Source organism: Streptopelia decaocto, assembly GCF_964273445.1.
Source record: "Streptopelia decaocto genome assembly, chromosome: 4".
NCBI classification, from domain to species: Eukaryota; Metazoa; Chordata; class Aves; order Columbiformes; family Columbidae; genus Streptopelia; species Streptopelia decaocto.
Window position 1 is genome coordinate 18602204 of NC_138658.1, and position 144179 is coordinate 18746382.

The 144179-nt window shown below is 39.3% G+C and overlaps 1 protein-coding gene across 1 annotated transcript; it reads right to left on the reverse strand.

The window, feature by feature from the left end:
• Positions 1 to 32480: 32480 nt before the first annotated feature.
• Positions 32481 to 93458, reverse strand: SLC7A11 (solute carrier family 7 member 11; the record flags this gene model as incomplete). Its single annotated transcript, XM_082051016.1, has 12 exons — positions 32481 to 32548; positions 37572 to 37749; positions 39466 to 39615; positions 42554 to 42650; positions 43134 to 43237; positions 44457 to 44580; positions 71357 to 71401; positions 74509 to 74608; positions 77280 to 77405; positions 85321 to 85436; positions 90150 to 90276; positions 93182 to 93458. The coding sequence occupies 12 exons, from the start codon at positions 93456 to 93458 to the stop codon at positions 32481 to 32483; spliced, it is 1512 nt and encodes a 503-aa protein (XP_081907142.1).
• Positions 93459 to 144179: the final 50721 nt, after the last annotated feature.

Here is a 144179-nt window from a genome sequence, read left to right on the forward strand (position 1 = left end):
AAATAAACAGGTGGCAGATTTACTATGGCTGCGGGGATAGCAGGGGGTGAAATACTGCAGCCACATTAACCTGTTTAATTTAATAGCCTCTCTACTCTGAGAGAGAGAGGAAAAAAAAAAAAAAGATACTGTGCAGTTAGTTCAGTCAGCTGGATGCCAAATGTAAATAACTACAATTAGCGTACTATGCCCGTGTGCTGGATGCGAAAGGGGCTTTGTGCCAACTCTCACTTAGTTGTCATGTTTATTAATTAAGCTCCAGGAAGTTTAAAAAACCTAAATTTTTTGTGAAAAAACAATCAAGACACCCAGGAGGAGCGTGCACATGGCAGCAAGTGCAGGGTTTACCTGGGTCCTCTCTGCAGTGTCTGCTACTTATACCCAGTCACACAGCCTCCAGGTGCGCCTGGGCTGTCAAAGAGATGTGACCAAGCTGGTAGCTTTGTGCCAGGCCACTGACTGCTTGGCCATTGAAAACTGGTCAGCATTTAATAGCAAGCTTCAATGCTTACACGGAACCTGCATCAAATTAGCACAGGGAATCCAAAACCATTATGTATTTACAATCAAGGTAATTGTATGGGGAGGACTGGAAATATTAGATTTCGTTTCTTTGCCCTTTACTGCTGATGTGAAACAAAAATAGGCTGAGACATTAATAGCACTATATTTGCATTCTGCCATGTTAGAGGTGTATGAAAGAAAAGCTGCTATAATATTCCAAGAGGGCTCCAGGGCAGCCTTATAAAATTACACATTAAGGGAATGGGGAAGCTGCACAGTTTGGCAGCTGCCAGCCAAACATGGGTTCCAGGGCTCTGCCCCTTGTGCGTATGGATAATGATACAGCCTTTAAGTATATGATCAGTGATGAAATATAAAACAACACATTTCCTGGGGCACTGCTCTTAGTAAGTTTGTGTAACCCTCTACACATGTGGGTAAATAGCCATTAAAATCTTTGTACATAGTACTGCTTTAATTCAAGCAAACAAATGTACTTCTCCAGAAAATAGCTTTGTTCAAGAACAGGAGTCACATTCTCTGTTAGTGTATAGTGGCATTGCCTTCAGAAAAGCTACAGCAATTTGTATGCATTGAAAATCTGGTCCAAGTGATCATGTAATTAAAGACTGCAATGTAATCGCATCTCATTAGTATGGCTGAGATAAAGCCTTAATTTTGTCACTACCTGCCTTCTGAGCAAAGTATCTGGGTTTTTAACATACTCTTAGTGTAAGTCTTTATGTAATTTCCTAGCTATCTTAAGAAGAATATGACTAAAACCAAGATGATCCCATAATTTGAAACACTTCAGCAAGCTATGGCTGGAAAAATGCACATTGACCCATGTCTCATTCACTACGCTCTATGCAATATACAGACTGCACGCACAAGAATCCTTTCTATTTCCCCACTAATTTTCAGTAAAGTATTGCCTTTTCACATTTTTTCATGGACAAAAACCCCTGCCTTCCCCTCTGAACATTTAACAGCTGCTGCTCAACTTAACCAGACATCTTCAAAACCCTCCTCATCATACTGTTTTGCCATACCTGCCACACTAAATGACTTTGAAAGGTCAGCAGGACAGCAAACATGGAAAGGAGTTTTTAACAAAAAATTTATTTTAAAACAAAACAGGTAACATGATTTGGGAAACTAAAACTCATTTTCCTATTGTTATAAGTACTCTCTAAATGCCAAGAAGAAAAGCAGGAGCTTGCACTCCTAGCTCCATTTTAATATTGTATTTTCTGAAAGAATACTGGTTTTGAGCAGCTATGGTGATGAAAATATAACTATACCTGCGAAATATAGCTCATTCTTAGCTATTATTAATGACCCTCCTCTAGCTGTGATCTGTCTTAAATACTGTAACATACAATCAGGGTATGCAAAAGATACAAGGTAACAAACTGTAAGCTGAGAGTTAAAAAAGAAAACAAAAAAACCAAAATCTGTTACAGAGATCGTTCTGATTTCCTTTTCTTCTCTTAGTCTTCAACCTGAGCTGCATGAAGTGAGGGTGGGCACATCCCTGGCCCTGAGAGCAGTTCTGGTAGGCAGTTCCCCTCCTAAAAAACGCCAGTATAATTTTTCGTGGTTGAGCCCCTTCCCCACAAGGAGCACGAAGCCCGGCAGAACAGAAAGAATCCCCTTGATTCCTTACACAAAAAGGGAGGTCACCACCGCAGCGACATTTTTGAAGGCACCCCCAGGCATGTCCACGTTCGCTGGGCTTCGCGGCCGGGTCGATGCTGCCACCTAGTGGCTTCTGCCGGGACACCCAGCCCAGCAGCGAGGGAAAAGCGGCTCTGATGGGCGCAGCTGGTCAGCAAATCGCCGCAACCATCTAACAAGTCTGTAATTTGGCTGAAACCACAGTGAGACAGGGGGAAAAAAGAAAAAGAAGGAGGTACACGTGAGCAGTGTCCCAGTGTTTGCTCGTTCTCAGGGTTTCTCCAACCCAGCAGTAAGAATTGCTGTGAAATGTTTTCTTTGAGGAAAAAAGCAAGTCAGGACTCTTTGAAAGCAGTCAGTGCTCTGTCATCCACTGATAGCAATGGATGATCCATTGTCTGTGTCTTTGCACTATGAGAAACAGTCTTTCAACAAACAAGTCTGTCTGAAAACTGAAAACTCAGTATTTCTTAGTATTGAAGCTGCCACTAAAAGTCTGAAACATTATCACTACAATTCCAAATGGAAACAATATAAACCGATGCCTTAGGAGTGTCAAAACTGAATTTGATTTGAAAAAAAAAAAAAAAATAGTTTTTTCCTCTCTCTCTTTTTTATTTTTCCTTCTCCCCTGAAGTTCTCTTAAACTTCAGGAGATTTGCTGTTCTGGAAGAAATATCTTCAGGCTCCCTCGTCACCCACAACACCAGGATTTAGCACGCAGGGCGAAGACATTTTTATGGGCAAAATATGCAAAATATTACACTGACGGGGACCTTCTTCCTCAGAAACCTGTGTCTAAACTGACCACTACAACCATAAATGCAGGAAAATTATGTTTCCCCTCACAGTGGTATAGGATAATGAAGGTGTAGAAACTATAAAAATATGATAGAGATATATAAATATCTTGGGAGGCTGAAGATATCATAAACCACTCATGCTTTTCTCTTTTTACTATAAGAACCCCTGCCCACATAATGTTTTATCACCAGTTTTTCCTCAGTTGGCTTTTTTATATGTAACAGATACAAATAACTTATCGATAATGGTGTAGTATTCAGTTATGTAGTATTGGCAACCTAAATATTCAGATTCTGTTGCTTCTTCAGGGGAACTGTTTTTTAATCCAGGATACTCTTTGGCACACATGCATGAGAAGTTAATTTTCCTTTGAATGAACAAAAAAATTAAAGTAAACCAAACAGCTACTGAAAATACATTTGGAAGGATTTCTGTCTGACAGAATGATAAATATTCCATGGAACACAGTTCTACATATTTACAGGAATTTTACAGCTGTTCTGATATGCATTCAACAACCTAAGTGTAAAAAGACCTGCAAAAACAAAAGCCAAATAATTTTTTGTCTATATCTGCATATATTCCCCAAATCCTTTTGCTTCTTTTCTGCTGCTGTCTCATGTTTTTCTGGTTGATTTTTTTGTTGTTTTTTCTGCATTTGGTTATTGTCACTAAAGCATCTCATGTTTATTTCCCACAGCAGTATTTCCAGTCCAGAATAATGTATGCAACTTATATTTAGATCTTTTGATACTGATTTTTGCTTTTGTTTGTTTGGTTGATTGGTGGTGGGTTTTTTTTTGTTGTTGTTTGTTTGGTTTGTTTTTCTTTTGTTACTTCCACAACAGCTTTTTTACAGTACTATGCTTCAAAACACACTGCATTTTAGAAATACATCATCCTGCTTATGTCTTTATGGGTGCATTGACTCTGTAGAATATTCTTCATTCTTCAGTTTCAGGAGTTCTAAAAAAAAACCTGTGGTTTGGTTTCAAAGATTTTTATGTAAAAATTTCATTCACTTGTAATCTGAATGGCTGTGATATCTTTGAATTTTAGTGTTCCCAAGCACATAAAAGTTCAATCTGAATTCGTATCACCTCAAGACAAACTCCTCTTTCTTTTCCAGATTTAGTAATCCAAATTTTAAACCAAGTGAAACTCAACTCACATCTAATCTGACATAGAAGTGCATGGTCATCTGAAATGTTTGGGAAGCTCTGATAAAGGTGAAGCAAACACCACTTCTACCTGTAAACTGTATGACCACTTGAATAGCAAGCCAGAATAAGTCCCATGGCTCTGAAATTCATTTCATAGTCCACATTTGAACCATCGCAACTGAAGCATCACAGTGATTTGCATTATTCCATTTGTTTAGAAATATATTACATTGTTTTTTTATTAAGCCATCCCAGGTGTGTGAATACAGACATGTTAACTCAAAGACCTTAGAATCCCTGCTTATAGAAATTGGTTGACGTCAAAGGAATTGGTTAATTTGCACTATTTAACCATCTGTCCCTCTGGTATTTTCTATCAAACACAGCTAGAATAATAGCTGAGCAGCTAAGCATATACAAACAAATAGTGAACGTATGCAAAACAGTTGTACATTTTGTAATTGGAAAGTAAGAAGTAGATTTTTCCAGATGAGACTTAGCGCTCCATCTGGCACTAAAAGTGCCCTCACCTGAAATTCAGATGATGAAAATACTGAGCTATAAGCTGCCTGTTGGTAATACACGGATCTCCTACAGGCTGGAGGCACACAGACCCACCCAGCGCCTGTGCCATGGTGAATCCCCAGGACCATTCACCAGCCGGAGTTTCCCTCACCACCTGGGGACACACTGAACTGCTTTAGAGGTGGATTTGGCAGCCTTAGGTTAGCAGTTGGCCTCTATGACCTTAAACGTCTTTTCCAAACAAAATAATTCTATGATTCTAGGTGGCTCCACTGGCAAAAACTGATTCAATATTAAACCAACAAGGAACTCCAGCCTTGTACTCAGGGAGTTAACATCTCTCTCACAGTAATGGCAGAACCCAATATCTCTTCAAGCCCTCAGAGCACCTGGAGCAACACTAGTGGCCTCTCCTTTGTTCATTGGACTCTTTTCTTTCTCTGCTTGTGTGGAGGGGTGCAGATGCTGACCAGGCTTCACTTTTACCCCCTAGTCAGCCATCACATCTGTGAACCCAGAATATGCAGAAATACTTTTCCCTCCCTCATTTCTGAGTAAGGTATCTAAACCCTTCTCTCCTTTTCTGCTGCCCTGGCTAAATAGCTCCCTATTCAACATGCTGGCTTCTACGAGCCCCAGACTTAGTACTTTATACCTCCAAAGCCATGTAGCGATATCCCAGTCACTGGGGGTATTGTAAAAGCAGCGGCTGTATTAGCCCAGCAATATCTGGGCTGGGCTGTGTGTCCAGGGAGGTTGTTGATCAGACCTGGCCCTGCTCCCTCTGGTATCCCAGCTCCCTATCAGCTTTCTCAGCAAAGCAAACTGCCTCTCCCTACGCATCACCCCCGGGCTTGGAAGTTTGATACCGCAGCACTAAGCCCACTTGGGAATTTAATCTTAGCTTTTCTGCAGATGGAACAGGGTTGTTTGTTAATGTGGCAGTAAGAAAATTGTAATTTCTTTCTCTTTTGGGGATCTGGATCCAGACTTAAATACTTTCCTCATACTCCTATCACCCCCTAAAATCCATTCCACATGTCTGCCACAGCTGTTTGTCCCTGCTTCAACAATGACATCAAAATAATTCAGTCATTGCCTGAATGCCAGTTGCTGCCATGTTCTCAGTAGGAGAAAAAGGGTCTTTGATCTCAGCTAGTTACTCATCCAGGCCCTCATCTACTACTACTGTCAAAAAACACAACACACTGGAGGGATATTGTGCTATATTTCATGAACATTCATTGGTGACGCTAAGGGACATACCCATCTGTTATTTGCTCTCAGCTTTGCTTACTGATAAAACAGGAAAGACAGCTTGCTGATGGATCCTTTGAAGCAAAAGGTTTCTCTCTTTCTTACAATTAATGTCTATAAATTATTTTTCCAGTAGATGTTATGCAGCCTACCTCAAATCAAAATTACTTCAACTAAATTGAAATTAAATATTCAATATATTTTTTGTGTCACATGGCTTTGACTGATGGAACCTTACAGCATCATGATACTCCTTAAAATCTGTTGAATTGGACTTTTTTCAGCACAATCTGGCTTTGTGTTTTCTGGGTTTCAAACATATGCTCTAGCATGTTTTTTCACCTGTGTTCTTGTATAAAAGTGTGTGAGGAAGTTAGTGCATTTTGTCTCAGGGACCAAAGAGAGAATTAAATGTAGAAGGCAGGCAGAAGGACGTATCTGCCTGTAGGATGAAGGTTATGACAGATACTGGGCTATGTCCCTTCAGAGGTTCTCCCTACTCACGGCCACCATAAATCCCAGGCACATCCTAGTACTGAAGAGTGACAGCCTGCTAACACACACAGAGTGACCTTAGCCATTGAACACACCACACAATTCTCCTCCAGTAGCTCGTTTCTCCATCCATCAGAACCGTTGGAAGTCATCCTCCACTTTGGGCTCTCTGAATGTAGCCAGGGGCACCAGGGTAGGGAAGGTCCTGTCAGAGAAGGTCCTGTCAGAGCAGGTCTGTGAAGGGACTTGGGTCTCACCATTATGAGCAGGCACACCTACCAGTTCATGTCTAGGCATCTTGCTGACCTCTTCCATGCCAAGTTTCTGTTTGACATGGTGTAGATCTCAGCTATACAAAGAGCAAACATAAAGGCATAAAATTGATTCCAGGATACATGTCCCCAAAAAAGCCGTAAAGAATATCCTTGGTTTTGTTGTGCTTCTGTTCCACATGTGTTCAGATACTTCAGTTACCTGATGTTTTTTCAAAAAGGCAGTGTCTGAAGATTTCAGCATTTAAACAGTACTGACTTTCACCCCCAGGAGCATGTAATCAGGGATAAATCACACCTTATACATATGTGAATTGCATTTTCAGAGTGAGAACAAGTGCTTCCTTTTTGTTACTCAGAGTAAACATTGCATTGCCAAACATCAATCAGCGCATCAGCTGAGATTTAACACCAAAAAGTATTAAATGTCCCCTAGAAAGTTTCCAATTCTTCCAAACAAACCCATAATCTGGCTGTGATCTAACACATGGTACCTATGTCACCCTTCAAGCACCGTCAGTGGACCAGTGGCCAGGTGCTGGTTTCCTCTTTGTCCAGCACAGGAACATTTGGCAGTGCCAGTTCTGAGGACCAGGAGCTACTCAATGGAAAGGGACCTCAGTGACAGATGATATACAGTTTGTTTTGATATACAGTTCAAAGCAGCATTTAAAGCTTTGTGGTGGAAAGTTAATTTTCTCTCATTATAATGTCTGCTGGTATTGTACAACCAGGAAGCGTAGGAAGAGCGATCCTCTATGATTCACAGTCGACTAGTTCTGAGCTTTTCAGGTTTAGATGCTCTGTCTAATGAGGTGCACTAGTTAGCAGCATACTCTGTGCACTTCGCAAGATATTTGAGAACAACTCATTCTGACAAGGTCATTTCAACTGCTTGGACCAATTAAACCTCTTAAGGAGAAAAAAATAGATTGCCTGCTAGCACAGAAAATTCAGCTGTAAATTCAAGATATTTCAAGGTACCTGTATAGTTCAACATAAATAACCTTATAATATTGGAACAAATTTGCTAACACAAACATGTCTGCAGAACCATTTTCATTTTGCTAAACGTGATCAATTTACAGAATGCCTATAATGGAGTCCTATGGGTGTGCGACCTCTGCATATAAGATACCCAAATAACTAGACCAGCAATCCTTTTCCATTCTTCATCCCCAAGTATCTCCCCATTGTTCATAGCAATCTACAACATACGAGCAAGATCTGAGAAGGATAACTGACTGATGAATTCCTATCGCTTTGTGAGGTGTTCTTCTCTGAATGTTTTCTTTGGATACTTTAAGAGCATACCTGTGGCATGGTGACTCAGCTTCTGCTTTGTGTTTTGAGAAGTGCGAGTCCTGCTGAATTGCAAGTCTTACAAGCAGTGGGAGGTTTGAGGCACTGGAGGTTGGTCCCCAGGGCAGCTGAGCAAGCGTGGTCCCATGTGGTCCCCTAGCAAAGACTGGGGAAGCTGGAGTGTGCTGGGATCTTTGCTGGACTTCATAGAGGGGCAGGTGTTACAGCTGCTGCAGTGCACAGGTTCACCTGATCTATGTTTAAAAGGTGATTTAAGATGGAAAGTGAATGCTGAGTCAAGTGCAGTTGCCCCCTTGGGTGCCTCTGGCTACAGGAATTGATTTGCCTGAGACACGCTGTACTGATGGGTCATCTGGGTGCAGCTGGACTTTGGGGAATGCATTGGTATGGACAAACTCAGGGTACTTCACAGTGGAAAAATCTCAGCTGTGTTACTGCTTTGTCTGCAGCAATCTTTGTTATCTCTTCTGTAAGCATATCTGCCATTTGCTACAGCTGAACATAATTACAATAGCAATTTGTCTACACTTTGAAAAAAAATTGTAGTTTCCAATGGTGTGACCCTGCTGTCACAGACTGTCTTGGTTCAGTTGTTCTCCTCCGTACCACATGTTTGCCACATGTTTGAGGTTGTGTTTTCCTCTTAGTGAGAGTAAATAAAAGAAACATGTAACAAAACCTCTGCCAGTCCCAAGGCAAACATACTATTAAAGCTCAGCAGATACCTGCCTCTGTTCAGAGGGACTGGCCTTGGGACCATCCCTGACACCGAAATGGCAGGTCTGGCTTCTCATAATCTTCCCCATTCAGACCATCCCTGGGCACTGGCTTTCACATGGGAGCACTGGAAGAACAGCACAGGTACTCTCGCTCCTAATGAAGAAGACCATCACCATCAAGCATGAGGTCTCCCTTCCTGCTCTGTAAAACAGAGGCCTTTTTTTCTGAGAGTTTTTGGGGCAATGGTGTACACACTATCTCTCCCCAGGGGCAGAAAGGGTCAATTCTGTCTTGCAGTCTCGCAGCATTTCTGAGGCATCATGCTCACAGACAATAGAAGTGAAAAAAAAGGAGATGAAAAAAAAGTAGGCAGGAATACCTATGCCTGTGTAACGTTTATGACAGATTAAAAAATGATTTTAATCTCTGGTCATCTAATACATCCAATCCTTGAAATATAATTCTATGTATACATGGATATATATGTGTATATATACATGTATTTCCTGACATAATTAGTTCAGTTTTTAGCCTGTTTTATGCTGTCGGGGGCCTTCTGGGAGAAATACTAGGGATTTCATAGATAGTCTGAACTTCTCATTCCTCCTTTCTAAACAAAGTCTATGGATTATTTATCCGTTCCCTTCAAGTGTGAACACATTCTGTCATACATTGTTACATGAACCTCCTTAGGGACTATATAATGCAATTAGATCCCCTTCTGTCACTTTTTTTCTGGGCCTGGAGATATTGTACTCTCCAAACCTCTTCTCATACATAACACATTCACTTAGTTCCTCACCATACACTTTTTGCCCTTCTCTGCACTTCTTTCCATATTTAAGTACCATCTTCAAACTTTTGTTATGAGACTAACCAACAGAACAGCACATGTTGCAAAGTGATCAGTCCAACATTTGAAGATGCTGTAGAGATATCTTTCTTTGACTCATAACTGTGGTCGTCTTGGTCTTCTGGCAGCTCAGTCCTTTGAGAAAAGGAGACCCAAAGGCAAGTCATTTCTAAAAGAGAGCTACAGCTTGTTGCTTTCTCTGGTGCTTTTCAGCCATTTTCAGGGCTGTATTGTACCAAGTATCCTGGGTTATATGATTTCCTTCTGCTCAAGCATGTCGTCAGCATCTTGATTCTGTTCTGGTAGGGGTTATGGTCAGCATACAAACAGTGCAAGCAGTGAATATCAAAATAGATACACTGGGAGCTAAAGGGCATTTTCTTAGTTTTCAAAGTGTTGTCACAAAGTGCTAAAACCTTGAATACCTATCGGAAAGAATGAAACATCTACTTAGGAAAGAAAGGTTATATTTTGTAACAGCAAGAATTTCTATTCTAAAAAAAAAAAATAAATAAAACTGAGGGAACAAAGCATCAATCCTTCATCAAGCAATCCTCTGAGAAATCAACTGTCTCCTTACAAGCAATACCACTTATGAGTGAAGCACTCTCCACTTTTCTTTCTCAAATGAATTTTGTGCTCAGTAAAAGCATGAACGTGTGATTACATTATGCTTCCTACAGTTGCCAGTGCCTGACTATATTTAGTCTGCTTCTAAATGCTGTCAGGTTTACATTTTCTCTATTGTTAAATAGACTATTTTGTGCAGTTTGTTTCTTCTGCACAATGATGAGCAGACTGGTGTGTGTCACTTCTGTACTGTCATTAACAGCAGACTGGAATGAGGCCATGTCTTGCTGGAGCAAAGCCATACCAGAGAAATGTCTTAATAAATGCCAAAGCTTGCCTGAGAGAATACCCCAAAGAGAGAATTTCCAGCAAAACAGCTTTTCACTGAAATGTATCAGCTTCATGAAACACAAAGTACTAAACAGAAACATGTTTTTGGTGAGAGGGGTCCTGAGGAGTGTGACTGCTTTCCAGCCAGGTGGAGCAACCCTCAGGAGCCTGGCTGGGGTCAGTAGAAGAAGCACCTTTGCTGTCCAGAGCCCAGACCAGGAACAGATCCCACTTGCAGGCTGCCACAGGTGAGGTGCACTATGAATTTATCAATAAGTTTTCTTCCCTAGTTTCCCCTATTTTTTTTTCACTGGAAGTTTCACACACAGAAAGAAAGCTTCTTTCTTTCTGTAAAATTAAAACCAAAACCAAACTAAACCAAACAAAAAAGCCCACACAAACAAAGAAAAAAACACAACAAAAACAAACAAACAAACAAACAAACAAAGACAAAAACAACAAAAAAACCAGAACATAAAAACCACACCACAAAGCTCTGGTACTTCTGAATACCTCAGGACTGTGAAAAAAAAAATTAGTTTTCCCTTATCTCTGTTCTCCTGTTTTGACTTCTTCAGAGCACTTGTAGTAAGTCTGAAACACAGGTCTACACAATGCAACACACTAATAATGGTGCAGTGTTGCCCACACTTATATGTTTCCCATATTTCTCCTTTGGTGAAACACACCATATTTCAAATTTTTCACTGGAGTCATCATGAACAGTGTACAGCCTCTGAGTACGAGAAGTAGGGTCCTTGAAGAATTCACTTGGATTTAATGGTGGGTTTAATGGTCTAGCCAAACTGCTCCTCTTCTTAATCTGAGTGTCACTTCAACTCGCCTGTGTGAAATGACATGGAGATCCAAAACAGCTGAAAGGGTACTACATCTGCAGAATGAGTATAACATTGAACTCTGGTCTTCTCACTAGTGGAGTGCAGTGCAACTGTAGAGATGACTTATGAGGCAATTCCTCTATATTAATATAGATGACATGCTCTCCCCCTCAAAAATAACTTAGGCATTCTTCTGCCCATGCTGCAAATACATTCTGCTGAGTCAGCCTTCAGCTAGCACTTTGTTTCAATGCCATAAATTTCAACAACTGGTGATAAAATATATACTTTTTCTTGTTTAGTAGCACCAGAAGTTTAAGATCTACATTTCTCTAACCCTGGATCTGGGTTTGGTCATTACAGTTGTGCCTGAGAGTAATAATTAATTGTTCCTTACCAATATTTTTCATAAAAACAACTCATCATTTGTATATATAAACATGCGTGTGTGTGTGTGTTTGTTTGTGTGTAGGGAAATAAAAACAAAAACAGACAAACAAAAACAAAGAAAAACAATCAATCAAAACAAAACAAAGCAACAAACACACAAAAAAACAACACAAAAACTCTTAAACAAGCCAAAAATTCAAGAGATGTGAAAATTTGCCTTACAGTTGAGGACAGAGGTGGTGGTGCTGACAGCTATATTTACAAATGAAACTACATTCTCTTTTGGTTTTAAGATCCAAACATACCTTAACTATTCTACCAGCAGCAGCAGCTGCCTTTTTTTTAGAAGATCACTTATGCATTCCAAATCCTGAAAGTAAGATTATATTTGCTTATTACCCTGAGACTGACACGGGTCTGGATTGCCACTTCTGCTGTTTTAATCCTCTTATTTGCCGACCACATTTGCCTGGCACGTGTGGTGTTGTGCCATGCAGTGGAGAGGTTTGCTTTCCCATGGAGTGCTGCAAACACTGCCTAAAGGTTCACATACTCTTAGTGGTATTAATTCTTAACATGCTCAGTTCCCTGTCCTGCTTGCACACTCAGTATCAGACTGTAAGCCAGATTTCATGTCTAGACAGATTTTATATCCTGTTGGCTTGGCAAGGACAAAAAGATGGGGGCTTTAGCTCTCTGTTTTGTGGAGTACAAAGTAATTCCCAGGCTCAGCTGAGCATTCTACCTGGCAAAATGGGACCTGCCATAGGGACCTATGACATTGGTGTGTATGTATATATACACATACATACACATATAAATATGCATAGGACCCAATCTCAGTCTTTTTCTGTTTTTACCTCTGGCTTCTCTCCAGTGCAGCTTCTTGTGCTTCATTATTATTTTTGCCTTTGATTCACTTACCACAAGTGTTATGTTGATTATTGGGTATCAGAGTGATTTGCGACCTGTGGAGCCTGGTGACAAGTGGAGTGGACGTTTTGTGGACCCTTGTAACCCAGACATCAATAGTAGAGTTGTCTGTGATAGTGACCAGATGATTCCTGCATTCTAACATATTTGGGTAAATGTTAAATACATCCTGTCCCTTCCTTCTTTTTATTCTTCCTCTTAAAATATCATTTGTAGAGTTAGACCTGTAAGAGAAAAATTTATCTGATTCAAGGCTAAATTTACCTTTGCACATGTATATCTAGCCTGCAGAAAAAAGAGCTGTAACACCTTGGACAAAACACTGTAGTTCCTTGGAGGAGAGAGAGATAATCAAAACACCCATTTTGAAGAAAATATGTACCCAGTTTCACATATCTGAAGGTGTGGATGGGTATGTTGAATCTTTTATTTAACTTAAAGGGGAGAGGTTATCTTTATTTTGTCTGTAAATACAGTAAAGGACCAAGCCCAAAGGCACTGGTTTAGCTCAAAGGTTGCAAATGCATCTCAACATTGTAACTCAGACCCTGTAGGTGGGTTGCTTGCTTGTTCCCACCCCTGGAAATATCCCCTAAGTACAGATGTCTATAGTTAGTGTCTTATATTGATCTTTATGACTATTGCAAGGTTTCACCCTAAAATAAAAGCTTCAAACAATTGCAGACAACTGAAATTAGTGTGTTGTACTGGAAACCATTTCTTTGTTCAGCATTATGTTTCTTCCTCTCTAGCAGCACCAATTTACATTTATGGTATGCACTTGTCTTCCAATGTGAGTTATTAGTATGCTCTTCTGGTGATGAAGGTTGACCACAACCTGTCTTATACTGGTAAGATCGGTGGCAGCAACCCAAGGAAGTGATTTTTCTCCTCTTTTTAGCACTTCTCAAACCACATCTGGACTAGTGTGCCCAGTTAGGCACTCCCCAATACTAGTAGGACTTGGAAATACAGGAGCAATCCCAGCAAAGGACTACCAAGATGCTTGGGGGGGTCTGTGACGGGAGTTTGAGGGAGCCACTCGGTGTGGAGAAGGCAAGAAGGCCTCAGCTGTCTAGTGAGTGGGTTTAAAGAAGAGAAAGCCAGATGCTTCCTGGAGGAAGAACAGTGAAAAGACAGGAGGCAAACGACACCAGCTGCACCAAGGAACAGAGTTTAGCCGTGAGGGTGGTCAAACACTGGGGCAAGCTGCTCAGAAAGGCTGTGCCATCCCCATCCTTAGAAGCATTCAAAACTCCCTGAGCAGCCCTGAGCACAGACCTCGTCCAATTTAGACAAGGAGGCTGGACCAAACAGCCTCTAGAGGTCCCTTTCAGCCCAAATTTTTCCATGATGCTAGTCTGCAAATTTAAAATTCCTACTAAGAAACAGAGCAACATGTGAATCAACAGGCAGAGGTATTAAAAAAAGGGAGGAAAACAAGGTAATTTTATTTGTGAGCTGAATTCTGCTGCTATTTGAGATGGTAAATTATTTCATAAGCATAACTAGGAAAATGTCCAGTTCCTGAGACCCATTTATGAAATGCACTGACATTGAAAGAAGTCTTCCAGAACAACATCCTTCTCCCTCTCACAAAATGTGTTCAGATTTTTGATGACATTTCACAGAGGGAAAGCCACTCCTGAGAGAGCTGATTAATTCCACTCCCTGTTCACCGGGGGTAGGTTAAAAGCTGGAATGCAGGCAGCTAGCCTAGCAATGCCAATTATAATAGTAAGATGACTAATGAGATGAGTAATGGAGGATATCATGGCTTAAAATTTCACCTTTCCCAGAGATAAAATGTTGAGGCAGATAGTTGCATTTATACTCTAATCCCTCCCATATAGGGACCAGATGGCTTTTAGAATTTATTCCATTGATTTTTTTTTCCTTTTTCTTTTTTTCTTTTAATTTGACATTCCAGCAAGAGAGCTGTTCTTTCATAGCAGCTATGTGACTTATCTTTGCATAGTCCTCCAATGGTTCTTTCTTCCCTTTCCTTTTCCTAATCTGTGCCTTTTTTGATAACCAAAAAGCCAATTTTGCAAAGTTTCAATGTAGCGGGAGTGCAAGACAGAAACATTATTCTTTTGCTTGTTATTAACATGGTTTGTCACTTATGCTAAACAAAAATTCTTCCTTCAGATAAGAGGTTACACACAAGAGAGATAAATGGTGACTTACTGTACAGCATGTTAAAAAGTTTCCCCTTCTGCCAGGCCCACACTCTGTCCGACATTGTCTGTTTAAGTCACACCTGGGAAAGCATTTAAACGCATACCTATTTATAGGTGGCGGAAGCAGTTTGCTAACTAGGAATGGACTACTCAGCTGGGGACTGCATTTGTTAATTGCACATCTATCAGCAAATCTGAGTAAGTGTTCTAAGAGGAACCATCTGAATAGCACACATAGGGTGCAGAAATTGCCATACCACCAGAAAGAAAATATACAGACTGGTAATGATAATCACTATTCTTAGTATTTTAATCAATGCAAATGGTGAGTAACTAGTAATAACGCACCCCAGTGTTTTGATTTGAAAGTTTTCTCTGAGATTAAGAGTTCTACAAAAGTTTGCATTATAAAGGGCAATATTTTAAGAAGGAAGGAAGGCTTCATGTCATGTTTTGAAGAGCTTTAAACGTCAGGGTATTTCATCAGTTCAGTCTCATCCAAGCAGGATTTTGCAGGGAGTGAGGAGGTGGCACTGTTAGATTCCATGTCAAGAGGTCTCCTGCTCCCTGCATATCCATGCCTGCTTCTTGCAGAAGTACTGACTGTACTCAGGTCTGTTGCTAAGTGTCTCTCCAAGTGGAGTGAGGGCATTGGAAATGCAAGATACTTCACACTCTACTTTAGCCTCTTTGCCTATTGACAGCTATTGACGTGAATAGGTAGCTTCCAAAGAATTTAGCATTGGCATCAGCATCAGGCTCTCCTGAAAAAGGAGATTTCCCTGTGCTGTTTCACAAGCTTTGCAGCGGGGATTGTAGCAATTAACAAGTTTGTTTCGCAAGGAAACCCTGACCTTTATATCCTCAACTTCCCTTTGACAAGCAGACAGCGTGCAAGATTGTAATATATGGTGCCTTTTAGAAACAGGATTATATCAGCTCAGCTGTATTGCATGTGTATAATACTGGCATCTATGGATATATTGAGAAGTAACCACAGGGAATCCACTGACCTCCTGAGTCACTTAGAAACTTTTAAGAATCTTTCACATTGGGTCAGATTAATCATTGCCAGCAGACTTCTTTCACCTCAGCAGAAATCGTGACAACTGTGTTTACAATTTTTACTTCACAAAGGGCATGGAGAGTGCCACTGGTCTTTTCTAGGTGACTCAGAGTCTTCAAATCTGTAGTAAAGAGATATCTCTCAATTTGGAAGGGGTTTTTAATGTTTTTAATTCATTACCCTGCGTTCCTTTCAGTTGAATGAGAGATACTCAGTTTAATGACTTGAATTCATGAGCCTTCTACTAATAACTTCGTCTGACTGTGGAGTGAGAACAACAATGAAGACACAGAGTAGACTTATAACAAAATAGCTTTTGAAAAATTGAAGCTGAATTTATGCTAATAAAGCTATAAATAAATGTAACTAATCTACGACATCTCAACAGAGAAAAATAATGCAGCAGTGGTACTTATTACAACCTTTCTCATACCTCTTTTTGTGATTATTCAATGACTTCACACACTTCAGACAAGAAGTGCAGCAATGCCTAGTTGCCATGGCAGTACTAAGAAACTGTTTCAAATTCACCATGACTGTAGTTTCCTGCCTATACATTCTTTTCTTCCTGCCATAAGAGGCATGGTCCTGATTTGTTCAGTGCCAATGGGAAATGTGGAGTATGTACCCCGTGTGAGTGCAAAACTTGAACCCTCGTGTGGGCCAGGATCTCTTCTCCACTCCATACCTCCAGGAGCTATCCTTGTTTTCACTGCTGTAAGGCAGACCTAAAACCATAAGTGGATACTTTGGAGAAAGGGGCTTTTTTCACAGCCCTTTCCTCCCTGCTTCCCTCCACTTACGGGTACTACCTAACACACCTGATAAAAATTTATAGAACAAGAAGAAAGCATCCTCCTTCCTGACAGGAGTGGCTTTATTTGCAGTTGACATTTGTCCAGAGTTTAGACACCACCTATCTGTCATTTTCTTCAGCCACTCCCCACTCTCTCCTGGAAACATGAATCCTTGCACTTGTGTTGCTCTTCCTGACTTGCAGATGGAGCTTTGACAGCAACTGAACTTCAAAAAGTCTCTGTTACCCATTATTTTTTTTCTTTCCATAGCTATACCGGAGTTCAGCCACCAAAACCTGATTCAACTACAGTATCAGGAACTGAAGAAGCAAGAGGCCAGATTCAAAGCAAGTGTTCACACACACACACATAAAACCATTGCTAAATTACATTTTTTCCATAATTTCAGTCTGAGACAAATGAAATTGCCCCCCAAAAAATAATGAAAGCCAAATTGATCTCCTAAGTGAATCAATAGAAGCTAAACCGAAATAGATAGGGGAGCTTATCAGACCTGATGAAGCAAAACACTAATAAGATCACTTCCAATTCACACATATAGGACTGAATTTTCAGCACAAATTGATCTCATTGCCAGGGATGAATGGGAACCTTTAGTAATAGATTTGGGCTGTAAAGCATTTTTTTTCTGTACAAACAGTAGATTTTTCTCTTATCCTTACTGATTGCATGTTTTTAATACTGTCTGTCTTCTGCACCAAACAGTAGATTTCTTTCTGAAGTGCTAATTTGTTTCAGAAAACAAAGTATCGAGTCATCGTCTGCACCATTTTGCACTGGTTGATACCAGAGAGAAAGAGCATGAGAGAAAAAAAATCATGTATGAGCATGAATGTAAAAACATTCCTCTTGGAGTCCTGGTCGCTACTGCTGCCTGCAGAGACCACGCAAGGGGCTGAGGTGGAGCAGAGCAGCCTCCAGAGAAGGGACAGAGAGAGTCCTCAGCAGCACTGCAGAAGAGGGAAGAACTGAACTAGAATCTGCTAGTGCTCGCACTGACCACTGGATATTTCCACCTTCTTCTTTAAATTTTTGATTTTGCTGTTATCTGTGAGAAAGAAAAGACTACTTTTTCCCAGACTTCTTGACTACAAAATCGGCAAAAGGCAGGTTGTTCCCTCTGCCCCAGTGACAGGCACCAAGTCACCTTTTGAGAGCAGGGCTAAAGCACCCACTTCTCTGCCTTCCCCACTGGTTAGAGGGCTGCTCATTATCCTGGCTGCTTACCCAGGCATATGTACTGCTAGTTGGATAGATACTCTCATTAGGCTTATCACTACTTCAAAGGGTGGGATTTACTTCATCTATTTTCGGCTGCCCTGAAGTTCAATGTGTAGCTTATGTTCTTCTTTACCCTAAGGCTATTCTCCATGGTCGATGGGGAAAAATAGATTCCTCCAGAGGGAGTGATGAGAAAACCCATCATTCTCCAGCGTCTGTGAGCTGTGTCAGAGGGTATCGGTGTGAAAGGCAGCAAGGTCCAGCAGTACGGGAGACACAAAACTCCACTAAAAGCAGAGGGCTGGCAGATGGAAATTCATCCCACATACACCAGAATAGCTCACATCACCTCCTGGAAGGATCAGTTTCTCTCCAATGACTACAGTGATCTTCAAACCTTGCACTAAATGCTCAGTTTTTAAATTGTTAGAGGCAAGTGAAAGAAATACAGCTTTGAAGATCCAGCATTCACAGTTGTGAAGTCAGCTCTTAATCTGATCCTATCTTCTTTCTGGAAGGCCATTTATGTAGCTGGAATATAACTTGTTTGCTGCATTTGATTAATTTAAAGGAGAAAAAAAATAAGGTCAGGAGTAGGCACTACTCATTTTTTGTTATATATATGTAAATAAATGTATGCAAAAAAGAGACAGCCCTTGCGCAAGTTTACCTTTCTCTGTCTGATACCTAAAATATAAAGAGAGGCAACAAAAGGAATTGCCAAGAAAAGTCTTTTTGTGCTAGAGAACATGCAAAAAAAAAAAAAATACAATAAAGTATGTAGATGTTAAAAAAACAAACCCGAATTTTGAATATATAAAGTTCGGGTAATATTAACAGGTACTCTAAGTACCAGCAATTTCTGAACCATTCTGCATCAGATACAGTTTTGCTGTAATCCAGTCTGAATCATCATTTTGATACAGAGACATTCAGTAAGGAGTTTGGTATCATCTGGGATTAGAGGATCCAGAAGACTTCCAGCACCACAGAGGGAAGATGGCAGAATATCTATATCTGGCAGTACAACATGTAGAACAACTTACAGGAAAATAGGGATGAAATTTAACGCAGCATAAAAACAAGCCTTTCCTAATATTTTTTTTTTAATATAAAGCGATAGTTAACAGGATCATTTGTGCTTTTTAATTGTAGAACCAGCTATATATCATTAAGAAAATGAAATTAATTGATACATTTATAAAATTTATAAAAGCATTCCACAGAGGTAATAATCTCTTTGTAAGGAAACCCTGGAGCAGTGTACAAGAATGAACACTGTCTATCAAAGAAAGCAGAACAATACTGAAGATATGTGACAGCAAGACAACTAGAGACCAAATGCAGGACTCTCAGCATTACCAATTACTACAAACAAACTTAATGAAAACCAGACAGAATTGAAGAAAGATAAGATTTCCTGGACCAGAACTTATGAACACGAATTGTTGTCTGAAAGAAGCACATTGAATATGGCATATATAATATATGGGGAAACTAACTAAAATGGAATTACAATCAATTTTTGAAAGAACAGAAGCATAAATAAAAGAGCAGCAGTATCATGATACTCATCAGACCTGTATTTTCTTAATGAGGAGTAAAGGATTTCTGCAAAACAGGCAGTTAATGTAAAATCCATAACTGTGCCTAGACAATAGCTGTCTCTGGAATGATAGCTAGCTCCTGGTCTGCTCCTAGTATTGCCAAGAATATAAACTCTATCCAGAGTGCAGATAATTTTTTTAAAAGTCTTTTTTTTTTTTTTTTTTTAATGAAGAAAACCTTTTAGTGAAGGCCTGGAATTGCAGGCTTTGTAGGCAAAAATTCCAAAGCACCATTGGAATCCGATGAGCAATATGAACACTGTTCAGAGGAAAAAAAAAAAAAAGAAGAAGAAAAATTACTGCTCCAAATAAAGTCCACAGTTTCTAAATTAAGGCTCTGGAAGTTCCTCTTGTCTGAAAATTAAGCTCAAAATATATCAAATTAGATGCTCCAAAACAGAGATGACCAAAATCTGTTGCTGTCTTTTAATATATTTTTCTTATTACTTCAAAAGCATAATTGTAACTGAAGCACTTTGTACGTGCCCTTTCCATTAGCATTTGAATGGGAGTGCTTGGAATAGGTGTCCTAGTAGAACAGAAATAATATTACATGCCTGTCTCAACCAACCACGATTGTTTCACGGAAATAATTTCTTAAACATAGGCTAAAGAATTCAAAACAATATTGCTTTAATATGTTTGAATATCAGTAGGTTCTCAGGGAACTAAAACTTGTTAAGTGATACAAAAATAGTAGAAAAAGTTGATGCAATCATTAAAAAATTCATTGTGCATGTATTAGTGACAAACCATGCCAGGAAATTAATTTGTATTAGACTCACATACGTTGAAGGCAGGAGGGGGATCTACCAGCCTTACCAGTCTAAATTGTCATGGTGAAGAAAGGCAGGACAGAAGTGACATAAAAAAAGCAGTACTGCAGGGAGATTTACCCCCATGGGGAAGGCATCACACTTTTACAAGTGAAGAGAAGGGTGGTTTCTGTGCCACTTGAGAAGCATCTGCAGAGGAATTGGGCACCCAGCTGGCAAACAAGGGGCTCATCTTGGGCTGTGTGTTACCTGTGTCCTCTGAACTAAATGGGATTTGTGTGAGTACCTGAAGGTTCATGTCCACTAGGTCTACCTTGAGAAAGCATCGCTTCTTTCTTCACCTCTTGCCTGAACCTTTCACAAGATGAAGTGAATAGCTCTGGACAAGGGGCAGTCATGGCTGTAAGCAGAGGGACCTGCTGCAAACAGGCACTTGATGAGGTTCAACGCAACCGTTTTGGAGCCTGGAGAGGAACATTTTGCTGGGAACATTTATGTGGCAGCTCAGTAACACTCAGTTATTTTCTTTAAAGCGTTTTGCATATGGCACAGCTACCTTTTAGGTGTCTCATCCTTAGCCAAGGCCAAATAGCATCTGCTACACAACTCATTAAAAAAAAAATGCTGCCTTTCACAAAACTTAGAAATACATATTTTATCAAAATTATTAGTTCTGATGTGGAAGAAAATCTAAGTCAAAATGGGAGAACAACTCAAAAGAAACAAACAAAAACCCTAAAACCCCAAACTACTATTCTTTAAACTTGCACACTATTAGCACAAACGCAAATGGCTATCTAAATTTCTTTCTAGATAGGTTCATAAAAAAAGAGTGAGTGCATTTGTTGAGGCCATGTTCCCCGCAGCTATTAAACAGGCTAGTCCAGATGTCAGCAAATTCAGCAACTTTTATATTCATAGAACTCATTTACGTTATCTAAAAAAAAAAAAAAAAAAAAAAAAAAAGAAAATAAAATTAGATTGCACAGCATGCAAAGAAACTCCTGTGTCTCAATTTCTTGTTTCTTATGGTTCCATCCGGTGGCTGGAGCATCTTGGGTCACACACTTAGAGCCAAACCAGGCCTCGTAGTGCAAGTCACCCAAACTCAAATACATTTGTTGCCTGAATGAAAATAGGGAAAAACATGGAAGGCAAATCAGAGAACTTGAAAGGTTTATATGAATGTTCATTCTGTATTTGTACAAATGAATGCTGCAACAGCTTTGACCTCTGTTCAGCAAAATTCTAGTCAATATAACTTGTCCCAGACATCTGTTACCTGCCCTCAGCTTTCATCCATCAGCCACAGGTTTTCTCTGGCAAGGAGAGATAGGTCTGTTTCTCTGGCATTCTTCTTTAAGAGGACTTCAAGCCTGCAGTTACCTCTTCAAGTCACCATGACTTGGAATTAATGGGAACAAAACTGCCTATTCTTTCTCTCAGGCAATGACTCTGTCCGTGTACTGCCCCGATCCTCAGTTTAATCTGCCTCCCTAATGTTAACTTTCTTCTTTTTTCCAGTCCCTTAAAAAAAAAGCCAGTTTTCACAACTGCCCCCAGGAAATGAGGCTTTTTTTTTGAGAGAGAGAGATAAGCTTGCCTCTCCAGGGTGTTGAAGGAATTATCCCCCGTGGAGACAGGAGCACAGAAATACACAAAACACTGGCAGCATTGATACATTCAGTTTTGGGCCCTATTTATTTTATATGGTCCATTGTAGCTTGGTATAAAAGACTTCATGGTTTGCAAGCTTCCAGTAGCTTACATTTGACACGAATGCTAGTTTCTGGGTGGGATCTCGAAAGTCACCTGTTTTTTTCCCCAGACTTTGTTTTCATCAAATTCAAAAGTACTCCTGGGTCTGGTGAGTGCAGGAACCAGCAGCTCCCTGCTCGAGAGTTCTGTGGTATAAGTCACGGCCCCATCTCCACAGGAGCCAAAGGCTTTCCCAGGCATACGCTTGCTCTAGGTTCCAGTCGCCTCTGCTGATGCTCTGCAGCTCATGCCTCTGATTTCCTCCACCCAGCTGCAAAATCCCACTCCAGCCAAATTTCCCCATGGTGTCAGCACCTGAAAGGCTGAAGGTGTTCATATGTAAGCATTGTCCCAAAATAGTGGCAGCATGGTGACAATCGCTCCTTCCCCACGGTCGGCGGTCAACAGCTCAGCGTTAGGACACAGAGCCTTGTTCTACACGCTGCTTTCCACTTGTAATGCTTTATTCCCTCTCATGCACACGCTCATACATGCACACCTATCCATTTTTATTAGATTGAAAAGTTTTTATATAAGTCTGGAGGATTGGATTTTATTTTTAAAATGTTTGCAGGTGTACTTCTGAAGCATCCCTATCATCTGGCAAAAAAAGGGAATTTAATACAAAACTATATTTCAGTCATTCTCCCGACACTGCTGCTTCCCCTACAGAAATAGTTTTATCAAATCTGATTTTTTTTGAAATGAATTTGGTATTCATGAAAGAGCTTAGATTGACAGCTTAGAAAGCAATGGCCAGATTTCCACGCAGGTTGCAAAATTTATTTCAGACCAGCTGCAATGACTTCTTGAAGAAGCTCCATTTTTAAAGGGGTTCAGCTGGGGTTTTGGTCCTAATCCAGAGAGAAACATTTCACCCCTGTGCACAACTTCATGCAAGGAAGTGTTCCCACTGACACCCAGATTCCTTCCCAGGCTCATTTTAAAGCCTTGTCACCCAGATTGGGCTGTCAGATACCAGGCTTTGTATCTGATGCCTTTGGGAGGCATCGCAATGACAGACAGGGACCAATAATATGGGCAGTCAGTGATTTAAACATCTGATCCAACATCAAAAAGCTGATTTATTACCTGACAGAGTCAATATTCTCATTCATCCATTTAGTTAGAAAGAAAGGAAATGGTTGTATTTTAAGAGCAATGTTGAAAAATATGGTATAGATGAAGTACAAAATCAAGAGCTTTTCCTTAGAGTATAGGAAAAGACTAACTGAAACCTTAGACTAGTGGCCAAATTCTCCACAGGGCTTCAGAGTTTGCTGCAGCTGTGTTCACAAGACCCGATATGCAGAGACACTTTGATATGAGTAAACACAGGTGCAGATTTGCATCAATCAAAAAAATGATCTGTGTTATATTTTTCCAGTAGTTCCCTTTTACTATCTTTCCCATTTCCATCTAGCTTTGTTCCAAGTTAAAAATAATGAGACTTCACTTCAGGCACAGTTGTGGTGTCTGGCAAATCAGGGGCTGGTATGATCCCTCACCAATAAAGACGTTGCTATTAACCATGCATAAGGAGAAGAGGATCCGTCTTATTTTGTTTCATTTATATCAGAGAAAAATAGATTCTGAAGTACTGTAGATTTATTGCAGAGAGCTTGAAAGGACTTCCTAATTATTATTCACTGCTTTATAGATCATTGTTAAAAGTGTTAATTTCAATTATCTAAATGTTTTTCTGGCTTGTATGTCATTTGCAATAAAATTACTAGGGCCAGATTTACTGGTGTACACCATTTTCTGTGTGCAATTCCAGCCTCAGGTTTATGACTGCTTTGTGTTACTGGAGTGGTGCACTGAGCTTTCTAATGTTTCTGGCTTATTGCCTCTTCCCCACACATTCTATATCAATTTATTATTCCATGGTGGATGGTTATATGCTTTCTGCAATTTACTTCAGAAATAGTATTAAAAATGAAGTTGACATGCATTAAATAACACTTTATGGATTTTCTTAAACTTGCAACACAGGAATGAAGCTCTGCATCATGAGCCCTAAACAATACATACATATGTATCTATATACAGAAAACCACGTGTACTATAAGAGAAAGCCAATTGAAAGCCATAGAAGTTGAACATAAATACATCTAATATGACATCTTAAAAAATTGTGAGGAAAAAAAACCCAACCATTGTACTGCACCAGTCCAGGTTTTGTATGCAAGCGCATTCATAACATAAATGAAATACCATTTCTTCATAAGCACAGGCTCCAAATGAGCCACACTGTTACAACGGCCACAAAAATCGCTCCGGAATACACCCGGGAAGGGGAGACAGCCACATGTTGCTCCCACTCACCCTCTGCTCAGGGGAATTGTCCCTTTTCAGACTGTATTTCAAGCACAGAATTTTGGTGCAGACATCCATCGTCAAGAGCCAAACAGCAACAAATCAAACCCGAATCTGTAGGACTAGATTGTTTCTGATACCCGATTAGACAGGATTTTTTTTTTCTAAAGCAGGAATAAGGGAGAGTGTTTGCAAGATCACCTAACCTTTTGACTAATGTATAATGATTTCATTTTTAAAAGCAGCAACTCTGAGTGCAGAGACTAGATATTTTATTACCCACATGTGTCTGCTTTAGATAAAGGCTTTACATTTCCATTTTGGAAAGGATTTTGAAAGCAATTTTTGTTTAAAATATGAGTAAAGGAATAACAATGGGTCAAGGTGGATTCAACACAAGAGATAATTATTAGTGTGAGCTACAGCCTGAAGCATTTTAGAGTACACATACGACTAGATATATATGACGCTGGTGCGTCTTTGTATGCTACTTTCTAAGCTAGAGTGCTTTCCATCATCCAGATGCCTTTGTATGATCTAAAGTAGGGCTGCGTGAGACTTGCAGTCAAATGCAGTGCTGCCAGAAAGCTGTGATCAATCATCTCTGCCAAGCTGACAGTACAGAATCTGATTTATCTTGAGCCTCTGACTCACATATTTATTGTAAAATCAAAGGTAGCTAGACTTCAGCATCAGTACAAAGTGCTAGAGTTTTGTTCAATAGTGAGCTGTTGCATGTGGAACAAGCATCAAATCTCCTGGCATTTAATGATTCATTTTAAATGATTCAGATTCAAAATTCATTTAAATCTGGCACATGAATTAGCAAACAGCTGTGAAATACTAACAGCAGACAAAAGTAATTTATGAATATTGAATTGCACTGTGCAGTATGTCAAATAAAAATACAGCACAAACTCCCTTAAAAGCTTCTTTGCCTGTCCTTGCTTTCTGGTAATCAGAACACCTAAGAAAACTGCACTGAATGTAATGCTCCAAATCTAATCCCAATTCCGCTCCGCACCCTTCCCCCCCCCCCAAAAAAAAAAAAAGAACGCAAACCAACCAAACAAAAAAAAAATCTGAAGTGTCCTGCTAGAATGTCTGGATAACAGATATTTTTTAATGAAGTTGTTGGTAATTGAAAATATGTCAATAATTAAGTATACATAGATGGTTAATCGTAAATTTCACTGCTGTGCACATACTTATTCAGCTCACATAAATCTATTAATATCCCCACAGAGTTTTAATAACCTCCAGCAGGGTTTGGCATGTGTCCAAATTTTCTAATGCAATTTGGCCATGTCAGGACGTCTGATGGAGTAGTTGAGTGCAAGTGCAAGGATTGTATTAGAACACTGAAGCACACCTGAGATACTGTAGAAGAGCCAAGTATTCATTGTGAGAAGCTTTGAGATCCTCTGTTTGCAATCTGCAAACAAAACTGTAAGAGCCTGGAAGGGAAGAGCTGCTTGGAAAGGTGTTAGATCCTTATGTGACCATAACTCATGATCATTTTAGTTTTTAAAAGTACTGTTACAGCCTGGGAAACTGGTTTTCTATGGCATGACAGTTTTGAGATGAGGAAAAATATGAGGCTTAAAAAAATTGAAAGTGGATGGGCAAGAATAGCATCTAGCCAAAAATTAAATACAGATGTCTCAAAAAACTGGCTTGCAGAGGAGACACTGAAAGGAAATGCCTTCAGTGAAAAGCTATTAGTAACCTTCAGTCAGGGTGAATGCAGGAGAAAGCACTGGGGAAATACTGAGAAGAATCATGTGCCTAGGAGTTCATATTTATACCTCTTAAGACTTTCCTCATTTTCTTCCAGAAATTTTGCCAAGTGTAGCAGAATGCACACACATACACAGCCTAAAGTACCTCAGACTTTGTACACACCATGTCCTGGGCTGTGTCACAAGCACTTTTGAAATCTCCCATCCACTTTAGGTCAGAGAGCCTGCCTTGAAACTTTTAGACAGCTTGATACGTAGGTACTGTGAAAGCTCAGGTTCTCATGAAGACTTATTCATCTACACGTCTGTCTACTATGCTATGCATATTCATTGATTAGTATCCTTAGAAATCAGCCGGATGTCATAATTAAGACAAGCCAGCATTGCTAGCAGCAAATTATACATGTAGTTTGGATCCAATTACAATGTAATGACTGAGTGGCAAAGAGGTATTGGCAGTTAAAAGTGCATCAAATATCTTTCTTGAGGCAGAGCAAACAATATGAGGTAAAATTAGAAAAATGTCCCATGACATTTTAACTTCTTCTAAGAGGGAGGGAAAAAAAAAACAAACCCAAACAAAAAACCAACCAAACAAACAAAAGGCAAGAACACACCACAGACAAACAAACAAACCACCACAAACAACAAAAAAATCCACACCACAATAGACACCAAAGTTCCTAGGTAACAATTCTATAAAATATTGTAAGTGCAAGTATAAATGGTGATTGCAAAAGCCAGAAAAGCCAGCTACTTTTTAAAACCCAGGACTCCAGCTCCCCTTGAAGAGAACAAGCTCTGGACTCAGCAAGACACCTGTCAGCAGCTACGGTCACTTGTCTTCTTCCAAAGCACCAGCTCGAGGTGGTGAGGTGCACCCCAAAGGGAAGGATGGTATTTCCCTTTCAAAGGAGTTCTAACTGAATTCCTGGGAGCAGAAAAAGGCCTGCAGAAAAGCTTAGCAGTGGGAAAGTTTTGTAGTTTCCATTGTGAGAAGAGAATGAGCTACAGAAGCCTGAAACTGATTGTAGCCACAATGCTTTCATAACCATGTTGGATTGTTACCAATATGATATTTAGAAAACATCAAAGCTTTGGTTTAGATCACAACACTATAGATGTTCCTGTTACAGTGAATGTAAAGAGGTTCCAAACTCTTGATAAAGTCAAGCCTTTGTTGGAAAAAGTTGTTTTATCCATTTGGGTCTTTGCACTTCAAGGAAAAAAAAATATTTCAAAAGTTCCTTTGAATAAAAAGGAAAAAAGAAAGCAAATGTAAACAGGCTTGGTGTCTCAATTGTAGACATACTCCCCAGCAGTTCCCTGGCAAAAGACAATAACAGAAATCAAATCAAAAGTGGACTAACATGCAAGAAAAATATCTAGGCTTCTGAACACAAGCAGGAAATTTAACATTTGTTTGCCAAGTCTCAACGAGTCACCAGCAGCTGTTTAAGGCAAGGAGACATTGCTGAATTACCCCAGACTCATTGTTGCAGAGAAATGAATAAAACAGTGCAGGGAAGTGTCAGAGGGAAAACAAACAAAAACAATGGCAAGAAATACCATCTTCTGCAGACAAGATCTGTCTGGGCACAAGGATATCCCACCACTTCCATCTGCCTTTGGCATCACCAGCCCCTCCTGGGGACCGATCCTGCTAGGGGAAGAGCCATGCCAAGAGGAAGTCCACAGATCCTTAGGCTGGCATGGGCACAAGTGCACTTCCTTAGGATTAAACATTAACATGCTATTTGATACATATTTTGGAAAAAGGAAACATCTACTTCTTCCTGAAGAAAGATCAGCACCCATTTTTTCTGAGGGCTATATTGACTAAAATCTCTCTGGATCCTGATCTATACCTACTGCTTGACCCCAAAATTCATATTTACATCCCTATATGTATAGTCAAAGACAGATTAACTTCTTGCTAGAAAAGTTTTTTGGTTTGGTTTTAATTCAAATTGGACAATCTGGGAAATGTATTCTAGTCAAAAGAAACCTGTAATGCAATTTGAACTGAAAAAGAAGGTCATTCTTATATGTTAATTGTTGTCCTCAGTATAAATCAGTTTATAACATAAAGGCTTTTAGTAATGTTACTATTTTGGCTGCAATAACTTAGGTTTCTACTCATTCCAGCTTGGCTGTCTTACATGTGAAGCATGCCTAAAGTAGTCATCGCACCTCCTTCTTCAAGAAAAACAGAGCCATGAGCAATTCCAGGGATCAGTTCATCTCACCTACCTTAAATACCTGTGTCAGCATGGGATGTATCTCATCCTGAGGCAGCTTAGTTTCCTCAGGCTTGCGTTTCTCTAATTCAGCTTGGTCCTTGTTTTATGATGTCGATCAGATGCATATTTATATTAATTCAGATCAAATGCCTTTTTTACTGTACACTAGGATTAGAAGGCAACTTTTGAAATGCACGAGTCAGAGTAAAAATAATCAGCAATTTCTGTATCAAGTGAAAATTTACCAAAAGATTTTAAATGTGGCATAATAGTTACAACAGTTGCTTTGTTTTGAATGGCTTTTCTAAAAGTCCTTAGAGTTTTCTCATAAAAATATAACTTGAATACATGCTCTGGCAATAGAATTCGTATACAAATACATATATATATATATATATATACACAGTCCTAAGAGATATTAGATGTTTAACTGCTGAAGCAGCGACTGCTCTGAGCTACCTGCCTCTCTTCACTGCTGAGAGGCACCAGAGCCAGCTCCTAAAACACTGTGATTGATGGCAGCACAGTATTTTAAGGCAGCCCAAAATCAATTCAGGTTAACTTAAAACACTACACTGCAAACTGCTGTAGCCTAGGAGCTGATTGACAAGTCACAGGCGAGTAGCTGGGGACAGGCATCTCACTAAAGCATCTTGGCTCCTCAGTCACAGCTGGAGGCTGCCGTGTCCCTGGGAAGGTGTTGCCCATCGGTGGTGTGTTGTCGTCCCTGCTTCGCAACTCCACACCATTGGGACAAAAAGCAGCCCAAAAAATTTGCAGCTGCCAGTCACGTCAAAGACCTCAGTGTATTTTTTTCTTGTACCAAAAATGTTCAAGTATGATGCAAAAAGGGCACAATATCTATGAAAAACTCTATAGGGTGAATCTGGGAGTATTTCATGTGACATATACAATTCAAATTTTATCAGACCACAGACATTTCATTTAAAAAAATGAGACTCTCTCTCACCTGTTTTGATTCCTGTGTATAAAGGAGATTACCTGGAGCAGCAAAAATGAATTGTGAAAACCCTAAGTCCAGACAGGGATGTATTCCTGATGTAGGGAAGGAACCCCCTGGCTCCCATACGAAGGCAGAGACAGATCTGCAGCACATAGCGCCAGAGAAAAGGTTGCCCACACTGCAACCATGCAGAGCTGGGAGGAGGCTTCAGAAATCAAAATGCATCCCCCTCTGATAAAATTACACCTTAGGGCACACAGCAGCCCAGCTCAGGAGGTGCCAAGATAGGTCAGCATCTTCAGAGGCTTCAGATGCTGAACCGTTTCTTTAAGAGCTGTTGTACTAAACCTCCCAAGTATTTGCTAACGTGTTCATTTCTGTTCCCTTTGGTGACACTTCTGCCTATACCCCAGGAAAGCGACATGTTCAAAGAAGCAAAACAGCAGCATCTGCTGAACATAAAGAGAAAGAATATTTTGACCAAGTCCAGTCAATAAAAAGGTGCAATGGGCAAGAAAAAAGAAAAGGAAATAAAACTCTTCCCAGAAGTAGTTTCATTGACCTGACCACTTCATGCCCTAATAAGAAAAATTATAGATGAAGCTTATCCTTTGTTCTAGAGGAGTTTCCTTTATGAGTCTGGAGACAATACTTTTAAAAATGTCTTTAAAATAACTTGGTGCTTTTAAAAAACGTTTTGTAACCTGTTTTTCCTCCATTCCAGGTGTAACGGAAGTCCTTAATACTGACTTCTATACCACAGTGGAAACCCCATTACAGTATTTTCTATTGGGATTGTATATGCTAGAGTAACTAAGCCTAAACTTAGAACACTTGTGCATTTAAAAAAAAAAAAAAAAATTTATTTTGCAGTTTGTTTTTTTTTTTTTTCATGAAATGAACCTAGTAAAATGTGGTCATTAGATCAGGCTTTGGAAACATTTCTAAACACAAGAAAATAAAGCAATATTCACTTAAATTTACAGAGCCCATTTATTTCAACAAGTTAACACTGCCTCCATTTAAACTTTCAAGTAATGTGGCACAACAGGAGTGAATACATGGAACTAAACAGTTGGTGTTGAAAATCTGACACCCACACATCCAATGTTCAGGAGGTTTTGCTTTGGACCAGCACTGGTGGGATCCCAGGCACTCAGCATCCATCAGCGGACGAGTCAGTCAGGTGTGCTCCCAGAGGGCATCATGCAGTTTATTTTTATCAGAGGGAAATGCAGTGTCTGTACTCTGAAGATGCTCCGCGATGACATGGGCAAAACCCCAGTGGTACTGAAGTGGCAGGAGAGGACCTCAAAAGCAGACTTCTGACCCAAATGTAAATAACTAATTAAACATGTGCACTGTCAGCATAAAAATCTCTCTCAAAATGTGTCCCTAAAAAAGTTCCAAATAAACACTTTAAGTTACTGTAAACAGAAAACATATAAAGAAAATTCATTTGCAAAATGTTCTCTGTGTCTTAAATTACTGCTCTTCTACATAATCATACTCGCATTTCCCTACTTCTATGAAATTCCACCATAGAAATACAAGGAAGGAGAACATATAAAGTTTATGACATTGTACTGTACACCCTTAAAACAGTAGATATTCTGTATATATACAGCACACATATAATACACAGTCTCCCTTTACTGTAGTGGTCTGGCTATTAGTTGTGCTTTTCTCCCAATTTAGGAAGTATAATGTTGCTCAGTTTCATAAAACTTTTCATTGCTTGCTGATAGAAAACAGCTCAAAAAGTAGTGCATTCAATATTTAGGCATTATATTCTTAAAAGAGTCAAAACAAACCTTAATCTTAAGGTTGAGTAGTCTTTCACTAACAATATAAAACTGAATTTTTAAGCATTAAAAAATTTCTTTATCTAAAAATATCTTTAAAAAAAAGGGCAAAACTTCAGCTCATACTTGAGCCAAATCTCAGCTCAAACAACATTTGTTGTTTGATATTATCAGTTTTGATAGCCTTTCTCTGTTTCAGTTGAGATAAAATTGGGAAGACAACACTGGCAGAGCACCTGTTCCTTGGTATTTCAAAGCCCAATTAATTGGAGTGTGCTTGAATGAAAAGCCCACAGATTAGGCACATAGCCTACTCAAATCAACAAATCTGTTGTAGCTTGCCTTATATCTTATTCATAAAACGGTCCTGCATTTATCGCCATGTCCATACAGTACTCACACTGATTATATAACCAGTGACTGTTATTCATTTCTGCCCAAGAATGATATAAAACCTTGAAGTCAGGTTTAGCTGACAGATAACTGCAGGTCCATATGCTTCCAGATAGAAAATATTCATACAGCAATGGAGGTCACATTCAAATGTTTTGAATCTTTTGAAGGTGATTGCTCAGTTGCTGTATTTCTTATACATACATATACAAAGAAACATTAGTAAAAATAGTAATCATTTCCAGACTGGTAGAAACTACAAAATTACCATATGAAATTACTGCCATCAGGCTAAAATCTTCTTGCCCCACTGGCAGATAATTCTCGGAAGATGCTCGTGTCAGCTATCATATAACACCTCTGGAATAAAGTAACCTTGAACTTGCCACCACAAGGTGTGGAAACCACTGTGTTTCTGCAACAGTCTGTTGGTGCTCCCAGCAAGCCAAAAGAAGTCAAATTGGGCTTCCAAATGAAGTGATGGGAAGAACATTAGTAAGTGAAACTCAGCAGCTTTATCTCACCCTTCCTCTGGTGAGAGTTGGGTTCTTCGGGGACAGCAAGCAGGATACATTCTTCATAGTACACCTGACTATTACTCACACGTTGCTTAAATCTATTTTCAGTGACAACGCAACAAAAATTCTAGTTTGATGAACCTATGGTTTGTTAAAATATGACACCATAACAAAAGAAATAGTGATGAGTTCTCTCAAAGCATAAGTTCTTGTTTTCTACATATAAACCAACCACATTAAAAAAGATTTTGCAACATCATAAAATACAGTTCTGGTAACTGACTTGCTCAGTATCCATCTCAGCTGTGACCTGTTTTCCAGTTTGCAGAGCATTAGGTGATGGAAGAAATCTCCCTATTGTCTTCCTCAGGTTGAAAAGAAACACCACGCTAAATGCTGTACATGAAGATCATGATTTCTGGTCTTCCTCTGGTGGGATGACTTCCAAGAGGATTTGCAGTATTTCAGTTACTCTGTCTGCAAAGATAAAACACAAACACATGGGAAATTTGAGAGTGAGTAGAGGAGAAGGCAGAAGGAGGCAGGAAAATTATCTTAGCTGCAATACAGCCTGCCTGAACATACAGTTCACAGTGGTCATTTATATCAGGTGCATATATAATTTAAATGTCTGACTTTTTTATTTTTTTTCTTTTAAAAAATGTTTTCTTTGCCTCTGATCCAAAGATATGCATATACAATAATAGCAGAAGGGTATGTAGTTATAAAGTTGTTGAATAAAGGTCTGCATGTATTTAGAGGCTATCTTAAAACGTAAGTAACCTGCACAACTGCTTAGTTTTAACAAAGTTGCAATGTTGAAATAAAAGGCTGAGAGAGTTCCAAAAAGTTAATTCATCTGTGCCAAGATCTGCCTAAGCAAAATAGGAAAAAAAAAAAAAAAATAAAAGGAAACAGTGATTATAAAGCTTCATAGGTCTAAGAAGGTCACACATCCAAAGTAACATCATGCTGTCTTCTTGTTACTCTGGACATTCATTTCTTTCTGGTGTTTTTGCTGGTTTTCTGTTTAAGGTACTGATTAATAAATGGCACAGTCAATTTACATACAGAATAAGAAAAGAGCATTCTCTTACCACATCTTTTTCTTGCCACCTTTTTTTTTTTTTTCATAACCTATTTTAAAGAAGCAGGAGTTGCAACAGAAAGTTCTGATTTTCCTTGTCTAGCACTACATGTCGGCATCTACACCAGTGTAAAGCTGGGAGGGTAAAATGTGCAACTCACGAAACATATGAACCAAAACTACTTTTCTGCTCTCCTGTCTAAGGCAGACCCTGCCATCTTTTGCTCTTCTCTCTGGAGGTCACCAGTTCAGTGCAAAGCCAGGTTGCCCTTAGACTGCAAACTGATGGGGTCAGAGAGGTTGAGAGGCATCAGGGGCCACATTTCCCTCCCCTGCTCACAGCGGAGACTTCAGAGCTGGGCTGAACACAGCTGGGGTGAAGGGCAGGAGGAAAGTCAGCAGCAGGAAGCCAGCGGGAGCTCGCCTCTGCCACTCCACCCCTTCCAGGTTTGAGGCTGAGCAAAGGAGGAAGAACAGGCTTTCTGTCAAGCTGACCTATGGTCTAGCAACTCTTGGAAAAGGGCATGGCAGCAGAGGGAAAGCCTGGGCCTCTCAAGAGCTGGCTGTGATTTTAAAATCCAGTTTGACTAACTGGATCGAGCCACCTGCGGCAAGACCTGGCACTCGCTGCAGCAGAAGGTGTCTGCCACTACTGCATTTCCTTGTGGTAGTTTTGCTACGTGCTGGGATGAAGCCATGCAGGAGCCATCAAACAAGCTGGGGGGCTGGGATGTTTTCTTGTTTTTTTGATTGCAATATATATGGGATAAGGCAGGGAATGAAGTGTCTTCCCCCGGCAAATGTTCCAATCTGGCTTCAGTCAGTATGTCTGTATTGTCTGCTTTGAGCAGTAAGTACCTGGAGTTACAGGACCAGCTTCACATTTGTAACAAGACAAGACACCATGACAGTAAAGACAACTTCCCCTCCACCGCCAAAACCCTAATTTTCCCTTTCAAGAGAAGAATTCTCTGTAAATAGGTCCCAGGAGACAACCTTTGTAAAAAACCCAGATATGGTATCTACATAGGCACCACATAAAGCTTGGGTGAGAAAAGAAAACAGTAATTTACTACATACGTATAACACTGGGTGTTAAATCTCCGGTAGCAAAATGCTGAAATGATTTCCCGTGGATCCCAAAATCACAAACTGGACAAAGAGAATCAGGCTGAGCATGTAACACTATGTCCTGAGAGAACAAATATCATCCTCTGGTGTTTTTAAATAACCGTGAAAGAGACATTTTGTATTTATAAACAGATCTCTTTTCCAGCATGGGCTCAGATTATGATGAAAGCAGAATTCAACTTTTAAGCTCCTCACAATTCAATCCACTGTAAAGAAACAGATGTTTTAAATATGAGTCTAAGGTTGGGCTTTCAGCTGAGGAAGACCAAATAGCATTCTCGTGCTGGTGCCGCATCCTTTTACACACTGATCTGCTTCATAGGATTTGCTAGGCTTGACTTTTTCATTTTCACATTAGCTCTACAAAAAGCAAGAAAGCAGAGGTCAAATGAAGCCTGCACTAGCTGAAAATTATTTGTCCCAGCACATCTGGTGCTACAGCAAAATTTCTTTGGAAGAGGAGAGAACAAAATGTGATTCTATCTACAAAATACCACCCAGACCCTTATTAACCCCCAAATCTACAAAGCTACCTTTTGTTCCATACAGTCATTTGGTAAGGAGAATGGGCAATGTAAATGCCATTAAGGATAGTCAAAATGTACAGAAAAAGGACACCCAGGTTTAGAGAGGCTTTCTTGGGCAAACCATTCAAGGGCTCTACTACTGTAAGGATCCTGAAACTGCTTTCATAACTGTTACTCACCTTCAGGTTGGGTCTTTTACCCCACTGCTCATACTAGCTGTTCAACATCCCTCTCCTCTGATCCTTACAAAACCTATTCTGAGTATCCAGCCTAATCTTATGTGGGCCTGGTCTGTACCCATGTGGTTTTGGATCAGCACTGTCCTTTACTTAAGTAGCACATGTTTCATGTAGGGTTTACAAGCAGCAGTCATCTCCCATCTCCGAAGCATGCCATGAGCAAGTCAAGTTCCCCAGTAAGGTGACTTTGCAAATGGGTAAAGAGGGTCCCACATGGTTCTGTTCCTGCACTGAGCTGCACAGATGAAGCAGCCTGGGAATAGACTTGTTTGCATGATGCTGTGTTCAGCCTAATAGGCTTTGACTCCCTGTGTGGTACTACACAAAGTGCTTTGTTGAAATCTAAGTAGATTAGATCTACCACATTCTCTTTTGTCTAAAAAAATCAGTTATCTTCTCAAATAAAGTTACCCAGTTAATCTGGCAAAAAAATACCTCTGGTAAATTACAATTATTGTTTCAAGGTTAGAATATCAAGCTTGCAGCTGCCCAATGACTTGACTTTTCTATATCTCACAGAGGTACCTTAAGTGAATTTATCCTCATTCAATGCCTTTCAAAAATGCTCTCAGGCTATACAGAGGAGCTCCCTTAACACTCACAAAATAATGCCAGTTTAATGACTCCACGCAGAAGGTTTATTGCTTCTTCTGAGGTAAAAAAAAAAAAAAAAAAATGTACTTTTTCATTTAACAAGTAAATCTCCACTTTGCTCCACCTCAAAATTGTCAACATCAGTTTTCTGTCATTACTGTTGTTATTTTGGGAATAATAATTGCAAAGCAGGCAGCTGTTTCACCCACTGATTGGCATCCGCTGCTTTTCCCTGCAAACCAGTACACTGTATCCATCCATTTGTATTACACAGGCACCAGGCCTCCTTTCTAGGAGGAGAATTTTATATTATCTGAAAAGCTAGAAGATTCACCTTCGTTGTCACAGCTGGCAGAAAAAGCTTGACATCTACCCAGTCTACCTTAAAGAGAATATTTTTTTCTCTCATCCAAGTAACGTAGTTCAATACTGGCATCCTGTGGCCAGAGATTCAAGTAACTGTGTTGCAAAACCTCTGAGACTTCACAGAAAATGCCAAAAATCTCCTGAGTTTGATAAGGAAAAATATCCTACTCCCTAAATGTCAAGGCTGAGAAATTATAAACAGACAAAACCCAACTATTTAATAGAATGTCTTTTTGCATACAACAGTTTTCATCTGCACTGGAGCTTTCTACCCATTCCCAGGACATTGCAAGTAATTTATAACTTTATCAAAACAAAATTAAGAAGACCAGAGTGTGCTAGTCTTAAACTAACATATTTTCCTTAAATACTTTCTGCACTATTGTCTATGGACTTTCCAGCATGAATCGAGAGGCAAATTCACATATCCTACAACAAATAGGGTATAACCATACAACCGATATTTACATATACATAGAAAGTACATATAAAAGGTATTGCATAATATATATATAGAAAAGCTCATTCTTTTGTGAGCAGCTCATTTTAAATCATCCCTTAAGACTGAAACACAGAAGACAATGTGTGTTTTTAATTCAGCACCTCTACAAAGATACTATTTTTAGCTTAAAACTTTAATGATTTGAGGTTTTCTTTTGCATTTCTTCTTCTTTTTTTTTTTTTTTTTTATAAATTATCCATCATTCCTCAAATATTTTGCCTATAATCTTGTTTCAGGTTTTTAAAATTACCTCAATTTTAATTACCTCAAGTTCATATCATAATGAGTAATAAAAAAAAAAAAAAAAAAAAGAGTAGAACAGGGAGCTGTAATAAATGATACTGACTTCTTTCTAATTGAAATGCTCCAAATACCACTTCTCCAACATATCAGAACTTCCACAAATGCTTTCAAAAACTTTCAGAAATGGTATAAAAATTATTCTCAGTGTGTTTCAGGTATGAAATACTACAGTCATGTCCCTCTGAGTCGTTTTTCATGAAGCACAGGAATAATTTCCACCGAGGTGTGTCAGACACAGTGTATTTTGCTCTCATTTTGTCGGGAGCCACCACTGAGGACAATATCCCCACACCAAGCCTGCCTGAGCCTGTCCCATTCCAGATACTCCTCAGTGGTCCACAGACACATCATCTCAGCAGGGTGCACCAAGCCCATTCTGTCATCAAAACTACGATGTTCAAGTTTCCAAACCAATTCTCCTAGGAGTGAAATGCTTTCTCTATCAGCATACATCAACGGCCAGGGGAGGGAGATGGGTGATTCAAAAGGAATTAGGTGTTTGTAGGGGAGGGAGGGGAGAATGAGGCAGTGGGGACAGGCATCTGGTCATTCAAAGTCAATCATTTTAGCTGTAAATGTATCTTGTTAGTTAGCAGACATCGATTGTAACTGGCACCACGATGCAATCACATGCATTGTCATCCCCAAATCAGAGCAGCTGAGAGTATCGATTGGGAGCATCTCACAACACAGGGAGCCCTGAGAAATTCCTGGAGTCAGCACAAAGAAGAGGAATCCCATTGGGACTTACCTAGGAGCTTTCTGAACCACTTTGGCTTCTTGTCCCATACAATAAAGAGGTAGTAGGCAGGAACTCCAGTCAGGGTTATTGCAAATCCAATCCCTGTATTCACTGGATCAGAGTAAAGTGACAGTGCAACCATAAAGAGGCAGGTGAAGGAAAACAATGCTGGAATAAATAGAGGCACCTGAAACATAACCACACGGAGATCTTACTTTACACTGACCTTGTTATTGAATGACAATGGCATTTAATGTTCCATGAAATGTAAATTGGATAAAAGCCAGCAGTACAGAATGCTTCTGGAGAAATAAGGGTATCTACAACATGCACACAAGATGACAGTGACCACAGAAACCAAGCTACACAGAGTGCTATACAGTAAGTACCACAGGAGTCTTTTAATTACACAGTAAACACTACAGCGTTTTACATCTTTTAAACTGTGAGGGCTGTAAATACGTTACATTACAAAAGTCCTTTCTCTAATCCTCTAGTAGATAAGTAAGCAGCACTAACTGCGGTATAGATTTCCTCTTTGATAATTACCTATTAGAAAACATTTTAAAACACAACCAGGAGCTCAACTCACCTTTTAAAACTATTAAGAACATATTGATTTTCTTCCTAAGGTAAAAATCAAAATCTGGCAGTAAGAGATCAAATTAAACACCAATTTGACCGGTGATAAAGATATTTGATAGCATTATGCAACTAATAGCTACTGAAAGAGCACTTTTTGACTGTACGACTGATAAGCTTATCAGCGTCATTGTTGAAAGTCCAAAAAAATAACAATATCAAATAAATTTTCTCAATTTTCAAGAACACCACTGCAATCACTATGTTAGCACCTCTCTGAGGGAAACACCTACTGGCATGGCTTGTGAGATGTTTGGTGTAACAGAGAATTGGAGAATTCCTTGGGGATTATTTTCTTCCTTTTGTGCCTTGAAGCAATACTGTTCCTCTTTTGTGCACTGTTGAAGCTTTTTTTTTTTCCCATAAAGTAAAAATTGATTGTGCTATTGACCTTTTTATTTACAGACATACCTACAAGAATGCAACAGCACACATTCTTAGTTTTTCATAAAATAGGCTTCTTGGCAATATATAAATAGGGATAAATGACTTCATTTTTTTCCATGGTAGACGTTATATTTCTGGACACACTATGGAACAACTTACTTTGTAAGAAGTTACTTAAAATAAGCAAAAAGAGTGGCAAAACCAAGGCCAAAACAGCTACTGTTCAATGGCCCAGCCTATTAGCATTTTCTTTCTGGGTTCAAAATAACTGCCTCTGCAAATCAATTGCAAGTCCCAAATACCACAATAATAGCACTGGTAACTTATTTGCACAAAAAATTGGCATATTCTGTATTTGATAGGCAATGAAATAAACATTTAATATTAATGCTTATGCCTGATATGAATTCTGGTGGTAAAATTAATAAGGTCTTTATCAAAGTAGACATTAAATAGAGGACTGGCTGAAAATTAGGTTGGCACACATAACCCTGATATTTACAGTTTGAAGCCCATGCAACTACATAGGAGTAGAGGTGTTTCACACAGCTTGCACCACACTACCTCAACATGACAGACACACAAAACTGAGCAAACACTTCTACTCTGGCACAGTAGTTTCAGGTGCTGTCCCACAGGCACCAGGGAACAGACAAGAATTATCTTTCAGAAGATGCCACAGCTGGGGTGGCTCTGGGAAGCTTGCAGGAAAACACAAGGATACTCTTCAGTGCAAAATATTATTTTCCATTAACTCAATTTTTCTCAAAAAAGAGCTTAGCTTTGTACAGCAGAAAATGTTCCTTTACTGTCTGAGTACACAATAGATACAATGGAGGAGGATTCATGTAAAACAGTAGAAAGCGGAGGTTACCTTGAACGGACGAGGCATATCAGGACGTTTATATCTGAGATAAATCAACCCAGCAACTGCCAGTCCAATAAAAAGCCACCTGGCAAAACTGAGGAAATTTAGGAGGCTGTAGAGATCCCCGTTGAATAACATTATCATTGTGAGAGGATGCTGCAATAGAAATTCAGAGCATAAGAGGGATTTAGTGAACTGATCTCTATTATTTTACAGCAGTGATGACAAATCTTTCCATGGGGACAGGTGGCACAGCCTTTCGCAGGGACACCTGAGGGCCACAGACTTCAGGCCTGACTTTGTCATGCAATCAGGTGTGTAATCCATACCTAGCTGTCCTCTGAGGTCCTGTTAGATTAATACATGTCTGTCCTGGATGGCCATATGTGATCTGTACATATCTGTCGCCTGTGACTCAGATAAACACACAGGCATGCAGCTCATGGCATTACCAAAATGCCTGAGCATCCTAGGCATCATTCTCATGGGACCTGACAAATATGTTAGCTCAAGCCGGTTTTACTCACTCATCACTGATACAAATGAAAAGAGCAGCTAAATTTTGGACACATCTGGTCATATGACAGTAAAAGATTCCAGGTGTCTTGTGGAAGAAGAAAAAGTCTTACAGGCTGCAAGAGGAGAACTTAACAAAGAAGGCATGGTAGGGGTTAACTACACACCATGGGATGCCAGCTGGGCAGACTGGCTTATATTTGCAGTGTGCTTTTCAGGCTTGGAGGGTGTAGACTCACTGCACATCAGAAATGCAAACATTTCTAAGCAGAGAGAAACATTTAACTGTCAGTCAGGTGACTACTGAACAGCAAGGAGAGTGGACACTAGAATAAATAGATTTCCTCATTAAAAAGGTGTTCTGAGACACAAGGTTTCTGTGAGGCAGGAAAAAGCTTATGTATAAACTAGAGTGCTGAGCCTTGGGGTAGATGATTAGTGTAGGCTACAGGGATCTGTTTTAGGGTAATCTCTGGATAAAACCACAATATTAGTAGCTTGGATCAACTATGCAGGGTGGTTTGCACTTCCCATATGAGGCAACCAGTGCCCACAGTGACACAGTCCTTGCATTTGGGGATGAAGGAATGAGCCAACTCCACTGTAGCTCTTACTGCTCAGCAAGAGGGAAGATCCCAGCAGTGACAGCCTCCAGCCTCTCTAGGTTCATAATGAGGCAACAGGCGTAATCACTTGCAGATGTGGTAAAACACTGGGCTAAATCTTAATGTATGGAAAAATAACTTGTACTGGTTACCTAGACTTGAATCCTCTGTGTTATTTTTTGGTGGCTTTGTTTGGTTCATTGTTTGGTTTTGGGTTTTTTCTTGTTGTTTTATTTTTTTTTTTCTTCTTAAAAACCCCAACAAACAATCAGTGAAGACAGCATGGATTTGGACAAGAAAGATCAATATTTCAAATATGGATCTCTGGCTTCCAATCTCTAATGACTTATAAAGTGCCTGGTTCTTTACACAGAGATATAAAGCAAACTCTTTCTCTGTAAAGGTCGAAGGAAATTTTACCACTGAATTATACTGGGCAAGATTTTGTCTAGATACATTTGCCCCCTAAAAGTTTAAAATCTTAGTTATAAGCATGATAATACAAGGAAGAACCACAGACAGCAAAGGAGAGCTATCAAGAAAAAAATGAAAACAGAGTTACAATCAGATTGCATGACTTCTCAGAGCTGCTGCACACACATTATCAAATATCAGGACATAAATACATAAACAGATTTCTTAATTCCTAAAAGTCCAATTCTATTTAACAAGCCTTAGACACAATATATTTTGCAACTACTCCTCTAAGGCAAGAAAAAAAATTACTATCTGAAAGAAAGCCATCTTCATACAAGAATCAGACTCTTTCAAAGAAAATCAATGCATTAGTGTAACAGGATAAGATGCAATACCAGAAAATGTCTTTCAGAAAAAATAACATTAGTGCATTCAGGGCATTTCATTCCACAGAAAACAGTCAATATTTTTACCCCAAAGGTACGACTAGTTCAGCCCAAAGAAAAAAAAAAAAAAAGGAACCAAAGTAAATGTTTGTATAAAATTAATTCCATTAAAACTTTTTACCATAATCACATTGCCTAATTTTCAAAATATGAATGCCCCCAGTTGTATGTGTATATATAAATTCGACACTTCAGCTGGCACTTCAGCAGTGAACTCCTAGGCATCTATAGCGAAAGCAGACTTAAATTCCAGTAGAAGCACCTGGTCTTACTAGCGTACATCCATAGATGCACACGTCTTCTGCTTTGGTTGGAACTCCCCACAGATGCAGAGGTCTGCCCGGATACATTACAGTCACTGGTCCCAGAAGAGGAGCTGAACACCTGCGGTCATGAAGACTGCATGTTAAGTGGAAATCTCTTTGGGACTGTGCAAACCAAGATTTGAGGTCTGCCTTTTGACATTTTGTCCTAACATTTTGCCACACAAATTAGTCTACAATGCAAACATATGGCCAACATTTAGCTCTGCCACTATTTTACAAGTCAGTAATAGGATTTCTACTACAATACTGGTGGTTTTCCTTAGACAATTCACAGACTATTGCCCAGACACACATTCTCTCATTTTTTAATCACTGCTACACTGCACTGCTGAGGGTTCCCCTTCCATTGTCTTAGTGTATAATTGTTTGCATTTTTCACTATAAGGCAGTATAATGAGCCTTTAGGGTGCTCCCAGATGCTGGTGTTTAGCTGCACTTTCAGTTAAATGTACCACTTTTTTATTTGTTTGTTTGGCTGGAATTTGTTTCTCTGAAAGGCAACTAGCTCATCACTAGCAGGTCCTTAGAAATAAAGGGCAATAAGACATGAATTAGGTTGCAGAGATAGGCAGTCAAGTGCTACCCGACAAGATAGCATGAAGGAGATGATAGAAAAAGAACAACTCCCAAACCTCATTCCTTTCTTTACTGTCCTCTGCCCTGCCCAAAGCCCACATACACATTAATAAATGAGACTCAAGCAGTGCTCAAATTCTGTTTGAATCCTCCAGAGCAAGCCTGTAATAAGAATTCTTGTGCAGGAACATTTGTTTGTATGATTTACCAAAACAATGACAGCTGGCAGAGGAGTGTGCTTGCGGACATGAATCATGGAGAGAATTTCCGGAAGGTGACCCTCGCGGGATGCAACGAAGAACATCCTGGTGGGAAATAAATGTGGACAGACTTTAAATGTGCTCATTACTGTGACTAGGCAAAGCATCTCATGAAAGTCACAGAGCACAGCAGCACTTCTTAGGCTTGTTTGAGGTATTCTGCACGAAAAGACAGCGGGAGAAGCCCATACGCAGAAATCAAAGTCATCTCTGAACATGTCCCCTCCTTACCTTACACTGTGATCGGTGGTTTGATATTAGTCAATATTTTCTCTCAGATTTCCCCCCTTTACATGAGCAAAGCAGCTATTAATTAAGTGCTATGTTCAGGGGGATTCATTTCCAAAATGAAGGGTTTTAATAACAGGATACTAAACCCAACAGGAAGAAAGTGAGAAAAAGCCCCACACCTGGCAAACATTATAGTAATTTTTCATTTCCTACTAAAGGAATGAATCCTACTCTCTCTTGCCCTGCTTCCTTACTTTGAGTGTATATCCCATGTCCTTCAGCCCCAGCAATGCTCACCTGGAGACTGCAAAAATGCCGCCATTCATCGATCCAAAGCAGGAGAGAGCAACAAGTACTGGTACAGCTAAAGAAAAGTCTCCCATTAGTCGTTCGGCAAAGGTCTGTTAGAGGAGAGAGAAACACACAGAGATTTTTCATGAAACAGGAAAGCAACTTGACTCTATTAACAAATTATTAATAAATATTTTAAGTTTTATTTATACTCCTTTTCTGCATCCCTCATTGAAAGCTGGCCTGTGCATTTGTCACCTCTTATTTTGTGATACCAAGGCTACTGCAGACAAGGTCTCCCACCCATACTCCTGACTGCACATGGAAGATCTCCAGTTGAGGCAATGCTGTGGAGGTGGGATTTAGGCCCTGATTTATGTCAGTTTAGATAACTGTGACTCCAAAAAGAAGACTCAATCTGAATGGATCAAAGGTCTGATTTGCATACTCCACGTTCTTTTCTACAACCTTCATTTTACTCAGTTGGTGCTACCGAGAGGTATAGTCCATCAATTCATGCTTTATTACTGTAGGTTACCAGAGGAGTCTTAATTGGAGTTTGGGGCACCACAAGAGACACACACAATTTTCTTGATGTTTTCAAAATGTTCTTTTTCTAAATCTCCTACAAGCTACAGAATTTGGTCATTTTTTAAATGCCACATCAACAGAAATAGCCATGGGCACTGTCATGACTGGAAATCAAATGGAAATTTTTGTTTCCTTACTGAGAATTAGATATCATAAATATAAAAATCAGTGTCATCACCACAATTCAGGAAGAACAATAGAAGTAGTATTACCAAGGCAGGTTGCCTTGCAACTTGTTCCCAAATAAAGTCCAGTATTCACAGCAAACCCCATCCTAAGTATTTGGGATGCATGTTGCACAGAGACAGCATTACTGCTTCCGGCTACAAAAAATAGTTCAGACCTCCCCCTTCCACAGGTATCTGTGTTATCTGTTTCCCAGGAGTTCAGCCTATAATTTAGCAAAAAATTTTTCACGTATGTACTTGGAAATAAAAATTAAGTTCTATCGGCTTTGTTATATCAGATATATAAATATGGTCTAACATTGCATTACAAATGCTGTGAATGGCCTTAAGTGCAATCCCACTCACCAATTAAAAATCAGACTAATTTCACAAGGATGCTAATATGTTGTGTAAAAAAGAAGCCATAGAAAAGCCTGATTGGATGTGTCCCCCCATTTTTTTCCCCTGGGAAAAAAAAAAAAAAAAAAAAAAAAGAAGAAAAAAAGAAGAATATATCAACAAACACAACTGCAGCAGGGATATAGCTTTGTATTATTCTTCCATAACTTACCACTGCTACAGCTTTTGAAAGCAGCAATTCCCCAGCACTGATTGTAGTGAAATAAGCCACGTTTGTTAACACATAGCCAACTGTGACGATAATCATTGAAATGCATATTGCGAGGGGTATATTTCTGAAATACACAAGGTAGCTCATTATTTTGCAATCTGGTTGCTATTCCCTGAACATGAAACAAATAACATAAGAAGGAGCCACTAATGATGGTGACTGCACATTTGGTGATGCCGAAATATCACAATTAGAAACTACCAGTAAAAATAACACATCTAAACAAAACCATCTCAACAAAGCAAATAGGTTTATAATGAAGAGATGAGAAACCATTTTGAGGGAGGAATCCTTTACAGACGCCAAGAGGTTGTGGTCCCCATGCTTCGCATACAAGAAGGCCCATTTGAGCTGCCTGTCCATATTGGCTTTCAAGCTGAGCCCAACAGGAGTGCAGCAGCTATCAGCAGTGCTTGAACCAGCAATAAGGCAGATGATAGATACTGGTGATGTAGCTCTGCCTACCAGGAGAGCAATCACAGTGGCATCTCCAACACACCTCCTGGCATTCAATAACTTCCCACCTGGAGGTGGTTCAACACTTTCCCCTAGGCACCAAAATGTCTAAAATATGAAATTCTGCCCTTTTGTCCCCTGTGCAATCCTTCCCTCGCACACCTCACTATACCCAAATTATCTCTCCCACTATCCAGGGATACGTAAGGGCAGAATATGACACAGAAATAAGAACAGCACAAATTCATAGTGTAAGCACAGCACATAGTATTGAACATCACAAAACCCCTGACATCTTGGCTAAAAGACAGAACAAAAAACAAATAAATAATAATGCTGAAATTTTATATAGCATGTCCCACCAGTTGGTAAAGCAGAAAAGCAAAATTCTTTCTACTTTAAAGAAGAGGAATAGAGGCACAGTGAATTTGTCTGAAGCCACACTGCAGGCAAATGCTCAAGATAGGAACCAAAACTGTATGCTGAAGTGTTACGCTACTCTCTTTCCAGTTTATATCCTTGCTTGATATCATTGATGTCTGCATCACACCAAGAAGAGACTCAGATCTGAAACTATTGCTTGGTCCTTTAATTCTGAGGCTGAGAGTTGCAGTGGGAAAGACATGGTATGTGCACTCCCTCTGAGGAGAGCTCAGAGCTGCTGCTTCACGGGCACTACTCTCCAGCTATCTGTATTAAGATTGCTTTTGAAGAGATGTGAAGGTTGCTATATTTAGAGAGCTTTGTTGTGAAGGTCACCCTCTCAGGTGGGAGAAAAGAGAGACAGACTGAGGAATTCTAGTGTCCCAGAAGAGACTATGACCACAGCCCTCAAAGGACAGCGTGTTTTGAAAACCAACTCAAAGATACATTCTTTTCTGTTTGAGCTGTGTTTGGTTTGGGTGGTTGTTGGTTTTGGTTTGGTTGTTGGTTTGATTTTGGTTTGTTTTTGTAGGGTTTTTTTGGGTTGGTTGGTTGGTTCATTGGTTGGTTTTGTGTTTTGTTGTGGTTTTTGTTTTGTTTTTTCCTCAAAGAAACACAGTTGGGTCAGAACTTAAGGATCCTCTTCACTACAGGTCCTTATTACTTGAAGAAATCCATTTCATTGGAATAATAGAATAGTTAGGGTTGGAGGGGATGTCTGGAGATCATCCAGTCCAACCCACCTGCTAAAGCAGGTTCACCTAGAGTGTGTCCAGCCAAGTCTTGAACATCTCCAGTGAAGGAAACTCCATAGCCACTCTGGGCAGCCTGTTCCAGTGCTCTGTCACTCTCAAAGTAAAGAAGATTTTCCTCATGTTCAGATGGAACATCCTATGCTTCAGTCTTTGACTGTTGCCCCTCATCCTATCATTGGGCACCTCTGAAAGGAATGCCTGTATGGAGCTGAAAAGAAACTCTAAACCAAGACTAAATACATTAAAAAAGAGGGACAGTATCACTGTCACACATCTTGCCCACCTTAGAAACTATGGTGTCAAATACTGTGATTAACCTAGACACACAGGCTGGCAAGAGGATTATGCTGTATTGCAGCACCAAATCTGGGCAAACACGATGATACTGCATTAACCCACAGCTACTTCAAGCACAAGGAGGAGGGGAGCCAGTCAGCTAGAAGCATAGAATGTTCTGAGTTGGAATGGACCCACAAGGATCACCGAGTTCAGCTCCTGCCTCTGCATCTGACAACCCCACAGTTCACATCATGTGTCTGAGGGTGTTGTCCAGTCTCTTCCTGGATACTGTAAGGCCTGGGGCCCTGACTAACTCCCTAGCTGGTGGGATGTGCTCGTTGATGGAGAAGGCAACAGCAAGGATCAAAGCAAACAGCCCAGAATACAAGTGCTGAAAATACCACAATGTTACTGACGCAAGAAATACTGCAGAACTGTGTGTTGATAATATGCCTGTGCAAAAGACCTTTTTCGTAGTTCAGTTGCCAGATATTTTACAACCAGTATGGTTAAGCTTCTTACCTGACCTGGGTGTAAATTGAGTTCAATTCACCTAGCATCTGATTTAAGGTAGGAATAGGTGGTTTCAAAGCCTCTCAGAACAGAGATTTTAATTATATTTTCTGCCCCACGGATGAATGCTTCACTCACCAAACTATGGGATAAATCAGAATTACTCCAACTTAAAAAAAAATGTTGCCTGCCAAAAATAGCAAATTTGTAATATTTTCACAAATGCCATTTGAATGAATGAAACCACATTGTTAAAATTAGCAAACTATCATTGTCCATTCAAACTCTTACCAAACACCTACTTGCTTTATTAACTTCTAATTTGAATCCTAGTCTAATTTCTTCTAAAAGAAAACGTTGGATCAAAACTAAGGGTGTGGAAAACAAAAATAATAATTAAAAAACAAACAAACAAACAAACAAACACACACAACAAAACATGCTTCCAGATGTGACCATTCTTAGCACTGTGAGTCCTGCCTTGTTATGCTGAAAAGCACTAGCCCCCTTGGAGAGTAATAGATAAAACAAACAAACAAAAAAACCCAAACACAAACCAAACCAAACAACCCACCAAGCTGGAACTAGTCAGCAAGTACTATTCATTAAAAAGCCCACAGATCTTAGCTCATGCCTGGAGCAGCACAAGGGTTGCTGTGGCTTCTGAGCTCCCAAATCCTTGTCTTCTGAGCAAAACAAGTGGCCAGGTTGCACCTCCTTTTGTCTCTCGTCAGGGGCAGCCTTCAGAGGCCTGCCGTACATCTGCACACAGCCTCTCACAGTGCTGCTGATTAGGCGGTGACAGATTTAGACAAAAATGAAAAGCTAGTTTCAAGATTCCAGGGATGAGTAATACAGTATGGTTCATTTCTCACTGACACTTCAGCCCAAATTTACACTTGGTCCTTGAATCATCTGAAAGCACAGACGGATAGGTAGGAACCATATGTAAAAGCACTAAATGAAAGCTTTAATCATGTCTTTTCTATCCATCCAATTTAAGAGGCAGTTCCCAATTTGTAACAGGATACCATTATCAAACTCTCTGCTATGAACTACAGTCACTGCACTGTAATAAAAACCATAATACCACTGGATTACCTCCTTTCCTTGGAGGATCACTGTACCAGTTTTCTTGTGTTTTAGATATTCTCCTAGACTTCCAAATCAGAAAAAAAAAAAAAAAAAAACAACTTAGCTAAGTTCTACTCTCCATTAAATTACCTCTATCAATGCAGATTTCACCTTTCACTTCTGCATCCTATGAATCAAACACAACATGGGGTGTTAACACAATGATAAGTCATGTTTCTGATATAACGCAAATCCACAACTGGCACACAGCTAGCCAAGAGTTTTAGACTACAGGTAGTCAGAAAATTCAAGAAAAAAAATATTTTTCACTCTAAGATTTTGCTTCACCGAAGCTAAAACTTTTGACGGGAAACTTGACCATTTCAGTAGAATACTTCTTAGGAAAAGAGTCTTAGAACAAAGACAGAAAACTCATCCAACCAGCAAAGACCTCAGAATAGCTGATAGCTTAAAAGCCATAGCATCGTGTGTGCTCAGACGTGGGAGACTGTAATATTTTATTTACTTAAAGCAGACCCAGGGCTTGAACTTGCATTGAAGTGACTAGTGGTTACTGTAGGGTAGCGCTTTCCTTTTGCATTTCATCTCAGAGTGAAATCTCAATAGATTTCAAAATCAAGAAAAATTATTTTCAAATCAGCTGTTTTTGTGAGCAGACCTTGAGGTGCTGACATTAGCCTCAAACCTATACAATGATTTGGAATTGTCTCATGCATTACCACGAAGACAATATTTAAGCAGGCTGCTCCTCTGGTACAAAGGCAAGCCACTGCCAGGAAAGACTTTTGTAATATTCATCTCTTCTCCCAGAACTTTGAAGAAAATCAGTATCAAAAGAAAAAAAAAAAAAAAATGAGGAAACCTGAATCAGGAAAATATTGACAACATAATTATAAAGTCTTTATAAAATCAGATGACAGACAATTAGGATGGCTTCTAAGCATCTGATTGTTGTTTACAATTGAGTTGAATGAATCTCCACACATTTTAAGATTTACTCATTCCCAGTTACAATTCAAAGCCAAATCTCTGCAATTGTAATGAAGAATCACAACAGCTTAAACTAAGAGCACATCTACCTTGTTCTTACCAGAAAAAAAAAGTCACTAGTGAGTCTACCATCACAGAGAAACTCAGCATTAGGAATAGAGTTAGTCCATCCTCTGACTATAGAAGGCTGAAATGCATTGCCAAATTGTGCTGTATATGGCTTAGAAGGAAACTTTCTCCTTCTAGGGCCTGTAAAGGACCCCAAAGCCAGGACACAGGGTTCAGTTAATAAGGATATCCACTGGGTTTTGGATTTGACCTTCAGTGTTGCAGAACTATAGGTCTTATAATCTGCTCTGGTACTGCACTACTTCCTAAAAATATTAATATTTTTGAAAGAAAAAACATGGAGCTGACCCAGGGGAAGGCAGGGGGCAATGAGGAGGAGACAAAAAAAGGAGAAAGGAAAACAAACTCAGAGCAAGAACCTGGGGATAAGAAGAACAATGTCAACAAATCAACCAAGGAACGTTCCCAGAAGTCTACAGCTCATATCCCAGTTTAATGACAACTTTTATAACAGCAAACAGTGAGCTCTGAGAGCTGTGACCACTGCAGGCTGTTCTTTCCACAAAACAACAAGCACACAGTCAAATATGCCCCACTGAGTCAGCTGAGTTCGCAAGTATAAAATACATTGTCACCACATCCTTTGTTGTTTAGAAGCCGTGCCAAAATATTTTCCTTGTGTCCATTTTAAATCCAGGTTTTACAAAGGCTCAGGCTGAGTAGACTGCCCTAGGAAAAGCTGTGCCAATGGGACCCAGCCAGGAACATAAGTAAGAAGTTCAAAGAAAATCAATTATTTAATGGTAAAATTAGATGAGATAAACCACATTTTTACTGTGTTATAGGAATTGTAAAATATACTTTGTTACATTTAAATTAAAGGGGAAAAAAAAAAAAAAAAAAAGAAAGAGGAAAAGTCTTAACTCCTTCACATGGTTTCCAGGCAATGATTTGCTTGGTTTCTGTGAACATGACCTGTATATGCTATATTTCCTTAGTTGAAAATTTACCCCCACAGGAGGATCCTTTTCAAAAGTCCCTCTGTGCAATAATTTATTCACCATTTGCAACCTGTTAAGCAATTTTCCAAATGAACTATTTCCAGATTTTGGCATTCTTAAAAAATCTAATCATCCATGCTGCTGTCCATAGGGCCAAAGTTTGGCAGAAGAAGTCAGAAGTGCAAATTTATCCAAATAACCTTATACTGGAAAAAAATAAGCAAATACAATACAGAAAGCAGCAACAGAGCCCTGGAAATTTCGTATTCCCTGGACTTCAGTCCAAGACAAGAAGACGTCCAGGCTTGGCTTAGTAAGTGCCACATTCCAGAGCCCAGCCTACATCTCTCACCGCTCCCAGGTGGTCATTTCGTGAGCTGTAGCAATCCCAAACCCTGGACAGCAAAGCAGGATGTTTTGATACAAACTGACTTATCTCTGGTGCATGTTTTTCATGTGAAAAACAGCCAACAAACCAGCCTGTTACACTGAAGGGATACAATGGTTCTCACTAGGTCAATGTGTGAAAATACACAATCTCACCCGTCTGTTAAGAGAAAAGGAGGATGCAAAACTCAAAAGGAGGCCACCCCCCAGCACAGAATCAAAGCCAGAAACAGAGAGGTAAAAGGGATGGGAATTATTACAGCACATCTCAAATCCACTTATTTGTGAATGTTAACAGGAATGTTAGCAATAACTGATTTCAGCAATGAGCTATTATTATTTTGTCTATCATAGCAAAGGTTCTCCTCAGCAGACCATCGCTTCTCCCCCTTTGTTGCCTCCCAATATGTTCCAGCCCTTATGTTCCAGCCCGGAGCTGCTGTTCGTGGGTTTGCAGCTCAGACACTATTAAGTAATGCAACTTCTCTTCATCTCCTTTTCATTGTGATTTTCCAGGACAGAAATGAATTGGAGAAAAAAAAAAAAAAAAAAAAAAAGACAGCCTAGCTATTAAGCTGTGCTCTCATTTACGCCACCACACAGTCCACGGATGTTATTGCTGGAGCGAGCATTAAAGGCCTTCTTTCTCCATTCCGATGCACTGGTTCTGTACCTCTGACATCAGCGTCGACACAACAGCATGACACTGGGATAACAGAGTGAGGAATCAGGCCACAGTCTGCATTTTAAAACCTTCTCTCCTAGCAGGAGAAGAAAAAGGCTTACGCTGTGTCTGACTACTTGTTTTCTTCCTAGTGTTTGACTTCACTGGTTTGGATTATAATTGGTTACAGTTCATAGAAGGAGTCCACTATGACCAACTGACTTTAAAGGGTCAAACTGCATTAGAAGGTTGCGGGGAAGGGCAGTAGATTTTATTAACTTCTCACATATTTTAAATACCCTTTCCAGCAGGGTTTCCTAAAAGTGAATTAGTGTAAATACTTTCTTGGCTAAAAATTAAGACCTAGAAAGGTACCAATTTCAGAGGGTAACACTGATCCATAACATCTCATTCTAGCCAAACACTCCCAGCTGAAGTCCCAAGCAGAATGAGATCTGTCCACAGCCCTTGAGAGACTAAGGGTAATCATTAGGCTTGCAAGGCAATTTGTTTTATTTTACTAGAGATGTGAACCTGGCTGCAGTCACACCATGTACTGACTCAGGCTGGCTAGCCAGATCTCACCAGAGCACCGTATTCATTTATGTCATGGCCCAAAGTCTTAATTTGTCAAGTCAATGCCTTTTATGAAACACCTCTCTTTGAAGAGTGGAATTGATTCCTCTGAAACTTGGACTACCAGGTAGGGACACTTTTCACATTCCAGCTGGATCCTGAACCTTTTCACGAAGAGCGGACAGCACTCCTGGCATTCCCAAAGAAAACTACGACAACACAGCAGGTATTAAAGATGACAGCTAAATCCACAAAGGACTTTTGATGTTACAGCACTAAATATTAGGCACACTGTCTCTGCTTAACCATGCACATTTCTTGTACAGTAAGCATGTGAGCACTGATAGGAACCAGAAAGTGAGCACAAGAGGCAGCACACATAGCTGCTGGAACAATAAGAAGTGCAAGTAAAATGGGGGCTTAATTTTAAAAAATATCACTTTAAAAGAAGAAATGGAACACAGATTTAAAACATAAGATATATTAATAAATCATCTCATGTCACTTCTCAGTCAACTCTTTGATAAACCATTTCCACACATCCCTCAAGTGCCAGTATCTAACATCTTCCCATTACCTCATTTGCAACCTCATGGCACAAAGTTTATGACTGCTGCCAACAGATGTATAAACAGACTTGGCTTTTATTTTGCACTGTAACTTCACTCCAGGTCACATCCCTCCCAAGGATGTAAAGGTCCCAAGGACCTAAGCTGTCTTTTCTTTCTCATTGTAATAGTCAGGCCCAGCCACCCCTGGGAGCCAGGCTGGCCCTGGGAACTCAGGTGTGCATCAGAGAGCCAGGAAGACTTGAAAAGTCAGCTGTCTGCAAATGTGGTCAGCAGCCAAGCAGGATCTCTAGCAAAGGATCTGCATTTGGTGTTTCAGAACCTGAAACAACAGTGGAGATGCTCAGATGAAGATGCTCACTTATCTAGTGTATTGCAATAAAGGTGTGGTTTGGTTGCATCTGTAATTAAAATAGTATCTGCTGCTCTCTTTCACAAAAGCTTGCCTATTAAAAAGCAGCATAATCTACATTCAGAGAATTCAAATACAAATATATTGTCACTCCTGGGTTTGATGAATGACTTCTATGCTTCTACCTACCATGAGCATTTTTACATTCTCTATTTGTTTCATTTGTGGGAAACTTTCATGTACTCTAGGAAGTTTTTGACCTTTTCCACCAGAGATGGAAAAACTCAGATTTTACTTTTATTGCTTACTAGCTCATGCTCAGCCAGGAGATGAAGGGAGCACCTCTGCTCTTTCACAGGCTCCAGCATTTTATTTTCTTCTGAGGCCTGTTCGCTGGAAGCGTTCACAGCTCTGCCAGTAGGGTAGATTATGGTCAGAAACAATCGTAAATCACAGTGCTTGCTTGGAGGCAGGAAGCTATAACCACAAACCTGACATGGGGCTGTAAAAACAAAAACACCTGCCTGCATCAAACTCGTACATGGAAATGAAGGGGAGTGGGGCAGAGGAGAGACTCAAAGCATTTCCTCCAAGCTGCCTGACTTAGCACAGGATTACAGGCCTAGCTTCCTCTCAACTGCTCTGCACAGACACCCACCTCACTTTCAGACTAAAAATACATGTTAAAAGGGTGTGAAGATGTAATTGTATAGTAGTTTTATTTATTGCAGGAGTCTCTCCTGGGAATTTGAAATTATTCATTCTCTGAGCACCTGATTTATGAACAGGGTCTAATTTCCCTGGGCAAAATCAATTTTCATAGGAAAGACAGAGTCTCCTGAAGTTCCCTGCAGACTCACCAGCAGGCAGAGCTGCCGTCCTGCATGGCCACTGTCCCGTGAAGCACAGAGACAGCAGTCAGCAGAGTGCTGGCAGGAGCCAGGGGGGAATATTTACCAGTATAAATAAGGGAACCTGAGGTGGGAAATGAATGGATCAGGAGTCATAACTGAGAAACCTAAGCCAGCAGCTACCACATACCAATAATGTCACTGCCAGGAAAAGAGATTACAGTGGTTACAAAGAAATCCCACCCAAACCCATGCTGCCTGTCACACCAGCCTTCCCAGACCACTGCAGGCACCCAGGTGTTTGCAGGCAGCAGAGTCAGGGTGGAAGTGAAATGCTGCCTTGATCTGTATGTATTTCTGTTGTCTATATCGAGGACGTATGTTTCTGATTTACGGCAAGGCAAATAGCAAAGAGACATTTTGAGTAATGCAAGGGAGCAGACTGGTGAGGCTGCTATCATTCCCAAAATGAACTGCTCAAGTTCAGAGCCTGGGAACAAGTGGCCAGAATACAAAACAACTTGTTCAGCATCTGCCAAGGGTGCAGGAGGGAAAATCACCCCCTCGGCCCCACATCTGAACTTTTTAGGAGGCATTACTGGATTACTGGCAGCATATTAATGACTCCTTATGGTAACAAGGGAAGACAAGTGCTTAGGTTCACAGAGAGATGGAGGTAGGAGCATGTGTCTCAGTGTGCATGCATAAAAGGAGTCAGATTTCTCATACTTGTTAAATTCCTTGAAATTTAATTTTGAGCAGGAGAGTTTCCACAATGCCAAGGATCATAAAGGAACAATTTGCTGCTGTATGTTACCATTGATATTTCAGCATGAATGGAAATTGCACCATTTGGTGATGAAAAGAGCAGCTACTTGTTACAAAGAGCACCATGGAAACTAAAATATCATTTTCCAAGAAAGGGTCCTCTTCTGAAGGAATTCAAAATGAGAAAAATGGTAACTGTGGGTGCCTTGAAACACTGGCATTTTAACAGATATGAAAGGGTTGAAACAAAATTAAAAGGAGATGTCTTAACAATACTGCACTGCCATGAAGGGGGCTGTCCAGCAGATAAATAATTTTCTCTGCAGAAAGCAAGAAGTGAGGCTCTTGCTAAGGGCAGCCTGGCTACTGATGTGGGACAGGCCATAGAGCACACTGAAATAACAATAAGAAACAATTGAGTTCTGACAGAAGAGAAATCCAGAAAGCTCCAAGTGTGAGCTGATATATGCCTTCGCAGTGTGCAGTAACTGGTGGTGCCTGAATGGAGTTCAAATGGGAATATCAGCTTTTTCTATTTTATTATCTCTACTGTTTTGAAAAAAAAGAAACACCAGTAAGCTGAAATATTTTCTCACTAAAACTTCCAAATAATTAAACTACAATCACATGCAGAGGGGATTTTTTTTTTTTAATAATAAAAAGTGATAAAGTGGTGTCATGAAGAGAAATATTAAAAAAAATTCAAAATCTCTGGTAAGGCTGGATTTTCATTTTTCTGTGTCCAATCTGAGAAATTTTAAATGTAAGCCTTAGAGAGTTAGTGCTGAAACCTTTCTATAAATCAAGTTCCTTCAAGGTATTTCAGATTGGATAGTGGTACGAGGTAGAAAGAATTATTCATCTTTTGCAATTATTTCGGACAGGATGGTCAATGAGACATAGGATTTTAAGACTGACTCATCTTTGCCATTGCACATTGTACAGTGTACCATCTGCAGTACTCTTTTATGCTAAAACCAGAGTGATAATGATGGTTTACACAGAACTTACTGCACAGTCTCTTATTCTAACATTTAACAATGCCATCAAAAGCCTTACACCCTGGCACTCCATCGCACACTGTCCAGTACCAGCCACCCTGGCACTTGCCCCTCAACATAAGCCTAGAGAAAACACCAATTCTGTGGAAAAGGACAAATTTATGTACTAGCTCATCAAAAGTGCTTACAAGGCCTGTTCTAGTAACCAAAGTAAACACAAAGCAGATGGCAGGATTTGAGCCACTGCAGGGGAAATTATTTTCTTAGGAGAAGAGAAAATATGTAACTTATCATGGTCCAGGGGTAGCTGCTCTAGGGCAGCATCTTGACTCTGATAACAGTCAATGTTGTGCCCAGAGGGCCCACAGTTGGGACCTACTTGTGTCTGGGATAGCCTGTGCCTAAGAAGGAGTCTCTTTGTGGCCTTCACAAGCACCAAGCAAGAATGCTAAAGTGTTTCAACTTATTTTTCACATCTGTAGAAATATTTTATCCTTAGACCCACAAGAAGCTCATCCCTTAATGAAGTTTTGCCTAAGGAAAAGAAATTTTATGGTCTTGCGTGTTCTTTGTAGATAAATCTTTACTTTTATCTGGTTTTGCCTAGCAGCCGTTTTTGGTTTTTTTTCCCTGTAATAAATAGATATTAAAAAATCAAAATGTCTGTCATTCCTTCACTGTAAAATGAATCTCATTCTTCATTCTCAAAAATGGCCTCACACGGAAGTTAAACCTCTTGTCACACTACAGTGCTCCTATTTCTCTATCTATTCTCATCATCTATGGAGGAGGTCTCTTTATTGCTGTTAGATCTTTTCAAATGATGATATCAAAACTACCCTTCTAAGGGACATTTCATTCCATCACACTTCAAAAAATTAAATACCTTTGTTATTCTATAATCCCTTTTTTTTGTGATGAACAAAACATAATGACAAGGTGAAGATGCAAATAACAGTACTTGCTCAACAAGTTTTACAAGTGAATGAGGATTGACATAATAGACCACAGCAGTGCAACTTGTAAAATGCAGATTATTCACTTCACAGCTCCTCTGGAGCCATTGTAATCTTATACAAATCCTCTTAGTTTACAGTTCATGGACATAGGCTGTACTGTAATTTAAATGATTGAAAACCCTTATGGGCTGTTAGTCAACAATATTCTTTCCTTAAATAAAATATCACTGTCACTGCGTATTTAAAATTCCAACACACAGCCAAATATCAAAGTATACACTACACTGTAATGATCCACTTCCAGAACACTGGTAAACCCATAAGCACACACATAAAATAGCTATCATGTAGGGAAGGGGTGTGTAGGGGATTATGAATCTGAACACTCACTGGATGAGAATAGCCTATAGCCTCCTTTGATGGAAATTCTGTGATCACACAGAAAGGGATATGCTCATCTACAGGAAAGATACACAAAGCCAAATTGTCTTGTTTAGAGACAACTATTACATATCTTAAATACAAGTCTGCAATTTCACTACTTATTGAAGATGAACATTCAAATAAAACAACCCCATTGAATGTCTCATCCAAAAAGACAGTGTGAAAGTTGAATAATTTATTCTACTAGCTGAGACAAGTGGAATACATCTCTTTTCTTGTGTATGACAATACATTGCTATTGATATTTTGACCACGCTGTTCTAAAGGATAAATACCTTTAGTAACTCAGCACATGATAATAACTGTTTGTGCAGTTATAAAACTCCAATCTGATGCATATAAGTACAATAAAGAACATCAAGTCCCTTTCTTTATTTGCATTTTATTCTCCCATTTCTCTGTCATTTAACTGCCAGTGTAAGCCTCCACAAGTTTTAGATGGTGCTCTAGTAAAAGGTTGCTGTTAATGTCACGCAAGATGTTGCTCCCAGTTCTGGTATAACACCATGCTCACATAATGGTGGCTTAGCACTCTGCACTTCGTCATTTTTGAGGTTCAGCATTAAAGGGAAAAGGAAAGAAAAGGGGCACAAAGAGGCTCTAGATCTTTTGCAACCAAGAAAGGATGCTCCACAGTATGAATCAGAACATCAAACTGTGAGTTAAACAGGCAGTCTCTGTCATGTGTAACTACCCACAGCTAGCGGGTGTTGGCTTGCTTTTGCAATTCACAGGAAAAATAGCTGTGAAACTCCCTTATTTTTCTACAAACAGTATGTGACCTACAGTGACAGCACCCATGAACAAAGACTTATCTGCACCTATGCAATTTTGTAAGGACTTTCTTGGTTTCTTCTGCAGTTTGCAGTGAGATTTCCATGCTATTTGGAATTTAAATCTCAGACCAAAACATTAAGGTGAGTGCTCAGAATCACCGCCCCTCTGGCTAATGCCCAAGCATTGGTAAATAAGAGAATAAAAGCACCAACGTCAGAGGAAACCAGGATCCTGTTTTGAAGTGTGAAGGGGAAAACCCACGAGAGCTTTACCTACACTGCAGAGCAGTATGAACACCAAAAGTAGCATAAAACATGCACAATTTCTTTCTAGATGTGAAGGGTACCCTGACAGCAGTGAAGGCTGGTGGGCTTGGCCACCCCAGGTGCGTCCTGCAGATGATTGGTGCCATGCCAGCACCAAGGCTGAAGTTGGCATCACCTCACCACACCCTCATTTCACAAAGAGTACATCACCCCCAGGGCCCAAGGTGATAAACGTAGAGGTCTCTGGGGAGTTGCAGGGATTGTACTGCTTATCAAAAAGCACATTTCACACATTCTGTTACCTTGCCCAGCTGTTAGCAATTATCAGTACAATCAGGGTTTTCATGCATTGCATTAGCATACAAAGAGACAATACATCACAGTTAAATGAAAAACTGGTTTGAGAACCAGTAATTCTTACGCAGAGAAAACGTTCATTGATTTGGCCCAGTACGTTTGGCATGAAGGACTTGGTGCTGTGGCTGATGCTGTAAGTGTATAGACACAGCTTTGTGTGATTCCTACTTGGACGATTTTTTTTTTTTCTCCACTTGCCTATAACTGATCTGGTGACTTTACTCACTTTTCTCTCTACCATCAATGCACTGCTGTCTCACCTCTTTGTCAGTAAATTGAGTCAGGCCACCTGCTTGTGAACCAGCAGAAAAGAACTAAAATGTAAAACACAGTACATTTTACAGCTCTGGAGCTTTGGCAGTACATCAGTCTCACAAGACATTTTTTTATTCCTGCAATTTATTCTGCTGAGCAGCTCAGAGTTCCCATAAAGAGGATACTGTCACCCTTCCATACTGGTAGTGCTATGTCCCTCGGTGGAAGAGACATAGATGTTAAAATAGGCTCACCTATATTTTGGGTGCTGAAGTGGTGAAAATGAAGAATAACGCAGGGTAGTGGAAACTTAGAAGGTTACATTGCTTTGTTGTTACACTACATTAGCCTGCTGCTAAAGCAGATTAGGATTTTGCCAACTACCCAGGGAGACTGTGAGTGAACGTTTGTTTTACTTCCTTAGCAAGGCTGATTCATAGTAACAATGATTCACATAACAAACAAAAAAGAAAAGAAAAAAAAAAAAAAAACAAAGCAAACACAACTTGCACTCAGCAGGTTATCACATCAGAGAGCAAACTGAGCCACAAGAGCTTGAAACAAGCAACCTGCTCTGTAGGGGTGTGATGCTGCACAACGCAAACACCACAGCCACCACAGAGATCAGCCAGGTCAGCCACTATCCCAGGCCGAAGACAGCACTCACACTTATCACATCCTTACCCCTCGGAGCCACCACAGCTTTGTGAAACTCTCAGGGTCAGAGGTGCTGCAAGTCTCTGTGACAGCCAGCCAGCTCCTGCAGACCTGCGGGGTTTTCAGCACTCCAGCAGGGTGTGGAGGAGGAGGAGGGAGGGCAGGAAGCTCCAGCTGAGCTCCCTGAACTTTGCTTCCTCAGAAGAGGTGCCATGGGCTTGGCAGAGGATAAGAAACTTGGCTGAGGTTTTACCTCTTAAGTGTCCACTTCCATGTAGATGTTTGTCTCTTCTATGTACACTCTGAGCAATAACCCTGTACTTAGTTTATGACACCTTACATCATCAGCATTACATGGACAAGGATAGTCACTTGTTAAAACCAAAAGCTGAAATAGCCTTGTGCTCTGCAGAAGAGATTAGCCCAGACCCCCTTTCTCTACTACATTAGGACCAGAAAAAGACTGTGCACCATGGCAGCCCACATGCCTGCTCATCCCTCCCTCCTGCTAGTGGTCCCACAGGAACCTCTCTCCTCTAGCAGAGATCTCTCCTTCCATGGGAGCCTGCCCCAGCGATGCGGCTGCAGAACTACAAATGTTCTTCAAAAAGTTTCAAGTGCTTCCAGAATTCTGAGAGATCTCATTCAGTCATTTTCATTTCAAGTTGGGACTTTTATCTTAAACCCCGAGTTGATGTAAACAGAAACACACATATCAAAGCAATGGCTTCTGAAGTATTTCCTTAATGTGGGCAGGGGCTTAGCACAGAGATCAGCAGGCAGGCAGTCTGCCCTCCTGTCCTGCCTTACTTTGCTCCTCCTAACAGCATGTACAGGAACTGAACCACTACCAGCCATATGTCAGTGGGGCATTATGGCCTCTACCTTTGCAATTTATCTTTTCCTCTCTCTTTTTCCCTCCATCCTCCAGCTACATTTGCGAACATCTTTGATTTTTCAGATAGCTGACTACCTTCCTGATTTCTGTGCTAGCATCTTTGCAATATCGCTATTACATTCTTGAGATATAAAAGGAATCAGAATCAGCTTCTACAGCAGATAATTAGGAGAAAAATAATAGTAATAGCCCTATTAATTTCAATATACATATCCAGAACTAAAGCCAAGCCCAGCAATACTGATCTAACGCTGCCTCTGCAGCATCTGTTTCTGTGCTTCCATTTTTTCACTCTTCCTTAAACACCCATTCCAGGCATGTGCTATAAGGTAACTTTGAATGTATGAAATAATAAATCATACTAAAAAAACTTAAACAGAACAAGCAGATAGTGTGCCCTCAAAGCTTAGGTATGAAATCTGCATTTCCTCATCCTGAATATTTCCATAGCCATCAGCTCCACTTTTGTGTAAGAGCATTTTATGCAAGGAATATAAATGTTAGAATAAGTAATTATACAAGTGACCTTGCCTTTCTTCATTTGATAGTGAATTATTAGCCTCCTCAATTGTAATTTTATGAGACATCCTTATTGTCTTAATTAATGATCAAGGTACATCTTTGAAATCTTTACAGACGGTATAGATTATATCAGTCTCTTTTCTAATTTACACATATTGACTGGCAAATCAGTTCAAACCCTGTCACAGGTAGGTCTTCACTGCAGTCAATTTCTAAACAGAACAACACTTGGGGTTTTTTCACATGATTAAAATAGAAAGACAATGAAGTAGAAGCAGGAAATAAAAAGACTGGAAGTTAGCTGAACCAATTCAAAGCTAAATTTATGTTTAGAAAGCAGTTTCCAATGACAAAGATACCAGTGACTGCAAACTGCACCCAAAAATCCTCTCTCTCTCTCTCTCTCTCTCATGGTGTTGGATTTGCACCACAGGAGAGGACAAAAAAAGAAACTGCACAAGGGAAAAAGGGAAAGAAATATCAACATTTTTTTGGAAGTGTGTAATGCACACATTCCTGGACACCATAAATTGTGATAGTATCCATTAGGTGAGTCCCCAGTTACATGCTTAAGGAAAACATGCAGCCCCTGGGCAAGCATGATGCACATACAGCAGCCACCTCTGACTGTCTGCAGGGGTAGGAGGAGTGCCCAGTGAAACCTGCAGCCTTTTTGCTGTCCCTGCTGTTGAAGCCTTTACTCTCAGTGATCCCTATTCCAGATGACAGGTGAATTCATGCTGTGAGTCATCTTCCCAGCCCCTTCACTGTCTGCAAAGATCGCTCCAGTGAACTCAAAGCAATGTAAAGACACAGAGTGCACGTGTCAAAGACAAGGCAGGGAATTCGAGTCTGCACAGTGGCTTTCTGCACGCTTGCTTTGGGTCACTCCAGACTCAAACTGAACACTGTATTTTCCGGGTGTGTTTTCAGTTTCCTCTCTCTTACAACACAGCACCACTGTTGATATGGACCCATTGATCCCAGAAGGCAAGGAAAACCTAGGTGTCATAAGAGGATTTTGTGTAGAATAGGGAAAATAAGAATTAAAGGACTGAATCCACATCCTTAGTGATATTATGTATGGTAGTCAGTGTGCTGGAGCTCTCAAAAATTGCAAGGCCAAAGATATGTTTGCACTGCAAGAGTACAGGGTAATTTACGTTATCAAATCTATACATCTAGTTCAATGTAATTGGAGTTAAGAAAAAAAAAAAAAAAAAAGAATGCAACTACTTGGATTTTCATGTGGGTTACCGAATTTCAATTCCATCCTGAACTTTTCCCTGTTGTAACTCAAGCTGCTAACGTAGTTAAAATCAGTTTCCTTTGTTTAATCCAGCTAGCTGGAAATGTTTTGTGGATTCAGTGACCCTCACCAAATCCTCTCACCAACAGGTCCCATGTATGGCTCACCAGCAAGTTGCAGCCCTTCAAATGTTTGCATGCCTCACATGTAGCTTGCTTAATTGCATCCATGCTTGACAGAATCAACAGATTGTCAAGGTTAGGGCATTTGCAGCATGTCTCAGAGGGAGCGGGATGGAGAAGGGAGGGAGCAGGAGAAGCTGGAGCCAGAACTCAGCTGAACCTACTACAGTATCTGCTGCTCCAGCATGTGACTAGAAAAATTCCACTCACTGAGCTGCAGGACAGTGCAGCAGCAAAAGCAATGTGTCCTGAAGGAAGCCTGGTGACTTTTTATGAAAGCACATTATTCCTTATTGATTTCCTGGCATCCCCATTAGGAAGCGTTGAGAAAACAAAACAAAAAATCTGACTGCAACACTACTATGTCTAAGCTGAGATTGTAGCTGGCCAAAGTCTATTTTCAATATTTCTCCACCTGGTTTTGAATCCAAGCTGCCCCAAACTATCAGCAAAAGTCAGCTGAGATCAGGTGCAAAATTTAGTAATAATTACTCCTTCCTACCAGCAAGTTGTATTTATGAAGCGTATCATGTCACAGCTAATGACTGCATTGCCTCGTACCTAATATTTTGTCAAGCATTTCTCAGCCTGATGTTGTACCTGTTGCCTTCAAGTAACAGTTTGGGAAACCCCTGTGTCCCAAAACACAGGTCAATTGAAGTCTCCCAAAGTAGATATTTTAGTGAAAAAAAAAAAAAAAAAAAAAAAAAAGATAATAAGTAAAAGAAAAGCAACTTGGAACATTTGGATCCAACTCATAAGAGAATTCTCAGTTTGCAGCAAGAGAAGCAGCAGCATCCTTTAATTAAAACATTTTTTTTTTTTTTTTTAGGGAAGTGCAAAAAATTAGTTCCCAGATTGAGATTTCAAAAATCTGAACACACCAAAAAACATGCATCCAAGACTGAAATACATAGTTTCAGAAATGAATTATCAGTCATTTATAAAAAACTATAATGAATGAGTTGACGGTGTGAGGCAAGCAAGCAGTAAGTAGTTAATAAGGTTAATGAGAGAGCAAAAATAAAGGAAAGCTCATTTTATTGACGACAGTTTCATGCTGGTGAACCAGCTCTCCCGCTACGAGCTATTAATAGTCTTTTTTTGTCCCTCTCAAACACACAAATACTACTGAATTACATTCTTAATTAAATACTTTTTTGTAAAATTTACAAACAGCAGAACCCATGCTCAGTTTTGTTTAAGTATATTTGATCTAGTAAATTATTTTCTTTAGTTGTCAGATTCAGCTGCCTATCAAGGGATTTTATAGTTCTGAAGACATGATTGTGATTCTGTCACTTTATCCCTCACACAGGACACAGTTAAACTGTGGAAAGCAATGTTAGGTTCACCAGTGGCTGAACACCTCATCATCTGATATGCTTAACAGATAACTGGGGGAATTTAGGTAGCCTGTTATGCTGTTAGATACAGCAAAATGTAGAAAAGAATAAGATTTCTATTAAAATGGCACATAAAAATGAGGGGGGAGTAACTAGAACATGCTCATTCTATGATGGCAAATAGGTACTCATATAGAAAAATAACCCAAGACACAAACAATATATTGAAGAAAAAATGCAAATGCTCACTTAAATGACCTGATTTTCCCTTTAAGGTAATCTGATGAATTCACATGAGCAAACAGGCTTTGCAAAATATTTGAAAGGTTAACATTTGTCTCTTTTGATTATCTTCACATAATGTATCACAATGTAATCCTATAATTTGGCACTGTAGCCTGACACAAAGAAAATGAATTGGAGTCAAATGTATCTTTTACAAGTAAGTGGAACAGAGTAACACCAGAAAGATTTCAGACTCCTGTACTGAAGCTGTTCTGCCCATCTCTAGGCAGGATACCTGCATCCAGTGTCAGAGACTTAAAAGGGAGGAACTGTATTTATGCCCAGCTACTTCATTAGAAAGGCTTGTCCAAAGTTTATTTGGAAATATTATATATATATATATATATATATGAAATAAAATATATTCATCAGTGACTCGGATGAGGGAATAGAGCGCACTGTCAGCAAGTTTGCTGATGACACCAAGCTGGGAGGAGTGGCTGACATGCCAGAAGGCTGTGCTGGCATCCAGAGACCCGGACATGCTGGAGAGCTGGGCGAGGAAAAATTTAATGAAAGGGCAAGTGTAGAGTCTTACATCTGGGCAACAAGAACCTCAGGTTCCAGTATAAGTTGGTGAACGACCTGTTGGAGAGCAGTGTAGGGGAAAGGGACCTGAGGGTCCTGGTGGACAGCAGGATGACCATGACCCAGCACTGGGCCCTTGTGGCCAGAAAGGCCAATGGCATCCTGGGGTGTATTAGAAGGTCTGTGGTTAGTAGGTCAGAGAGGTTCTCCTGTCCCTCTACTCTGCTCTGGTGAGACCACATCTGGAATATTGTGTCCAGTTCTGGGCCCCTCAGTTCAAGAAGGACAGGGAACTGCTGGAGAGAGTCCAGCACAGGACAATGAAGGTGATTAAGAGAGTGGAGCATCTCCTTTATGAGGAAAGACTGAGGGAGCTGGGTCTCTTCAGCTTGGAGAAGGCGAGACTGAGGGTTTACTCATTAATGTTTATAAATATGTACAGGGTGAGTGTCAGGAGGATGGAGCCAGGCTCTTCTCAGTGACAACCAATGATAAGACAAGGGGCAATGGGTTCAAAGTGGAACACAGGAGATTCCACTTAAAAATGAGAAGAAACTTGCTCACAGTGAGGGTGACAGAACACTGGAACAGGCTGCCCAGGGAGGTTGTGGAGTCTCCTTCGCTGAAGACATTAATAAACCCGCCTGGACACATTCCTGAGTAACCTCACCTAGGTGTTCCTGCTTCAGCGGGGGATTGAACCTAACAGTCTGTGATTCTGTGAAATAAGATTGCATCCCCATTGGGAACACCTCCAGGTGCTAGTTACTCGCAGGTTTGTGTAGGGACCTCCACAGGCTTCCCTGTTCCATGGACACCATATGAGCCTTTACGGAAGTGGGACCTGAAGAAGCCACACCCAGTGTTAAATAAATCTGCTAAAGCCTTCAGTTCAAGGAACGGGCAACTTAGATTTTTAAATAAAAATAAACTTTTTCTGGTTCCTCATAGCCCATGGCTTACTCCCAACCTTGAAAGGACATAAATACTCCAAAAATGAAGCCAAGAGGTCATACCTCCCTGCTCCATAAAGTAGACAGAGCAAAGAAGAGGAGGAGAGAAAGGAAGGAAACAGGTGGAGAAAAGATTAAGTAACCCACCCTCCATTGTCACAGCAGGTTTGTGCCTGAGCTAGATCTCCTGGGTTGTAGTTCAGTGCTTCAACTACATCATCTGTCTTTCCAGAATAAAAAACAGTGATGAGATGTGTTTGAAATGATAGACAGCATAGCTATAGGGAGATAAATTTCTGACTTTATTCATTTTCTGGTCCCTAAGATAATCAATATCTATTTTAATATTCCTCTTCAGAGAAGACCTTGTCATTAAATTATAAGATAATAAAAATGAACAAAGAGGCAGAGAGGCAGAAATGGCAAAGGCTTGAATCCTCAACACTAAAAATATTTTTTCGTTGTTATGATTACTAGGAATAAGTAGTCATGGTCTAGATTGGTAGTGAGTAACTGTGCAATTCAAGTTTCTGATTGATTTTGGAAATGGGAGTGCATCCTAATGCAAAGTGCCAAAAATCAGACGGGTACAAACAAGTAGGGAGCTGGAAGAGTTTCAGTGCCTTAGCTGTCATTCCCCTCCCCTCCATCTGCGTCTCTATGATGCTTAGACACCCTGAAAAACCCTCTAATACCACATTTCTCTTATTCCTCACAGATGCAAAATGTGACTTAAAACTATAATTAATACAAATGAGTGGTACATATTAAATTAATTAGACATGACACTCACATTATTTAAACCAAATATAGGAACAGATTATATCAAACTTTTTGGTACCCTGATTTTACAAAATGTCTGATGGCATCAAGCTGTGGTGTCTTGTTATGCACCTACTGCTTCTTAGCTCCTTAGAAAAGTAGGAATAAATGAAGTGAGAAGAACACTGGAAAAATCTAATAGACAAACTGACTAATCTCAGACCCCAAGGTCAAAGCAAAGCAATTCATTTCTTGGCTTTTCAACTACACAAGACATGATTTATCAATCTGAGACCAGGCTTATAAACACTATACATCTCAATAATATGTTCTTTGCACTGTGTAACTTTTTAAACAATGATAGATTGCCTGGGCTGGACCAAAGTTATTTTACAAACAGAAACAGAATATTTGCAAATGAAATGGCCCAATAAGGGAAGGAGGGGAAAAGAAGAAAAATGAAAAAGAAAAAAAAAACCACAACAAAAAAACCCCAAAACTCTACCAAAACACTACCACCACACACACAAGAAAAAGGATTATGTCAGATAACAGCCTATAGTTAACCACAACAGAATCCAGCTTTTTGCTGTAAAATATTTTGACTCCACATCCTTTAAAAATCTCCTATTTCTCATTTTATTTAACTGAAATTGAAGACCGCTAAAGGAAAAATATTTTCTAAGTTCAACAACACTAACAGAAACTTACACTACCCAAGAAATAATATGATTTTGAGATAAAGAAGGACTGTGAATTAACACCTCTAGTTGCCCACTTGATAAATCATTAAGGAATTCAAGTCTCCTCTTAAAGCGAAATTACATTTTTTTTCTCTTTTAACAAGAGCCTAATCTTTATATTGTGAAGTCTTCAGGCTCATACTGAGGATGTTGGGCACAATTTTTTTAAAACACAGTTCTCTTTGGCCAGTATCTGACCCAATCTGGCCCTGACTCTGGTGAGGCTTTGAAGACATTGCTGTAATGTAAAAACACTCCTGTGTTATTTTCTCATCTGGAGTCCATCAAAATTCCTGACAAACTAGGGCACTGATGCTGGACTCTGCTCCACCTCGGAAGGGAGGAGGGACGTGCTGTTTGGGCACAAGCTGCTTTTAGGGTCTCAATTGAAAAAGCTTATTCTGTTTCTTGAGAGCACAGAGTGGACACTCCAGAATACAGATGAGCCCAAAGACTATGTATAAGTAATGAGTTAGAAAGTTCAACATGTTTGATTCCCAGTGCTCTACATTTACTGCTTCAGGCAACAGGGTTTCTGTCAATTTTCAGGTGACAAAATCTCTCTCAGAGACCTGGCTGTTCTGTCACTCACTTATTATTTAGACAATACAATCCGACCTCAGTTTGAGTAGGGCTGATCCTTATAATGTAACAAAATAAAAAAGATCAAAGCTGCACGTGATGTGGCCGCATGAGGTTATTTTAGTGAAGCTCTGCTTCAAGGATTATTCAGGTATTTTATTTCAAACAGTAATCACTACTGACCTGGCATACATATGCAAAGCATAATTTTAAAAAGTAAAAAATAAATTTGTTACTATATTTCAACACTGTACCACATGTTCTCGATAAGAAAATTATTTCAGGCACCTTAAAAAAAAAAAAAAGTACATTAAAGCAGCTGAACACTGCAACCACAGCTCCTTGTAAACAAACATCAAGTTCATGTTGCTTCAGGTCCTACTAATGCTCTATGGGAGAAGCACTTTAACAAAGAAGAATAAAGAAGTGAGTCCAGGCTTAAAAATGAGACATCAAAAGGGGGTTTAGCAGGAGACAGAAACAGCTACTTTTACATCCTATGATAACTGGGGTTATAATAATGTCCTTTTCCTTATACAAAAGAAGGGACTGTGACATTTCCAAAGTGAGAATCAGCACTGCTTCCAAAAATCTTTTCAAAAAGTAACAGTATTCACTTTCTGATTTTTTTTTTTTTGTTTTTTCCATTCTCCCTTCTATAACTTAAAAGATGCTTCCTCTCCACTTGGCTCATTTCCACTGTCTCTGTGTCAGCTTTCTCTATCTAGGATTCCATATCTCCTAGCTATCTCAGTGCCTCAGGCCCATAACATTTATCCTATTTATAGACCTAAATCTGCAATTTATTGCACCTAGGCAGGCAGCTGCACCTACACAGACTCCCACAGCCTTCAGGAGCCCTTTCTGCCTGTACAAGCAGCCACTTCGCAGGAGCACAAAGGCAGCTTTCAACTGGGCAAGGTCATGGGCATCCCCCCTTCCCCTGCCTCCCTTCTGCATTTCCAATGGCACTTGCTATGCTCCAGCAAGCTCCCCTGGTGCTGCACACAGCACGGCAAACAAAGCAATCCCTATCTGAAGAAAAACAGTGTCTAAAAGCAGAAGTTTCCATCTTCCTGTGCATTGCAGGGTATATTCTAGGGCCCTGATCCATCTCTCTCTCACCCTCCACGATACCACAAGAGGAGAGAGGCAGTCCGGGACTCACCAGATAAAAAGGAGCTTAAAGTCAGGTCTCTGACAGAGCATTTCTGCATTCCCTCTGATGTAACTGCTTATTCTCCCCACAAGCTGTTCAGTGCACTTGACTGCAGGTTTGCAGAAGGCTGGTTAAGGTGGGGACATTGCAGATCATTCATCTCAGCACCAGCTGTCAGTTACTTTAAAAGCTGCTGCACACCTGGAAATAGGCAACTGTGACTGATTCTCAGACAAACATTTACCTTGGCATGCACAATGCAGAAGGCATCACCGTGTTCACCTCTGTCGTTATAAATAATTTGCATCCTTAACCACTGACAAACATTACAAATTGCACATGTAGAGCTGTTACAAACTATAAGTTGTTCAAAACGACACTTCCTTCTTCCTTTTTAAAAACCACTACCTAGTGTCTCTGCAGCACTATACACAACCTTTAACATAAGGCATGCAACAAGAATGAAAGTCAGCATTTTAGGTGAGAAAAAAAAAGTAATAAAAAGCAGTTGAATTCTACTAAATGCCTACAAGAGCAGGATGGTGAGAGGTTTATCTAATGCCTGCACTGAGTTTTGGTGGGAGACAAGACAGTTGCCCCTGGGATTAGTCCACACCACTCCCTTGGCTTGTGTCTTTGAAAACAGTGGTGGTACAGGACCCCATTCAGTAGGACATCTTTCCAACAGAGCCTTTCACAGGTGGCAACTGGATAAAAAATTATTCCAACTGTTTCATTTAATTGCTTGTTTCATGTTAATGGAGTCCAGAATCCCCATTTGCAGGTGGTGCAGAGGTCTCTGCACAGCAGGCAGCAATCTACTCACCCTGCTATCACCTGCCGCTTATTTAGCAGCATCTCTTCTACTGTATGTTTTTACCTGATACTCTGATCCCAGACACCCTGCTGTAAGTACTGAGCATCTTTCTTTCTCATTCTCTCAAAGTGCACAACCCCAAGAAGAAGAGTGATGAAGGGAAACCTTTGTGACAACACTGCATGTATAACACTGAGATGTTTTTTCTAGAGCAGCCCTAGAATACACCAAACGAGCCAGGCTACATGGCTTGCCCCCGCATCCTGCATTCTCACTGGCGGCACAATTAACTTCAGCAGCTCTCCAAGGATAACCTGGAGAACAGATAAGCCCTCCTGAGACTGGGGCAGAAAGATTGTCTCGCTCTCTCACATCCCAGCTGCAATTAAACCCCCCAAATCTAACCCACGCCACTTTCCTTAGCTGTGATACAATATGCTTCAATGGGTGCTTAGTCAAAAAAAAAAACCAAAAAAAAACAAAAAACTATGTCTTTCTATCCTACGCAGCAGAGGGCAACAAGTTTGAAAATATGCACTCCTCTTATTCAAGCCACAAGAAAAAAAAATCAACATAAACCAAAATAGCTGTAATGAAAAATACCAATAATTTCAGTTAATCACCATGCAGTTCAGAAGACTGCAGAGTCATGTAAGTGTACAAAAAGTCCCAAAGGGTGGTAGGCATGTTCAAAAACATCACACAGTATTCACAGTAACCACATGATAATTTATGAATTATATTACTTCTAGCAAATACTTTTGATCACATCAACAAGACTCTGTTTCCTAACTCTTCTCTCCAGAATTTCCTGAAGCAGTCAAAGTCATGAACAAGAATCACTTCCCTTCTTCATTTAATGTTTATTTTCAAGTCAGTCTACCCTACAACAATTTTTCAAACCTTTTTTTTTTTCCTAAATGTCTGCCTCCCCTGACTTTATAAAGCACACAAATCCTTGGTAGTTAAACCCAAATTCACTATTAGGTCATCTAGCCTGAGTCCCTGTGTGTCACAGAACTGGGAAGCGTTAGCCGGCCGCTCTTCACTGAGCCAAGTAACTTATGTTTTACTAAAGCACGAATTCTAAAAAGGTATTCCATCCGTACTGAAGACTATCAATGAAGAACCCAATTTTACATAGGTACCCATGCTAATGATCAGTCAAACACCTTGATAAATATTAATGCTGTATTTTCCACGTGCATTTGTTTGGATTCAGCTTTCAGTCACAGGTTTATTGGTATATATGATCACAGTAAAGAGCCTGTTAACACCCAAGACACCTGGAAGGCACTGAAACAATGGAAATCCATCAGTCTTTCTGCCATCTTCATGTTTTATCATGAGTTTCTTTATACGTACTTTCAGGTCTCTGATGAGAATAACTAAAAGCACCAGGGTTGGTTCAGACTTTCAAGAAACCAACTAAAATCCATCCGTATGCTTCCCACCAATAGCTGTTTAGGCTTGTTTTCTTTCTTTACATATCTCAGATATATAGCTTCATATTCTCTGAGAATACTGTGCTGGGGATCTTTTTAAAGAGTAGGTTATTTTTTTATCCAGACAGGTATCTCATTTAAAAAAAAAAACAAAAAACAAAAAACAAAAAAAAACAAACAAAAAACTATCCAGTAATTTTTAACAGAATAAATTGTTAATTTTCTCAAAGAACAAAATTTGATTTGACAAGGCATATTTTCTTTAATTTTTAGAAAAAGTCATTGTTGTTTTATTACTGGCCACATGTACCAAAACACGTCTATCAAAACAGATCCGTCTAATCAAACTCTATGTAACAGGACAGCTTTTCTTTCCATACTTTACAGGCAGGTGATGTAAGAGTATTCATCTCGGGTTTGAAACATATTTCCGCCAATATTCTCCATAAGGCTTAATTGGATCGGATGCTGTGCTATGTGTATGCAAGACCCTGCAACTCTGACACATCTAAAACAAGTAGAGCTAAGTATTTGATAAATATTTAAACATAGCAAAACTGCCAAATATTTCAGCAGATAAGTTTCTTGGGCAAGATTTCCCTGACAGGATACCAGTAACTTCCACTGAAAGGAGCCACTGATACTTGTATCCTGAGGGGGAGAATCAGAGCCCTGGAGATCTACTTAGTTTTCTGCTTTCTGTGCACATAAAAGCAGAATGCATAACAAGGTCATGACAGGCCAAAAGCAGCAAATCTTCAAGCAGTTGCAATTCAAATAGATACCAGATCTGCTGGAAAGCAAGCAACTTGACCAGCATGCAGAATTTCTGAAAGCACTACTTTTATAGCTTTTAAAATTCTACGATCTTTTTTCAAAAGTCAAGAAAAACATTAGGCACATACTTTTCAGGGTTTTCCACTTCTTCAGTAACAAAATTGAGGTAAAACCTAGAAAAGAGTTATAAAATACATTATAAGGGTTTGTTAGAATCAAGAAGGTGCTTTTAGTTAAATACTGTTGTTAATTATAGCAGACTTTGCAGACCCATGTTTGGAGCAAGTAGAGTGTGAGATTTAACCTTCTCTCATCCCCACACTTGGAAAAGGATGCCTGCTTTTGAATTCTCAGAAAACACAGCAAAGCAGAAAAAAATACAAAAGCCATAATGTCAGTGTGGATTAATTTTTTTTCTTTCCACTGACATCCAAGGCAAATAATGGCTTACCCTAATCCTATAAACAAACACACATGCACCCTCAAGTCTCGTATTCCATTTGTGGCTGTAGCCTTTTATGATTTCAGGTTATACTCACAAAAATTCTCATCAGGGTACTCTGCAAGGACTTCTCAACAATAAAAATAAACGAAGCCTCAACAAAACCCCTCCTAAAACCAAAGATTTGACACTAGCATGTTGCATATGATTATAAACCCAGGCTGCTAATCCTGCATGCCCTTGCACAACCTCCAGTACAGGTTGCACTCCAGTCGTATTCCAGCAGCATGCAAGAGCCAGCTGCGTACGGGAATGAATAGGAACTCCTCACCAGGCGTAGCCCTGCACACAAAGCAACCGTAAGCTTCAGGTCACTGAACCCACTGTTCTGCATTTATTAGCACTAGGTCTGTGCATCGCTGGAGCACATGGATGTGCCTGGCTCAGATACAGGCACAAAGTCACATCCCGGCTAATTAAACAGAGCAGTCAATGCAGTGCTTTTGCTGGCTTTCTAATTTTAGGACAGATACAGGAAGAGAAATTATATCTGACCCAAAGGTGCTACAGTGAATAAGCAAATGATACCTGATCTGGTAGAAAATCTGGTAAATGTTCTCCATCACAAGTCTTGGACCAGATCTGGGTTAGCAGAACGGCTCAACACGGGCTCACGCTTTTGAAAAATGTGATTTTGTGACCAAGCATGAAATTCCATAAAGCTGGATTTACCACCTTTCACAACCACCTCAGTATTTGTTTCTAAACCTGCTAGCGCACAGAGCACAAAACAGGGGCTTGGGATAGTTCAAAGGCTTCTGACAAGTAAGGCATTCAGCTGCTTCCTTCTGGTCTTAGTCCTGCTTCTGGACAGAAATAATTTGACAGCCCTGAATCAGTCCTTTTATTGATGCAAAGGCATGCTTCCTTGCATTCTTTTCTCTACTTGTCCTTTTTCACCCAGTGTTTTACATACCAAATAGCCTACACTTGCTCTTTGCAGGGTGAATCCATGCATATAAGTAATACTACCTTTGTTTTGTTTTTTTAAAGCTGTATCATTAAAAGCTAATAGTCTTATAGGCTATACATAAAATCCTACCTGAGTTCTGGGACACAACACCAAGACTTGCAACACACCTTCACATTCAGCTTATTGGGCTGATTTAGCCCCATGAAACTGATAGTGCAAAGGTATTGACACTCCACTTAAGTGTCTGCTATTCTGTGCTCTGAGGCAATCAATTCTGGTTGGTGACAAAGACAAATAGGCAGCTGAGAAGAACCACTAGCCAAATTAGATATTTTCCTGCTAATTTATTTTATAAGTAGCAAATAAGGACCTTGAAATAAAACTCAGAAGGTGTAAAGGAAAAACAGAGATTATTTTTATTGTCGGGGTTTGGAATATTAGGTGGAAAATGGGAGGAAATGGGAAAGAAGCAACAGAATAACTACTTTTGATGCAGCATTTTACAGTAAACGCTCAGCCTTGGTGATGAATAATATTGAAGAGCTTTTAAATTTGCCTTCATACAAAAATGTACAGTCAGGGTAATATTTTAAAAGTGAGAAACCATCACATAGATATGAGAGACAGAAGTGGTTTATATGAGAGAGTAGGAAGAAGGCAAAGACTGCCTGCATAATGAGTTCCATTTCTTTGAGGCTTCAAAATACCAGGCTCTTTTCTTATGTATCTATCACAGATAAAGGCTTTGGACTCTCTTGGGTTTTGCCCCCCACCATTTAATATAAAAGTTCTGTTCAATACTTCAGTGTGCCTGTTTATAATGCCCCTACAACCAGGGAGTTCCAGAGCGGCAGAACTCAAATGCTCAGCCCATTGTGCCTCAGAATTAAATAAATAAACCCCTTATCTCTCAGCCCTCGCCTTTTGTGCAAAGTAAAGAACTTGCCTGCCTGTGAGGCTAGGGAAAGGAAAGGGAAGACCTGCAGACAAAGCTATCTCAAAATAAGCCCACTCTCTGCATTGTACTCTTTTTCCCCCCACACGCTGCTGCTGCAAGAGCAGGTTGGCACTGTGCGATGTGGAGCCCTCGCTAAGCATGAATAAATCGTGAGGCAGATTGGAAGTGCGGTAGCACCTTTCAAACCCGCTGCTGTGTACTTTGGTGGGGGAGAGGGAAAGAAGTTGAAAGAAAGTTCTGAGCAGGATACTGGAAGTCAGAATCTTGTACCTTTGCTCACAGTCAATAGCACTTGACTTCTATGGAAGCCAGTTGCACTTTTTGTTAAGTGAGGTCCAATTCTGTCAGAGCAAAAGGTGCAAGAATCTGGTTTTTACCTTGTTTTGTGGTCTCTACTGAAGGTATTATAGCTTGCTTCTTATTTTTCAAAAGCTGTTTTTACAAAGCAAAGGCCGAGGTCCACACAAGTGGGATGGAGACCCACAACTTTGTAGTGGTTCATGGACTTGCTTTTCATGTAGTTACTAACTTGGTCAGCAAACATTAAGGCTTTGTTATCCCTTTTATCGTTTTATATCAAAATACCTAATGAAAATTTAAGAACATTCTTTTCTTGTTACCTTTACATCTACTCTTAATAACAGAAATTAAAATCTGACTTTTTTTTTTTAATGTTCAGTGAATGCTTACCTGTTGCAGAAGAAAAAAAATCTTTCCTCTGTAGAGCTGCTTGAAGAATAACTACTTGCATACAGAACAGTAGTGAGAGGTACCTAATGCTTACTGCATGGTGTAATGGCACAAGATGTAGAATGTGCTACTCACTTCTTCATATATATAAATGTCTTTGTTAGAGCATATTAGTGTCTGTTTTCAGGATTAATACTTATAGGTTTCAACAACTTACCAGCCTGAATAGGCATACATTCCTGAATAGAAAGCAAGTGGTAACCCCATAACACTGGCATCATTCCCCGCAAAGGCATTTTTAAAGTGCTGTGTTTCTCCTGCAACATCAACAAAAAACAACATTGAAAATTAACCTCTTTGGTCACCTACCACTTCAAAACAAATAAACATATCACACCATGGAACATTTAATCACCCTACAGCTGACTGACTTCAAGTTCTGCCCTTGACCTGAATTTCTGGTCCAAACCTTGCAGCCATAAATACCAGCAATTGTAAAAGGTTTTGTGGCGTCCCTAGTCATGCAATAGCAGAATTTGACCTATTCCTTTTTTTCAAAGCATTCTGAGTTTGATGACACTCACTGCACTGTCATCTCCAGCACTGACTTACATCAACATGAAAGAGTAGTGTGAGGTCTGTAGTTTCTGCTATGGAAAATTTCACTTGCTTAACATTTTAATCAGAAGGAATGCAGCTCGCATTTCACTCACAAGCAACAATTTTAAGGTAAACACAGTTTCTTAAGCCTTTCTGCCACTGAAAAATTTAGTAACTATGTACCACATTATAACCAGTACTGTATTGATATTACACTAGGAATTACACAGCTCTTATACATTTGCATTTATAGATGTGTTATGCTCTTATTCATTTACAAGGTGCTTTGCGGTTTATAAGACCTCCCTAGAACCTCCCATATTTCCCAAGGAGCAATGATCCTCCACAGAAAAGGAGCAGAAAGAAACAGAATTAATCCTTTACACTTTACTTGGTTTTTACTGAGTAAAAATTCCCACCAAAGCAGAGGCTTTTTGGTTAAGGGAAGAGCTATGACCAGAAGAAGGTCCCAGTGGGGAATCAGGGACACTATCTGAGCTATTTAAGGGCAGCAAAACCCACCTAAACCTGGGCCTGGCGTGCTCCAGAGGTCTAGGAAAAAATGTGACAAATGGGAACAGAGAGAAATCTTGCACATGAAAGGAGGTGAGGGAGGAATATTGCAACTGCCAGACAGGAAGTGAAAAACATGAAAACAGAATAATGAATCAGCAGAGCACTACACAGGAGAACTTTTATTTCAGAGTATGTTGCTAACCACAGAAACCGTCTGCCCTGAGAAACTCCAAGCTCACCGCAGAGCCTAATACTGTGCTGGTGACTCAGATGGGAGCCTTTGTGAAGCATCATAAAAGAGCATCCCTAGGGACCAAGCCAACAACTGTGATCATTTTTGTTAGATAAAATCTGCCACCAATTCATTAAAAAGTGTTACCCCTTTTCCATCGGCAGTGCTGAATGGCTCCTTGTGCTTTGTGTAGTTATTGTCTAGTGCTGTTGTAACCAGAGTGAGCTGGGGCTTGTTACCATTTCACATTCGTGGCTGACAGGGCTGCAACAGAAGAGGCTCTTCAGGTAGCTGAGCATATGTCAGTAAAGAGTCTCTCTGCCAGTATGGCCTCAGCCAAACAACTTCCAGAGAGCCAAGGAAAGGCCTGCACAGCCATGTCCCTGCTGGGTGCAGCTACAAAGAACAAGGGTGTGTTTTCAAGGTCCTCGCTTATGCAGCAATACTGACAAAGTCTGTAGAGTAATTCTGGCCTTCCAAACACTTAATAGAATTGTAGGATGTCCTGAGTTGGAGGGGACCCAAAAGATCATTGTGTCCAGCTCCTGTCCCTGCATATGACAACTCCAAAGTTCACACCATGTGTCTGAGGGTGTTGCCCAGTCTCTTCTTGAACACTGTCAGGCTTGGGGCTGTGACACCTCCCTGGGGAGCCTGTTCCAGTGCTCCACCACCCTCTGGGTGAAGAAACTTTTCCTGATGTCCAACCTAAACCTGCCCTGGCACATGTTCTTGTCATTTCCTTGGGTTCTATCGTTGGTTGGGCAGAGAGGAGAGATCAGTGTCTGCCCTTCCTCCTCGCCTTGTGAGGAAGCTGTAGACTGTGATGAGGTCTCCCCTCAGGCTCCTCCAGGCTGAACAAACCCAGTGACTTTAGCTGCTTCTCTCACACATCTTCCCCTCTAAACTCTTCATCAACTTCGTGGCCTCCCTCTGAACACTCTCTAGTAGTTTTATATCTGCTTTCTCTTCCTACTCTTAGGTTAGCACCAGACTATTGCCTTTAGCAGTATGCTTTAGTTTTTCACCTGGAATTGAAACACACATGCAGCTTGAGCATCCAGTACTTGCAGGCAGGAAGCCCATGAAAGCAACAGCTAACTACCATTTCTCTTGCCAGCACAGCACCTTTAACTTCACAATTTACATCACCAAAGTGGCAGAACAGCATCCATGATACTGTTTCTTTCATATATATTCCCCAATTCTAAACCCCCTCCACCACCACATATCGGGTACCAAACAGAACCAGGCACTAGGCTGGTTAAAGGAGACATATTCTGCCTGGACTAGACCTGTGCTTTGGGGAAGGGTATGCTCATCTATCATTAAAACCAATCCTGCCCCTTTCACAAAGTTCACACCAAAGGCAACTAACAGAGAAGAACAATCTCATTGCTCATTTGAAAACCTGGGTCTGATCTGAATAGACTCATTGGCATGCTGAAGGAAATACCAGTTCATCCCAGTGCAGTTCCACTTCTAATCAATTACATGACAGTACAGAGCTTCAGTTAAACAAGCACAGACTAATTAAGAGATTCTGCTGCTATAAGCATTATTTGCTGGAGGCAGGTGGGGAAAGACTTGGGAGGGTAAAGATAAAAGTACTTTAAAAGCATTTACTTTTCATTTCGTACCTTTAATTAGCTGTATAACTCCAGGGACTATAATTATCAGAATTGCTACGAGCTTGCAAAAGGTAAGGAAAATCTGAATGCGGGCACTCCAGCTGACACTTGTGCTATTCAGGACCATCACCAGCGCTGCAAGAGGAAAAAGAAAAGTCAGAAATAAATCCTTGTGCTGCTAAATTGCCACAAAACTCTTTACCAGCAGAGAGGCCTGCATGAACAATAGAACCTGATGCATTAAATGAAATACACCCTGATAGCCTTCTCCAGCTGTTGCCCTCCCACTTGTCATATTCCCCTTCCAGACACTGCATGAAACATTTGAGTTGAGCCCCTGTCTGATACACAGTGTGGCCCATCCATCTCTCTATTCTCAGCCTCAGTGCCTCTGCACCAAATTACAACTTTGATTACATGGAGTTTTTAACTCTTAGTAGATCATAGGCTGGCAGCACCCTGTCTTGGATGAAATATATTCATTACCCAAGCCTTGTCACTCCAGATTTCTGTATCAGTGCTGGTTGGATTAGAGATTTGCATTTTCAGAACACAATAACAATTAACAGTCACATTAAACTTTCTCACTTCCATTTAGGCCCTGCATACATTTGTCACTCACTACTTTATTTACACCCACTCCTCTTTTTTGCTCCTTCTGCTCCCTTACAGCTGTATCACCAGAGATGCAGGAGGGCCAGAGGGCAAATAATGTGCTTCTCCTTGTTGGAAACTGGTAAAGAAACAGAGGATTTTTACTTCTTGAAAACAAGGCCCAGGTCTGTGCCTCACCAACAGGTAGAGACATAAGCAAAAAGTGCTTTTACATCCCACCTGCTGGGCTTGCTGGGTCAGGAAGGGCATTCTCTGGCCTTTACTACAGCACTAACAGGATAACAATAGGTCAATTATTCTAGCTTATATAAACAATTATCCTGGCAAAACAGAATCAAGAAAGGAGTTTAGATACTAAAAACAAAATAGTATTTACTCAAAGAATAGAAAACGTTAGTCATTTCATCAGATAAAATGCTCTTTTTCTCCACTCTGCTACAGAGGAAAGTGAACGTGGTAAGAGAAGCCTGCTCAATAATCTCTCTCTTGTCATCCTACGGAGTTAATGAATTAGCTGCTCATCACAGTCCTCCCTTACTTCAAAAGTTTATCTGTATCATCAACCATCTCCACACATCATGGGACACATAAAAAGCACAAGTGGCTATTTCCCATGAGAGTCTGGGAGCTACTTTTTAAGCTTGGCATGGTACAAGCTTTTCAGCAGCAAAACCAGCTGATTTATCCCATGCATTTTGTACAGATTGTGTCCACCAGCAAGGCCACAAAATGTATCCTAAAAATTTCTTCTCAGCTTAAACCAAAGGTAGTTTTGGTTTAGGCAAAACGGCAGGCAATGCCTGGTAATTGACATTCCAATAGATTTTTAGATCTTTTAAATTAAAGTAAAAATTCCAGAAAAAAATATGAAAAATATTTTCCTGAATTTTTTATTTGGGAAAGAGAGGGCCCCACATGCAAACAGACAATTTACTAAAGTCAACATAAACTTGCAACATCACTTAATGTACATTTTCCCACCAAAAATGATCTTAAAGATCAAAATGTTTTTCCTGTTCTGTACTTCGACATATTTCAAAACTGAGGTATTATTTTCTGAGTCACAAAGAAATCTCCCTGACTTCTGCAAAGTATCACTTGAGATCCAAAAACTCATTTTTTGCCTTATTTCTACTGCGTATACATATACTTGACAGGAGACAGAAAATCCCAGGGCCTTGATTCGTTATTCTATTGTCCTAATAACACCCCAACATAACTTCACCTTTTAAAATGTTGAAATATCCCTTTAGATAGCTGTTGAATATTAGTGCTGATTGAGGTTCCCCCTATTTTCCTATGATTTCATTACCAGGCAAAAAGTGAAAAAGGGTTAATGACAGTTATTTAAGCAGAACATATTTAAAATACTTATTTGACCAACAGTGTTGACGTTTTAAATTAAATCCAGTGCCATAAACAAGCACTAGCTTATTGAAAATTTCATGGAAAGTTCAGTATATATCGTGGGTTTTTTTCCGCAGACAATAAGGCCCAGACAGGGACTAGGCCATTACAAAATGTCAAGGAAGATGTGTCAGAAAATATCTACTATTTGACATCTAGCTTATTCAGAGTTCAAGCTCACTGCAGCAAATGGTCTGTTAACTTACTCAGGTCACTTTTTGCCTGGTAATGTGAACATCCTTCCTGCAGAGAGCCCTCCTCAAGGCTTTTTAATGCATCCATATCACCTTCCTGACACACCTATTGAGAATCTCACTGGATGGAAAACTAGTACAAACAATAATAGCAACTCACACAGAAACTCATAACCTTCCTTGCTGGCCAGCCACATGTTAATCACAAACCACAAATCTGTGTAAGAATCACACTGGCTTGAAAGGGTTCTATTTTCATGAAGATGACCTGCTTGTGAGCAGGTTGTGCTAAGCTTTCTTCAACCTTAACTGTGAGTTCAAGCCAATAAAATGTTTCATCTGATTCTTTCTCATCAAATAGCAAAAGCAAGGACCTTAATTTAACTGAGAGGCTGAAGGGACACTATACCTGCAGTGAGTCCCATGCACATGCCATGAGCTCTGATGGTCCTCTATAAAAGTGAGTCCCTTGCAGAACTGGGCAACTGCACAGTTGTAGTAGTTCAGATTACAGGGCTGAGACTTAAATTCTTAGAAGAGTCAAGAACAACTTGATATTTTTTAAAATTTTGTTTTATTAGACTGAATAGGCTATGAGAATTTGTAGTCTTCTTATAATATCTAGTCCTAACAGCTGTATGTGCGTAACGGGTGTGGGGCTTATACTTCTATCATGTACCAGCCCCATACTGGTTGTGTTAGCAACTCGATAATGAAAGGCAAGAAGAAGAGGAGCCAAGAAGAAAGCTGTGAAAGAGCAGAAAAATAATATGACAACTGTGCCAGGATTCAGACAGAAATCATATCTGGACTATGGTCATTATTTAACACTGCTCTTCTAGGAATAAGGTCATATGGAGATGCTTCAAGAAACTGATTGCAGATGTTTGATGCAGGATGACCACGAAGATCAGGAGGACTCAGATAATCCCCAAATAAAAGTGCAGTGAAAGTAGGACTCATCCTCAAATTTGCTAACTAGAAGTCAGGCATCTAGTGTGGCTGCATGCTCAGTGAAGACACAGTTACCTTCAGATGATGAGTACTAACACCTCTCTCAGGTACCTATCTCAGGTGAGGTGAGTTGCTTTCAGGAAGTGTCTCTTTCCCTCTTCCTCCACTAACTTTAGGAGGAGAATAGACTAACTAACTAAAAGTGAGATGAATGGGCTTCTTGAACAAAAAAACACAATGGTAATACCAATCATGTTGCTTTTCACTGTCTCTTTCCTTCACACAGCCACAGCTTTAAATGGATAACAAAATCTAATGGGAGAAGCAGCAGTAAGCATTACATTTTGGCCTACTTTTCAGGAATATATGTACTATTGCCTCAGCAGGAAACCAAGGAAACAGTCCTCTTCTAACTTGTCGAGCTTTTAGGGTCAAGGCATTCACACAAAGCAAAAAATACCTTCAATTTGTGGATTCTAATGCATCAATTAAATACATCAATTAAAACAAAGTCATGGGAGGCACAAAAGCAGCCACCAGAGCAGGTTTTGCTACCCCTGCAAGTCAAGAAATGTCTTAATTTAAACTGCTTGTTTGAAAACTGTCAGCAGTAGAAAGAATGTCAGTAACATTTGCCATGATGGGGGGGGGAAAAAAAAAAAAGACAACTAACTATAGACTCACATACACATCAGATTTATGGTTATAAACCTGTGGTCTAGAGTATCTGCCAGCAAGCACTGACGGATTGGTTTTCAAGTATAAGATTGCCTCTCTCTAATAGCTGTAGTTTGGGGCATTTGGCTTTTTTTTAGCAGACCTCCATAAAAAGGGGGGAAAAAAACATTATTGTGCCATGAACTGCCCAAAATATGCATAAATGAGTGTAAAAACTTCTAAAATGTCTGTGAGTTGGTAACCTGCTTTCAGTCTCACAGTTCTTAATAGCTGAAACCTGATTATCTGCTTTCTGATATGGAGGCCAAGTGAAAATATTAGAACATGCTCAGTTAAGATTGCATATCTAGTCAGGTTACATATTGATAGTACAGTTCAGTACTTTTGCACAGTAAAATCTAACCCTTCCAGTTACCACTATAGTTGAGCTTACCATTAAGAGAAGAATCAAAAGGTACAAATAAAGCAATATATAAATACAGAGGGTTTTTTTTGTTTGTTTGGATTTTTTTCACTGCTTACTGCCACGCTGCACAATGGTGATAACATATTTCTTCATTGGAAGAAACAATAAATACGGAGGAGTCTACCAACTTTCATTTAAAAAGATACATGAATTTTTAACTCTTTCTCCTAAAAAGACCATTTTCAGCATCAGAACAAAGAAGGTCTGCACTCCTTCCGCTTTGTGTCCTGAGGCTGTTGTGTCCAACCCAAGCAAAGTTGGGCATTCAGAAGGCCTCATCTCCTGTCAGCATTTTTTTTCTGCATTTTCTTCTTCTGTGCTTTCCTATACTAGGTCACATGCAGGTTCTTTATCCTCTACCTGGCCACCTATTTTCATAAAAATTGTAGTAATTAGACATAGATGTCTGCTCTTCTCTAAGGTCCAGTAAAATTGACCGAGTTTAGAAGAACTTTATGGCAGACTGACAGATAGACTGAGATACACATATCCTACATTTGCCTAGCTTTTTTCCTGACAGACATTCACTTGAAAAATACCAAGTGAATTAAAGTGATTTCTAGGTTTGAAAAGAACACGTAGCCTTTTCTGCACAGAGGCTCAGAAAGCTGGGGTATCTGAAGAGAACCTCCACCCAACAACAAGTATCCTTCTCTCCACTGAGCAATCGAAATATTTAGACTTTTTGGTTGGTTGGGCTTTTTTAATTTTTTTTTTTTTTTTTTTTTTTTTAAGACAAGAAAAAAAAAGCACACCATATCATGGAACAGAAAATTTGCTTCTATAGGTCGTTCAAAATTGCTCAGAACAGATGTTATTTTAAGGGGAATTTTGTGCCTAGCACATGATTTTTCCTATAAATAATAAACCAAGAATGAGGTTTTTTGAAAGGTCACCATCTCTGGTAGTTCCATTTTAGCTCTCATTTGATCTGCATCTCCTCTGCAGGACCCTTGTTCCTTTTCCAACAGAGGTACTGAGGGAGAATGGTGGGGAGCAGAATGGGCTGTAGCCCCTTTATGACTTAGTACTTGTTCGCAGCTGGTAGATGAGCAACAGTATCTGCCACTCCCCATCATAATCCTGGTTCCATTAATCTCATGCAATCTTTTAATAGCACACTTGAATTGCAGAAAATGAGGTTTAGGTGGAAAGAGGAAGGAAAAACAAACGAACAGAAACCTTTCTTGTGACAAGGATAGGAAAAGCTGGGCTGTAGTTTTAGGTGAAGCTTTAGAAATTCCCTCACTGGAGGTTTTAGGATCAGTTTAGACTCACATCTGTCAGAAATTGTTTCAATATACTGACTGTGTTTGGGGGCAGGGGATCACTTGGAGATTTCTCAAAATCTCTTCCTGCCCTTTCTAGTATGAAATGACAAGGTAAAACCACAGAACAAAGTCTCATCCAGGACTGAGTTTAACAGCTCTTCCTTTCACCCGTGCAATGAGGACAGATCTGCAGTGAGCATCATGTTGTCAGGCGTAGGAGGGAGAAGGGGCCACGAGTGGATCAGAAGACAAAAGGCACGTCAGTTCACTTCCTGATTAACTTAAAATTTTCAGTGGAACTAAACACTACCTTTGGCACTGTTAAATTGGACTGTAAGTACTTCAGGGCTCCAGTGTGTCTGTTCAGCTCAAAACCACCTAAATCTTGCCTATCACTCTGCCTACATGCACTATACAGAACATGCATAGCGATTACCACAACAGCTAATTCCTGCCATACAGGAATAGCAGTCATACGCTCTCAGATCCCTCAGCTGAAGCATATGATCAAAAGCTACTACAAATGAAACTCCGCTGCAGAGAATGCTACAAAGAATAAAGATAAAGCCTCAGTCTGACATGTCACTGTTTTCCACAGCATTGTCCCATTCACCATCACAAACTTTCTGCAAGGATCCCGTCTTCCAGTGAAGTGACAGCTGATGCTACCTGTGCTTCACAGACCCACAGTCACCATAGGAACAGTCTGCAGTGAGCTCCTCTTTCCCTTTAGGCTGTAATTATTTCAGCATAACTCCACCCCCCCTGCAACACTACTTCTTTATTTAATTACTTTGTGAAGCCCTGGCTTTTCAATTAAATTAAAAGCAATAAAAAGCTATTTCAAATTGTTCACTTATTGTGCTTGAATCACATGCACTTAACAAAACGCTTTGATGGAGTCCTCACTTAACATTCCTTCTGTCTCAGTGACCTTGAAGTTACTGAACATCTGTTTCACCCTTATCTTGCACTGAAATATTTTAGACAGATGTAGCTATAAAAAGTCATTGACCTCAAAATTCATGCCTTAATTCAATTATTCCTATGAAACCTATAGTTTGTGCATAATTAAGTTGGAAAGAAATGCGGTCACATACTGATTTTTTAACACTCCTGGCAAGAAGGGAACTCTTATCAAGAGAGCTCCTACCAAAAGCTGCAGTAACCTGAAGACTAGAAATTTCAATGTTAATTGAATTCTCTACCCCAAAGAAACAAAAAGTAATCTGAACCTATCATTGTGCAAAACTAAAGCAGTCTCCCATGTGCCTTTGATTGTTTTGCATGTCTTAATTCCATTTTCCAGTCCTTTTGTTTCTGATATGTGCACTGACCACGCTGAAAGGAACAATCTGTTACTAATAACTCAGGTCTACTCTGCACTCACCCCCCAGTACACCTGAATGCAGGTTGGTGTGCACGTGTGCCAGGAGCATCATTCCCAGTGACCATGCAGAACTGGAAACATGCCTCGAGTGCTACAACCACACAGCTCCAGAGTCCCATTCATATCCAGATTTGTGCTTTCCTGCTTCATGCAGCCTCCCGCACCAGCCCAGGTACACCGTAAAGCTCCTGGTCTCAGAATAGCCTCTCTCCTTCCATGGACAATTATTGGCTCTCTGTAACTCTCAACGGTCCCTTTTACACTAATTGCAAAGTTAGTAAGAGTAAGACAAGCGATTAGTGACAGACATTCATTTTCACAATGAGGGCAGTAAAACACTGGCACAGGTTGCCCAGAGAGGTAGTAGATGCCCCATCCCTGGAGACATTCAAGGACAGGCTGGATGAGACTCTGAGCAACCTGATCTGGTTGAAGATCATTGCAGGGGCGTTGAACTAGATGGTCTTTGAAGGTCCCTTCCAGGCCAAACTATTCTATGATTCCCCAAACTGTACACACTGTTCCCAAACTCATCAGCTGGGTTCCCGCTCCCTGAAACACAACTGCCTAGATAAGTTTTATTGCTATGCAGGACAGAGTGGGACTAGCGAAGATGATCTCATGTTGCCTGTGCTGCGCTCAAGACAGCTACATTTCTTCATGGCATCATACTTGGCACTCAATTGCATCCTAAAGCAGAGGTAGAGCAAAGCACTTAAAATCAGGTAATCATTCTTCCATATCTCTGGCACTGGCTCACCATCTCTTAGAGCCTGAAATTGCTTCCACAAAAGTAATGAGAGTTTCACCATTAATTCAGGTGGCAGAGTCAGGCTCAGCAATAGATTTTCCCTGTCATTAATGAAGTCTGCTATTCCTTTACTACTGCATATGTTCACAAACACACATATCCAGGCAAAAAGTCATGCTGGTGCCCTTGGCACTTTATGCACAGTCAATCTGTAATGATTCACATCAAATTACTACCTGTTCGGCATGCTATTACCTTTTTTTTTTTTTTCTTTTCAATTACATCACCTCTAGCCTTCCCTGAAACCTAAAATTGGATACTTACTGATGCCAACAGCTGTAATAAGTTTAATCGCAAGTTCTGGGATTTCACAGTGCATAAAGAAAGGTTCCAAAATGTAACGTCCAAATGCCAATGATATCACTGCTGTGGCAGCAGGGCTAGAGTAAAAACAAAACAATAAAGAATAAATCACAAAATTAATCTGCAATAGTACATAGACAAGATTCATACAGGATCATGTTGTAACTTTTCTATCACAGAACTGTGAAACGTATTTAATTTTGGTGCCTGCTTATAAATATGCTGCCATGGTCCATGATTTCTGAAGAGAGCTAGGAACCACAAGCAGTTCAGCTTTGCTCAGTGGTTCTGACCTTGACAGCAACACTTCTTACCAGGATCAATCTCACAACTTTCATGTTGTGAAGCAATCATAAACAGAAAGGAATGGTATCAATGCAAATCTTCATTTAGTCACTTGAAGTGAAAGTAGCCAGAATTAGATTATATGAGCAAAACCCTGAGTAAAAGTTGTTAAAGACTGAATTTTAGTGGCCAAGTATATCTCTGCCTTCACAGACACAAGCAAATTAATTTCAGTCAAGCTGAGAACTCTGCTTTACTGAAATAAGTATCAAACACCTACCCAAGGCTGTTAATAAAGTCTCAGGCAATGCAAAAAAAAATTGAACGAAAATGGGATTTTCTAAAATGCAAACAGAATTTTTAAAATATTTGTTCCTTTTATTGACTAACAACTTCCCAGCACTGCAAGTGAGAGCAAAAATCCTTAAGGTACAGAAAGTACCTACTATGAAACAGATAAATGTGAAGAAAGGCAGGCATGCAGTTGTTGAATCTACAAATTTGGAATACCTATAAAATTAACACAATCTTTCTCTTTGAGGCAAGCTAGAAGTCTGCCAGAAGCCTTAGCACTGACACATATTAACAGCAAATTACCCTGTGCCTCAACATCAGATGCTGTCTGCATATAACAGCTCCAGTGAACTGTTCACATTTGGTTTGAGAGAACACTCTTGCCCTTCTTAGGACAGCTGGTAGCATCTGTTCTTCATTGCAAGCTCATGCACAATAAGGAGAAACAGGCATAAGATTCTGCCTCACAGGATTTTTGAGTTAAAGAAGTCCATGCAAATTTGTCATTAAAAAAAAAAATCTACAGCATTTAATAAAATAATGCTTTTGGTACATGAAATACCTCACCCTATAGAATGTTAACAAAACTATAGTTGCTAAAATGCTACAGAACAGTGTAAAAATTCTGCAGAGAAGTTATTATTCTCCATCAAATGATAAAGGAATTTTCCACAACAGAGTTTCACCCTCTGAAGAAAACCCATTTTCTTAGCATTATGACTCAACCAAAATGTCACACATTGTGTTGGAGCAAACTGCAGAGAAGCAAAGAACAGAAGTATCTTCCTCAGAAAGTTTCTGTGTGGACAAATGAGGGCTGTTGCTCACGCGTCCTCAACGCACAGGGACTGTTTCTTGCACTGGCCAACAATCAGCTTTGCAACTTTAGACTTTGCTCAAAGACTGAATATCCTCTGCACTAGATCTACATGTATATTTACTGACTTTACATTGGTGCAATATTCCTAATTTACATAAGATGATCACGAGGCTTCTGGCTTTTAAATATTGCAGCATGCCAAAAGCAGTTTGAAGTGTCCTAGATCAGATGAAAGATCAGATATTTGGAGCTTGCCCAGATTTTTTTCCTCAGTCCCTTCTACCAGAACTTGGATTTTTCCCTGACATTTTAAGAAAGGCCTTTTTAAAGAGGCAGTCACTGCTATCCACACCACTATTTTTAAAAACATGGGTCCTAAATTATACCTCTAATAAGTACTCTCATAGTCCCACATTTGACGGGAGATGTTGCTGGCAGTGTAGTGGATCCATTGAGGTGGAAGTTGAAGGAATGGGGCATTTTGGTTTTGACTGGCAGCTCCCTAACAGCTGTATGTTGAGGACCAGACAATAAAATGAATTAGCAGTTTTCATTTAAAGGCAAGGAGCACAAAAAGCCAGTGGTAAAGGAACAGATATAGTGCCGCCAGCACATACCACAGGTGAGTGAGTCACTTATTTGGCAGCACACTCTTACCCAACCTGCAGTTAACAACCACCATAGTTATGCACTACAGGCAACACATTCACACAGTCATCTACACTTATTTGAAACCTGGCTCTTTTTTTTTTCTAAAAAAAGTCTGTACCCACAACCTGACTTTTGGGAAGAAAAAAGTTCATGCTTGTACTGGATGAGGAACATCACAGTGTAAGGCACTTCTAAACAGCACGTGATGCTGGCAGAGTGTAATCAGTACATGGGCAGAGTTAAGTGTGTCCGAGACTGTAAAATAATGTCTGAAAAGACATATGAGAGTAGGAAATGTTTGTTTTGGTTGTGGCTGCTCCACCAGCCCATGGGTCTGATAATCCTGCAATATTTCAGAGGAAAAAATGGCTTAGCTGAGAAGTGTTTGTGCAACTTCACCCGCCAAAAAAAACCTAGATACTTATTAGGTCTCAATTTCTTTGATAGCAGTAGCCAATTAGTTTACCGATGCAGGAGTCAGATATAAAACTCTACACAGAGGTTTGGCAGCACTGCTCTGGTTATCACAAGTTATAACAAGTTCAACTCCCTTGCTGCTTCTCAGATTTGATGATTAAAGAATCCACTGATGTTTCTTCCCATGCAAGATGATTATTTTCTGGGTGTGGGGCAGATCATGATGACTAAGAGTGTTTTCGTGGCACTCCTGAGACAGTGTCATAAGTAAAAAAAAAAAAAAAAAAGCACCTCACCTCACACACACACAAATAAAAAAACCCCACCTTTGAGAGGAATTTATGTGGCCTGGTTTATTGTGGGTATTTGTTCTTAGGTTAATAAGGTCCTCCTGTCTAGTAAGGTGCAAGTTAAGAGGGGGAGTTCTAACACTTATCTCTTCTGTCAATTATATGATGTGGTGTATTAGAAGGGCAGTGGTTAGTAGGTTAAAAGTGGTTCTTCCCCCCTTCTACTCTGTCCTGGGGAGACCACATCTCGAATATTGTGTCCAGTTCTGGGCCCCTCAGTTCAAGAAGGACAGGGAACTGCTGGAGAGAGTCCAGCACAGAGCCACGAAGATGATTAAGGGAGTGGAGCATCTCCCTTATGATGAAAGACTGAGGGAGCTGGGGCTCTTTAGCTTGGAGAAGAGGAGAATGAGGGGTGATCTCATTAATGTTTATAAATATGTAAAGGTTGAGTGTCACGAGGATGGAGCCAGGCTCTTCTCGGTGACAACCAATGGTAAGACAAGGAGTAATGGGTTCAAACTGGAACACAGGAGGTTCCACTTAAATATGAGAAGAAACTTTTTCACAGTGAGGGTGACAGAGCACTGGAACAGGCTGCCCAAGGAGGTTGTGGAGTCTCCTTCTCTGGAGACATTCAGAACCCACCTGGACACATTCCTGTGTAACCTCATCTAGGTGTTCCTGCTCTGGCAGGGGGATTGGACTAGATGACCTTTCGAGGTCCCTTCCAATCCCTAATATTCTGTGATTTTGTGATGTGTGATGATATATAGCTATGTTCACAGCACTGTGCTTCTCACAGTGAAAATATAGGTCTGTTTCCTCCTTCTGGTTTTCCTTTTCGGCAAAAAAGTTAATACAGTTAAGACATCTGTTCTTTCATCACGTTTGATGGAAATTACGCAGTTAATTCAAAGGTTACATGTGGGTGTGGAGGATGTAAGGGACCATCTGACATTCACTATTATTTCCTCCGGAAACAAGATAAGAATTTACAGTTTCATAATGACTCGGCACTGTCAGTGCTTTTAAACTCGTCTATGCTAGAACTCGTCAATATTATGTAAACATTGTTGTGATTGGAAATGAGGCTTTTGCTTTTGTGACTAATCTGCTGATTCTGGAAGAAAGGGGAAAGGTGTGCTCACTAGCCTTAGGCTGGAATGGAGTGTTCCCAAAGTCATTTTGCGTAAGTGAGCTGCCCTGTCCTACATTAATAAGCTTTCCAGCCTCAGCAGTACTGTAAAATCAATCAATCAATCAATCAATCAATCAATCAATCAATCAAAGAGTTTGATACAAAGATCCATTTACATTTTGAAAACTCATTTAATATGGTTTGATGATTTGGCATCTTCATATTGTAATTGACCTATACAATGCCACAGGCTGCAAGAACCACAGGTTTACACACCAAAACAATAATTTGGATATTTTAGATATGTAAAGACCTAATGTTGATTTGCTTGGTCAATTAATTCTTTTCATAGTAATCAAGAGGTTGGTTCTTCAACACCCCACACAAACAAAAAATGGGGACCTGAACTGACATACAGAGAACAAATTATGCCCACAAACCTAAAAGCTACTAGGCAAGAGCTTCACCAGGAGTTATTCCTGTACCCACACACAACAGCAACCATTCCAAAAGCTAGTTCCAAGACTGAAAAAAGTAAAGGTGACTTCCTTCTTCCACTATACTGTATATAGGCATGGGTATTAGCATTATTAGTGACATTAATGGATACAGTAAGCTTCGTAAAATTAAAGCAAGTAGCTGAATTGTGTCAGGCAGTTTTCTTAGAATCTTCCCCCCCCCGTATACGCACAAATGTCTTTTTGCATGTTTCAATAGTGATGAATAAAATGGCATTCTTAAATTCCCTGAAGCAACCATACTAAAATAACACAGCTAATTCATCAAGATATATTTGATTTATTTTGCACATCACATATTGGAGATTTTTCTTTATGACTGAAAAGTGTATTGCTCTCAGAAAAGAAACACAGAAAAGCTACGATACACTTACCGAATGACGAGTAATTCAACCCACATTCTCACAAAAGCAGGTAATGGGCCAAAGGCCTCCAGGATATAGGTGTAGTGACCACCAGATTTCTTAATGCATGTTCCTAGTTCAGCATAGCAGAGGGCACCTGTGAGAATTAAACTGTGGCATCACAAGACATATCCAGAAATAACTTTCAAAACATTTGTAAGCTAAACAATGGAGCTGCTGTGGTACCACAACTACTTTTGATACATTTTAATCACCTTTTTTCAAGCAATTTTCTAAGTTTTAAGTCATTCAGCTAGACCTGCAGTTAACCAAACTCTACATATACCCAGTTACATTTACGTGCAAGCCACTGAACAAACTATTTGTTATCAACACGTTTCATTACTCATCCATATCTCATGAAGAGGGACAACAAAGTGCTGTGTCCCACCAGCTACCCCAGCTCCTCAGCCAGCCTGCCTGTCCCACCCAGTGAAAGCTTCTGACACGTTTCCTTGTTGTCAAATGATGATTGGCTCCTTTCAGCCTCGGAGATACCTGGCTCAGCCTCTGAAGAAAAGCCTGAAAAGGTGAAGCAATCAACTGGCCAAAATTTGGAAGCAGGAACCACAAGTTAAGAATTTTCCTCAACAGTATTCCCAAAATCTTGCATAAAAAATTCAGGGGATGTCTTAGCCCTGGTGCAGTGTTGTTGGGTACTACCAATGCAGTGAAAGCTCAGCTCATTTCTACATTGCCTTGAATACTGGCAACTTCATGGTTTTCATAGAAGGAGGCTCACTTCACTGGCTAAAACAAAAACAAAATAATCATCACATCACTGTATTAGGGGTGACAAGTTCATGCAGAAGTGGTTCAGGCCCCTTTGGAGCAAATGCTAGTGGCATTCCCAGCAAGTAACAGCTCTCAGAGCTCCCCAAGGTCGCCTCTGCCATCACACAGCAGACAACAGTGTGCCGCAACCATGAGGACCTACTCAAAGCCTTCTTCACCCATGGACCATCTGCTACTGCTGCTTAAATGAGCTATCACCCAGCCACAAAGCCAGCAAGTTCTCAGCTCCATGGATGGACAGCATCAGTAGAGAAGAGGTGTACCATGTCCTGTGAATGTAGGCCAGCCCTTTGAAGAGAGTCTGTGAAGCCACAGGAAAACAGTAACGAAGTTTGTTAACACCACATGGCAAGATCAGCGACATATATGAACATGCCTGGGCTCTGTTCCCTGCATGCCTTTATGCTGCAACACTTTAAGATTAAAACCACAGTTGTCCAAACTACATAGCATGCACAAGCCCATTAAAGCTGTACCACATTATGACAAATTCCACCCTTGTTCATTTGCTTTGTTTGGGGTTTTGCAAAAGTGTGGCAGCTTTTATCTGCTATTCTTTGGCTTACCTGAAAATGTACTTAAAGGAATTCTTACAGTCACGTTAAAAAAACAGCTACTGATGGGTTTCCTCTTCCCATCCTCCTCTGTTGAGGTTCAAGATGAAATGAAATTGTGTTTCGATACCTGTCATGTGCACAGCCTCAATAAGACCTTAAGTTATCTTTACATGAGATTTTACTATAATTAAGTAATACGGAGAATTAAAATCACCCATGGCATTAAAATGATGAAAAAAAGAACTGTAACTGGTCCCTTTAGAAAAAGAGATAGTATGTGTTGCCCTGCCAAATTACACAGTTCTTCACACCTTGAGATCTGGAAAATGACATTGAAAGCCTGTCTGATAAAAGACAGATTTATTTATTTATTTATTTATTTATTTATTTACTTACTTAGTACAGGCTTTACTTCACAGTCAGAAAATTCTTACTATTAAAGTTAAAGCAAAACTTGCAATGACAAGCAAATTCTGGTTTTACTACATCTAAAGACCAATGTCTTCTGACAGGGTTACAAATTGTATTTGAGGTCTTTCTTTCCAGGGGAATTTTGGTTACAGACAAGACTTCCACAATTGTACAACAGATTATGCTGCACTATGGTTATTTAACATTTGACTAAAACAGGTCCTAACTTTCTTGCAATCTCTATTTGGCTAGGGTGGGCTTATCCTGTAAATAGTCAGTGTTTCTTTTAAGCTCAGAGCCAATTTACCCAGGGTGGCATTTGCATGTTCCACCTGTTAAGCAGACACGTGTTAGTCCATGCTTGGCCTCTTTACCTTCTGCCAGAGAACAAGTTGTTTCTGTTTTAAATAAAGCCAATATTCATGTTAGTTCTTCAGCTTCTTCGAGATTAACTTATTAAGTAGGTCAATGGACCCTCTGTCCCACAGAGGTCAGGGTGGGGCTTCTTACTCTGAATGGGGGTTTTGTATACAGAACAAAAAACCTGACATTCTTCAGAACTTAATACTGGTCAAGAATACAAAAAATTAGTAAAAACTGTCACAATAGGCAGGCCAGTAATAAAACTCTCATTACAAATTTGTTTCCTTCGCACTGTTTTTTGTGGCTCAATCTTTCAAAGCAGCATCATGAGCGGGGAATAAAGTGAGGAGCAGTAATACAAGACTGGGGAGAGGGGTTATTAACATTATTATTTTGCTCCTTTTCATGTCAATACAGTTTACATTCAGTGGGAATTATTCCTCTCAGACCCTGATCTAGCCTCTGGGGAACTAAGTCGAGCTGTCTAAACATTTTATCGGTGTTCAAACAGGGTGACCCGCATCCCTGGCTGCCGGTGGCCTTACAAGCAAACTATAAACTAGCTCTTACAGAAAAACATTATACATACAGCATGCTATATGGCATAAAATGGACATTTACTTCTCCTGTTCCTTTAGGGACCCATAAGAAACAATAATTTATATTTCTGGTTTTTACAGACCAGGCACTGGGGGACAGGGGTTGTGTACCTCTGTGCCCTCCACTCAACCTATTACACAGCAAAAAACTTCTGTAGCCTTATTGGTCCTTCGGCTCCACACTGTGCCTTCATATCCAATGGCAAAATTAGACAAATAATAATAATAAACCACCAGCCACCCTTCTGGACCAATTAGAAACTTTTAAGCAACTTACCAAAGAGCGAGAGGATACCGCATGCTGTCCAGAGAATCAAGGACATGCCTACACTGCCCGTGTTCTTCAGGATGCCTTTGGGAGAGATGAAGATGCCAGCTCCAATGATAGTGCCAATTATGATGGATATGCCCCTCAAAAGAGTCACTTTCTTCTTCAGCACAACTTTTCCCTCCTGGGCTGGCTGTCCACTGTCCATAGCGGGCAACCTGCCATTAGATTCCCCCTGCAAGTAGCTTCCATTAGAGACGGTGGTCACAGCAGCTTTCCTCAACATGTTCCAGTGCCACAGCAAGCACTGGCAAAAAAGTTTGCGGCAGAAACTCAAGGTTTTTTTCCTCTCTGTGTAGCCAACTACTTAGTCTCTTTTCTCTGCCCTCTCTTATCTTTCCAGCTGCTCCTACACACAGGTAGCAGGCTCCGAAAGTGTTTCAGCCTTGGCTGCTATCAGAGCACTGCTCAGGAACACCTGCGCTTTCACACTGCGAGCTGGTACTGCCCCAGCATTGGAAACCAGCTCAGCTTCCGCGTGGACTTGTATTTAAGCTCTTGTCATACCAAGCTACTCCAGCTGAATGATGATGCAAATTCTCCAGGTTTGCATCAGCCATTTGAGAAACCTCTGGCATTACTCAGCATTTCTCTCTCTCCCTTTCTCTCTTTTTTTTTTTTTTAACAGTAGGGGCATGTTGCACAACCGACCTGAGCGTGGTGGGAAGAACAAAGTACTCGCAAGCAAACAGAGCCAATCAAGCTAAGCACATCGCCCTCGATGCTCCAAGACACACTCCCAAATCTTTTAAAGCAACTTGGAATCAGAAACAAAAGCCTGCCTAAACACAAAGCTTGTCAGAGTTCAAGGGGAAAAGAAATCAAACAGGATACGTCATCCCTGGGTCTAATCCAATTTCTTGCTCGAAAAACTCCTCTTAATGAAAGTTAAGTTTGCAGGGCTTAAATTCTGGTGTCAGTTGATCAGCCTCTCTCAAATCTACAGTATTTACCTGGAAATCTCTATAGGGACTGCCTGTAGCTACCTAAAGAATACATACATAAATACACCTCGTTACCCTGTGTTGCCTAGCAACACACCCAAATCAACCTAATGAAAATCCTGGGTTATTTCCACAGTACAGTAACTTTCGTACAGGCAGTGTGTTTCTGGGATGTTGGTAAGCAACGTGGCAACGACACTTCCTTAAAAAATACTATTAACATTTATAGCCACATCTTGCGTAGGATCTGGAGGGAGGAGGACAACAGCGCAGAGCACGGGATCTCCAGCTCTGGAATCAGAAAGGGCTTTTCATGTTACTGTAGGGCTGCCCTAACCAGATAAACAGGTAATCAGATGCTTATATACTTGTGTTTCACTACCTCTTCATTCAAATTCGAACCTGAGAAATTAAAGTGTTAAAAATAAGAGCATTCTCATAAAACAAAACTAAAATCAAAAGCCTTCAAGTACTTGTAACCTAATTGAGGGACAGCCTGTGCAAGATACGCCAAAGGGGAAAAATCTTTTGTAGCATAACTATTGCAGCTGCTCGTGGCTTCAGATTAGATCAGTGCAAAGAGAAATGATTACTGCAGTTACTGCTCTTACACGTACTGCTTAATTAGGACCCAGGATTGAGGAAAAAAAAAAAAAAGAGAGCAGCTAAAACATTTTATCATTTGTAAAGCAGGCACTGAGCTCAGGGTAGAACTCTGCTTTCAAATTTCTTTGAGAAACAGGAGATTCTGGAGTATCAAGACACTGCAGCTGTGAAACTTCAGTGTTTTTAAAGGCTCATGTTTCCAGTTACAACTCACCTACAATAACCTGCACTGAGATAAAGGAATTAATAAAAATTAATAAATTAAAAAAAAAATAAATTAAAAAAAAAGCTTATCTGGTTTAAATGCACACAGGTAAAACCAAAAGAGATTGTAGCTTTTGACTACATACTGGTAGTGCTTGCCTGTTTTCTGAACACATCCTACTTCTTCCTCCATCTGCTGATGTGCACAGCAGCTGGTCCCTCACTTCTCTGCGTAGCTCATACTCCTGTTGTCACTGCACCACGTGCCCAACCTTTCAGGGAACTGACTGTCCCCCACAGGTGACCGCACAGCCTGAATGAGGGCAGGACCTCCTCTTGCCTCTGCACAGTCCAAACCAAGCCAGTTTTCACGGCACCAGCTACATGCAAAGCCACGAGTAAGTGGTGTGCTATGCAGAATTATTTTCCCTTGATGTAAATTCCAGAGGCTGCCCCCCAATAAAATTATAAATGCCTGAAGTAACTAACTAGATCAAAGCAAACCAGGAAAAAGCATTAACCACAGAACTGGGTTGGGCTGATGACCTTTATTATAATTTTCAAAGGCTGTTTAATGAAGAAACACATGACATCTTAAAACATCTAATACTTTAAGGTAATCAGTCTAACTAATGCTTACCCTTAATTTACACAGGAAGATGGCTCCAATTTCATGTGGCCACTAGCCAGAATAATGCATCCTGGGTCCATATTCTATGACTCATATTTGCCCACTAGACATGGCTATTAATGCTCTCCCATGCAGGATAAAGGGTGCTTGGTTCTTCTGTGGTGTAGGGATATCACGTATGTAAAGCTTGAGAGCACGTGAAATTCCTCATGAAATTTCTAAGGCGGGAATTAAGGAAGGCTGGATGTAGAAAACTTTTTTCCTACCTACTAGCAGCTTGCTAGTGATCACACTATTTGTAGTGATTACTGTTGCATTAACTACTTCTCAATGTTATCCACTAAAAATTAAAGAAGTAGGATCACTTTTTCAAACCTTACTTCCAACTACCAGCTCTACCCAGGATAGGGAATACTTATCTGGTTTTGAGTGATTATTTATTACTTTCTGGAAATTTAGTGAGAATTCTCTATCACCTGAGCCCTGTTCCAAGGAGGGAATGAAGCTGGTAAAGGCCCATTACTGTCTGCTGCCCCACATCATACAGCATACTCATAAAATCCATTCTCATTGTTTGTAGCCCACCAGCTGCTTTCATTTGAATTATTATCACACAGCAATGACTGTATCACTATGCAACCACAATACGCAATGTTCAGTGTCCTTTCAGAGAGCTCTTCTGAAAGCACAGGGCTTAATCTGTCCAACATTAAGAAGAGCCCTGTTCTTCCATAAAAATCCACTCTGAAAACAGAACAAAAAGGTATAAGTTGCCATTTTCTTTAGATCGATGAAATTATTTGAAGCAATGTCTCTAAAAATGATACTCTGAAAATAAACTTTCAGCCTCTAATGGCAGCTGGCATTGTGGACGGCCCTTTATTGTATCTCTTCAGTCGTTCTTTTTTTTCCCAATTCAGAGACATTTTCTCCTGAGCAAACATCTTAAAGCATAACCGAGATCATCACTGTGAAATGGTTTCCTTTTGAATCTCACCATCAGCGCTGAACCACCTATCTGCTGTTTCACACAGAAACCCTTATCAGCCGAGCCCCGCGGGACCTCCGACACCTACAACCTGCAAAGGGCCAAACCGGCCGCTGGAGGACACGGCTCCCAGCGACGCTTGTCTGTCGCCACCCCTGGGCTCTCACCACCAGGACCTAGGACTTTTCACAACATCTGTAATAACCTGTCAGCTGCACTGCACTACTCCAGCAAATAAAATACTCAAGCATCATGTGAAATAGCAGAACCACAGTGTTTCACAGGCTAAAAATGCCTGATATTAGGGCACTCTCACTTTTCACATCAGTAGAGCTTGTGCCAAATACCTAGACACAGCTGTATCTCCCATTCTGAACTTACAATTCAGATATTTCCCTGAGGAATGCTACAAAACACACACAGAGCATTCTCCTTTATGGGAATGCTACAACATACACACAGCAAAGTGGAGGACCTAAAATTCAAGTCCGAACTTGAGTTTCCCCTTCCCAAGCCCACAAATCCTCCTTAATTTCTAGGTGTAGCAAGCATACCTTGACAATCCTTCCAGGCATTTGCATATCAGTTTATTGCATCAAGTAAATCCAAAGAGTCACAGGACAGCCCTTCAGGCCACACATTGCCACACTGACTGGAGACGGGAATAAAAAAGGAAGTATATTGAGACTGAAGAGGCGAGGAAAGCCCCAGTCTCTCATGTGTGGGTGGCATGGCATGAAAAAGTTGTTTAGGAAACCAAACTGAGCCTTCTCTGTATAATCCCAAACTGTTTGTGAGCCTCAGAAAGCAGCCCTGTAGGAAGGTGGTAGTTTGATTTCAAATGTCAGAGAAGGGCAAAAAATCTAAAAGTATTTGTTTCATGTAGATAATTTAGCATTGAAAAGTTTTGACTAGGGATTTTCTGCTCGTTTTGTAGTGTTAAGAAATAGCTTAACTAGTGTTAATGGGTGGGGGGAGAAAATAAATCAGTAAGCAATTTAAGAAGGTGTCATTGCGAATTAAGTGGTAATAGTTTTTTAAGTTATACTGAAAAACTAGAACTGTGAGAGGACTACAACAATTTGTTATTGTCTCTAGGTCAAAGGTTTAGTTAAAAATGGAATTACTGAGAATGTTGGGGGGTATTATTTTGTACTCAGAGGCTCACTGATTACTTGCTTAATTATTTTGCATTCTGCTTTGTGCTGGATACAAAGAAGATACTAAGAAGAAAAACAAAAAATAAGGGAGAATGAAATAACGTCCAGCTCAGAGGCTTTAAAAATAAGACAAAATCCTATAAGAAATCCAAAAGCAATTCAAATGTTATTTCTTGTATTTCCAGAAAAATGCTTCCAACAAAATGCTTATGCGGTCAGCAAATAGAAGTCTGGTTCCTAGAAGACTGCAGACAGAGATAGCAGTTTAGAAGGTAAATGCTTCTGAAAGTTTTCCTGTCCCAAATTTGCTGATAGCTGCCAGTCAGTTTCCAGCTGGAAGAGAAAAAAAAGGATTTCAGAAATCCCTCCTATTTTTCTCACTATTTAAGCTTTGTTTCAAAAGGCATGATGTTTTCAACTGAACTGTTTGACATTTTTATGATTTGTTTGTTTTTAAGTGGAGCACAACTATTAGCACTTGGAACCAAGCAAGAAAGCTCCAAATGAGAGAAAGCTAATTCTTACTGAAGCCATGTGTATGTGAAAACATGATTGTGTTTTATACCATCTCACTTTCACGTTCAGGATATATGCAATCATAACTTGAACAATTCTGTACACAAATATTATTCTTGAGATTTCTGTGTTTGCATTTCTCATCAGCAGAATGAGGCAACAATTTTCAGAGTCACTACGTTATTCTTGCTCAGCTTTTGGATACAAACACTGAGATACCCCAGGGCTTTCAAGAAATCAAGACCTCAGGGTAAATTTCCATCAAAATTGCCTGTGCCAGATACCTGGCACAATGGCAACATTCCTGTCAGGTTCAGGGAGTCAGGATTTTACTTGGGCTGTCTCAGGCTAGGCTGGGCATGTGAATAGAATTAATCAGCATTTCTGGAAAACTTAGGACTTCTAAAAATCAAGACAGAATTAGCACCAAGAACGTTTTCTTTCACAGCTCATTTCTTCATCTTCCTGATGAAAATTTTTCACGCTAGATAAAAAGCTTATAATGTGAAAAATTGATAAAACAGCTGCCTAGATTAACACATTTAGGTTTAGCTATTTAATTACTCCCTGTGCATTTTAATAGTATTTTTTAATACAATTTATACAGTATTGTGTGTACAAAAAATAGGATCCTGAGGCATTTAAATTACTCCTCTGTTTTGCCAGGCCCTTAACTTTGTGCAAATCACGTTTTTCCACTCTGAATCAAATCTTTCTACAAGATCAAATCTTTCTACAAGATCTTTCTACCAATCTTTCTACCTTCGAAGGGGTAATTCCAAGAATTTAGACAAAGCTTTAATTTACTGACTGCTCCATTGGGAACTCTTTCAGATCACTTGCCTCAGTCTGAACTCCAGTTCCTTATTCTCACCCTTAACAGAAGGTCACCCTCTTTTCCTGGCAGGCTTCGCAGACTCATTCCCCTCCTGTTGCATACAACATAGACTACATAGGGCATACATTCAAATTTATTTGATTTTCTGAAAGAGAAAACTACACTCTCACCCAAGAATAATTGCAATGGGATTTTTAGTTCCCTTCTCATTCTGCTCTCAATTGCCAGATGCAGCAATAGTTACAGCCATGGATTTCTCTTTTGGTTTGTTTAATGTAGCTTTTTGTCTGGAGACCAGACTAGTCTTGGCTATGGCCTCTTGCAGGTCATGAACACAATTAGGTCAGGTTCCAGTCAATAAACTCCCAGGTGTTTAGGGCTTCTTTACTACCAACAGCAATGACATGATGTGAGCATTGAGAGGGACAGACAGAAGCAAGGATGACAGAGTTTACCACAAGAAGGGATTAAGCTGCAGAAAAGCCAAAGCTCTGCTCTGTGAATGTGTGCAGAAATGCTTCACTGGTGGTTGGTGGTCACTCACACTGTCATCGTAACTTAGCATAGAAATGCAGCCTGTGGATCCCACAGGGAATAATTTTATTGGCATCTAAATGCACACACTATGTGTTCTTGAAGTATTAAAAACTCCATCAGTAGGAGCACTCATTTGGAGCGCTGCCAAGGTGCTTCAGCAGTTTGTACCAGTGCAGCTCCATATACTATTCCCACATTTCAACAGAGAGGTGCTGAGGTCAGCCTTTGTTTCTTCTTTGAAAGTAAAGTCCCTCTTTTCCACATTCACAATACATTCTTCAGAGACACCATCTATTAAAGTGTAGTAATTTTATAATGTTTTGTGACATTTAGTCAGAAGAGCATGAAGCCAATATTAAGCAGATGGAGGCAGTGTGTGGGTATGGTAAGGGTATCTGTCTTGTCTATCCTAGTCTTTAAATTTTTGTGCAAGTCAGCTACCACATCAGAAATCTGCCCTCCTCCCCCTCATCACATTTGCAGGGAGGTACAAGCTATCCTGAGCCTTAGAAGTCAAGCCTCCAGGACAACAAAGAGCAGTGACATGAATTTCTAAGTAAATTTCAAATTCATTCTTCACACATAAGCATATGAATAACAAACAGCTCAACCACCTCTGTGTAAATGCACCAATTCTAGCCTTTTTCCATCCCTCTCACGTTTAATCTAATTCAAATATTAAGAAAGCTCTGCTACAAAATGCCTCGACTTTTATCATAGTCTCTTTTAAAACAAAATGGACACTAACAACAGTGTTTTATTTTTCTTTGTTAGTATCTTGTTTGCACTTCAAGGAGGAGATTGGGAGGACTCTATAAAGAACACACTTTGAGGACTCTCGCCTTAAAATAAATTGATATAATCAGTATTGCTCACATTTTTCCAGAGAGTCCAGGCCCTTCCTTGTAGGGAGGGTGGCAGACAGAGGTTCGATGGGACAAAGACTCCCACAGCTCTCACACACACTCCACTGAAATTTGGAGCCAATGCGCAGAGTAGGAAATGTGTATAGTTAGTTGTCTCTATGACAAAGGCAAATCCTGCCCAGTGCACAAGCTGTCAACCACAGAAGGGACCTTCCTCTGAAATACGCAGTCCCGAGTATATAGATATCTCTGGTCATCAGCTTTATGAGTCAATGTACAAATTGTACTTCAGTAAAAGCAGTTCATGAAGTTAACTGTGGCCATTTTCGAGTAGCACAATACATCCCTGTAAAAGGTACTCCTTCTGCATAAAGAAGGCTTGAAGAGGGAATACAGAAAGATGCTGAACCGTAAATAATATGAACATTTACTGGAGAATAGGTCAAAGTACCACAGAAATTAAAGTAAAGGGAAACCTGACCTACTCCAGGATCAATTTGTATTTGAGTTACACAATGTAAGATTTTGTTTATTTTTAATTTAAACAAAAAATTAGAATAAATGTTTATTTGGATGAAAGTACACTCTAAGCAGAAAGATCAAGTTAATCATCTGAGTATATATTTTATTAATAATTAATTAACTTAATTTTATTAAACTCTTTCAGAAAAACTAGGAAAAATATCCCAATTTGTTTTTCTGGAAACAACATAGATCTAAAGGCACCTCCTCACATATGATTGTACTGAGGGATATTTTTGCCATTAGTTGTTGCTTTATTTTCATTTTTATTTCTCACCTTTTCTCCAACTTAAAGTACATTCTTTAAATTCTGAGCTAAAGTAGGACCCATTCAGAATTTCCTCTTATTTTTCCACATCCCTTTCCAGGAGGCAATGAATGCCCAGGTCTCAGTGAATCTCAATGAATAATTCATTCTTTGATCCAGGTACCCATCATTATCCCAGATAGCTCAGTTAAGCCTGTACCAAGCAAAGCACTTGATCCCGGAGCTTTTTATTGTCCTGCCTGCCCCTCAGGCTATGCCAGTGTGGTACCTTGAAGGAGGACCTGACCAGCCAGCTGAGCCATCCCTGTGTGCCCACAATCGAGCAGAAACCTCAGTGAGCAAACACCAGTTACCAGATTGCCTTTAGGCATTTGTGCAATTTCTTAAGCTGGTCTGGGTGCTGCCACATCAACCTCCCTCTAGTGCAGAGTCAAGTCGACTTTGTACAAAGACAGTAATTTCTAGTTTTCTCTAGACAATACAGCAAGAACAAGCAATATCATTAGAATGGGAACCATTCTGTTATGGGTAATTTGGGAGTAATTCCACTGATTCTCTGATTCCTACCTGTATGCCTAAGAAAAAGAAGCCAGTTTCTTGTTTGGTTTGGTTTTTTAAACCTGCTGAGGTATTTGGAGGAATTCATATACAGTGACAAGTTTGGCCAAGATTGTGAGCAGCCAGTTAGAGCAGCTGCCTGGCAGGGGGCATCCATCCTGCCCTTCCAAATCCTGTAGACAAAGTAGAGAGTTTTTGATGGGCTTTGTTCTTCATACAGCTGGCTTCGCTAATCTTCACAGAATGAAGCATATCACTATGAAGTACAGTGCAAAGGACTGAAAGGTCAAAGTAGTAAAGAATTTTATTTTATAGAAGGTATTTTGCATTATATTTCTAATATCGTTTCTCCTGACAAAAGCTATTTTGAACACACTGGGTGACAAAATAGAAATTCAGCCTCCTGCCAATTACTCTGTTGGAGAACTGGAAATGAGAAGTGATGCTCTGAGCCACTGTCCATCTTCCCAACTCTCCCTTCATCTACCCATGAAGAGGACAAAGTCCAGTCTCCAGAGTTCCCTTTCCTCTTCTGCATGGCAGACACATGCAACCCGTGTGTTTAGGAACCTATGCACCAACATAGTGGAGCCACAGTGACAGATGAGTCTCCCCAAAATTTGGGACAGCTTTTTACATACTCTGTTTTAATTTTATCTGGTGAGTTTATCCTACCCCAGCCTTACCTGTTCAGGTATAAAAAAAAATTCATCTTTATAAGCTTCAGGATCTCCTAATAAGTGAATTCATCTTGTTCAATCTGAAAATGAAGTAATTTTCCCACTCCAAACAGTCCAATATATCATCCGCTTAGTACATTTTCTTTTGATTTAAACAAACAATGCAAATGCAATTTGCAATAACTTTGGCTAAAGACCAAAGCTAAAACTCTTAGTCTGACATACACCAGGGCAGAACTTTTCTCATCAACTCTTATGCTGTGCTGAGCATAATAAACACAAGTGATATAAAATCACAATATGCCTTGCCAGAAATAAAGCTGCAACTCCTTGTAGTAAAAGACCTGTACATTTTTATTTCTTCTTGCATGGTCTTGCATTCAGTTCCTCTTCTCCATTTCTGATAATTACGAAGTGACTAGGGAGGGCGGAGAGTGGAGATGAAGATGGAGAGAAAAGCCAGGAACTGTACCATCCTCTGGTTTGAAAATGTAGTTTTCTTTCCTATTTTGGCAGTAAAATTTTGCATTAGTTTTCTTGTGTTCTGTAACTGTAGCTATCACTGAATTCATTTATAAGGGAAAACTGTCAGAGTATGCAAAAGTCATTCCAAAGCTAAAAAGCAGGAATGCTTCAGCCTCTATATTGTGGATTTTCATATGCCTGTTGGCAGCTTCTATAATTAAAGCAGCAGATTCAAAATTCAGCCCCACAAAACATATAATGAGGTGTAGCAGTACAAAAGTTTACTGGGTTAAAAGGAAACCTGTAACTATTTTGTTCAGCAAATAAAGCCTGAATGTTAAAAAATATATTCTGGGAACAAAACCAAGTATGCATCAGTTTGTTTTTTCCTTGAAAATAAATGTCCAGGTGATTTACCTGTCACCCAAAAAGTGAACATTTTGGCACAGCAGGAAGTATGCAAGCGTGGATGCCTCTGCAACCAGTTAACAAGCTACTCTCTGTGTATTTTAACAAACCCTAATGGTTATATGCCCTTCTCCCTGTTCACATATGAAAGGAGCCAGCCATACCTGAGGCAGTGCTACAAGAACTGCAAGACAGAAAGAGCAGACAAAATGGCAGGCAGATGCCAGGACCATCCCAGCATCACTAGTGCAGAAGTTAAAAAGATCCCTATGTAAGGGATCGCCTTGTGGTGCAGCCCATCAACCTCAGGTCCAGAACCTCCCCCTGCAGACACAAAAATGCGTCAGATTGTAAAGGAAGTACCTGGGTTAAACATTTTCAGCTGTTTCTGAGCAAACTGAATTGGACCTTTTGGCAATATCTAGCATGTTGAGAAAGGGATGCTTCTTTCCTCCAGATGAGACAGATGTGCAGTTTTAACCTGTTGCTTACCAAAATCTCCTTCCTACCTAGCTGCCAGGTAAACTAGTCAGCTTTGCCCAATACCCTGATAACGTGAAGTGTAGTACAACCTCTCTGGTATTTAAAATTAAGATGCTGCTTACAATCATCCTCAGCACTTTATGTTCATGGCTTTTCTGCCTCTGTTCTCTTCTTCTGATTTGAAAATACAAAAGTTTGTTCGTGTTCAGGGCTCTTCAATATATTCTTTTTGTTTCTTTTTCTGCGCATTAGAAGGATACTTTCATCTTCTAGTCTGACACCATTCTGAAGAGCAAAATGTTATAAACAGATTACAAGCAGTGTGCATTTAAATAAATTACATGTTTAAATGTGTCAGTTAAATTATAATGCTCAATTAGACAGCTAATTATGTTGAAAATGCAGTTGTGTGCAGAAATGGATGGCCACTCCCCCAGCCTGCCTGGCTGCTTCCATTCACACATTGTCTCTTCAGAAGTTTTATGTTTCAAATATCACCTGGTGAAAGGTTTATTTAAGTCCAGTCATACACTGCTTCCCTATTACTGCATTTAAAAGAAAAATCATTTCAAATACAATTCAACATTTGTGCTGAGTTTTACTACCTGCCATCAGAATTTTAGTCCCAGTAGGGTTTGCTGACCAGATTCCCAGACTTCTCAGGGTCACGTTCCCAAAGGGCTTTCGCTCTCTTTATGATGTCTCACTTTCCAGGATGCTTTTTAACCACTGTCACTACATCATTTTACAAGAAAAAAAAATAAATTATATGCACATATCAATTTTATAGATGACATTTTGAATTAGTAAAGAAGCTATGCATGAAACCATAGCTGACCCACTTATATTTATAATACATAGTATTAAAATTGTTATTGCGCTCTTTAATACTAGTTAGGATCTGTAAATCAAGTGGGAAGAAGGGTCTATCACCATCAACTAATCAAAGTTTGATTTAAGGATAGTACCTTGGTATCACAAAATACATCCACATACATATTCATGACACCTCATCCAACAATCATCATATAAAATATATCTTTTCAGATGTATTGTCTGTCTTTCACCCCTCATTTAATTTCTATAGGTTTACAATGTTTATTTGCAACCAATCCAACTGAAACCTTTATACACAGCAAAATCCAGGCTCTCTTCATTGATGAGACCTGTAAGAGCTAAATGACTTGTTTGGTGTTTGTAGAGAGTTACATATGTTGTTCCTTATAATATGGAAGGTATCATCAGTAAAGTTCAGCAGTATCACTGTGTTAAAAAAATTAGGCAAAATAAAGACAATGTGATACCAAAGAGACAAAAATAAACTCCACTCAAGCTCAGTGTACAGTAGCATTTCAGGCAGTCAGCTGTTCTTTTCAGTTCTTATGCTTAGATTACATAGAAAAAAATAGCGGTGGGAAAAAAAAACCAAGCCTGGCCATTTTCTTTCTTTTCTAGCTCTTTGGTTTTTTCGTGATTTGTCAAATGTAAAAATCCTATTTTAAGGTCTAAACCCATCGTCACACAGTATCATCATACTGTCAGGCCATACGAGCCACAATTATTTGTGAAAGTGTACTCAATCAACCCATGTTTCCTGATAATCCATTTAAGATAACTCCCAGTAACAATAAAAACAAACAAAAACCAAACAACTCCAAAAAATAAACCCAGACCAACAAACAAAAAACCACAAACAACCCTCAACTGAAATAACCCTGTCTGTAGATCTTGGCATATAAGGCAGTAAAATCCAGCTCCTTGAGACATAAATTAATCTGGATAAGTATGGCAAACAATGGTGTACAAATCTATTCCAACTTTGACAATGCAAGAGACAAAATGATCTATCGTATCACATCTTTTTTTATTTATTACCTCTAAGGTCATTCAAGAGGGAAAGTATTCAGATTTATGTTCTGCTTTGTCCTTTCATAACTTGTAGTAGCTCCTCTGAAATATCTCAACAATCAAAATCAGGATAATTCCACGGAATGTTTTATGACCTATGCTACAAATTTTTAAATTTGACTTAGGAAATAAAAATACTGTTTAAGTCTCTTTTCAAAAATTACATTAAAATCCACACATCAATTCCTGACATGTCATTTTGAACCAGAAGTCATAATACTGCAGACTATTTGAAATACATAGAAGCAGAGTTAGTATTTATCATTTGGTCCTAGAATTCTAAGCAGTAGCGGTCTGCCAGCCTACTGAGTCAAAGCACGACATGGAGAGGGGCTAGAAACTGCTTAAAGATTCTTAAAGGTTCTTATGACTGTCACTTAGCTCGCTGCTCCACAGCAGATAGAAAAATGTGAGAGGTTTTTCAGCTGGAGTCATGTGTGTGGTGTGTTAAAGAGGATGAACATGAACAGCGAACCAGCAAATGCCAATTTCCTTCTTTCCATATTTTTAATCCTTCTTTCTTTCTGTCCTGCAAGAACCTCCCCCAACCCCATTTTCTTTTCTTTTCTTTTCTTTTCTTTTCTTTTCTTTTCTTTTCTTTTCTTTTCTTTTCTTTTCTTTTCTTTTCTTTTCTTTTCTTTTCTTTTCTTTTCTTTTCTTTTCTTTTCTTTTCTTTTCTTTTCTTTTCTTTTTTCTTTCCCCTCTCTGGTCTATGTATTTTCCCTTTTTGGAATAACATATAAAGGAAGCTGGGAGTCATTTAGCAGATGCATCTAGCGCAATGAAATTCTAGCTACAAACTCTGTGGATGCAGACTGTGTAGTAAATCTCACTTGAAGCAGATAGTATTAAATCACAGAACTACTGGAACAACTGAGGGTCACAACTGTTCATTTACACAATTCAGCTGTTGTAAGCTTATCTCTGCATTCTCTCCCGTCCCCAGTGTGTATATCAAGAAAACTGGTTCAGTCAGAAAAAAACGCCTTTGGGTTAGCATCCAAAGCTCTTGTAGACAGAAATAAAATAGAAATACTTTGGGTGACTAACAAACACTAAGAGTCAGCCTTTACAGAGTGACAGCTCCACCAAGGCAGAAGGCAGCAACATGGCTTTGGGACACTGTGCAGCCTTGTCCCATCAGCCAGCCAGGTCTCACCTGCATCTGCATCTCCAAAACATTAATGCCATCACAGCTTGGTCCAGTTCTAGAAATATGATTCAAGCACAGTATGTTGGCTGAGTATGGCAAGAAAACTGAAGAAACAAACATTTTAACTAACAGATGGCATCATTTTTTCCAGGTTGGAATAGTTTAGTCAATTAGTTGTATACTTCTTCATGTTGAAGTCTGTCCATGATAACCTGATGCATTCCCTCAGTGCACTCTCAACTAAAATTAAGGGAAAGAAAAAATACAAAGGTTTTTTTCCAGTAGAAAAAAATGGGACTGGAGATCTGGGGTTAACACTGAGGCCATACTATTCATCTTCCTCTTCTAGGAACATTTCTTTTGACAAAGATACCATTTCTGGTTACTTCATTAACCATTGTGTACTAGCTCGATGCCACCACTGCAGCAGTTCTATAAAGCCTGGCAAACACTGTTCAACAACAAATGCCATCTGACTACAAGCCACAAAGATTTCACTACAGCTGTAGTTCCAAGATGTCTTAATACAAATGATAAATCTGAATTATCACTATTTTAATTCCCAGAACACATCACCACTATGAATTTGCATAAACCCTCTTCAGAAATACTTCAACTCTGGAGGAAAAAGTAAATAAATAAATAAATAAATAAATAAATAAATAAATAAATAAATAAATAAATATTTTCTTTATTTTTGCTTGAAATTCTTTCATTTGTTTTAGATCATTCTCTCATATTTTTTAAAAAATACTATGTTCTTCAAATTCTTTGTTTTCAGTTTACAGTGAAGTTTTCTAAGCTGTATTTTTCAACAACTTTAAGGAAAGACATTAAAAAAAAAAAAAAGAAAAAGAAAAATGAAACCAAATATTGATCTTCAGTAATTTCTAACATAGGATTATCTTTTCCATGAAAGTTGTCGAATATCATTCACAAAAGTAATTTGACATCTGTACGCACTTAAACTATGAGCATCTCAACATTTCCCTTTGGGAAGTAGTGGTCAGATATAAATGCCAAAGATAAGGAAGATAAATTTTGGAATGGGACCTCTGAGAGACAGATTATAGCACATTGTAACTGTTACATTAAGTTTTCTCCAGGTAGAAAAAAAAGCCAAAGGTAAAGGAGACCCCTGGGTCTCTTAGACTGTTCAGTTAGGTCAGAAAGCTTCGTAATGCTTAAATATTTCAAACTAATTCCCCCACAAAACCATCAAACAAGAAGTATATCACTTCTTTTAGCAAAACTGTCTTGAAGTACAAAGTTGGCAGAGCCAATCTGAGCTGTACTTAGGAAGAAGTGGTACGTTCTTACAGTGATAGACTGATCTCTATAAAATAACAGACAAATGCTCGGGTGCAATACCTTCCTCTAACACCCGCTTGCAAGCAAAATAAACCTGATTTGGGCCAACTCTGCCCTCAGATATGGTTCCAAAAATGGGGTAAATTTGGCCGTCAGAATAAAATAAACAGGATTTTCTCCACTGTAGTTGTTTCATTTCTTATTAATTCCTATATCTTTTTGTTTAATTACCTTACACCAGATAGTTTATCTATGTTTCAGACCCTAACAACCACATAATACCCTTCTCACATAGATCTTAAACTCCTGATTATTCAGGTAGAAATTTCTAGACATAAAAAGGAACATTTTAGGAGATTAACATTGACCAGCAATGTGCACTTGCAGCCCAGAAAGCCAACCGTATTCTGGGCTGCATCAAAAGAAGCATGACCAGCAAGTCAAGGAGGTGATTCTGCCTCTCTACTCCACTCTGGTGAGACCCCACCTGGTGTCCTGCATCCGGCCTCCAACAGAAGAAGGACATGGACCTGTTGGAGTGAGTCTAGAGAAGGGGCACAAAAACTGAAGCACCTCTCCTATGAGGAGAGGCTGGGAGAGTTGGAGTTGTTCAGCCTAGAGAAGAGAAGGCTCTGGGGAGACTTATAGCAGCCTTTCTGTACCTAAAGGGAACCTACAAGAGAGCTGGAGAGAGACCTTTTACAAATGTTTTACACATGTAGTGATAGGACAAGGGGTAATGGCTTTAAACTGAAAGAAGATAGATTTAGATTAGGTGTAAGAAAGAAATTCTACATTATGAGGGTAGTGAGGCACTGGAACAGGTTGCCAAGAGAATTTGTGGATGCTACATCCCTGGAAGTGTCCAAGGCCAGGTTGGATGGGGATTTGAGCAACCTGGTCTAGTGGAAGGTGTCCTTACCCATGGCAAGGGGGTTGGAACTAGATGATCATTAAGGTCCCTTCCAACCCAAAACATTCTATGATCATCATCCACTAATTTTTTCAATATAAGTTCAAGAGCAAATTAAAAAAAAAAAAAAAAAAAAAAAAGGTATTCAGACATTTCATGGATCAAAGTAAGTTTGGCAGATCCTCATTTTGAAGCCAATAACATTTGTACACCAAAACTTGTAACTCTACTGTTACTACCAGTACATAGGTTACATGTGAAAAACAGAGAAAACAAATTAAATGGAAGAAAAATTCAGCTTCATGTTCTCTTAGGAGGGGACAGGGAAGAAGGGCCACAAGAAGCTTCTTGCATCCAGTCGTTCACAGAAATGTGTGTTGGCTGCAAGACAATCCCTGTCATGAACCATGAGGAAAGTGCTGACTCTTATAATATAGACAATCTCCACTGCAAAAGTAACTCTACCAGCTAGCAGTAGTAATCAGGAACACAGTAAATTAATTTATCATACAAAGCAAGCTGCATGAAAGAAAAGCGAAAGCAATTGTTACTTTCACTTTTTGCACTGCAGAAAGAAATACATGGCTGAGTCTGTGTGATTTAACTAAACTTATTCCAGGATCTCATCCATTAAAATAATCACTGACTCATCTCAGCATCTAACTGCAGAGATGCTGATGGTACTGATCATTTTATTTTTGCATGGCTATCAAGCACTTTGTTCTGTTTTAACTAGAAAGCAGTCCACCCTTCTTTGTCTGTTGGGTTCAGTATAACCAGTCAATTACATGTCAATTGTGTCTATTGTTTTTTTCATAACTTTTGACACCATCTTGTGCTTGCAGCACCACTGTTTGCTGTGAAAATCACAACAGACCACCGAATAACAAGCAGCAATGGGTTTCTTTTAGAGAACATATCCGGCTTCCTAATGTAAAATTTTCGTAATATTCTCAAAACTTCCCCCATGTGAGTAACAAATAATAGGGAATTTTTCACTTTATTTTTGAAATGAGGAAAGCCATTTATATCTTCCAAGTGACTGCAGACAACAGAAGGATCCTCAGACTTCTCTTTTCCCCACCTACTACTTCCCCTTTTTCTTGTATTCACAGTGAACATCGCAAGTCTCACGACCTACCCAGTGACTCCTATGCTTTAGTCTGCTAAATACTCACATGTATTCCAGCAGGATTGAGATTGAAAACAGTTCAAGGCAGGGATTATGTCTTTAATTTACAGATGCAAACCAACCTACACAACAGAAATGCCTTGGACCACACAGGCATGCACAGACATCTTCTCACCCTGGGTATTCACGCTGCTGTGGCTGTTCTGGTGCCACTGCCCATCCACACCAGTTCTCTGACGTGGCAGGCGTCTCTCCCACCTGTAATATAAACACATCAACAAAACTCAGTTCCCAAAACGTAGGTGGACCCAATGTTATGGAAAATAAAGCCGCAAGGTACAACATGCTTCCTCGTCCAGCTCTGATGACGGACCAGAACCAAAGACTTCCTTGTAACATGGGAAGCTGAGCAAGATCATCACTGCTTCAGTAAAATTGTTGCAATCGGTTATGTAAAGATGGGTGACTACCAAAGCCCATGCTAGCCTCTGTCTCTTACCCCAAGTATGGTTAATGTGCAAAATTGGCTCCTCAGACAGCTGTAATTCCTGTACTTTTAAGAGGACACTGGTTATACAACAAAGTTTGCCATTGCTACTACACCAGTTAGCAGTGGAGGGGAGAATAAATCACTTTGTCAACCCAAATAAAGATACCAAAATCCCTGGTGTAGAAACAGATTCACTAACAGATGAGTACTTTTGTAGGCTTAGGTTATGTCATTTATCTTTCTTTTTTTTTTTTTTGTATTATGCAAATACTCTGTACCTCTGTTAGACAGCACCTCCACCTTTACCATGTCAACATCACGACATATGCTAATCTATGTTACCATAACCATTCTAGTGCTAGCAAGGTCAGCATGAATGCTCAGTAATTCTGACAATTTTTTTTTTTTTCATTTACATCTTTTCTATGGAGAATAGAGAACCTGCCTGGAGAAGGTGGATTCATTACACTACTTCTCCTTTTCTTCTTTCAGGTATGGGTCATCAGAAACAGATAGACGTTAGGCTGGGCTCATAGAAAGACACAAAACATGCAGAGTGTGCTGCAAGAACTGTCTCGTTTTCACCCCTCGCCTTATTATAAGTTAATATGAAAACTAAGCGTGATTAATTTTTTTTTTTTTTTTTTTAATTGGAAAAGATGATGCCTAAGGCATCTCTAATCAACTTGCTGGCAAGGTACATACAATGCTGCTGCAGTCCTGCATGGCAAATAAGCTCCACAGAATTTTAATACAGCAATTACCACCTGCCACTTCAAGATAATAATTACCTACCAACCCATTTAAGATGTGTGTGTATGCGCATCAACAAAGGGGATAAATTGCAAGCTCCTTCAGAAGAGGAGGTGGCAGATGGAGGTTTTTACCAGATGAAGTACCCCATAACACTCAAGCAGGCTAAAAGGAGTCATCTAGGTGGGGTAAACTCACAGCAGAGCATATCTGCTGCAAGACATCTTTACAGCAATCCAGGGTCAAACAAAAACAACACGACCAGTCATTCAAGTAACAACACATAAAGTAAAGCCAGTAGTCTATCAAATATACTGCCACAGACACAACTTTGGGTAGATAAAATGTTGAAAACTGAGGAAATAATGCTGGAAAAAGTGGAAAAGAGGATTTTGAGGGCACACTTTTTCTGGGGAACAGACAAACTTGAAAAAATTGCATCATTTGCTCCTCCAATGCTTGTCTTTTTGACCTGTTCCTGAGCTTCTCAGCTTTTCAGACACATCCATATAATCCTTTTGGGCCACAAAAAGCTCTCACAACAAAAGGTGATGTAGTTCCTCTGCTTATCTAGCATTACACAGCCCAGCTTTAAACCAAGTGCAGCCAGATGGAGAGTCAGAGGTCACTGGTTATTTTGAAGCTACATCTCTCTAGGAAAAGGTTTTCCCATGGATGTTAACTATCAGTTAAAGTAATTGTGTGTACTCCAATGTGTGTGAAGGTATTATTGTACTTGATCCAACCCACATCAAACTTCTTTCTATCTATACAAAAGTAACACTATGTATTATTATGACATAGCAACAGACAAAATTTGCCAGAAAGTCTTGTTGCAAGCAGAAAAATGCAAGAAGCAGTCCCTGAATAGCAAAAAATATATCATTACCTGTATAAGCATGGCTAGGCACAATTTGCTCATACTTGGGATGAGCAGACCCTGGGAACAGAAAAGGAATCATAGAAGTAACACCTTATTGCTGCATGTCACCATCCCAGTTGAAAAAAGGAGCAGGTAGCTTTGGAAAACAGCCCAGCTTTCTAAGATGTTCCACAATAGTATCTAGATTTATTCAGAAAAACAAGAGGTGACAGTGAGAAACATTGTAATGTATCAGAAAACTGCACGGTTTTTACTCCTGTGGGTAGACACTATGATAATAAATTTGTTGCAGTTAGTCTTCTCTGTGTTTTGTTTTTAGAGTATGAACCCAACATGCGCACAGAATCCTAACAAAATGTTTGATTCTTGGTACTTTATACAGCATATACATATTATACACACAGCTCTACACTACTTAAGATTAGTAGGATGGCAACCATTTGAACTGTAGACAGCATGAAAATGCCTACATGAGAATTTTCACAAGAAATTTCTGAGCATAAGATTTCTCGTCCAACTGCAAGAAATTATTAAAATAGCAGCTGGAATGTAGATTCAGAGTTTCAAAAATATTTTTCCTGATGTTTCACATTCAATGCAAAAAAAAGTAAGTTCAGTAATTAAGAAAAAAAAAAAAGTTCTGTTACAGATTAAAAACTGAAAGAGAGCAGTTTTTAAGGCAGAAGAGCATTAAGTTACACTGCACTCAATGGAATTGTAACAACACTAATGCTCTTTGTTGTGTTTGTTGGCAAAGTGGGAAATGGGGTAAAACAGGCAAAAATTGCTGGTGGCAGTAAAGTGTTAAGAATTATGAGGAAAAAAAAAAAAATCTAAAGCCACAGTTATACTAAAGTATGGGGCAATACAGTGCCAAACAAAACTAAGTCTAACCAAAGGCCGTCTATGAACAGAGATATCTTGTGGATTACTACAGTTGCAATATCTCAGGACAAAATAAATTAGAAAAATTACATGTTACTGAGGAAGATCAATAGTGGGGACTTCTACTCAATACATAGATGTCAGAGGAAGAATATTCAATGACATGCTGCAGAATGTTCTTCCTGAACATCTCCAAAAATACATTTTTTACTACCATTTGAAGCTTTATGAAGACCTGGAGTTCCATTTCAACACTACACCTAATGTTTTGATCTCATATATGTAATCGCACATTGCCCAGCTTACAGCTTTGCAAAGAGTTTTTGGCTCCATTTCTTTTAACAGCTCTGCTCTCCCCAGTCCATAGTGCTCAGAACCACCAATTACATTTGAATTCAGTGCAAACGCCACTGGCTTCAGAGGACTTGCACATGTATACATAGGGTCTGAGACAACAGTGGTATCTGAACAGCAAGTAGCACTTTGTTAACTAAGTTGCTGACCAGACAGCACAGCGCATCTTCCTGAGTCCTGTTACTTGCACAGGGCTAGCAGGATTTTAATGTTAAAAATGTACTTTTGTTTCATTTTCCCCTAAGGATAGCATGTGTGACTCCAAACACCTAACAGAAGCTGAGACAACTCTCATGCCTTATTAATCCTTTTTTTTTTTTCTCTTACAGAATTACTTTGCAGAATAGATCCCCTGTTTAAAAATTGGTTCTTCCTGTACTTGAATTTCACTTTAACAAAAACATATAGAACATACCAGCAGATAACACTTTCCACTTAAAGTCCACAGTTCAATGTATTACTTCTGTACTATTTCTGCTGAAAACTCTCTGTATGAATGAGTGTGGGAAATGGACATTTTATAAGGTTGGAGCATAGCACGATACATGCCTGCATTCCTCACTCTCCCCTGACAGCTGCCTCATACTTAGATCTTGTTTCTGGAAAATTGCATATCCTTGCATGTCATGAATGTTAGGGTCAAAAAGATTTGAGAACCATGAAGAATATCTCTACCTGTTCTGACTTTGCTGTTAGCACTTTGTCCATCACACACTTGAGCATACTTAAAATCAAATTGAAGGTTTTACTGAAATATTCATCATTTTTATAGGTATTAAACATGGGGTATTTTTTAGTTTTACCTCCACTTCATGTTCTTTAAGATTAATATTTTCTTTTTCATAGAAAAGTCTTCACTAATTTATAGTATAGTAGGAGGAAATTTTAAGAACATTTCATTGTCACAGTCACATTCCCAGCTCTTGATCTTTTCCTGCTTCAAATCATCTCCCCAAACCCAGCACCACCCAAAAAGAAGAGGAAAATAATATCAGAATAGAATACAAAGAAACAGGATCAGCTTAGGCTGCAACTAAGGTTGAAACCTTCAGCAACTTTAAAACTGTAATAGCTACAGTAATAAAAATATGGAAAAATCCATCATGCAATGGAATCTTTAGGCACATATGAATAACCAGAGCTAAAGACTAAGCTGTGCAGTCACCTTGCTGCTATGGCAGGAAGTGCTGATGCTGTTTTGCTGAATAAGAAACTGCTAAAGCACAGCCTTTGCCATAAGGACATGACATATCTAGTCTTGTGTCCTGCGGATAGCTTTTGACAAAAAGTCTCTAATACACTTGGCTGTGCCTTTTTTTTTTTTTTTTAATTATTATTTTTACTGTGACAGGCAGTGATATTTTGTGTTAACAGTGTTATCAGGCAACACTGGCATCAGTACTTCTAGCTGTGGGACAATGGAAAAATAAAGCAATCTACATTCTGCTTCAACATAGTGTTGAGATTAGTGCTAGACAGCTGACACCATCAGCAGCTTCGTCAAAGCTAAATAATTATACAGTCTGCTTTGCTTTAAAATACATTCCACAGTTTGTATAACCTGTTAATAGCTTTCTGCTGTGTGCGTAGTATCTCTGAAAGTTACACAGTAGCCAAAATATATCTGGTCTCCCTCTAACCCCACTGATAACTTTCCAAAATCACGTTATAGTTCAATTGCATTATTCTTCTGGTAACATAACAGGAGTTGAGGGCGAGTATGAAGTCACTACTCTAGTCTGCAGTTGCACCTCAGTTATAACATGCTTTTGCAGCACTGATGCAAGGAAAAGATGTGTCACTTTTACAATCCAGCAGAAAAAGGTGGAAAAATTCCAGTTATTCCCCAATGCACAAATATAGAGGAGGCTGTACAGGTCTAAGGTTTCTGTTAACAGGTTTATAATAGAAAGTAATAATTAAAATGGCATAAAACTAGTTTTATGTGAGTAAAAATTATTGTGTAAATACAACAAAATCCCTGTGGAAAATAAGAGAAATATGTTTTCCCTAAAACAAAGGTCTCTAACTGGCCTAAATGTCACTAGTCTCATATCTGCAGAAAAAAAGCAACCTCCATGTATATTCATTGAAGGGTTGATTTAACAAGTGAATTGCCTAGAGATTTCGTGGTGCCCAAAAATGGTAATTTGGGCCCAGTAATATTTTTTTTCTTACTGCAAAAACTAAAGCCTGTTGAAGATGAACAAGCACGTATGCCTACCTTCTTTCTGCAAGGTCGCAAACATGCTGATTACAGCACAGTAGCAGTTTTGAAAAAATGCTGCCTGCATACCTGAGTGATGTGGTGAGTCAAGAGATAACCTTCCTGCATTCCACCAACTCTTGTAGAGTTACCAACAACATCTCCTCACTATCACAGAGGCAGTTTTTTTACTGTGGAAATAAGAGAAAGGATTATGTCTCATTAAGAGAGAAAACCGAAGCTCTCTATTGTCTACATGAACTATCTGAGATCATCAACTGCTTTAGGAGTACTTCCCCATCCCAAAGCCACCACCAAGGATTATTCCAAAAAAGGACATCATAGGCATTACATAAAATAGCTGGTATTCCAAATTCAGAGTCCAGTTAAGATCCAAGATTGAGTAGCAACTTTATAAAATCAACTCTGTCAGTGACAGCACCCTAATTCAATTTCTACTCAGGTAATTGTGATTCAAAGACTGGCAGCTCCTGCGGGCCACTCTGCTCTCCTCCCTTCCTACCTTCTCAGTTTCCTTCGTGAAACTTGTCATTTCAGTCGCATACTCTAAAGGGACTGCTTCATTTCAGGGGTGGCCAAAGTTAGCTTTGCATAGCTCAGTCTTTCCACCTGCTATGGAGATTCAGTACCTTAAATAAGCACAGCAATGTGAAGTTTTTTCTCTTGAGAGACACCATAAACACTTGAAGGAATGACATTATTTATTATCTTCAAACTGTCCCGGGGACAACTTTAATTTTTCTGAATTCAAAGCTTTTCAATAAGAGAAAAAAAATATATATCCCAATAGCATAACTTGCATTAAATATTACTGTAATTTTTTTTCTTAATGTTGCCTATCGTATTTTACAAAGAGCCTTTCTTGGGCCCCAGGCAGAAGAGTTTATGAGCTCCTAGCACATCTCAATTCCAGTGGCTTCACAGATTATTCACGTCTACAAACTCTCTTCTATCAAGCAACCAAATATCACCATAGACACACTAAAAAAAGGTACATAAAGTGAAGAAGTTTAACTGCAGCACCCAAAATCCAGGCTTACTGATATTCTGTTGTTCTGCAGCTGCTTTCTTTAAAATGCTACTTTCTTTGTATTCTATTTGTTTTGGTCTACATCAGAGGCAGAAATTCATTTCCCACATCAGAGTTATTCTGAAATAAATTCATGGAAACCTGTGTGGACATAACACCTCCTGATCTGAAATCAGACTTAGGCCTAAAGTCAGGATTTATAAACCTTGTGGTTCAATTTATGGCAGCACTTAAAAACAACACAGTTTGATTAAAATGAGAAATACTAGGGTGGATTTTTTTTTTTCCTTTTTGTAGTTTCATTGCCAAATTCTTGCAGTAATTGAGGACTCATCTGATTATTATGATCTTCATCATAATTATTTTTCTTCGTTTAATGTTCAAACAAAGTTTTGCTTCCATCTTCCATTTCATTTTACAGATTTTGATCTTACTAGCAGCCTGGAGAGTGTTATTTAATTCTCCTACATGTTAGGACCAAAGAAAATAAGTAATTAAAAAGAAAAGCAAGGAAGTACAAAAAGGTTTTGCAGTAAAAAAAAAGGCAGCATAACAACAATTGACAATATATGCACACCTAATCAGCAAGCAGAATTATTGAGGTATTATTCCAAGTCATATTCTCATACCTGAGTAGTTCTGCCTTTCCTTACTAGCTCTGGAAGTGAATTTCTAACCATATTTTCACAAGACCCTCAGACATTGAAATTTCCTGTATGATGACTTTAGGCCATATTGCACCTTACAGGAGTCCTCACAATAAGAGTTTGTCCAAAACCAGGAATTATTTATGTCACAGATTCTCCTCTGTCCCCCATTTTCACTGAAAAACTTCACCCAGCTTTTCAGAGTCCTGCAAGACTAAATCCTTATCACTTAAGGCACTGCTGGAAATTAAGTGCTGCATTAGCAGCTCTCATCTCCCATTTTCTTCTGCACATTCATCTTGGCCTGAGAGGTAAAATGATGTTTTATCTAGGGAAGCAATATGTTTGCTCTTTTTATTTGAATATAAAGTAATTTATTTGAAAATGGGCATAAGATTACATGTGTTTTCTCTGAAAGTAAAACAGAATTATTTGCTTTGACTACACAAAGGTATAAATTATTACATCAACCATATTATTACATAATTATTACATAATTTACATAAATTACATAAATTACATAAATTATTACATCAACCAACTTAAAAAATTACTCCCCCTCTGTGGCTGTGGTTCTTCATCAGTAGCTAACTACCGTGTAGGTATTAAGGTAGCATATGACCTTAAGCTCTATACCAGAGCTTTTACATTTTTATCAGCTGTATTGTCTGTCATTTTGTAAGGCAGATTTGATACACCATGCAATCAAAGAGTCACTTGTTTAGATAACTTTGGGACACCTTACTGTGATGTTTTCCTGTTTATTCACTTACACTCACCTTAAGAAAAGCCACAGAACAATTTAAAGAGCATATATCCCCTCTATGTGGACTGAAAACCAATACAACATTAAAATCTTCTATTAATTACAGAAATTATGAGTTCTGAGTATGTCAACCCAGCTATAATGGTGACAGCCAAAACGTTATTCCCAAATTCGGCCTTGCTGCCTTTTTAAAAAAAGTGCTAGCAGAAATAAAGTACCAGTAAGGGAAGAGGAGAGCACAACCTGTTGTACTAAGGAGGTTAATGAAGCAGGAGGAGGACCAGGAGGTCACTTAAATTCTCACCACTTTAAGAGGGATTCACATGCCTAGACACTGATGTCTAGTCCATCTGCAATGCTTTCAGTTATCTTCCTGCCTCAGCTGATGTGCCAGGTGGATACAGGTATCCCATAGCTCCTGTATCACATCTGCCAACCCTACAGAGGTTATATCAACAGGTACAGGTGTCTACTACAGTTAAGTAGCTGAATCACTTCTTTTTTGTCTGTCTCTCACTGCCTACAAACTGTAATCTTGTAAGAACACTCCTTGTAGCAGTACTACTCCTGATACCACCACTGCATCATCCATCACAGCCCACTGGGACACCAGTATTTTATTTTAGGAAAAGGTCAGATTTCCCCTTCTTGCAGTTGTCTAATACAATATATCAAAAAGACATGCAGTATTTAAGTAGTGGAAATTAGACCACCCACCCTTGAGATCAAGTATCTTTAATTCTCAAATTTATGTATCAAGCAGACAAGACTGGGACAGATCACATTGCACAGTGCTTCAGAACAAGGCATAATTTAAAGAACCAAATTGCAGCTTCCATGCCCATGGTCACACTGCATCCCATCTCCAAGAAAAGGAGACACAAGCACCCCAACTAGCCAGAAACTGTGCAACATTCCTTCACCCCAGCCCCTCTTCCTTGAAAGGGGACCCACCTGTGACTCCAGGGCATGATTCAGAGTCCTCTGCAAGTTACACAGATGTCACTGCTTATAACATTCAAATTGCATTTACTCTCTCAAATGAACCATGACTCTCGTGTTCAGGAGTAAGAAGAAAGAAATAATAGAGTTAGGAAAACAAACAGAATTATTCTTCCTAACTATTGGGGTTTCAAGAGACTCTGGCAGAAATTACCAGCAAAGACACTGGCTTTGAATTACAAAGAGCAACAGGGAGACAGACTTGTTGAGCTTTCAAAATTGCTTTCATTCCATTTACACTAAAGAAATCACACAGTGCTCAATGCTTCTAATTTTCAATCACAGCTAGCCAACTCTGATCCCATGATCTCTTATTATTTTTTCCTTCTCACAGTCCCAAGCAGCTATGTTGGTTCACCATTTTACCGTGTTTTCATCCTGCGTGATTTAGATTCCAATGACCAAACAGACAACTTCTATTACAGGTATCACTTAAATTGGATGGAGGGTTTCAGACTGCTTCTGCATTATAATGTGAATTATATCCTACAGACGCAAATCTTATTTCACAGAAACATCTCGAAACAGAGTACTCCTCAACCTTTTCCTTTAGGTGAAGCTATTTGTGATCAATGACATACCACACACTTTCAAAGGAAGTGAAGGGAGAGAGAGAACAAATATTGTGTTTACCAAATAAGGGTACACTCAGAAATAGCTACCGTAGTAATTTATATCCTATTGTCCTGTAGATATAGACAGTGACACACATGAAAATCAAGATGAACATGTCAGGTTTTGTATCAAGTTATCTTCAATGGTCACCACATTTTCCAGTCAAGCCAGTGAAAATTAAATAAGATCTGCCATACCTTTGTGGTCTGTTGCTTGTAGGACTGTGGCTGTAGTCCTGGTTTAGCTTTTGGGGAGCACAAAATTATTTGCAATTAAAAAACCGTATTACTACACTTTACAAGATTATAAGCTCAGCAAGGCAAACATTTTCAAGTAAGCCTGGACCTTAGGTATGGGAATATATGTACTCACAGCATTCTGCTCCTCATGCTAGTGCTTCTTCTGGGTTTATGACCATTATGAATTTCCCCAAAACATATATTTATTTGCCAGCATTTAGGTTTAGATGACTAAACAGGTCACATAAGAAAAGCTTCGTATCATTCAACTGTAGACTGCACCATAGGCTCTGTTAATAAACAGCAGAGAAAAAGGTATTTTTAGGGCTGGGGTCATCTGAACTGTTTCACCTGTCCGCCTTCAAAACAAGATCAGTCATGCCCCAGACCTTCATCCTTTTTCCCATTGACAGCAAATGGAGTCTAGCAGTTTCTTCAGATGGAGACACACCGTAGAGGTCTACGCTTGAGCAAATGAATCCCAGCCAAAGAGGCAAAGGGCAAATTCCCACTGTCCAGTGAAGGGCTGGGTGGAGATCCATGCGCCAGTGGTGACCAAACTGGTGTATGGTCAGACCGCGGTAGAGCTCCACACTGCAAAATCAGTCTGGGACCAGGCAGCTCTGTTTGCAAAGCCACCTTCACAAGGAATGCCCTCCTATATCAGGAACTAGTATCTTATTCTTATTTGTTGAATATAAAGTCTGATACGATTCAGCATCAAGTGAGGCCCACCAATGCACTATTTGTAATGATTATTTGCTGTCAGAACACTTTCAGGCATATATATTCAAGGTTCAGTTATATTTTACGTATCTAGGAAAAATATATTATCAATAATACTAAAAAATATGTGACAAGAAAATGTAAATAAATGCTTGTGCTGCAGAATGGAACTTTAAAAAAACTTGCGTGAAGCCTGTATTTCAGTATCTGTGGATAATTAAGTGTAAACAACAGCTTTATTTTTTTTAATTCCTAATGCATGTCAGATTCTTAAATTCAGAGCTATAGACCATTATACCTCACTTTTAAAATAGCCCTGCAATCCTGTGTATCACTTTATGAAAATACAGGTCAATTTACAAGACCTCACATTTAAAGCCTTCTGGAAGAAAAAACAACAACAACAACAACAACAACAACAACAACAACAACAACTACATCACCATCAAAACAAAATACTAAAAAGTTTCCTGCAAAAGTCCCTATAAACAAATACTGGAAAAGAGCAAACCACCTTTTAACAATATGTGATTAAGTAAAGTCTTTCAAACGAGAAAAAGATCACTTAACCTATTGAGAAGAGACTGTTGTTATACTTGGATGTTCTTTAAAAGGGAAACATTTTGTAACTGGTGACTTCAACACAAAAGGTTTTGCTGATGTTCTGTCTCTGGCATGTAGGAACTTCATTTCTATCCACTTTAAGTGCTAGTGGGGGTAGGAACGGTTAAGAAGGGCTTACTTGAGGATCTTTATTGGAGCAGCATGTGTCTCTATTTTTAAGAAAATAATTGAGTTTTGAAGTCAAAGTTATTAATGACTGACGAACAAAAGGTCCATCCCCTGTATTTATTTCTTCTAGCTAGAGCATGTCCATTTTCAGAGAATACGTTTTGGATGTGATATCATGTAAAATCTAGATGTCGTTTACTTCAGAATGTCTCCAAACCGTAAAAAAAAAAAAAAAAAAAAATCATTGCAGGATAAAATCTCTTTGGAAGTTACTTAATGGCTCTGGCACTTAGGTTGAGACTTTACTCAGAAAATTGACTTCAGAAACTGTTGAGCTAGAAATCTATGTCAGCAGTTTCCAGAACAAGTCTGATCATTCCACAAACAGCACTACATCTATAGCAACTGTCAGTCCTATAAATTTAGCCTTGGACATTAGAACTCAAACATAAAAATCACTTATTTTGTTCTGAGCACAACACACACACAAAAAAAAAGGATTGCATGTGTGTGTTGTCTCCCAAGGAAGGACAGAATCATATTTTCATTTTATACCCTCAAGGTCTGACACCTCAAGTGTCAGCATATAATGCTTTACCCTTCAGATGTCCATTAGGATTAACTACTCATATGTGTAACAATTAAATTTCAAGAAGTAATCATAGAATCATAGAATGGTTTGGGTTGGAAAGGACCTCAGAGACTGCCAAGTTCCAACCTCCCTGCCCTGGATCTTTCATTCTCTCCTGGGTATTTTTTTTTAAGTTAACTGGAAGTTTGGGTGTAATTGAGGACAGAATGTAAACCTTTTTGGGTTCTTTATGTGGGAAGTTAATTAAGCAGGAGAAATATGGATTGTGTTTGTCTTTTCTTCTTCAGTGAAGAAGTTGTGAGTGCAGTAAAGTTTCAAAAACTGTAAAGGAATAAGATATTAAATACCATAACCAAGTGTAACATCTGCCCTGGAAAACAATCCTCACCTGGAAGGAGTAACTTTACTGTTTTATAGACCTCTTCCATTTTATGACTACCAGGGCTGTAGGAAACTAACACATGCTCTACTACACAAGTAACCCAACATGTCAGTGCTCAGCAAAACACTTTGGGCCAGGAACATAATAAACTGTACAAATAAATACATAATCCTATAGCAGCTTTATCTCAGTTTCTTTGGAATTAATTAGACATTAGTCATTTGTTTTGCTGGCTACTCAGTCTTGGCCTTCTCAGGACAGAGTAATTCAGTTTTGCCTGCATTTATATATGCATCATAAGGAACAAAGTGGAAGAATATCTTCTATAGAAAAATTAAGCTAATTTAAAACCTGAATTTTTTTTATATGAAGAAATGTCATTGTATTGCAACTGTTTCAAGTTTGGGGTTTCTTACGTGAGGAATGTGTAAAAGAATAGTTTCCCTAAGAATTATCAAATCAATCACTCTTGCACACATTTCTATGCTCTTCTCCATTTCTTTGAAATAAAGATGATCAGCCTAGGATGTAGTTCAAAACATGCAATGTATGGACCTTATTTTGTAATGGGATCTATTCAAACCAAGTGCGACATTAAAAAAAAAAAAAATAAATAAATTGCTGCTTCTTTCTTAGTTTCCTGAATTTACTCTTGAAGATTTATGTATATAAAAGGTGAATAGCTAGAAAATACATCAGATGACAATTGGAATTGTTCGTTATTATAACAGTAAATATGCCATAGCAAAGTAGAGCATTGAGCACTTTCTGTATTTTCTTTTTCCGTAGGCAATATGCCTTGCTCTGAAATACACAAAGGATTATTTTTTCTTTTATTTTAAAAGAGCAATGAATTATGTTGTTTGGGTCACTGATTACATACTACTGAATTTCATTATTTTGTTCTTATTTCTGTATCTTCAGGCAGATGGAGGTTAAATAATTTGACCTTTTCTCTATCCAATCAGGACTACACAGACACAAACATCTCAGTGAAAAACTTCTGAACTTCCAAAGGTTAAGTTAGTTTGACATACAGAATTTTGACATACTTCTCCTTTTACCAATTTAACCATAATAGTGCATATATCAAGACTGTCACCTGAAAGACGTATTTTTGAGCTGGGGATGACATCTTCATGCAGAGAAAGCTCTCAAATACCAAGTGAATGCAGCTATTGCAGCCAGCCATCCTTAAAGAAAACATGTTTTCTGTTAACACCTGCAAATGCTCTGCTAACTGGAATTTCCAAAACCTGGATTATAATGGCTTCAACCTGCTTTATTGATCTATGTTATTTCCTTATTGAAGTGTGGCTAGAAGCAAGATGATCTGTTTTATATAATGTCCTGACCTCCACCCTAAGCTTGGCAAAATCTCAGGCAGAACTGAAAGTATGGATGTCATGTAAAAAATAGATTTTTTAAAGGTCTTTTGAAAAATCATTCTCCGCTAAAGGTCACTGAACACTAGTTAAATTATATAAGGGGTCTGGGAATTAAGATTATGCACCTTTGACTGTTTTCCTGCTTCACAGAATGTGAGAACAATTAATAATGCAAAGAGCTTACAGTATTTAATGATGCAGAGTGTTTAGTAGAAATACCCATGCTATTTCCAAAGCACTACAAAAAAGACTGAACCATTTGAAGTTGGTATGCTTTTCTGCCTGCACAGAATATCATCTTATTCCTTCACAATTTTTGAAAGCTTTACCCCATTCACAACTTCTTTCCTGAAGAAGACAAACACAATCTATATTACTCCTGCTTAATTAACTTCCCATATAAAGAATCCAAAGGTTTACATTCTGTCTTCAATCACACCCAAACTTCCAGTTAACTTAAAGAAAAGTACCCAGGAGGAAATGGAAGATCACTTCCTGGATTAATAACCATTTAAAAGGTGTGAAAAGAAGGGGGCAGTTTTTGCAGCAGAGGGAGTCTACCAGCAGGGTCTGTGCTACACCCCATTTTGCATGCCCAGTGTCTGCATGAGTAAATAATCTGAGAAGAGAGAAGACAGCAAAGTGCCAAACTGTTCATGACACAAAATCGTCCAGGTGAATCAAACCGAAGCAAGTTGGTTACAAGGAATGGCAAAAAAAAAAAAAAAAAAAAAAAAAAAAAAAAGCACGTTAACATATTATTACCTTGTCACTTCATGAGCACTACACTGGCAAGTGCCTGGTGGTACACGTGGAAACAGCAATACTCAACACACATGTGCAGTTGTGGCTCTGAACTAAGTAGTACCACCAGGATGTCCTGAAATCATGGGTTAATAATGCTGGCTTTGCATCACAAAATAAAGAAAATGTTTGAAACCAGGAATTATGAGGAAGGATGCAGAAGCTTGCCATCTGGCACTGCCTGCACCCTGGGGGTCAGCAAGGCACAGTCCAGGAACAGATTTTAGCAGACATGACTAAAAGAGAGGAGAAGCCAGCACAACAGCCACCATGGTGGCTGAACAGCAGTGTGACAGCTCTGTGCACCCTGCCTGGGTCCCAAACTCGTGTACCTGCTTGATGAAGAAAGAAAAGAGATGGGAGCTGCTGAAGTTAATATGTTATTTTAACTCTGTCCTGAAGCACGTGCTCAAAGTAATGGCTTTGAATATGAAAAATGATGGAGCTTAAGAAATAACAAAGCTTCAGAGGTGATAATGAAAACATTCAGTTGATGACTTTACATACATCCTCTCAGTAGCAGCTGTTACTGTGAAAGCTGGAAAAATATAATGCTGAATATATCAAAACAGGAGTCGGGAAAGACTGGCTGAGGGGAAATGAATCAGAAACGCTGGGCGTTTTGGGACTTGGGACTAGCAACACCTTCCCTCTTCTCCACTCTGCTTCTAAGGTAGGTTATAGCTGTGGATATTAATCCCTCGTTACAGCATAATTAGACATGCTGGGATGCGTTGTGTAGCAAAGGCTATGTGGAAAAGAGGTTTGGAGGAGACTGTTAGGGGTTCAGTGCAAGTCTGTCTGTGATTATGGTGCCCTTTCCACCCTCAACCATACGCAAACCCACAGGAGATGCCTGTTTGAGTTACTTTCATCCATTAATCTGAGGCAGAACAAGAGAGAGGCCCTAATCTGAAGGAAAGGACCAAGGAAAGTGGTGGAAGGAGTAAGAACACAACCAAGACTGTACCTGACTAATGCAACACCAGCACGTACTTCAAAGAGATAGAAACAAATTAAATATTTGATGACTTTTATTCATATCTTCCCTTTTGTACTAAAAACAAAATATCTAAAATAAAACTTGGTGTAAACCCATGCTAGCTCCCACATTAAACATATACTTTCCTGAGCGATACATGTTTAGTTGATCAAATATTTCTTACTCATTCTAAAAGAAGAGTAATTCAACAAACTTGGATTAATGAAATAATCTAGTTAATAGTTTTAATTAACCAAAAACAAACAATCCCTCATTCATTTAGGGGTCTGCAAAAGTAAAGACAGAAAAGAAGCAGGTGAAAAATACAGAGGGGGAACATTTTATTTCGGAGAACTAGCAACTTATTTTAGGGTTTTAAACAGATTCTTCCTAACTATCCTGCAAGTGTATATAGTCTATAACTAATGTGAATCTAGGCTCTGCTTATATAGAGGCAAGACAGTCTTGGCTCATTATTGACAGACTAAAAATGAGTGAAGAGATACATCAGGCCTAATATTTTCCTGTTCTAAGGTATATATCTGATTCGGCACTTTAGAAGATTAGTAATCTCATAACTGTAAAATAATGGGATGTGAATTGGCTATAGGAAAAGTATGGGGGTTTTGGCAGAACAAAGTTTTGAAGAGTGTAAGGATGTGTTTCACTGGGACTATTGAATTTTTTGCCTGTTCTGGGTATCTGCATTTGTATTTTTTCCAGTGCTCAGAGCAAATGGGAGTTGAGAGGAGCTTTTACACTTTTGCAGGGGCTAAACACTAGCAGTACTACTCCTGTTGTTCTCACTAATACATGTAAATAAGAGACAATGGCTTGAAAACAATTTTTAAAAATTATGAAGAGAACCAAGGGTAAAAATTTCAGTTTCTGATGAAGACTTTAATGAAACGTCTTGCCCCACTTACCCCCACTTCTTCTGCTTTCTGACATTCTCCCTCCTTATTCACCTCTGATGAATATGTACTGCCAGAGCATCCTACAGTGTTGTTCCTTCTTTCAGCAGCACATACAATGCAACTAGTTTCTTCAATATAAAAGACAAGAACAAATGTCTGTCTTTTCTTTCTAGCGGATGTCATGCCAGGAAGAAAGGCAGTACTATTTAGCAATGCTATTTTCATCATCGTATGCAGAAACAGGAGAGATTTGAGGTACATCTGTATCACCAGGCTTGGCAAGTACTCCACTCCAAGGCAGGAGCACATATCCTCTTCCCACTTCTGCATCCACATGCATCCCAAGCGACTTTTTACTCTTGAAATCTAGCTTCTATAAAAAGGACACCTGGATACACCATAGCTGACTCCTGCATGTAGTCTAGGTGTAGCTTCCATAAAATCCCAGAGGCTGTGACAGAGTATGCCACCAGATAAATTTAATCAGGCAAACCAGCTCCTTCCATCCTACTTAAGTTTGAGGGGTTGGTCAAGAAAATACAAGTATAATTGACAACTTTCAGCACCTTGTACTTTACTAATAAAGAGTTTGGCTGTGATTGAAATTTCTCAGAGGCTGGCAAGACTTTTTAGATGATTGGCATTCCTCAGCCTGTGGTCTGCAAGACATCAGAAAATGGTTCACAAATGGCAGTTAGAATTTTTAATGAAATCACATGGAAACTCCTACGCATAAAAGTGAGCCACCAAACAAAGCAGAAGGAAATTCAAATTACACTCAAATTTTTAAAGTTAGCCATTTTGGTTACAATATCCAGTACTGACCATGGGTTTTTGTCCAAAATAGGTGGTCCTTAGATTGAGAACAACTGGGGCACCCTGAAAAGAGAGTACACTGTTGACCAGGCTAAGCCTGTAGTATTTGGGTGGTTAACTGCTGCCTGCAGCTCAATAAGCATGGTCTTTAAGGCCTGAATGGGTTAAAGATTTCTTGAAACATGTTAGAAAACTGTAGTGCAACATAAGCAGGGAAAACGACTGAGCTTTGTAAAATTAAGCTCAGGTATTGACAGATCTAGTAAGGTGGAGAAAATGCCAGAGAAACTGACAAAAACAAGAAGAAAAGGCAACTGTTTCAAACTGCAGTTCCTCCCTCTCCCTGTGCTGAGGGCTGAAGAAAGCAACACAACTCAGGCTCATTTGGTAGGAAGAGTTCGTTTTTGCAAGAGGGCCTCTGGCCATATGATGAGCAAAACCAGAACCTTTGATCCTGTTAAAACCTCAATCCCATTGAGAACAACGAGCAGCAACTCTCAGCCTGGGAAGGACATTTTAATCAAGGGCAACCCGTGACCGCAGGGCTCCTGTAGACATGCAGCAGCAGATGAAAGTTGGACAGCTGAGGCTCCTACCACTCCCTGCCTTCCTCCCCACCTGCCTGACAGATGTTGCTGCCCCCAAGGCAGGGATGTCTGATCCACTCATGAATCAACTCCCAACCCAACTTGCTTTTCAACCCCATGTTTTAAGGTAACCTGACATCAAAGCTGGTTTACCACCGGAGGGGTGGAGCAGACAGCTACAGGCACTAGCAGCTTTAGCCACCTGACGGTAATTCACTGCTGCATTCCTAAGCAAGCCACCAGCCTGGGGAGCCATGCCCGAGGAGGATGGTGGTCCCTCCTGGAAGCAAGCCCTGGCAGAGGGGGTGGTTTGGATCTCTCTGCCCAAGCACCAACTTGTGCCTTGTCAACAAATCTGCTCCAGACTTCAAAAAATATAGCAATTTGGGGAAGAATTCATAGGGGCAGGATATATGCAGCTGCTGAGCCTTTGCTTTAAGCACAAGCTCGACCCTAAACATGCCTTTTTTATGCTATAATTCAGTGCTTCAGTGGGTTTCTAAGACTGACCATAAATAATAAATCTAATGCCTACTGATCTGTATCTACACATTAATTAGTCCCAATAAGAATCTTCCAGAAATGCATATTTTTGTATAGAATTTCTACTATACCTTCATAGGTTAAATTATTATTGTGCTATTTAAAATAACTACTTCAGTAGGTGTTTGTTTATTTTTTTTATTTTCTCCCCAATTTCCATTTGCATATATGTAGACATAAGGTCTTCTTTAGACAAGTGAGACCTTGGGCAAATTTTGCATGGTAATCTGCCTTGGAAGAAAACAGAAACAAACTTCAGGGAAAGACATCATACTCCTTTGCTCTACCTATACTGACCACTCTCACCTCCTTCAGAACAGACCCTTCATTCAGAGTCTTTCTTCATTAAACCTTGCCCTTGGAGCTGCTTCTAACTAGCTTCCTTCAGAAGCCAGCTTGGACAGTCACAGACAGGATGCTGTCAGAAAAATAGTCAGTAATAAAACGTAATTAAGTTGGCAGTAAGCATGCTTGATATTTAAGTATAATTGACAGACTAAAAACACAAAGGTTTGGGGACATGGATCTAACAGTGTCAGTATAAATTCCAAATAGATCTATATGAAAACATACCCAACAGATAATAACAACGTATAGGAAATATCAAACGAGAAACTGTACTTTGTCTCTGAAAAGTTATTTAGGGTGTTTTTTGCAACTTTCCTTCTGAGCCCTTTGACATTCGTAGCTCTTGGCCACCACCCTGGGTTAGGCTGACCACTGCCTGATGAAACATTTCGACACCTGAAATAAGGTTTACATGGGAACAAATAACAACTTCACTTCTGCACTGCCTGAAAACCGTTTGTGCTCTTAAACCGGCAGGCTGGTACCATTTGCCCAGAACTTCTGATCGCAGGTCTGAGAAGGTGGTAAGAGCTACAGGCTATAAAAACACCCAGGACCCCCCTCAGTACGAATCCTGTGCTGAGCTATAGAGTGTGCTGGTACACAAAAGTGCTTCCAAATTGTGCATGACGTGTAGAAACTACAACCTTCCCATTCATTTCATCAGCTGCATGCTCAGCAGGAAAAGGTCTGGTTTCTACACAGCTCCACTCACGATATCATTTACACATAAAATTACAAGGTCCACTTTACACTTTGTTTTTTCACCAAAAAAACTGAAAAATTACAGTTTCGTAGATATCCCAGGCATTGTGTCCCTGCTTAGCTCTAGAAGGAATATTCTGAAGGCAACATTTTGTTCTTTAGCTATATGCATCTTAACCAGGGCCTAAGAAGTAAGCCTAGAAAAGCCAGTCATCAAAAAAACAAAAATAAAGGAGAACCTTTTTATTAGGGGAGCAAACCCAAACCCATTAAGGCTATCAAAATATGTGACACTTAGACACAGGCAGCAAAAAACCTGAGTGTACTGAACTCAAATTCTGCTCCTTAAAGAGTTCCTGATCTGTTTGCCTTAGGACACAATACTAAGGACAATATTATTTATAACACACAATAAAAGCACAACTTTAGGTCCTTTTAAAAAGTTAGTGATATTGATCTTGGGTTCTTTATACAAGACAATATCTTTTACTTTCCTAAACATTTACTGGATTGCAGCTAAATTTATTTTTTCATATAAAATGAAAGTGTGTCTGTACCAATTTATTTGTGTTTTTTTTTTATATAATACCATATTAAATCAGTTCAGAGACATTGACAACAGAGCTGTAAATATTTAAGATTACATCTTCTTTCCTACAACATTATTCTTTTCCTTTTCTATCAGATCTACTGTCAAATAACTCAGTTCCTCCTTTTATTCTCAATCTTCAAACACTCTCAGCATCTCAGCTACACTAAGATCATCAGATTTTAGCAGAAAGACGAGCAGACGCTGAAAGTCTGAGAGAGCACTTAGGGCATGATCCAAAGTTACTGGAGTTAACAGGAAATGCTGTCTTCCATTAGATGAGCTCAACATTAACCTCCAAATACCTATTGCCACTTCTAGTGATCATATGCCAGAGCCTTCAATAAAATTCATTATAATGAAGTGTGTATTGGAAAATTGCAACAGTAAATGGGTGAAAATATATCAAGATAGAAAATTTAATATTCATAACCCTTTTCCTATCTAGGGATTGCTAGAAGAGCAAAACAAGTATTTCTTTCCATTTCTCCATCTAAGAAAAAGACTAGCAAAAGACTTCAAACAAAGCTCAGAGGGAGCATTAGGAAAGTAACATCATCCAGCAGAGCTAGGATAATCTTGCGATTATTATTCTGATGTGGAATTCCCAGCAGGTTGGCAGCTACCTTGCAAGAAACACTGGAGAACATCAGGCAATCATTATACACTTCCTTTGGAAAAAAGGCAAACCTTAATCATCCAGTTGTGCTTAGATACGACAGCACAAGACAAATGCTAGCTGTCATCCACAAACATTTCTCCAGAGAAAGCTTTTGTGTTTGCATTTCTCTGATCACATGTTGGGTGAAGCAGGGGGTTGTATTGGTCCATTGGTTGGTTGGTTATTTGGTTATGGGCTCCTGCTGCTGTTTTGTTTCTCCTAGATCACAGACTTGCCTCATTTGGAATTCTGATGCAAGCTGCAGCACTAGGGCAAAGCTCAACATTTCAGCTATCCGCCTTTAGCCATAATTATAGGCTCACCTTTGTTCTCTGCACTTTCAAGGGTGGCAGTTGCTATAAATTACCACAGGTGGAAAAAAAACAAACACAAAACAACAGCAGCATTCTTGAAGGGGCACCAAACAAGTTACGAGTTTGTCCATTGACATTTTCCTCCTGGATAACTCAGGCCAGGAGGTCAAAGCAATGGCTGACTAACAAGACAGCATGCAGGGAAAAGGTTACCATTAATAATGCAACAGAAGAGCACTGTGTAGACAAGTAATGTAGGAAAACCACACCAAGACCACCAGCAGGATACAGGGGTCATGCAAGAAATTACTAGACACTAGTCAGAGAAGTGATTTGCTGAAAAGGGTGCAATGTTGTTAGCTAAATGTCCTTCCAAGTGTTCAGTAACTCCTGCACCCTACGTATTTCCTTCAGAAGCAGAAAATAAAGATCTACTAATGTTCTTACTTTATTACTAACCTAAGTCAGCGCTTTGATGATCTTGTTAGGTCACTTTCCTTAAGCAGACTACTCAAGAAAAAATAAAAGAGAAGATGAAGGGGAACATGTGAATGGTGCCATTCAGGCAGCTCTGGAGCAGAGGATTCCCTGCCCACAGCAACAACAGCACAAGCGGTGCCAGGTCAGTCAGATGATGCCACCCATCCCACACAGTCATCCCTAACAGTTTGTTCAGTCTACACACTAATTCAACATTTGGTCTAACAGATAGATACCAATATTACCAAAAAGTTTCCTGAAGGATTTCTGAAGGAAGCTAAAATGCACTAACCAAGTCAGCTTCAGAAGTAGCCGAGAAAAGACTCCATATTCCACCATTTCCAGACCTATGAAGAAACAAGTCCTATACAAAACACATACCATTTCAGCAGCATTCCCATAAGCAATATTGGCACAGAACAACTTTGGACCTAATTTGGCGTAGCCTGCACATCTAGCTATCCTTTCTATGGACACTGCAGTGCAAACCTTGATAGCAGAAAACCAAGAGCTCCAAAAGCAAGTACTACAGGCTGAAAAAATAAATGTACTCTTCTCTGGACATCATTGTACTTCAAATGCAATGTGGCAGAGACTTGGAAGTTTACCATTTGAATGGTGTATCTTCCTGATTTACAAAACAAATTTCATAAGCAGCATTCTGACCAAGAAAATGCCTTCCTACAAGACACATGTAATTTTAAGGTTCCAGGAATGCATTATTCCAGGCATTAATGAACTGCATACTTGTTCCATTTTCTTAAAGCTAAGTATTCTCTAGTTCTTCTCTTATGTTCCTGTAAACCAGAAATAACTTAAGTGAATTCATGTGAGTTACAGCAGCCTAAGGCTTATGTAAGTGGGAAGAAAATCGTGCTGTCTATGCTCTATAAACTACAAGCAGGTCAAAGAGTTTACATAAAGGTTTTATAAACAAAAGCCCTGCATATCTATAATCCATGAATCTGTCCTGCATAAAAAAGGAAAAATGGCCCACCTTACAACCCATTGTATGAATAATAAACACGAGGTGCAAGCCAGTGATTCATATGAAGGCGTTGCAAGGTAAAACATAAACCTGGTTTTCCTTTCTTATAATAGCTTTGGAAGTAATTTTGCAGTTTATTTGTATGCAGACAATTCTGCTGGACAAGATGGTGTGTGTGAAAGAGTATGTAAGCATACTGAAGAAAACAGAGGTAAGTTACCTGTTTAGTAATCTTTATTGCTAAATAACCCCATGTCCTGCCAACAGTAAGATGGAAAGCAGTTTCAGAGTGTCCTTGCATTTTCTTTTGACTGCTTAACAAAATATACTTGCAAAGAGGTTTTCAATCATCACCTTCAACTACAACACAAAAAACAAAATTATGTCAGAACTGCTTTGGTGAGGTGGGTGGGAAAAGCAGCCTCAGCAGAGTATCCTTTCTTTGTGAGCTCTGTTTAAGTGAAGGAGATAACAACAGTTTCAGTTTCCTAATACTCTTTCTAATTCTGATCACAGTCTTGTGATTTCAGCCAACCCTCATCACAGGCTATTGAAATAAAGACTTAATAGGACTACGATTTGGGCTTACTAAAAATAGCAAAGTGTTACCTATTTCATCAAGAACTAGCATAGGTGCTCTATTAGGTCAGAAGCCCATCGTAGCAGTAATTGATGGTGCCTAGAACAAACCAAGTTTCTTCACTGCAATGTGTCTGATGTGTAAGCTTTAAAGCTGAAGAGAAGATCTGAACATAGCTTTTTAAAAATAAACCAATTAGAAACACCTGTACTTATTCATTTGTACGATATTACCACTTCAAAAATGATAACAAATTAACATGAATATGACAACCTGAACAAATCAGTAGAATGTGTTGCTGCTTTATCTTCAACATTGCCCAGTCGATATGAAGAACAAGCTTTCCTGCATTTTGTATTACTTCTTTCTTGTCTGAAATGTCATTTTCCTCAGAAACACAGGAACTATACTACAGAGACTGATGAGAAGACAGATTTACACTCATATTCCACCTGATTCATTTCTAGAACAATTAAGCTACATCCTGGGACCTTTAGAACCTTTAAGAGTCTATATGTTTTGTTGGTTTTATACATAGCCCTAAAACCACTGTATGTTAAGACACAAAATCAAAATTAACTGCATTATGTGCTCTCAACTGCTGACATTCCTGCTGCATTCCCTTTTCTGACAGTGAAATATGTGAGGAAAAAAAAAATAGATAAAGAGGTAGTTCTAGCCAAGGAGCTAGACAAAAGTAATCCACCACTCTTCAAGGAGAAGGAAAGGTTTTGCATAAAGCTGAGCCTCTCTGTAATCGTGTGGATATCTAATCTTTATGCCAGAGACATAGTAAAGAGTTGAGAAGAAATTAGGTTAGTTAAGACAATGTTTCACCTACCTTGGGGTTAAAAATCCAAAGCAATGGGGAAGCTAAGGTGTGAGCAAGTAAAAGTGGTTTTCCTGTGACAAAAGACCCCCTGAAAAGTACACAGAGAGATGGAGGCAACAGAGGATGAGTTCAAAGGAAATTAATGTTTATATTTATTACTGGAGGAGTTATCATGTCCCCGTTGTCAAAGGGGAGAAAATGCTGCTCATTTGGCAAACAGTCATCCCAGTAGGAAAAAGCAGGCACCAAATAAAATCCAGTTCCTGTCCCACCCAGTTTGCTCTTCCCCACTCACACATTCCTGCTCAAGGTTTATGAACTGCTAGAAGAAATATAATGATCAGAAGAGACTTTGGTCATGCCCAACATTGTTTTACACAGTAGCTAACCCTGAATTAGCCAAGACTCCTGCAAACCTCACATCTGGTACTTCAGCAAGAATTTTCTTTGAAAGGGAAATAAAGTAACTTTGCATATGTGACTGATCAAAGAGGCATGCAGAGCTATTGTTCATTTAACACCTTTTGTTAAGGTGACCTCCAAATGAAACGTGGGCCCACAAGTGGATAATCAGAACACGTAGCACACTGCTGAGCATCAAATTATTCAGAACATAAAAGCATCTGTTTAATATCTGAAAGATTATCTTGCTTTATAACACATGAACAATTGGAGGATCAGAGTAATTGTTTAACAAGCATAGGCACTTTTTGTTCCTGTAATCCACTAACCAGGGAGAGTATCCAACCTGCAAAACAAACAGAACAGATTAAATTGTTATTTGTCACACATAAGATAAAAGGGAGAAATAATTTCTGTACCTCTGGTTGTGCAGGCAGAATTCAGTTCCAGAACATAGAGAGTCTTGTCAGTTCCTAGTATTATAAATTCATTAGTCAGCCTTCACCTCTCCTGAAACAATTCCTTTCCTCAAATGCCTTTATTAAAAAAAAAATATATATATATATATATATATATATATATATATATATATATATATATATCTTTCTCATGATGGATCCCTTTGTCTTGTGCTGTCTGGATACCAAAGAGGAATTAAGTTTGTATTTTCAGGCTTTTTCCTGCAGAACAGCTGAGCCAAGAGATCTAAAACACATTTTCCTCTTTCTTTCTAATAAAAAATGAGGGTCTCCCCCCAAAAAGTCAGTCAGTCAGAAAACTGCAAAGGTCTCTGATGAAGTGTTGGTACTCAACACAACAGCTCATATGCTTCTGCGATATGGTGAAGAGAAACCAGTGGTGGAGCTAATTTTGACGTGAGTATCATTATGAATAACGTACACAATAAGCATTAAATTGACTTAGAGTTTTGAAATGTTTTAATATAAATCCATGTTGCAATTAAAACACACAAAATTGGGTTTTTTATGTATGACAAAGTGGAAAACTATAGAGAATTGTGTCTTCAAGAGTCTGGCATAAGTCAGTGAGAACCAGCCACAACAGACATTTGTACCAACCCAAGTGTCTCTAGTTCAAACATAAAATATTGACTCACTCTAGGCAGAAAGGGTAAATCTCTGTGGTCTGAAATATCAGTTTTATAAATATGAAAACACTAATTAACTTTTTCCATCTAGACTAGCTCAGGAAGTTCCAGCATAAGACAGTATTTCAAGAAGAATTGTCCGATTTTTTTTAAAAAAAGCTCAAAAATTGACAAGGAACTTTTTATTATCCTTAATTGAAAATAAAAGTACACAGCATCTCCGTTCAACTCCACTCACTAGAAAATTCTAGTCAGCTGTAATCCCAACTCAGTCCTCTGTTTTGTGGCTATACCTCATATCTGTATGTTCCCCTGTACTTTGCAGCTGAGCAAACTCAAAATGCTATATGCCCTACACAGACATAAGAAGTTGTAGAATGAGCTGGTAGGAATTCACTTGGGCTTAAGCCTTTTTTAATGCATTAGCCACTCTCCTGTATCAGCAAAATAAAGTGGTTCGTGAAATAGGCATGGATAACACCCATTAAAAATGTCAATTACCATACAGAAATGCATCATTCCCCTGACAAAAGGGATATATCTACATCTGATATCCCATACCCTCCTCGATTTCTGTTACAGTCAATGGAAAGAAACAGCGCATAAATCAGAAGGAACTGAAAATGGATCAGGAGAATCATGTACTAAAACCACATGTTTCTCTCCTTTAACTACACACAGAGTTTTTAGGTGACTGCCTCTAATTCCCTGTAAACTGAGGCTTCATCTGACTGAGAGGAGAGCTGGATAAGCAGCTGAAGGAGAACCTTGCCAGAAGACGTTGGTGGAATCCAGAACTTCTCTGATATAATGATAAATGTACACATGGAGAATATAAAACAAAAGAAGAAATCACAACAACCAGAGGGAATAGTCTTGCTGAGAGCTCCTTAGCCTGGTCAGCTACTCTTTGACTCAAAAGGTCATTCCCAGTTTTTTTCTACAAATGCTGTGTTAAATTCACACAATCTTCAGTTTTGGGAGGAACAGTCTCCATGACTAATTAGGTTTGTTTCTCCTCTTCTCGAGCTAAGCTGTCTTTCTTCCATAAGTCTATTTTTATTGTTTATCTCTATTTTTCAGTGCAAAGTCAGTCCAATCATGACATTTGAATTCCATATCCTTATTTAAATGAAGTTTTTCATTTTTATATATATCCATTTTAATTAGATCTATACTAAACTATCTATCTATAGAATAATCTCCCATAACTAGATATCCAACCAGCAATCTAGAAGATATTTTAAATGGCCTCTCTAAAAATGCACTTCAGACTCAGAGAAGGCTATATAGTTCACAAATTGTGAGTAGCTACTAAACCGTTATGCAAATGTCTTTACAGGATGGGAACTTTTTCTATAAAGAAAGGGAGCAGTGATTCTATTCTCACAGGGATTTGTTCAAAAAACAAATCAACATAAATTTAGATAATATTCAAGAACCACATATTATTCTAAGCTATTCAGAATCCAGGTTTCTGAAATAATACATAAAATCTCACATTTGTTTTAATCACCATTAAAGATTCTACTTTCCAATAATTTGCAATGAAGGAATGAAAAGTAATTAAAGGCAATCTTTAATACGGGGAGAGAAGAGAAGAAAATTTAACAAAAGTTAAGTATTCTGGATGAACACTAAAAAGGGAAGAACAAACTTTTCCTCTATTTTAATTTAAAGTTTTTTTGCTTTTTACTTAAAAAGTGAAAGAAAAGAAAAATACTTTTAAAGATGATTGTTCTGTAGTTAATTATAATGTAAAGCTATCCAAAAATCCCAAAGTAGTATTTAGCAAACCGTATTTCAGGTAGTGACTATTCAGCTGCAGATTTAGCATACATAAAATTAAATCTCCAAAAATTAACAATAGAATGCATTTTCCTGATTTGCTTAAAATGAAACATTAGCTTTTATACTTCCACCCCAGTCTCTGCCGCGATCTCATTGTAAATTCCCAAAAGAAAAATATTCATTTTTCCTGCTGAATGTGCTCTTCCCTGGCTTAGGACATTCATCTCCTGTTGCTGCTACTGCAGTTTTCCAGTGGAATGGTTTCCACACACAGTACTTCTGTAACCACATGCAGGTCTGGCAGCAGCTGCACACATAGGGTAGGGAGGTTTGTCCCCATACTATGAATGATGCGACCTAGAAAGTCAAGAAACTTGACTGTAGGTTTGGGATGGCTCTAAACCACTCTTTAAAATAAGAAATATCTCTATTTTAAAAGGCTACTCATTGGACAGCCCAGCTTCCTATTTCACTCTCATGAAATTCCCATTTCACTCTCACTGCAACACGTCCTCACATTTCCTCCCTCCTGAAACGGGAGGATGCATAAATCTAATCTTAGCACTTTAAATCCTCCAGATATCTTGCCTTCACCAGGACTTGACTCTGCTTTCAGTCATTCAATAAACATTTTTCCTAATGAAGACCCAGCCCCCTGGGAAATAAGGCCCAAATTTGCCCATCATGGCTGTCATTCGCTCAGGTACTCAGCACATACCGCCACACAAGACAGGTCCAGGCCATGCAGAAGTACAGAGAGCAGCCTGTGAGTGCCAATTAATGTTCAGATTCAAGCTGACTCAGCTTTAGTGGTGAGACACAGTCCAAATTTTTTGTGTACCAGCAATTTTCTGCTTTTTTATACCCATCCTGTAGCTATTACCTTGCTTCACCATTAAGAATTTTTTCTTCCTAACTCCAAATATAGCTATTGCTTGCTTGGGCTCTTGCCTTTTCTTACTTTTTGTCTTACAGGCTAATGATCTGTCAACTAATATTAAATTATTTGCTCTCCTAATTGCCTGTCTTCAAATAATAGATTGTGTGGTAAGGTGGCTACCTTAACACTTTCCCTGTATATTTCGAAAGAAGAAAGAATTGATACATTAGGAATGAAAGGCTCAAACCCCAAGAGAATACTGGTCCTACTTATTGCTCACAAAAATATTTCCTCTACAATATTAAAATATTTTACAAAATGTCTGTAGTATTTATTTTCTCATCTGCTTCCAGTATCAGTTATTTTCATTCCAAAACCTATGAGGTTTTCTCATTTTCAGATCAAACTTTCAAAGCATCCTGAAAATTTAATACCACCATAGTGTTGTATTTGAGAACAAACAAAAAATACAGTTGAATCCACTGATATTTTTTCCATCTTTCCACCTTGTAAGAATTCTTCCTGTATGCCAACGGATAGGGGGGAAAAAAAAAAAAAACACAACAAACCACACCACCACCACAAACCACAGACTTGAAGAGCCTCAACTGACGAGTTTCTCCCTTTATATCAGGAAAAATACAGAGGCAGAGGTGCCAATGGGATGCGCACATTTGGGAAACAAGCACCCCTACCTGTCTTCTCCAAATCCTGTAATTATTTTTCTTGGATGGATTTTTGTTCATATTTTCTTCAATTCTTCCTGGACTCAGCAAGGAATCAATGACACCAGGGGAGCACTCTGGTTAGCCTGAACCTCTGAATAGACTAAAGGTGAAAAAAGACGTGGAAAAACATTGACTAAAAACATGCTGGCAACTCAATAGAGACACACTGGAGGGAGCCAAATAAATCTCCTCTCTTTCAGATTCACAAAACAAATTTGTTCCAAGACTGCACCAAGAGCTTCGTCCACATTTCATAGGTGTGCTGCAGTCGGACAAAAAAAAAAAAAAAAAAAAGAATGTGTCAGTCTGGACAATAGAAAAATGAAACCTTGCACCATCACAGAGCACTTGCAGAAGCAACAAGAAAATGGCATAATGTCACTTATAGTACAGTTGTGGCATTGAAACCATTCACAACAGCATTCCTTTTGTCAACCTTTATCTCTGAACTCATGTGCTTTATCAAGTAAGCTATCTCAACAGAGAAACAAAAATCAAGATTGTGTGACACTGAGTTAACCCTAGTAACATCAAATATTGATGATTTCCTCAAGGAGATGAAGAAACTTTGTAACAACTTTTCACAGATTATTAATACAGGGTGATAGTTCTAACAAAAACATCTTCTTAGTAAAAAATAAAAGACTATAGAGGGTAATGTGACAGACGGATTAATGCAGAACATTTGTTTTAATTATTATACTCTAAAAAGCCCAGTGAAGATTCAAAGGACCCTCAAAGTTCTTAGCAATGTGTGACATTAAACACAGAAAGCCTGTGAAGATTTCAGCTACACCTAATATCCTTTTGTCAAGATAAGTAGAAAAATAAAATACAAAAGTACCAGCGAGACTTCACATTGATGTAGGTGACCTAAAACCTTTAATGACTAAAAAAATCCTAAAGTAACCTACATATAAAAAATAGATAACTTGGTTATCTTTAATTTTCCTTTTAAATGAGTTGGAAATCAACATAAATATCTGCATCTGTCAATGATTAACAGTACCTGAATGTAACTTCTCAAAATCTTAATCTCAAGTTAGTTATCACTAACTTAATGACATAATCGAAAGATGACGGAGAAACACTCACATAAACACCCATTTTGTCCTCGAATCCATAAGCCTGAAAGAAGACCACCACAATGGCCCACACAAGTGGCAAAAGACACTTTGACAGTCCAGGTACTATGTTATGTCACACCAATGAGATCATGCTATCTAATGCCAGGTCGGGGTTTGTCACCTGCAAAGAAAGGGAATGCCTCTGTGACTCTTACATAAACATTTTATTTTCATTATTTTTCTTTTTTGGGTTTTTTTTTTGGGGGGTGGTGTTTTGGGTTGTTTTTTTTTTACATGCTTGTTAATCAAGAACAGTAAGATCTGACTGTATTTGTTAACAGCACTGTCAGCTTCTTTGCATGAAGTTTGTGGGAGGGCACGTCACACAAATATCTACCCGCATATGTTTGCATTCCAGGTAGCATATAGCACTTTCCTAATCAAGGAAAATGATCTATAGTCATACCTCATGACTTCAGTCTGAATCATGGACTTACGCCTCTTCCACAGAAACTACCAGGAGTGAAACTGTTCGTGAAAAATAAATGCATGTTATTAGTCCCTTGCTTATATGTTTACACTCACATTTTCTAAGTGACTAACAATAAAACCAGATAGATTCTAACATTAACATTCTAAACCATTAGCTATTAAACTGAGGAAAACACATCCCATTCTCTTGGAAACTCCAGATTTTCTATAGTTACAGGGAAGTCACAAAATCAGAGGTGCCAAGGTGAAACAGTTTCCCTGTCCACCTCCTCCAGCTACCTTAGTTTTGGGGATTTCTTCCCTGCACAGAAGCATTCTAGCCCATATTCCAACACGGTTTTTGGAGACCACCCTTTTAGAGCACATTTCCTTCTAAAAAGGAAAGAGCTTGAAAATACAGTTCTTCAAAACAGAGCAGGCACTGCACAAAGGCAATGGCTAAAAATTATTTAGAAAATTAATTCCGGTCTGACCTCAGTGAATAGAGTTAGAATTTCACTAGGAATTCAGTGGGTTGGATATGAATTCAGGGGTTTATGCTGTCTGTAAAATAGGATGCCCATTCTGCTTGTGAATGTTACTGAAAGAAAAAAAAAAAAAGAAAAAAAAAGTTAAACAAATGTATTTTTCTTCAGGAATGTCAAGCAGCTCTAAGACGTCTGGCTCCTTATATGACTCCTGGTGCTGAAGGAGCCCAGCTGAGCTGTGAGGCCGCCAGGCAGGGTCAGGGTCCGGCTGAGCCCATCAGCCTTGTTCTTACATCGAGCGCTGGGCAGAGCGACAGGTAATCTGAAAAGCAGTAGGCCACCCTATGTTTTTGCAACAATTCTTCAAGTCACAGCATCCTTTCCTGCTGAGCCAAAGCCAGATGTAACAGCGTTTCTACTGCCATGGAGAATAATAAAAGAGATGCCATTAGGCTTTAATTTAAGGTTTACGACACAGAAAATTTTAATGGGAGTTAAATTAACTATTGACATTTATCACAATAATTTGTTCTGTAGCCTCTGACCTGCAAGACAAAAGCAGAATAGTAAAGGCTTTGGGACATGACTGAGCTGGGAGAAGAAACTGTCAGTTATCAGATGCAAATAAGCAGCCTGTCAAATACGAGATGACAAAGAAAATCCAAGGGTGACATATCTTTGATATATGTTCACACACAAGCAGTCACATCAAATTCCATATCCATTTACTCTACAAGTATATATAAAATTAGGTCCTGATGAGAATTTTTAGAGGAAGATAGCTAAATGTTAATGACCCTCACAGCATACAAAAGAGTCAGTGCAACATCCTAACAAGAAAAATGTTTTAAAACTTAAAAGATTATTTAGAGATTAAAGCTTCACTCCAAAAAGACTTAATGTATGAAGCAATTATGTTTTAAACAAACTTTTGCAAGATAATAGAAAGGAGATCTGAGACAACGAGGCAGTCTTTTTGACTTAATGGTTCATTCCAAGTATATTTTGATCAACTATGAAATATTGCAGCTTTACTTTCGAAATAACTTTTAATACTAGCTGTTAATAACACATTGCATGCAAGCAGGTCTATATTCATGCAATGTAATTTCACTGGATTTCACATCATAGGTGGAATTGTAAACATCTTTTTAAAAATATATATTAATAAAAAGATAGCACCACAGCATATCACTGCTAAAAGCCTTCCATCTGGAATTTTCTAATTAAAAATGTTGGTATCAAGATGACAGAGCTTGTGAAGCCCAGGAGCGAAAATATGTTAGTAAATATCCTCCTCTTCCCATTCAAACCCTGTGCCTTTGTGCTCCTGCAGGAAGCCTCATCTATCAGCATGACTCTACACAGAACTTCACACCTGGATCCTCACCCAAAACTGCTCTCTAAAAGTGTGGTCCCATCAAAGCCTTTAACATAAACTGGCTTTAATGTCACAGGGCAGGATAATTACAGTGCATCAAGCCAAGCCTTAGCTGACTTTTTCACAAAAACATTTTCCTAAAGAATGGAAACAAAAGTGATTTTAACGCTAAGCCTTGTGTTTAGGCACTGAGCAGTATTTATTTAAATATACTTTTTCCTACTTATACTATCATGTGGAGATGGCAGAATGATGAAGCCAATCACACAGGCCTTAATTAGATCAAATGCTCCTGAATTCACAAGAAGTTTTGCTTCTTTAATAACTCAAGGCTCAGATATATCTTCCTGCACCCAGTAGTTGATCATTATTTTTCCCTTGAAGCCTGATTAATTGCTCATATAATGTAACTTTTTTCCTGGCTTGTATAACTGAACTCCTTTTTCATGTGCATTTCGTCATTTTTATTACCTGAGATATTGGCAATGGCATCATCCTGCCTCAGCAATTTCTATAGATTAAATAAATGTTGCATGAAAATGTGCTTTCTCTTTATCTGTTTTAAATTTGTTGCCTTTTAATTTCAATATCCCTTTGTTCTTTTGTTATGAGACAGAATAAAAGCTAAGCATTTGATCAAGCTTCTCCATACCAGTTCATATTTTATACACTGCTAACATCTTTTACTGTGTCCCCCTTCGTTAACTAGGTCAGGCAAGCCTTATAAATATCTCTTCACTTGGTAGCCCCTCTGCCTCTAATAATTTCCATTGCCCTCTGAATCTCTTCTGTTTCTGCCATGTCCTTCTGTTGTAATGCAACTAAAACTGAATGTAGCATACAAGGTTAGGAGAAAGATATGCTTCTGTTTAGAAAACACCAATTAAATATTTTCTGTGTAATTTTATGTCACTGCCTAGTACACCCCACTACTTCACTTGCTCTGATTGCTACTACAAACCCTGTCCCTGCCAACCTGACCGTAGGTGCCTCATAACCTTGTATCACACTTCCATAAGTCAACATCTTTTCATTTTCAGTCAAGACATGAAAATTTAACAACAAAACACTCCAGCTCAGACTGTCTTGTACAGCTCATGTTTTACCATCCCAACCACAGATCCCATGGCTCTACCTGTGGTCCCTGGGCATCACCATACGAAAACAGCAAATACTTCACCACGGATGCACCCCAAACCCAGACCCTGTCCAGGCAAGAACATCTACACATACATGTTCACAAAAATTAAATTATACCTGTGCCCAGAAGCCTCCTAAGGTGAGGATCATGTTTATTTCTGTTTCACAATTTTGAATTACCTATTCCAATGCTCAGTATGTGTCATCCGATCTATCTGCACCACTCCCTAAGGTACTGGTTGTTTCTACTCTGTGGGTGCCCATTTCTTTTAGCATACAGGTTATCTTTTTTACACTAACAAGGCAAAAATGTTACCTACGATTACAGCTTCTCTGCCATAAATCATTTATCACTCTCAAGAGCCTGTCTGCTTTGGGGGTAGGGAAAAAGGGTTGTTCACCCGATGAAGAAGCAGGCTGTGATCACGTGAGTAGTTTTAGAACACAGATTTATTAAAGAAAATATAAAAATCCAGTACTCTTACAGTATTGGAAAATGCAGAAGTATTTATAGTTTTATTTAGGAGTGTTTACTTTTAGGTT